We start from the raw sequence: 142406 nt of genomic DNA on the forward strand, positions 1-142406 counted from the left end.
CTTACAATGGCTGCTTCGAGTCCTGCTTTGCTGTCTGGTTCTCTAGACTGCTCTCTTGAGGGGCCTACCCCAACGCAGGCACCTCACATTGGCTGGACCAGCATAGCCCTGGGTTTTCACTGACGATCACACATCCTTGCTTGCAACAGAGCCTGCCCAAGAGCGCTGGATCCCAGCCCAGCTGCACTAATCTTATCTCCCTGTATGTTGCCTGTGGCTTCCTTACCTCTGCCCAGTGGGCCTTGCTCACTTGTCCTCCATTTTGAAATGTGTTCGTTTCCCCCTTTGCAGTCTCCGGAGAGCCTGCTTCTCCTAGATGCTCACAGGCTATCACAGTCCCACCGGGCTCGTACCTCACCTCCCACCCCTGAAGCTGCTCTTGCTACACACCAACAAGCAAAGGAGCCCTGTTCCTTTCCTGCACACCTTGTCTCCTGCTAGAATGCTGTTCCCATCCCTTCTGCTTCTCAGACAGATGCCAGTGCCTACTCATGCATTCACTACTCTTAGGATTCAGCCCAGCTCTCTCCTTCAGAAAGCCACCCCCTCTGTCCCTGCCTGGGCCATGTCAGTTCTTCTGGTCATGCTTGTCACACAATGTCACCACACTCTTACGATGGCTCACACAACACTTCATTTCCCTTTGGTCTGTGCGATCTTTGTGGAAATAACCCTCACACAATTGGTGCTTGTGTCTGTTGGGTTGGTACAGGGCTGGCACATGCATGTGCCGCACAGAAACTCACTTCGTCACATTGATGGCCAATTGGCAACTAACAGATTCTGGAAGAGGGGGTGGCATGAACTCTCACTGTTGAGAGTACCAGGCTCTGGTCGTGTGTTGGCTCCAAACTCAGGGTCACACAGATAATCTCATTTAAACTCTGTGGGACACGAAACAAAACAAAAACTAGTAATTATTGGAGAAATACTTGTAAGGAAAAAAGGGACTGAGAGAGGGTAGGAGAGAGTAATCAGAATGCATTACATCCATGTATAAGGTTGTCTAAGAGCAGACTTTATTAATAGTAAAAGAGACTCCCATTCTCTGTATGCCATGGCTACCCGTGACAGTGGAGGAAGGAGATGTGACTTATAAACTAGCTCTGAACACATGGCTTGTGGTTTTGAGCAGTGGCCACTGCTGAGCAGAGCCCGTGCCACACGTTAGGTCCTGTGCCACACGCCTGCTCTGTGTTATCACACCAGTCTTCACATCACAAAGCAAGCAATGCTGCCACTGTCCTGTGGACTCATATGTGCTCCCCTTCGGGCTGCAGAGAAGAGGTGTGTTAGCACCCGGAAGCAAGCTCACACATGAGCAGGCTCCTCTGCAGCCCATTCTTAGCTCCAGGAAAGACGGCAGATGCCGGGGGTCAGGTGTCATGGATGCCTCTGAGGATAGAGAAGTGAGGAGGTGGGCGGAAGACATTCTGCATAAATGCCTGCCTTTCTGCACAGCTCCCAGCTTAGCAGAACCATCCTTGGTCCCCTTCTTCTAGACATCAGCCTCCGTAGAAACACCAGTGCATGGGTAGTGCTCCCTGAGCACCGGTGATCTGGGAGGAGTCTTCCTCAGTACTTTCAATGTGCTTGCTCATTGGGCAACCTGATGACATGGGCGGGATCTGGATTTCTTTTGGGGGGGCACATGGAGAATAAACACAGCCCTAAAGGATGCATAGTCAGTGTGGGGGCAGGGCTGCCTTTCTATTCTGTCTGAGACAGCCTGAACTGAAGCTCCTCTGTAGTCCTCCTTCCTGAGCTTGGTCCCTTCTGCCTCTTGTCTGCATCCTGGTTACCTGTCTGGCTTGTGAGGTCCCCAATGCCAGACCCCAGAAGCAGCTCTCACCTTTATTCCGCCCCCAAGGGACAGAGACACAGTTGAAGCCATAACCGTGCACTCTGTGGTCTTTCCAATGCTGGTACTCACACGAGTGCTTTCGGCCCATGTGAACAGTCTCTGTCCCAGCAAGTGTTGACTCTTCCTCTCCTCCTCCTACTTCACTGCAAACTCCACAATGTGGGAGTGATTCTTGACCACACCCCAGCCTCAGGGCTGCTTCTGCCCATAGTAGGTGCTCAGTTCAGTGCAGACTAGTTCGCCAAGTTGGGGATGAAGAATGGACACCCACTTAGAAATTCCAAATGCCCAGTGCCCTAGCCAGGGTGCCCCCCTCGCATGGTTTACAATATTTAAAATATTACTGCACAGATAGGAATGGGCGGCCATTGTTTTTATTTACTTTCTAAGGTGCTTTGGGAGCTGACACGGAGCCAGCTCATCTATCCATCCTGAAGGCTCGTTAACGCCGGAGAGCTCATGTTCTGTACACCCTGGTCAAGCAGAATATACAGTGAACAAGAACAGTGAATGGTTTAAACAAAGAACGGTGTCCCATCAAGGAGACTCCTGATGTGTAAGGCGTAGAGCTTGGGTAGAGTAATGGTTACTAGTCTTGTTGTTGGGACCAATACATAACCTGGCAAAATCGGCTTATGAAAGGAAGGGTTTGTTTTGCCTCATGGGTCAAGGGAACGGTGCAGAGAAGTCTCGGTGGCTGGAGCTTGAGGCAGCTGGTCGCACTGCATCCATAGAAAGAAAGAAGAGAGTAATGAATGCTTGCAACTGGATGTCTCCTTTGTATTTAGCCTGAGATTCAGCCCAAGGAATGGGACCCCTCAACAATTAAACCTTCCTACCTCAATGAACCACACTTACATGACCCCTCCTGGACATACCCAGAAGCCTCTCTCTGTCTAGCTGACAGTCAAGCCTGACCATCACAGCTACATACATTGTACAGGTACCTCTAGGACTGTATGAGCAGCCCAGAGCCTGGTACTCTGGGTTCAGTCCTGGGAATCTATAGTTCAACTGTTCATTTAGATGCCCTTTGGAAATGCCGTCCTCCTGTTTTCTATGAGTTCTAACTGCCTTTAGAATAGTGGTAGTCATCTTGGGTAAAAAAGTCATTCCACGCTTAGTCATTCTCAACATTCGGTTGCTGATGATTTTGAAGTCATGGACCAGCCCATGGGGGCAAGTTTTTCCTATCCATACTTCACATGCAGCATTCAACCTTCCAACCTGCAATTTGCATGCTTCCCAGCAGAGGGCACCCCACCCGACTTTCTTCTGAAAGCCTGCATAAAGTCTCTCTGGTTTGTTTGTTTTTCCCTATGTAACAGCCTGAGAAAGCCAGCATTTGGGATGATGGGGCACCAGTGCCTTCCGAAAAGGAACCCGAGCTTTGCTGAAGGTTGCCAGGAGCCCACACAGGGCACCTGGCAGTGGAGGCGGTGCAGAAGAGGGACTGTGGGGAATGAGGCTCAGGCAGTGAGCCGCCTCTGCCTCCAGAGCCCAGGGCATTCGGTGTGGCTTTCAGGATATGCCAGACTGTTGTCACTATAAACAGCCACAGTCAGAGGGCTAGAAAAGTGGCCACATTGGAGAGGTCTTTACAATCCATACAGCACTGATACTTGTTCTGTTCCTGCTTAAGAAACCCAGTGAGCGTCCCATTCCTATCCCTTCCCTGGCCTAAGTTGCCTTCCCGGGCAGTGGGTGTTCCTGGTCATCCTCTCTCCATTTATCTGCATTCCTGTAACACACAGTGCTCCAGCCGCAGGGCCTCCCCACTGTCCCTCTCATGCCTCTCCTTTGAGTGTCCCCACCCTCTTACATGGTTTTTGTGACCCCCTAATTTGTCACAACCTCTTTGTCCACAGATTCATTTAATTGCTATTGAATGGTCTCTCCCATCGAGACCCCGCATGCGGGGAGCCATTGAAGAGCTCAACTGAGCAACCGAGACAATGAAATCACACGTAGCCACCGCCATGTCACCAGTGGCAACCCAGCTACTCAGAAGTGGGCAATCCCTCATTTTCAGATTAGTGCCCTGTTGATGGGAGGAGGTGTGTGGGGCGGTCTGTTGCCACTAAGTTCACATTTCAGGTTTATTGAATGCAGTGCTGGGAGTCAGCCGTAAAAGCAAGGGTACCGAGTCCTGTGCGCCGCCATTCCCAAGAGATCTGAGGCATTGAGCTGTGCCTGCCCTGTCACATTCCAGAAAAAGGCTACATGGGAAAGCAGGTGGGAGGGGCTACTGGAAGGGTGACCAGACCCTGATGTCTCTTCTATGGTTGGGCCCCAGCGTGCAACCCCAAAGGCCAATGCTCTCCTGTTGGAGTCAAGTAGACCTCAATCAAGGAAATGGGTCTTGATATCACCTTGCTAGCGTCTTCCGACACACACCTATTTCTTGTGAATTATTAGTGTGTGGCCAGCCAACAGCTCTCTTCCAATCTACATTTTCCTGGGGTTTTCAACTTTCCCTAGAAAGAGAATGGATTCTGTGTTTTTATCTAGAAGTAGAATCAGGAAGGGCTCATTGAAGGCGATGGTGGAAGATGGGGTGTCCCTTGAGCGGACTATTAGTTTGGTGGTGGTGGCTGCTGCGGCTTCTGTCCCCTCCTCGCTGACATCCAGTACAGCCTTGTGAGCAGCCTGTGAATGGGAAAACAAGCGTCAGTGGTTCCCGCAGAAGCTGTGCCCTGAGCCTCTTGCTACCGAAGGCTGATGCTGCTTTCTCTTTCAGGGGGGAGGCTCCCAGCTTGTGACCAACGGCCAAGATACATCATGGACTGGGAACGCAAGGTTTTTCAGGTGCATATGAGTGTTCCCCTTGGGTAAAGCTCTACTGGGTTCTTCATATCCCATGGGGGACCTCTCAGTCTTTTCCCTTGGGGACCAATGACAAAAATGTTCTCAGAACAGTATCTGATCATCATATACTCCACTATCAAATTATCATATAAATAGACATAAATTAGCCAGATCAAAAACCTGAGGAGTATGGACTTGGCTGTGGACAGAGGCTAGGCAGATAACACAGTGAATGAAGACCCTTTCTGTGGGACATGAGGACATGGGTCACCCGGCTGTACCGCCAGACTGAGCGATTTCAGATACAAGAATTACTGTATCACACGTGAGTTGAGTTCAATAATTTCTCACAGGAGGACCCAAAATCTGACCTTTTAGATCCAGCCCTCCACTTTTAGCACAAATGCCGCATTTACAGGTACAAAGGCACCTGGGCAGCGGCCGCCGTAACATTTGCTTGGGAATTCAAGATGGTGGGGAAGGAAGAGATGCTAGATGCTTATCTATTCTTCCACTGCTGACATGTGGCAACCATGTTGCTTGCCAGGGACAGACCTGCTTTTCAAAGAAGTACAGACTGTTTTCTTGAAGAGGGATTATGTGCACCTGTGAGACAGGTTGTGGTGGCCATGATGGCCCAGGCCTGGCGGCCACGAAATTTGACTTTTTCTTTGGCCATTAAACACCTCACCCTCTCCAGCCTGTCACCTTCACAGTTAGATGGGAGTCCTTTGTTAGCTGTCCCTCCTGGCATGGACTTCCTTGCACGCATCTCCATCAACTTACCTTAGAAACCTGCAGGAAGTGTGTCTTTGTAATTCCGGAGAAGTCAGCGTTTGAGTTAAAGGCGTCTCGGATTCCCATCTCAGGGAGGATGGTTTCCAGGTTGTAGGAAGCAGAAATGGAAAATTTGGGGATGAACACCTTGATCCACCTATGGAGAGTAAAAGAGACGCGACCAGGTCAGGATATCCCTGTTTCCATGTGGCATTTCTGGACAGAGCTTTCTCCAGCCCCATTCCTGAACGCCAGAGAAGTCAACTCATCCCAGTCCCAAAGCACCAGGCCGCTCTGTCTCTGAGCCTCCCAGATGAGCAAGCTCATCTCTGGGTATCAGAATAGAACATAAGGATCCTATAACCAAGTAACGACCTGAGGTGAGAGGACGAATCAGCATGGGTACCACAGCAGACGCCAATGGGTATATCAGGAAGTGATGGTAGCTTAGGTACTGGCCACGTCCAGCAGGACTTCCTGAGACAAGCACACCCTGATAATCTCCCCAGGGTGACAAAACCCCACAGGGTGTTGTACCATGCTGGGAATATACCTACACCTGCCCTATCCAATATGCTTGTCACTGGGCACATGTGGGTACTGAACAATTTGAGGCATGCCTATCGCAAACAATGAGCTAAACTCTTACTGTGATTAATTCATTTGTTACACTGATTGCTTGGTGGAGCTTGGTGTGCAGTGGTGGGTGTGCATGTGTGTCTCTGTGTGTGCGTGGACACATTTTGTGAGTCAGTCCGCTCCTTCTAACTTGTAGATCCTGGGGTTCAAACTCAGGTTGTCTGGCTTGGAAGTCAGAACCTGCACCCACTGAGCCTTAATTTTATTCTACTTTACTAGATTCAAATATGGGAGACCAGTTGTGGCCAGAGCCTACCATATTGGACAGCATAAGCCTTCAGTTTGGCATGTTTACTTCTTCTGTAATGGTTTCCCTCTCCCAGAGCAAACACTGCTCATTTACTGAGCATTTACCACGGAGCTGCTCTCCTGGGCACGTTCAATAGCATTTCTCTTATTTTAAAGATTTTAGGTGTAATTGCAGTGCTTTGCCTGTGTTTGTGTGCTCAGCTGCTCACAGAAAGAGAAGCACAAGACCTTGGAGAGATACCTCAGTCCTCATCTGACAAACCTCCCTGATATTTAGTACCACAGACAACTCCTTCTTCTGCTGGCCTGGGCACCTCTGGATTCCCTGGCTCCCTCTGAGTTCCACCTTCCTGCGGCCTCCTGAAGGCCTTGTCGTTTTCCTCAACCCAGCACCGGTGCAGCGGGAGGAAAGAAAAACACCCCAACAAGCCCTCAGTGCCTCTCGATTCTTCACCTTCCGTCTCTGATGGTGCTGTTACCCCCATCCCCCATCCCACAGCCTGTATGTCTTCGTGTCCCCCACCCGAGGCCGGTAAGCGTAGGGAATAGCTTGGACTCCACTTGATCTGGGCTGTGCACACTACTGCTCTAGACAATGTACCTAGCAACCTGTTGGCCTCTTGGGAACCCCAACCTGTACAGAGTTACATAGACACCTGCTCCAATCAACAGAATAATCTACCTTCCTTAAGAATTCCTTGAAAACACGTCTTAGAACACAATCAGGAGTTGTGTGTTGGCAATGGACTGTCAGGCCTGGGCTGGCTCTGGGTGTGCATGCAGTAAGACAAACTATGTGGACTTTGAGGGAGAACTCTCCTTTCACCAGCTTACTCTGTGCACACCTGTGTGTGCATATGGTCACAATGAGATGCACAATGAGAAGGGTGTGAACAGCAGGCAGATGATTGATTATCTGATCTAACCTATCAATCAAAACAGAGAACCACCCTTGCTATGCCCTTAGTACCCAACCTCCTCCTTTTGAGCCTCATAAAAGGGAGCCCCAAACAATAATCGGGGCCTTAGAGAATCCTCCCTTGTGTGACCCATTAGCAATCTGGCCACTTCATTTCTTTCTGATCTGCATTATCATTTTGCTTTGAAGGGTGTTTCCTTGCTGTTTTGAAATTTGTGTCATCTTGTATCACAGTGGAATAAGAGGCCAGGAGCACCCAGCCCAGACCCGAGGCATTGTCCATATCCAGGCTTGTGGCTGCCGTCACCACTGCACCCTTGAAGCAGTCCCCTGAGGAAAGCAAGCTTCCTCTGTTGTCAAACTCCTGGGTACTTTGCCTGCCTTTCCCAGGACATTGGTCCTCATCTTCCTTAAATGGCTACTATTCTGAACCTCATCTTTTCCTTTCTCTTAGATGGCAAACACTGAGGATGATGAATATGTCAAGGAATCATGAGAAGAGACTGAAAATAAATATTCAATGATCTTCTGTATCACATGATTGATCTCCGTATACTCTCTACAACATGTACAATGTTTACAACATCGCCGTTATTAGGCGCTTCCTACCTCCCAGACACTCTCTGCCACTTTCTAAGGAGTAACTCGGCTTTAGCAACCTCTAGTTTTAGTGACTCAGCACCATTGTGCTCCTCAGTTTACAAGTGAGCACCAAGACTTCTGTTGGTTTGCTTGCTTGCCTTTACACAAACAGTTTCGTGGAATTCAGTATGGCTTGGTTTCTGGAGTGAACTCTACTTGGACTTAAAAGCTTTGCCTGTGTGGCCTCGCACGATTCACTGTGGCGGTTTGAAGAGAGATGTCTCCCACAGGCTCAGGCATCAGAATACTTGGTCCCCAGCTGGTGGTGACACTTGGAGAGGTTATGACAAGTACAGCCTTGCTGGTGGAAGTACTTCGCTGGGGTGGGCTTCAAGAGTTTGCAGCCTTGCCCCTCACTCCTGTTTCATTCTCTGTTTCATGTTGCAGGGAAAGGTGTTATCCCTCCGCTTCCTGTCCCTGTCACCATGCCTACCACCTTGAGCCTACACGGCACACCATGATGGACTTGCAGCCTCTGAACATGTAAGTCAAAGTAAATTCTTTCCTCCTCAAGTTGCCTTTTGTCATGGTGCTTTGCCCCCAGTGACACAAAAGTAACCAGTACATCTACTTACCCTCCAGAAGCCTGTTTGGGGAAATTGTGCACTAGGAGATGGTGACATTGGTATGGTACTGTGTGGACACAGTACCAACATCACTGTCTGGCAGGCAGAGGAGGCTTGGTACACAGGAGTTACCATTGAGTAGCTGCCACCACATGACCCATCCTCGGATGAACAGCTCCCTACAAGCTCACAGTGATGCTCACCTTTTCTGGAGTGAGCGGCTCCATCTTCTCAGCCTCCTGGGTGACAGACTCCTCTCCAGCTGCCGCATCTTGCCCTTACCAGGGAGGACAAAGAAGGCCACGGCATCTCCCCTGTAGTCCATCTGCAGAATAGAGCAGCCCAGCTCTCTGTCCACTCCAAAGGCAAACGACTCGGTCTGGTGCATCATGGGAACATGCACAGTGGTGCCCTTGCTCAGAAGGAATGGGAAGCTCTTGTTTGTGTTTGCAGCACTAAAGGGCTGGGTCCAGTTGGCTAGTGTGGAGAAAGAAGAGAGGGCTTACATCGGTGCAGAAGGAGAGAGGACTTAAGGCAAAAGAAGAGGGGCTTTACATCCCTGAAACCTGCCAGGGAAAACAGGCAGAAGAGGACCTCTAAAAACTCAGTTTTCCATAAAAACAACTAACTAGCATTGTAAGGCCCAGACTTTGATTCCCAACACACATGTGTATACATATGCACTTACCACACATATCATACCATACACACACCCCACATGACACACATATATGTATATACTATACATCTCATATATACACACATACGCCACACACACAGCATACCATACACGCAGCCTATGCCACACACACACACACACAAATACACACACACACACACACACACATAAAACACATGTTCACAGGCCACACCATACACTACACAGAGAGAGAGAGACAAACATATGCATCACACATACAACAATTCACTCCCTGCATACATGTAACAGATATCATACACACATACACACACATATCACATGTACACAAACACATATATAAATACCCCACATACCATATATGCACTTGCATACCAACCCAAATACACCACACATACCACATATCCCCCTCCTATATGCACTTTTACATGCACAACATATACTATGTATACTCCACACACCATACACATTTGCATGTATTTGATAAATGTTGTACAATATATTTACTTACACAATAAATATTGCACATTCAATAACTATTACACCACATATGCACACACACATACCATTCACTACACTTGCATACATATAAGTACACTCTACTTATCTAATACTATGACACACATTCACACACACACACACACACACACACACACACACACACACACACACACAGTATCTGATACTTCACACACTTGCCAGCAGTGGTCAAAATCAACTCCTTTAAAATTCTGAAAAATCCTCAGATGCTTATAGCTGAGAAACAAAATATTAAAGACAATGAACTGTGTCTTGTTAGAGGTGGTAAAGTTTGTGGCATTCTAACAGGCTCTAGTTCTACTCCTGAGTCTTCCTTCTGTATGGTCTTGAAAAATAACAGCCTGCATTTACAGTGAAATCAAGATGGGTCTGGAAATACTTCAAAGACTCATTCTCAAGTTGTACATAGTGGCTCTCACACTTGCAATCCCAGAACATGAGAGGCCAAGGCTGGAGGGTTATGAGTTCGAGGCTATCTTAGGCTACACAGAGAAAACATATCTCAAAACAAAAACAGTCCTAGACTCATCCTCAAAGAATTGTCTTTATCTAACCTGCCTCCTGCAGTACCAAAAGAATGACTTATAAAAGCCGTCAGTATTTGATCAGACTTGGAGTCCAGCCAAGGCAAATATCATCTCCCTGAGGACATTTGCCAAGACAGTGGCAGGCGGAACTCCGAAACACCTCCAGCATACATAACAGTCAAGACAAATAATCCACTAACCACAAAGATTGGGAAAACAAACAGAAAAGAGGAGGTAGGTCCTGTCAGCAAAAATGACAGAGCAAGTCCCTCTGCATGGCTACCCTTCCCTGAACATTGTCCCAGTCAGCCGTGGTGACCCAAGGAGAGGTTGTTCAAGGCAAACGACTGAATCATGATGGGGAGACCCCACTCACACAACTGACTGAGGTGCACTCCGTGCCTAATGCCTTCTCCCTAGAGGTGTGGGAGTGTATTTCAAATGCAATTACAGACAAGTGTCCTCACTGCCTGGCTGTCTGGAGGATGGATAAGAGATAAAATGAAAGAGAGATAAACAAATAAATGTCTAAAGAATCAAATGTTTACAGGAAGTTTGGAAGCTTTCAGCATATCTCAAATACAAAGAGGCCCCAGACGTGAGTAAAGCTATCAGCTTGGGAACTATCTGGGTGTCTCAGAGCCCTCACTGCCAGCAGGCCTGGGCATGCACAGACAGAAAATAAAGGGTGAGTCAAAGTTGTAGTCTGCCGAGGTGAGTGTGGATGACAAGTCGCAATATGCACATGGTGACCCTCTACAACTATTGGGAGATCTTCCAGCCAAGAAGACATCTGTGACTTTAAAGAATCCATTCGGAAGGAACAGGAAGCAATTGCTACAAGGAACAACAATGACTAACCCTCTGGAGGGGAAGTAGTTCATGTCTAGAATTGATTTACATTATTAACATTGTTGGGCCGAAAACATGCAAAGGACCCAGAGAGATGGCTCTGAGGTTAGAAACTCTCGCTGCTCTTACAGAGGACCCAGGTCAGCTCCCAGATTACAATTGCCTATACCTCCAGTTCCGGGGGGATCTGATGTCCTCTTCTGGACTCTGTAGGCAACCACACTGGTGTCTAAATACTCATCGCCCGAAACACATGTGCACACGCACAACTAAAATAAATATTTAGATACTTTAAGGAAAACAAACAAAAATGCAATATGAAAGTTTAGAGCATGGGGAGCGTGTGTTCCTAAGGCGAACCAGCTACGGCCTTGTAAATCAAATGCATCAAAGCAGCTATTCTGAACATGCTCAAAGAGCTTTTTAGAAATCAAACGTCTCTAATAATCATTCACTTGCAATTGGAGAAATCATTCCAAGCCATTGCGTAGAGTTGGAAAATATGGTAACAGAAATGAAAGTTTCACTCGAGAGACCCAACAGCATATTAGAGCTAACGGAAGACAATGAACACTGAGTTAGAAAACGGATCGGTAAGTCTGTCATATGAGGAGTACCGAGCAGAAGGAGGGGAGAGGAAGGAAAGAGAAGATGGTCATGGGAAGAAGTAAGCACTCAGAGGCTCCCAAAACCTGGTTTATAGAAACCTCCCAACACAGTTAACAAATCTATACTTAGACATCATAATCAGTCAAAGGCAAAGAAGCAACCTCACATTTGAGGTGGCCTTAACAACATGAACAGATGGTTTCTTTTCAGAAAGTACGAACTTGGAGAGCAGTAAACTGAAACAACAGCAAACAAGCTTTTGCCAGAGCTACAGAGGCCTCTGTGGTCCGGATGGGACAGTGACATGGAGCCACTCCAGCACAGGAAGTTATGCTGTGAACGTGGGAGGCAGCATGAGTATTTTGCAGGTGGCTGTAGTGGTAGACACCTATAATTCCAGAGATCGGGGCAGAGGCAGAGAGTTTGCTGTAAGTTCAAGTCCAGTTTGATCAAGAAGGCAAATTCTTGACTGTAGAGTGAGATGCTGTCCCTAAATAAAGAAGAAATCTAGACGGATAGAAGTTATGTTGTCCTTGCTGAAAAGGCAGCTCCTAAAGTGATGGCTGCCGAGATGGTTCAGCTGTTGAGAACACTGATTGCTCTTGCACAGGACCCAGGTTCCATTCCCAGCACCTACATGACAGCTCACAACTGAATAGAACTCCACTTCTGGGGGGAATCTGGTGCCCCCTTCTGGCTTCCACAGGCACTGCACACATGTGGTGCACATGCATGCAGACAAACAGGCACATAACATAAATTCCTTTTAGAACAAAAGAAAATCGATCATAATAAATTTACACTGGTGGGCACACATGCGTAGAAGTAGGATTTATGACAATGACACCAAAGGGATGGAGGAAATGTAACCATTGAGAAAAACAATGCTCATAGTCGTCGGAATGATGATCGGTGTAACCATGAATACATGCTAATAACTACAGGCTAATTGCAATCCCCAGGTCAACCCTAGGGAAGTAAGAAGTGAGAATGAGGGAAAAATGAATTAAAATCTGGGAAAACGTAAACTAGGAAATATTTCAACGGAAAAGATGGCACCATGGCGACACCGTGGAAGGAAAACGCTAAAGATATGCAGACACTCACTGTACTACTGTCCAGAGGTAGGCTGTTTACAGAGCCAATAAGCCCAAGGTCACATTAGTCATTAGAGAATCCAGAGCAGAACCATAATGAGTTAGCACCGCCCCGCATTGTGGCTGTCATCAGAAAGACAGATAATGAGAAATAGAGGGCTGGTGAGATGGCTCAGTAGATAAAGGTGCCTCCAGCCAAGCCTGGCAACCTGAGTTCAATCCCTGGTGATGGAAGAAGAGAATTACTCCTGTATGTTGTCCTCTGATACACACACACACACACACACACACACACACACACACACACACAGCACACTAAATAAATAAATAAATAAATAAACTAGAAGAGAAAGCAAATAGCAGCGAGACTATGGAAACGACCAAGCGACTGTTGGTGTCAGCTCTGCAGTCACCTACAGAGGTTCCCAGCTTCTTAAAGTGACCAAATGACTGAGCAGGCTCTCTCCTGGGTGCACACTTGAAAGTCTCAAGACGCCCTCCACACAAAAGGAGCCTTCCCTAACGTCACAGTAAGGTATTCACCGTAGCCTGGAGTAGGGTCAGCCTGAGCACCCACCATCTGACACGCAGAAGGCTGCCTGTCCAGAGGACAGTATCTTTCAGCTCGAGTGAATGAGGGCAGGGAGCTAGTTCACTCCACATTGGGTCCAAGCTTGATAGAGGCAATGTCCGGCTTCTGTTCAGTGTCAAATTAGCAGTCAGCAACAAGGAATAGAAAAGAAAGGGAAGGCACAGAAAACAGAAACTGGCTAGAGGATGAGCAGCTGCTGTTAATTGTTAGTGAACATGGATGGACCTTAGATACATGCAAAAGGCATGACCTGGAATCCTGTTTGAATGCCATTTAGACACCTGGAATGTCTAAAATAGGCAGGTGGCAGAGACAGGGGATACATTACTGGTCTGCAGCAGGGAAGAGCAGGAGTCGGGAGAGGCAGCTCATTTTCTTGAGGGGACAGGGGTCTCTCTCCTGAGGAGGAAAATGAGCTGTGGAGTTACAGAAAGCAACTTAAATCTGTCTTCAAAGGCGATGCCCGATCGACAGAACGGTGTCCTTTAATACACTGTCCTAGTAAACAGCAAAGCCCAGTGGTTCTCGACCTTCCTAACGCTGCTACCCTATAATACCATTCCTCATGTTGTGGTGATCCATGATCATAACATTATTTCCCTGCTACTTCATGACTACAGTTTTGCTACTGTTACGAATTGTAATGAAGATATCTCATATGCAACTCCCACGAAAGGGTCACTTGACCCCCAAAGAGGTTGTGACTAAGAGGTTGAGAACCTCTGCTCTAGACAGACACGAGTAACAGTCACTAGCTTGTCTATATTTCCAGCACAGCACAGTCTTGGTGAACATGCCAGCAACCGAAGACCCTTTAAGACTTGGACACTTTAAAATGATTTTACACTGTGCACATGACCTTTCATCAGAACTAAGCCAAAGTGGACAATATATAACAAATGAAGGTATCTCACCGTGGAAAGAAAGCGGGTCAATTTTCTTGTCCTCTTTTTTGTGTTTGGAGGATGTGTGGGTGGACGGCTAGACAAATGGCTGGACTGGAGGTTGACTGAACAAACGGATGTGGAGGTTGGTTGGTGATTGGTTAATAGGAAAATGGACGTGTAGGTGAAGAGCTGGATGGATGGACTGGAGGTTGGGTAAATGGGAGGATGGAGGGAAGGAAGGAACCATGACACAGTGGCACACACAGCTCTGAAGATTAGGCACTCAACTTCAGGCATGGTCCTGTGAGGCTGTGTGTGCTTAGCGATCCCCAGCCAAGAGGCAGAGACTGGCACAGAGCGGGCACTTGGCCCTTGGAAGATCTTCAGAAACGCACTTAGGATAGTGGAACAAGAAAGGGACAGAGGGAGAACACAGACTCAGGGTCGTGTGCCTTTAAACCTGTTGCTCGTTCAGCGCCAGAGAAGTGTCATTTTTGACAGTGGCACTGTAAACAGTGATGCCTAGGCAGATATGAATGACAGACTAGCTTGTCTACACTTCCAAACCTTTGAAACTGTTCTTACCACTGGGTTTTTAAACTGGCCAGAAAGGGCCTAGTGTGTCACTGCCGTGAAGTGTTTAGGGAGCAGTATGACTGCCGTTGGTGCCAAAATACAAGCTCTTTTCTCCTCAAGAGTTGCAGAGAACATTTTGGGACCCTTCTTGCTGAGCACAGCTCTTTAGGACAGCCCCTTGCTTCATGCTAACACAAGGGTAAATGAGGCCCCATGCTATTAATGAATGGCAGCTAGAGAGAGAGAACAGATGACAGCCAAGAATGTACAGGTAGCTACTTGCAAAGCTGATGTGAATTCAGGCACACCCTGCTGTCTAGACCTTGCTGTACACACCTGTTTCCTTGACTACACAACAGCAAAAGGAAAAAAAATAGAAATCAGAGGTATATTGGAGTTGTATCTCTGTTGGTGGTAGAGGTGTGTGGTTTGCACAAAGCCCCGAGTTCAGTCCCCCATTGCATCAATAGGGTGTGGTGAACACACTTATAATCCCAGTTCTAAGGAGATGGAGAATCAGAGGTTCAAGGTCATCCTCAGCTATGTAGCTTGATGGAGGCCATCTTGAAATATGTAAGACCCTACTCAACAAACAAACAAGCAAACACACAAACAAGCAAAAGCAAGGAAACAAACAAGAAAACATCCAAGTACTTAAAAAGGGGAGGAAAGGAAATAAGAAAAGAGAAATGAAGGAAAGAGAAAGAAAAGAGTAAATCAGCCTCACCTTTAAAGAAGATGTGGTTCACCAGGACCATTGCTGTCTGAGAGTCAAGGTCTTGGATTACATCCACCACCTTCCCTTTGGTCTCCCTCTCCACGTAACTGTTGATCTGGGCCTGGGCAGTAACAGCATTTGAGAAGTCTTCAGAAAAGACTTTGGTCCCATAAAGCTTTTTAACCCTGTCCAGAAACTTGACCTGCAGCTGTAGCTCCTTCCTGATGAAGAGGACACTGCCCATCCGCAACTCCAGGTCTTTGTGGCACTCGTTCAGCGAGTGGACCAGCTGCTCGAAGCCCAGGTGGATGGTGTGCTCCGCAATGTGCGTGATGTTGAAACCGAGGCTCCGGAGGATCTGCGTCTTGGTGGCTGAGCAGGCCCCCAGGGACAGCATGGCCAGGGAAGTAGAGATACTCACAGGAGAAAAGAGGATATTCTGACCTGGACTCTTCTGAGCCAGCCTCTGGTATAGGAGGAAGGCGAACTTGGTGTTGCTGGGAGTCACCTGGGAGGCTGGGTTTCTCTTCATAGAGAGAGGGTGGGGGCACTCTCGGTGGTTGGAATTGAATGACAACATGCAGGACATTGGAGCACAGAAGCCAACCACTAGGAGAACTCGGTAAAAGGAAGAGCCCATTTGGAAGGAAGGGAGTCTGTAAAATAGAAGAGAACCATTGTGGGGAGAGGTAAGCTCAGAGCCCAGATGGGGGCATCTCACTCTTCTATGGAGTCTCACGTGAGCCTCACAGAAACTCTGGGAAGTTGGCAGTGTGCGTGTTCTGATGCTACGCTGAGCAGTAAGGTCTCGTGAGGGTGTGTGGTTGTGTAAATTGGCACAGGTCACAGGTGAGGCTGTCTGCTAACTGGGAGACCAGTCAGGGTTCCTGCCCAATCTCCAGGCTTATTATGATTCCTGATTCTTCCATTTATACCTTAAACTATGAAGAAAGTGAAAGCGTGTTGCCTTGCAATCCTGAGGACCAAAACCCTGATCCTCAAAGTCAGAAGTAACTTCCGGTCCTTCAGAGATGCCTCTAAATATTCCCAACCCTTCTGTTTGGGTGGGACAGATCTACCTGTCTGTCCCCAGCCACATACATTTCCATTGTGTACATGCCCCGGAAACATGGGTATCAGGGCTCGGTCTGCAGTTCAGTCGGTAGAATGTTTACTTAGCCCGCACTAAGCCTTGGGATTCCATAAGCTGGGCAAGGTGGCGTACATCTGCAATCCAAGCATTGCTGGGAGGTAGAAGTAGGAAGATCAGAAATTCAAGGTTATCCTCTACACCATAGGGGTTCAAGTCCAGCCTAGGCTACGAGAGACCCTGTATCCCTCCAAAGACAAAAAGTCAGCTTGTCGTTCCAGGACCCAGAAGCCGGAAGTGAAGCAAGTGGATGAGGCCAACTTGGTCTACACAGCAAGTTCCAGGTCAGCCAAAGCTACATGCTTAGTTAGACTCTGTCTGAAAAGGAGGCAGGCATGTGTGATAGGGTGTACCCCAGTGCTGTGGTGGGGGTGGAGGTGCGAAGGATCATGAATTCGTGTCAGGCTGGCTACATAGGGAGACTCAGAGAGCGAACAATACAATGAATAAAGGACACGGACAGGTTTAATTCACAGTGACAGCAGGTGACCTATAGAAAATACAAGTGAGGTGGGGACAGCCTAACTGGCTTGTGACTACCTTATCTGACAGTGTTTTTGAACAGTTGGCCATCTGTGATTGTTACACTGATCAGTTACAGTCTGTTTACATAACAAATTGGGTTACACTTGTATGGAGCAACATATAGGCCAAACTTAATTCACTTTAACACTTCGACCCCCACTCCTTATGGTCCAAGGTCTTTCTAGCTGAGGCTTAGAGGGGATTGGCGGCAGTCCCTGTTGGAACCAGCTGTTCAAAACACCAGGAAGCTCATACTTCCAAGAACAGCTGTCAGTTCTGTTTCCCATCTCTTCAACCTCTTCCTCTCCTTCTCTTTTCTTTCCCTTCCCTCCCTTTGAGACAGAATCTGGCTATGGAACTCAGGCTGGCCTGGAGTTCATAGCAATCCTCCTGCCTCCGCCTTCCCAGTGCTGAGATTACAGGTAGGTATCACCATGACTCGTAGCTGTTGACCTCTGAATGGCTTCTGATCCCAGATTGCTGCCTAATTCTCTTACTATTAATAAAGCAGATGAAGATCTGCAAATCTAGAGCTTGATCAGTAAAGCATTTGCATTGCAAACACAACAGCCTGAGTTGGTCTCCGGAGCTCAGGCTTAAAAATCCTGGCACATTGATGTGATCTTATAATCCCTGCTTCAGAGAGGCAGAGACTTGCAGAATCCTGGGACTTGTTGGTCAGCCAATCTACCTTTCTTAATGGACTCAACCAGCAAGAGTCACTGTTTCAAAACTAAAGTGGATTTTACCACTCATGAGGTGACACCCAAGATTGTCCTCTGAACTCCCCATATAGCGCGCGCGCGCGCGCGCGCGCACACACACACACACACACACATGCGCGCACGCGCTATATGAAACAAACAACTTGATCTTCTCTTTCAATAGGACTACACGGCTGAATGGTAGTAGGAAACTCCAGCAGAACAGGGCTGGGTCTACATCAGCTCTGACATTCATCATGAGCAAAGAACCTGTCCCTCGAGGAATCAGCCCTTAGTTTCATTTTTGTAAACAGGAGTCCAGCTTACATGGTTGACCGATTGAGGGTGGTTCAGTAGGTGCCCAATACATGACTTCCACTGCTGCTACTGCTTTAATTGATGTTGACAATTTGATTTAGGGACAATATTGTGCAGCCATCATTCTAGGCTTTCCAACCTTGTCCAGTTCCCAAATCACCCCTATGCCGTCTGTAAGATTTCTGCTCTCACATACTTTTAAGGAGGTGCTCTGGCCCTGAGTCTTGACTCTGAGATTCTGTGAAGGATGAAGCTAGTGGGCTGAAAGGGATTTGGGCCGAGTCAAAGGGGGAAAAATCTGCACATGTCCCAGCAAGTCATAAGCTTTGAAAAAACTTCTAGAATATTCTCCTCATTTTATAACCTCTTCTTCTTGCTCTAGAAAATTTTCCCTCCACCACCACGCTACAAGCCCTTTACCCCCTGTCAAACTTGGCTCTCTGGCCACTTACAGTGTGAACAACTGCCACTTACTCTTGTCATGAGGACGTTTTTACATTTCACTTCTGACTGAGAAGGAAAGGCTTTACTCACAAAATAAGTATTCAGCCAACAAGTGGAACAATTATTTGGTCATATGTGGGGAAGGGAAATGATGGGACTCCCTGTGCTCAGAGTTACAAAGATGTCCACATAGTTCCTTGTCTATGCCACTCCTGGCCTCATAGCACAGCTGAACACTTACCTTAGTATCTGATGTGACGAAACTTACAAGATTTACATGGAGGATCCTTTTACGAACTTTCAATTTGGCTTTGCAGCCTTGCAAAGGCCTGTCTGGAACTGGGGAGGGTTCCAAGCCTACTCACAGACCTCACTTCCTGGCTTCTTATCAGTCTGCTCTTTGCTGAGCTTAAGATGACCTTGAGAACTTTGTCTCTCCCATCTCCCAGAGACCACAGTACAGGGTGCCAGCCAAGCTGCAAACTGAGGTCTAGCACCCACTCTTTTCTCTCTTCTCATTCTCTCCTGCATTTTCCTGAAGTCCCTCTTTCCTTCTCTTTCTCTCTCTCCCTCTCCCTTCCTTCTCCCTCCCTCTCTCCCCCAACCTCTCTCTGTGTGCTCTTCAATGGAACGTTCCCCAGAATCTTGACCACCTTTGCCTTCAGAGCCTCTTGGCAGTGTAAGCAAACTCCAATGGCTGACCTTGCCCCTACCTTCAATCCCGAAATTCAGTGCTATCCATTTGCCCGTACTTGACATTATTCACCATCTACTGTGAGTTACTGCCTACTAGTCCCTTGTCCAGCAGTACCAGTTCACCTCACCATCACCCCACTGTCCCTCATCTTACCCTAAGGGTGACTCTGATGAAAAGTGAGGTGATGTCTACATAGCGCTCAATAAGGTGTTAGGGCTTGAAGCAGCTTCTTCTTGCTTTGTACTTCGAAGCGACAAAGAAAGTTCAGACTGCCCCTCACTATTGCCAACCATGATGAGGGGATGAAGCTAAAGAAAGAGAGTGCTGGCTACATACTTGGGAAGAGGCTGTCTCTGCCCTCTGCTCTTAGGCAAGCTGCTGAGGATGTAGGAGCTCAGAGGAAGCTAGTCAAGGGGCCCTTCCTGAAAAATCCAGAGCTCCCCAAGACTCCTGTGCATCACAGTCTTTGAAAACATCTCCCACCAGGGCTCATTCTGTCGACCTTCAAATCCAGCCTCACTCCCTCCTCATTCGTCCAGAGGACAGCTCCAGCATTCCCAGAGTGGTCCCAATTCTTGTCTCTCTCCTAGGCCTGCCGAGCCCTCCCCCTGCCTTGTTGTAGAGCAGCTGTATGTGCACACCCTGCCAGTGGGCTCCACCTATGACAGGGACCCCGTCTTTCCTGGGCTTGTCCCATAGGGGCCCATCCCTCCTATTAGCCTGGCTTTTACCCCTCCCTCTATTGTCTTTCAGGGCTATTACCCAAATGCCTGCTATCCCTGTCACTCATCACACTACCAACAGGCCAGCTTCCTCATGCAGAGCTGCCATGTCATTCCTAGTTCCCCAGAGTCCCCGCAGAGCTCAGGAGAGACACCCGAGCTCCTGTCATGCACGTTCCTTTTCCACTGTGCCCAGTCTCACTTGCAGGTGCCCAGCTTCTCTGCTCTCCTATAGTTGACCACAATTCCCACCCTCAGGAAGCTCCTGTCCCTGCTTGGGTGCAGAACATGCTGTCCAACCATACCCTTTCCCACCTGACAACCCAGCTTTTGTAAGATACCCCAGCCTGGTGGCTCTCAGTCTGGTAGAGCCCATTCATGTACCTCCTCTTTATCCAGTTTACCTCGGGACGTTGCCTCCATCCCTGGTCAACTTACTTTTCCACTGACTGCAGGAAGATATCTCTCCAGTAGACCTGTACCCAGACACAGGATGCATGCGGCCATTACACACACACACACACACACACACACACACACACACACACACACACACAAATATATGTGATCACCCTCAGCCAGCCTTTCTTCCTAACTCACATCAAAGACAGACAGACCCTCAGCCAATGACCATCTTCAGCTTCCTGTAGGAGAGGATACTTCTCCCTCCATCTCCCTTGTCACCATCCCAGAACGCCCAATTCCACCTTCTGTACCCAAAACTCCTTCTGCCCTCCAGCCTGAATATTGGTTTTGAACAAGCTCCAGAGGAGCCATAAGAACAAAGCTACCTCCCTCCTTTTGTCCACTCTGCTGCCACCTCATTCATCTGCAGGCGTCCCTAACCCCGAGCCTTCATTTTCAACTCATAGTCTGACTTCTACCCACAGAAGGAAACCAGACCCAGATGTTGTACAGCCATTGAATGTGTCTGATCATTCACCTCACCTGCCTTCCCTGTAGGACAACAAAGGCGACCACAGCTCCTGCTCAACTCAGCCCTTAGGCAGCTGGATTTTGTTCAAACCTGCGCTCCTCCTTCTTTTCCTCCTCCCCTTAATGGGGTCCTGTCCTCCAGCTCACCCTTATAAGCCAGCAGGCCTCAGCAGCTGGCTGGCAGCTCTCACCTCTCCCCCACAGATCTCACCACACCCATGGCTTCATTATGAAGAGATGTAAATGACAGAGCGCTTTTCATCTCCGGCCAGGTCCCTTCCCTCCTGCATTCCAACAGTCTATCTGCCAGTACCTCTGGATGCTATGAGCCGGGTCCAGCACAGTAGACCAAACTGGAATCAACTTTCCCAGTCAGCTTCCTGATGAGAGTCACAGAGGAACCTTTATCAGCATCTCCATCAGTGGTACCCATCCACCATGCTATCTGAGCCTCAGGAACATCCTTGCTCTGCTTCTTCCTCATTCCCAGTGTCATCCATCATCAGTCTGGTCAATTTACCTCAAGTTAAGACATGGAGCATGAGGAAGAGTCTTCACACAGTTGGCTGTCAGGTAGACTGGTGGGGGAACCGATACAAATGCAGATAAAGGCTTTGCTACAACTCTTGTTGGGTGGTGCTGTCTCCTCAAAGAGTCTCACTATCCCCCCATTTCTCTGACCTGTCTTTCAGCTGCCACAATGGGGCCTCTTCAACACCATCACCGTTGCACAGCCCAGAGCTCCTGAATCCTGACTCCTTAAATTCTATTTTAGGGTAATCACTTTGGTTTTGCTTGGACCCTATCCCTGGAATATATTTCTTCTGATTTTTCTTTTAACGAAGTACGATCTATTGTTTAGATCCCAAGTCACACCACTGCCTCAAGGAAGCTGTCCTTGATGACCCATGGGAGGAAAATGGCTCCCTGTAGATGTTTCTATGTCACCTTCAGCCTGTTGGCAAAACAATCACCTCTGTTGTGATTTCACATCTGTGTGTGGTATTGAACACTGCATGAGTCAGGGCTCTTGCCTGTCTTGTCCTCCCTGCATACCCACTGTTTGGCCAACACTAAGTGTTCTGTGAGTGCTTGTTGAACGGGTGACTGCGTTAAAATTGAGTTAAATGAGCAGCTTGCCTCCGAGGAGTGGTGCTGACTGGAAATGGGCAGGAAGAGCTCCAGGGCAGTGTGATGAAAACTCTCTGGCTCCATCGAAGTTCCAGTGTTACAGGAAATGCATGTGTGAAGTTTGGGTTACACTTTTGTTCAAAACGGAGGGATGGAGATTGGCCGTATAAAAGGACATCAACCGAGTAAACAGATGAAAATGTATAGAACCTTCAAGACTTGGAAAATCACATAGTCAAGTCCATCCAAGGTGGAGCACCCCATGGGAGACTGAGAGATGTCGCATCTTCTTACCTTTGGAACTGAACTAATTTTGGTTTAGAGTCACACTGGGCTAGTCCCAGAACTCAAAAACATGCCTTGACAGGGCCAAGAAGTTCTTCAAGTAACTTAGTTGTGTTTAAAAGTGGGTATCAGCAGACCGTGGAGGAAGATAACAAAAGCTAGGCAGCAAAGTAATGCTATAATGTCCAGCGTGCAACCCAAAATCTCTAGACATTCGAAGGCTAGTGTTGTTATAAAATAATAGCCTGTGCTTTAGAGGGAATATAAAAATCGCTTATTCTTAGCCAGGGCCAGAAAAGAGAAATCCAAGTGACCCTGAATGACATCCACCACCATGGACCAGGATATGTTATTGTCATATAGGAAAAGAAAGTCACAAATCACTTCTTGTACCAGTGGCCTTGTGGGAGCCTCAGCTAAGCTATGAGGTGGGGAAATCCCCTTTGCCTTTGTCACACAGTCTTGCTCTGGGGTTGGTGAAGTCTGGCGAGCTCAACTGTGTGTTCCAAATGAATACTCAGCAGGATACAGAGGCTGACAATAAATGCCTATAAAGGAGGCTATAGACAGTTGGGGATAACTTCAGTTCTTGATCCACAGCACCCCTTTCTCCACAATCATGAGGTTCCAGCCCAGTCACCCCAGGTCAAGCACTTGAATATGCCATGGCTTCTCCTCAGACCTCTGGTTCACAATAGGAAGATGATAAATTGTTGCCAGAATCAAAATGAAGTAATAGGAGCAGACCCAGTAATGATTGATCTTAAGGCATTTATTTGCAGGCAGAATTTTAAAGCAGTCTGTTAGAATGTACCATAATTCTTTTCTTGAAAATAATTCTTGACAATGTATTTTTATTAAGTCTCCCCTCACTCAACTCCTCCCAGAATCTTCCCACGTCCCCCACCACCCAAATCCACACTTTTTCTTTTTCTCTTGCATTAGAAACAAACAGGCATCTTTCAAAAATGATAAAATACAATGAAATAAAACTTTACAAATCAGAATAGGATAAAACAAACAGAGGGAAAAAAAGGAGTCAAAGAAAATAGAGAAAAAAAAACCCATACAGATGCAGAGTCATATACACTCACACACAGAGAGATCACATAAAAACCACAAACTTAGAGGACATAGCTCATAAACAAGAGATCTGTAAGGGGAAGAAAGAGCCCAGAAAAACTAGTATGAGACCAAGCAACAGCAATAAAACAGAAACGTCAGCAAACAACCTCCCCAAACAAAAACGAATACACCTCTAAAAATCCCATTTTGTGTTGGCCATTTACTGTTGGGCATCTGCCCTTAAGTGTGGTTTCTATACCCACTGGAGAAAACTAGTCCTTTCTTTCCTTTGCCAGTGGTTGTCCTTTGGAGATAGCTTCTGAGCTGGGATGGGGTCTTGTGTCCATTTTCCTTCTCCATTCTGGGACCCTGTCTGGCTCAGACTGTGCAGGCCCTGAGCAACCACCATAGTCTCTGTGAGTTCATGTGTGTGTCACTCCCGTTATGAGCAGAAGGCCTTGTTGCCCTGGCGTCTTCCATCCCCTTGGCTGTGACAATCATTCCTACCTTTCCTGCAGGGTCCATCGTATTTGAGAGTGAATATTCCAAGGTCTCTTGCTCTCTCACATTGTCCAGTTGTGGGTCTCTGTTTTTGTCTCCATCCGCTGCACGAGGAAGCTTCTCTGATGATGGCTGAGCAAAGGCATTGATGGATGAGGCTAGCAGAATGACATGGAGAGTCACTTTATTTGTATCTTCACTTAGGAGAACAGTGGTAAGTCGACTGTGGTGAGTGGTGACGGGGCTGGTTTTCCCCTAGCTCCCCATTTAGTCTTAGGTTCTTGGACGCCTAGCAGTGTCAGGCATGGGTTCCATCTCCTGGAGTGGAAACTAAATACAATCAGATAATGGTAGGTTTCTCCCCTAGCTTTTGTGCCACTATTGCACCAGCGTATCTGCAGGTCACCATTATAGGTTGAAGGGTTTGTAGCTGGGCTGGTCTTTAACTTTCTCCTCAAATAGCATTCAGACTACCTTCAAGTATCGTGAACACTAGTCAGTAGGGGTGAAGGCTGTTGGTAGGACCATATACTATCACTCTTGTGGACAGTGACGATAACCTTGGCCATAACCTGGGTTGTTTGAGGCCACTTTGACCAGAAAGTCAATTAAACGTAATCTATTCCTGGCACTGGAGGTTGCATTTGGTGGTGAGAGATGTCTAGTTAGGGCTTTGTTTCCCCTGTTGGCTGGTGATTCCATTTGGATTTCTCTCTTACATGTATATATTTTAAGAGGCTTCTACTGTATCAGGAGTCCATGTGACCCTTTAGCTGACCCTTAGTTTTACCTGTTTTTAACTTACCCCCTCTCCCCTCTTCCTCTCCATTTGATTCTCCTGTCCCAGTCTCTGCTCATCACCCTCACCTCTGTCTCTCCAGGATGATTTTTTTTTCTCTAGCTCCATTCACTGTTAAAAATATACTTAAACATATGTTACTATAATATGATGGGGAATGTAAAACAGAATCAACTTGAACCTCTTGGGAGGATATATTTGATATCTGAGAACAAAAGTTTATACCGTGAATCTGGAGCAGTAGAAGAGAAGATCAATGAGCTTGAAGATGAGTCTGAGGAGATGGGTCAACAGCCAGGAGCACTTTATATTTTTGAGAAGGACCAGAGTTCAGTCCCCAGGACTACAAGGCAGGTCATAGCAGCCTGTAACTCTAGCTCCAGGGGATTTGGTGCCCTCTGGCCTCCTTGGGACTTGTACTCATGGGGCATACACACAGAGGAATATATGCACGTAGACTTAAATAAAAAGTAAAATAAAACTTTTAAAAGAAGATGTACCAGAAGGACCATACCAAAGTGGAGACAGTTACCTAGCTAAATAAGCAAACAGGAAAGGTGCCTATGTGATTCTGAGGGGAAAGAGGAATTGCTAACGTGTGTAATCATAATACTGGTTATACAAGGAAGAAGGACACAGAGAATAGAAAAATGGTTGACAGAATCTATATGGTTTGATAGAAAACTGAATGCTTGGTAATCCACATTTTTAAAAGAAAATGAAGATAATACATGTGAGCAATACAAAAAGAAGACAGCTCGGTCATCGCTTTCTTGCTTCATGTGATCTCTCATATTCTATGATTAGACCACCCTCCCTGTCTCCTCACCTGACATCCTCCTTACCACCTACTAGCTACAATTCAGGCCCTCCCGCTGCAGTCTTTCTGGATCACACACTCTGCCCCTCCTTACCAATGCCGGAAGCAAACTTGGCTTTTTGCCTCCTTATTTGTCTGTCTTCCTGGCTACAACGTCTAGACATTGGGGGGAAGGGTTGCCCAGAACGAAGCTGTAATTGCACATTCTAGAGAAGAAGAGAAGGAGGAGAGAGGAAGATGAATCAAAGAGGATGTGAAGGTGTGGAAGGAGTGGGAGGCCGGGGGAGAGATGATGGGAACCCTGAGGGTCAGACCTGACTTGTCCATGCCCCGTGACTTTCATCCAGTCTTTCAGCATGTAACACCATCTTACAGGTGACGTGTGACCCAGTGAGGGCAGCTTGAAAAGTTTGGGGCTCCCCGAGGTTGGCTAATCAGGGTTCTTATCAGGAGCAGGTCACCCTCGGCCTCATCCAGAAGAATAGAATCAGAGATTCCAGTGAAAGCTAGCAAAGGCTGAAGAGTAGGGGTGAAGGTGTCTCCCAACATGCCCACCTCCACCCCAGCATCTGCCATTGACCCAGAAAGAAGTTCATCAAAGCTCATCTTCAACGCTGAGGTGTCAGGTCTTGAGGTTTCAGGGTCTATTTCTTCTACAGTGTCTAAACCTACTCATAGTAGCACACTGCAGTGGGTAAAAAGGCAGGTCCTCACAAGGCTGCCCAAAGAGCATCACTGTGAGCTTGTACCCAGTTCACCCTCTATGGAGCCTCTTCTGCAATGTGGAGGTAGAAGGTATCTGTTCTTGACTACTGGGTCTGTTATCATCCTCATAATTTTAGACTTGTCACTCCAACTCTGGTTTTATAAAGATGCTTGTTCTTTTGGAGTTTTGAGGTAATGTAGTTCAGGGTAACCTTGAACTAGGGACCCTCCAACCACCGGATGGAATCCCGAGGCAGAAGAGAAGAATGCTAATGATGAAACTGGTCAAATTCCAATAAAGTTCACAGTTCACTTACTGGCCTAGTACCGATGTCTACTCCCAAGTACTGGGATTATAAACATAAGTTGGCATGCCTGGTTTATAACCCTAAAATGTGGCTATAACAGCCAGTCATGGTGGCACACACCTTTAATCCCAGCAGTCATTACATAGAGATAGGTGGATCTTTGTAAATTGGTCTACATAACAAGTTTCAGGATAGCTAGGGCCATATAATAGATTTTGTCCCAAAGAATGCAAAAAGTACAATTTTAAAAGTAATGATCAAATATGCCCATGGGCTGACGACACTGCAGGTAAAGATGTTAGCTAGCAAGTTTGATGACCTATTTTCAATTCCTGGGACCCATATGGTAGAAGAGAACTAGTTTCTGAAAGTTGTCTTCTGATTTCTACATGAATTATGGCATTTGTGTGCCACACACACACAGAGAGAGAGAGAGGGGGGGGGAATAAACATAGTAAAAATAATTAGGTTTGACTACATCTTTATACATTTCTGTTTAGTATCTGTATTTCACTTTTCCTTCCTCACAACATGGGAGCAGATTGTTCCCTCAAGACCAAACCTGAGCTTCACTCAACTAGAAGCCCCAGGTCTGATGGTTGTTGAGGCCGCTGTCCCCACTGGGGAGCTGCCCTGTGGAGGTGCTTCCCAGAGCTTCTGGTGACCTCTTCCTTTAGGGTGTCTCTTTAGCCTTCTCAGCAGTCCTCTCACCTTAACAACTGGGGACAAACTGAGGGTGAGATAAGGAAGGGTTTGGATCTTGACACAACCCCAGGTCCTGAGGAATTCTCTCTGTTGTCTTTACCATGTGATGGGACACGAGATATTTTAGTTCAGAGATGACTTTTATCCTGGAGGGATCCTTAGAAGATTATATCAGACTCTGTGTCAAACAAAACAACCAGATCTCTCTGTGTGAAGTCCTGATGGCGCTGAGACGAATCAGGTGTTGTGTGAATATGGAATCAGTGTTGGGGTCCAGGAATTGTCTCACAAAACACATGAATATTTTGTCAGACAGGGATAGTTAATTGAGCATACACCTTAGGACTGGTTGACCAGCACTGTGGTCCAGATTTGGGAACTGAACCATGGCCCTGAGTGAAAATCTTACAGGGTTTTTAAGACCCAAATCCACAAACATCTATGCCAAGTTATTTTACCAATTGGGATTTAGGGATGGGAATTTCCTTAGGGACATGTCTTTGTTATACATTCATCCTGATTTCATTGTTGGGGGCATTCAACTGTGGCAAGAGACTTGCCTTGACTAATATTCATGTCCTGACTTGTCTGCTAAGGTGGGGCTCGCCTAACATTCGTGTCTTAACTTGCCAACTAGCATGCCAGTTACTCATGTGCCTGCCTCTTTCTGCCAAGTAGGGCATCAGTTTCCAGGGAGGATTTGGGAACTTAAACCTGACTTGACCACTGCCCAAAATGGAAGTCTTATTCCAAATTGTTTCTTATAGTGGTGCAGGTGTGTCTCTTATGTTGGGGTCCATCCCATGGGCAGCGTATACCATAAAAGCTTATTCATGGCTGCAGGAATTGCTGTTGGGTGGTTGGTTCAGGTCCAAGCTTAGTGTGAGTTGTGGAGCAATGGACAGAGCCAGGAAACTTGGTAAGGCTGAGTAGGTTTGGAAGCCCCAGCACATCGTACATGAGGATGGTAGGCACTTCACCTACCTCTGACCAGATTCCTGTGGTCACGTAGCATAGAACAGAGTTCTCCATGTTAATGAGGTATCTAGATGGGCCTTGAGAGTTTAGCCAATAAGCTTCCCTTTCTAGACATCCCTCCCTGAAAAAAAAATGGTATTTAATTTCTGGTTCACCCTGAAGAAGTGCTATGCACCCATTTTTCATGGTGAACAATCAATAAATGGTATGGATAAGCATGGACTGTCTCTCTCATCAAGAACCACTTGTGGGGAACATAGAGAATGCCTTCATTGACAGCAGTTGTCTAAGTCTCTTGCAGAAGGGCCTTGCACAATCACACTGCTAAGAGAAGCCAGAGTTCCCCTTCCCCAGCCCTGGGCTCATTCTCAAAGGTCAGTGAACACGCGCTGTTCCTGAATCATCTATGTGCTTTCCAGTGGTGTCTGAACACCCAGGAGTTTGGGAACCTGAGACTCCTTGCCCTCAGCCTGTGCTGTTTCTCACCTGGGCTGAGGTCCCTACCTTTGCCACCCTCTGAGTGCATCAATGCTTCCTGGGAGCCCAGCACCTGATGACGGCATAGGATAAATGCAGCCTGGTGTTCCCCAATTCATCTGCCTGGTGGAGTTCCCACATCCCAGTGGCGAGATGGAATGCAAAACCACAGCTCCATATACTTCTATCATGATTGGTTTCCATAGGCACAGAACATAACAGGATATGTGGTCAGTCTTAACATTAGAAAGTTTCCTAGCATCAACAGAAACACAAGAAAGTTTCCTTATGGAATGTGATGTCACTAGAGGAAGCGATTGGACACCGTGCCTTAGCTCCATCGCTTTCTGTAAACCCAAAGCAATCCCAAAACTAAACACCATATCCAAGGTGGCAGAGCACGTGCTTAATGCATGCAAAGCACTGGGTTCAAGCCCTAGAATTGCCAAAAATTAAATATAAAAATTAAAGTTAACCGAATGAAGCTGACTAGACTTGTCAGGCACACAATCGAGGAAATAGGTTTCGGCCTTGGCTCAAGGCCCAGGCCCAGGGTCCACTTTGACCTCCAGAACTAACATTCTCCTGTTGTTTCTCGCAGCTCACATAAGTAGGGAACCTGTTGCCTAGGCATAGCTCTCCTGTTGGAGCAGGCTCTTCCAGACAGCAAATCTCAAATGGAGAAGGGTTGCAGGGAGGACAGGCTACCGCTGTCCTTCACAAAGTAATCAGGCCTGTTGTTCTTCCACATATGTCCTCGAGACTTCCCAAAGACCTACCTCAGCCAGAAATACAAGCAAACGATGTCTCTTAGTCTAATTTGGTGACCCCAGCTGACCTTGACAAAACACGTCTTCCTTCACTCCCCTCACGGGGATCATTGCAAGAACTGGATCTGCTTCCCCTAGCCAGACTGAAGCTCCTCGTGCATCACTCTCCTCCAGCCCGTGTTGCCAGCCAGCCTGAAGGACGTTTCCACTCTGCCCCTCTCGCTCAAACCTCACCCCTCTCCCAACCTAAATCCTAAGTGTCTGCCAATGGAGTCCTATGACAAAGCCCTGTGGATCTCTGTTATTTCCTCAAGGAGGAGTACTCAGCCTAGAGCCATCATGGACTTACTAACTTACTGAGAGCTTTCCCAGGCTAGAACCACAGCGCTGACTCACTGGGGTGGAATTTCATTTGGACACACTCTGTTGTCATTCTGTAGCTGGCCTGGGATAAATGACGGTGCTCTCTGTAGATTCTTGTCCTCCTTCCCTTTGCTATCAGACTATTGAAACAGTGGACCCGGCGATATTGTCATTCCCCAGGAGAGACACTGTCACTCTCCAGGAGAGAAGCAAAAGTCCTGGTGCCAGCTAGAGGAGGGGCTTTCTCCAAGCAAAGTGATTTGACAGTCCTAGAATCCTGTCAGAAGACCACCTGAGAGGACAGACTGAAACCCAGACGATAAGGGGTCAGTGTGGGCAGGGCCATATCTTTACCCAGACTGCTTAGTTATACATATGTCTTTTCCCCATGACTAAACCAGAGTCTCCTGTCAGGACCCCAAAGATGGCCTTGGGGGAGTTCTTAGATCTCTTTGTCGTTCTTCCCATAGGGCCACATTGAATGAATCTCCCTTTTTTCTGCTTTTCATCATTGTTTATTTAATTGGCAGACTGAGGACAGGTGACCCAGCCTAACTTCTTACCCAGTTCATCTATGTTCTTAAACTGCCTCGTGGTTTTAGAAGAAATTAAGAAACAGATTGGTAAAGGAATGCCGGTTAGTTCCAGTTTGGCTAGGTCAGGGAGAGAGACTCCCCACTTCTCTCAGCCCTCTCAGAAGCAGAGTTACAGCTTTGTAGAAGACAATGAATCAAAAGCATGGGTGTTAATTCAGCTGAGCATTGAAATACGACCCCCCCCCCCGCCCCTGCACTTGCCGCTCAGCCTTTCTCTGGGGTGCCTGGAGAAATTGCCATTCCTCCCTCACCCTGTAGTGCATTGTTTTAGTGTGGTAACTCTCCAGAGGGTGCCACAGGTCTCCCCTCCTCACAGGCCCATACTTACACTGTTGATGTTCAGGTAATTACTTTCTGCCTGTGGTAAGTTGACTTTGTTTTCGATGTATGATTATGTTTTTCTCTTTAAATTATTTTATTTATTTAAATTTTTATTACATTTATTGGAGGAGAGTGATTGAAGCTCACACCACCACATGCACATGCAAGTCATGGAAAAGTGTTGATGGCCCATAGCCATCTGTAACTCCAGCTCAAGGGAATTCAATACACACAACATCCACAGGCACTGTACTCGGTGCCCTGAACATACCCACCATGGGCACCGGTGTTCACATGCTCAAACCTACACAGAGACACACATATAATTTTAAAAAGTAATAAAATATTTCAAAGTATTTGATGCCTATTCAAGAGAAATAGTAGGGATTGTTGTAGGAGAGGTATTAGAAAAGTTACTAAGGCTCTGGATAGACAGAGAGCAGCATGTATGGGGAATCTGAGGACTGACAGAATTCGGGTCCCAGCATCAGAGACAGACAACAGTAGAGGGTAGGGTTCATGTGGCAGAAGTGGGAGTCTCTTCATATACCTTTCTGAAGATAGGAAGGAGGTTTCACAGCACAAGACTGCAGCCTAGTTCTCTGATCACCAGGTAAGAGGAAGGGAGGGGGTGGTGAACAGGATATGTGGCCACCAGTAGCCATTGATGTAACGCTCTTCCCTAAGTGAGAAACCCTGGTTCACGGAAGTCTGTTAGCTAGAGACTCATAGTCAAAGTCTCCGTGGGACGTCTGTGGGTGTCTGTGAGACAGGAGGGGCTGCTCAAGTACCGTCATCTGAGCAGTAGCTGGATTCTGATGTCACCTTCTCATAGTCAGCTTGTGACAATTCATTCTTTTCCTTCTACGATGTGGGTCCTGGGGTGTAGGTTGATGTCATTATGCAGGCAAAGGTAGACGAGATAAAATGAGGTCTGTCATTGGACGAGAAGGAATGGAGGCGGGAACAGAGGTTTTAGAAGGAGAGGGAGAAACAGGAGAGGAGGAGCTGGGAGAACACGGAGGCAGACGTTAAGATTCTTCTCTGTGTATAGATACAGGTTGATAAGAATGTTTTTAAGGGATGGATGCATACAGAATGTTTTGCTGTCTAGAAGGGCAAATTATATCTTATTGTTTGGATCAGAGGTTATGGTGTGATGTGTTCTTTCATGTGTTGACTTAACTGAGTTCAAGATAAGGTGTGGTGGCAGGACACATCAAGCCCGCCACGGAATTCGGATGTGTATGCCTGGCATGGTAACAACCTGCCAAGGGAACTGTGAGTGAAAGCCAAACAGTGTGGCAAGGTGACACACTGGAATGGCTCAGGGACTGCCTGGGTTAGAGAGTACAGTGGAGGCCAGCATGGAGCTGCTAAGATAAATTAGCACTAGTTCCTATGGCCCAACAGAGCCAGAACTAGCAAGAGAGCGAACCAGTCACGCCATTTTATTGTTTTTACCACAATACTGGGGACAGAACGTAGGATCGTCAGATCAGATGGCAACTGTCTTTACATGCTGAGCCAGCTTGGCCATCCCAATTTTAATATTAACCATTTTAAAGATAGAACTTGAACAAATAATATAGTTAGTTCAGTTTAGACTGTTCTGAATTCTGTGAGGAGGCAAAAGATATCTGTCAAACTCCGAGTCTTGTTCTTTTTCCTAGGCTAACGACATGTGGTCCATATCATGGACTCCCATCACCTCTGCAATGAGAGGAAGCAACCTTCACTCTTTGGGGTGCTGAGTTCCTCAGCTGTGGTGCTCTGATAGATGTCAGATATTTTCCCCTTGAGGTGGGCTCATGGGTATAAGATGCTCTTAATACAAAAGAGGAGGTAGCTCAGCCCATAATTGTGCCTGTAGGTCAGAGAGAAATGAAAGTTGGGAAACTGTGTGAATGGAACACGGGCTTCCTGCAGAACAAACAAAAGCTGCCTTGGATTTGCACCCCTGTTGGAAGAGCTGAGAACTGCTGTGCTACCAGCAGGACTGAGAGCTCTCTCCTTGGGCCTGAGTTGACATTAGGAGATGCAGAGGATTAATCTCTGTGTGGCAATCTCCTCCCAGGCTGTGCTTGGCCAGGTTCCCTCACTTCTGGTTTCGCTGCGTCTGGTACGCTGTCTTGGTTCATAGTAGATGGTCAGGTGGTGGTGGCTCATTCCCTTTATATCTGGAAGAGTGGTTTCTTTCTTTCTATTTTTTTGTCAGATAGGGGTGTCTTCTGATGCTACCCTATAGCTGCATCAATGAAGAGGGAGAGCCCAGGCTCAAGCCACACAGGGAGTGTCTGGAGAAATTAGGGCAGAACACTGGGACTTCCCCTGGTGGCCCTCCCTGACAACACATTGACCTGCCACTCCTGGTGCATCCCTCAGAAATGACCTCAGCAGGGACTGGTGGAGCTATGAGTTACGCTGGCACTGACAGAAAGCTGGATCCCTGGCCTAGCCCCTGCATGTTCCTGCAGAGATGCTCAAAAGCTGTGCAAAAGCTTTCCAGACCCCATGAAGGATTCTGGTGTCAGCCATGAACATTATAAGGACTTATCATATTCAGGTTAGCAATGTGTAGTCTATACCACTTTGTCGCCAGCACCCAGGTCCAGCAGTGCAACAGACTTTGCAATATGGAATCATCATTTAGCTGTTAAGTAGTGAGCATCCCCTGCTGGTAGGGCTGGATCATGACTCCTCTACCATTACTACAACATACACCACCAACACCTCCAGCTGGCCACCTTTGCCTGCTCTGTGAAATGGCTTCTTTATTACATATCTCATTTATTTTATGCCTCTCCAAACAGACTAAAACCTCCATGAAGGTGAAGGTCTTTGTAGACTTTGTTACCTGGTATAGCTGAAGTTCCTAGGACCATCTATGATACGAAGTGGATAAATGGATGGACAGATTAGTGGGAGGGCAATGGGTCAGTAGATGAATGGACAGATGCATGAGTGGGTAAGTGTGAATATGGATGGATTAGTTAATGAGTAGGGCAGGTGAATAGATGGATGGGTCAGTAGGATGGACAGGTTTGTGGGTGCATGATGGGTGAGTGGATTGACGGATCAAAGGATGGATCAGTGAGATGAACAGGTAGATGGGAAGGTAAATGGATAGATAGATAGATAGATAGATAGATAGATAGATAGATAGATAGATAGGTGTGTAGATATACAAATGAATGGATGAATCAGTAAGATGAATAGGTAGATGGAAAGATAGATAGATAGATACATACATACATAGATACATAGATAGATACATTAAACACATAGATATAAAATAGATGAATAGATACGTAAGTACATGAATACATTGATGGGTAGGCCTGTAGATGGACCAGTGAATGGATGGATGAATGAAGGATGGATACATGGATGGGTCAGTGGGTAGAGTGGTTGGTGTATAGATAGAGGAATAGGCAGGTCAGAAGATGGACGGTTGGGTAGATGAATGGATAGGAAAATGAGTGGGTAGATGGATTAGTGAGTAATGGTACAGTAATGATGCTCACGGGACTTCTATCTGATCCCAGCTTCGTCATTTTCTAGCTGTGCATCTTTGGGCGGGTTACGTGGTTCCCTTAAGCCTGAATCCTTTTTATTAGTAACGTGGAATTGTTTCGCCATGGAGGTTGGCGAGTTTGAGGAACGATGAGCACACCCACGCCGTGTAGGCTTCAAGAAATGACTAAGAGGGGTTGGTTACATCAAAGTCAAGCCCATGGATTAATTTGCTTGTTTACTCACAAGGTCAACTAGTCCACAGCCAGGTGGGCTGGGAGACCTATGAGAGGGAGGAGCTGGCTTTTCCTGGAAAGGTGAGTAAAGCTCAGCGAGGCAGCGGTGGCAGTGAGCAGCACCTAGACAGCGTGGGACGGCCTGAAGGGGCACACAGAGGTGGATCTGCAGATGCCACAAAGAGGCAGGCAGGCCGTTTTCCAGGAGACAGATCCACCATGCCAGCAGGCCTTCCCACCAGAAAACTGGGGAGGCTGGGCGATGGCCAGCTGTCTCCTCTCAGCACAGCATACTGAGCATACACTTTGTTGTGTGTGCTAGCCTGGGCACTTGGATGCATGGGTGTATAGTGATCTGCTAGAGGGTCTCCTTCCGGTCATAAGTTTGCTAGGGCTGTTCTCTGTGTGGAACAAGGCCCCACCCATTGCTCCAGCGTCCTTGCCCAACTCCTGCCTTGTTTTATTGCTCTAGCTACTAATGCCATTTTAATTCCTCATTTGTGCTGCTGACTGCAGGGCCTTTGCACATGCTGTTCTTGATGCTCCAGTGTCCTCAGTTCCGACCCTAGCTTCCTTTTTGGAAAAAAATTTCAAATATATGCTCTTTATAGTGAGGACTGAACCATATTGGAAAATATTTAAGACAAGCAACAGTTGTTTTTAAAAGTTAGACCTAATGTCTACTTTCTGTTTGGAAGACAAATTGGAATTTTGTCTCTTATTAACTATGCTGGGAGAATATTGTACTTTTAACTTCTTCTTTTTTTAAATGGTATTCTTGTACTCAGGGCCTCACACATACTGGGCAAACATGATCTGACTGAGCCCTATAATTGGAATTAGTGGTTACAGCTGTGTTGGGGGTCCCAGCCTTTCTGGGGTCCCAAAATAGCATCCAACTCTCCTGTCAGGAGCTCTCATATACCCGAAGGAGACTTTTCTATGGCTAGTGGAGACTACAGACATGAGCTTAACTGTGTGGGTACAGGGAATGAGTGTGGCTACTTCCCCAACGACTGAACAGTAACTCCATGGGGCCAGGAGCCGGACCTATGTGCCTCAGCTGCTAGCCCATGGTGTGCAGTTCTGAGAGACCTATTTAGCACTGACTGACTGCAGCTCAAGTGGGAGGAGGGAGGACAATCAGACCCACCAGCCACCGATGAACTTGGAAGTGAGCTATTTCCGGGGAGAAAGGCTGCTTGGGTGATACTGAAAACAAGGACGGCAGCACGTGAGGAGGTCAGAATGAGCAAGTAGGGCAAGTAGGAGCTCATCAGGAGAAGGAGAACATTGCCGCGGGACAGTGGGGGTCGATATTTAGAGTTGATATCCTCTGGAAGCCGCTGGCCGTCTCCGGTTGGAGGGGGTGACAGAAGACAGCCACCTGGGTCTCACTATAGAATCTCATGGAACTTTTCTAGTCAACCTGGTCCCTGGAAGGCATCTGTCACTATTCCCTCAGGACATGCAATGGCCCTGGCTCCAATCAGGCTACCCAGCGGCTCAGTGGCTGACGTGGCGGTGCATCCTACACAGCAGCGCTAGTTATAAACCATGCTGCAGTCAATTGCTCATGGAGAGCTCTCTCCCACTCCCACTCCCCGCCAGAGGAGCAGCTGACTCTGAAACTTTCTGCTCACCGTCTCAGTCCTTCCCAGACCTCTCCACAGGCCTGGTCTCCAAGGATCCTCACCCCATCCGGGTAGGATGGGGGCGGGGGAGGGGGAGGCTCTTGCTGGCCTCTCATTGGTTGGAGAAGAGATGCATGGCGACTGCAGAGTTTCTTATCACAGCTCCTACTGCTAGGCTTACTCTACCACCACAGGAAGCCACCTCAAGTCTCTAAGCCTCATTTCCTCCACAAGGTTTGCTCATTCTTGTTGCCCATTGAGCTTTAGTGACCAAAACACAAAGGGCACGGTGTTGGGAGAACTGTTAGGCAGGGAGTAGTGATTGCTGCTTTAAAGGTACCTAGCCAGAGGGGCTGGGGATTTAGCTCAGTGGTAGAGCGCTTACCTAGGAAGCACAAGGCCCTGGGTTCGGTCCCCAGCTCCGGAAAAAAAAAAAAAAAAGAACCAAAAAAAAAAAAAAAAGGTACCTAGCCAGTCTGAGTGCCTCTCCCCCATCAGGGCGGGCGGCCGGCGGTGGAGGCTATTCACAGCCAGAGGGAGAATGGCATCCCTCTGCTGTCCAGCCCCACATCATTGACCTGGCCCTTGGTGCCCCCTAGTGGCCAGAAGCAGACCTTGCAGGGCCAGTTTTCTCAGGCAGGCAGAGACCCCTATTTCCCAAAGGTTCGCTAGTAGAGCCTGCCTTTGACCAGAGGTGTGAGGAACCTTAGGGTCTTCCTCTTGTGACCAAAAGAAATGAACAAATATGGCAGTGATTCCCAGCTTCACCCAAGGCAGCTTTCATCTAATGCTGGGTCACTTCCACTGTGTTCCCGGAGGCCTGGCTGGGCTAGCAACCCTGCCTGGACATTCTGGGAGGAGAACCATGTAGCATGTATGCCGGAGTTCTCAGCCTGGGGCTCACACGGAGAACGAATTCAGTGAGGGATTGGTACTGATTTCCTCAAAGCCTCATCAAGGAGCAGTGCAATCTTCACGTCAGAAAGGGAAGCAGAGGCGCCAAAACGAGACACGTGACTTCCCTAGCAACACCGTCTTCTCAGATGTGATCCCAACTCCCACCCAGATTCTTTTTACTTTCTGTAGCTCCCATCTTTCACGGAGCATCTACCTGGCAGTAGCACATGAGTCAGGGGGAGTGGAGTTTATCACGTCACAAACACTCCCTACCTGCTGGGACGAAGGAGATGTGGGCATACTAGGGGCAGAGGTTGGCATTCGGTCCCAGAATGCTAATGGTTAGGGAGGGCACTATAGATGGGCACAGAGCACAGTCTCTCGAGCCAGCTAGGCTGCGGGATCAGGTAGCGGTGGGCTGTGAGGGTTGGGTTAGAATACACCTGAGGCCCTTCCTCCATGCCAAGCAGGTAAAATGCTTGCAGCCCTAGGAAATGGGTGGGGTCTGAAGCCAACAGGGAATTCTCCTTTATTTCTCACTAGGGTTATAAATCCTTGCCAAGAAGATCATGGAAGGCATGAGGTTCTCATAAATCATCATCAGGAAGGGTGCGTTTAGCTTCATCCTTCGTGGGGTCTCCATGGGCAGTGTCTGGGCTCCCGAGCCTGCAGCTCCTTCTGTGCCCTTCTCATTCATCCTCAGCTCAGCCTTGTGCACAGCCTGCAGAACCAAGAGACAGTCAGTGACTGATGAGCCTGGGGTGGCAGGGGTCGGGGAAGGGTAAGTCAGGTATGGGGAAGCCAAGAGAGGGAGACAATCTGTCACAGTTGCCCAACATCGTATTGAAGGTGGTATTATAGTGGGAGTGCTGAGACAGGGGCATTGCAGTGGGATTTGCTGTCTTCCTTGAGTTTCAGGAGCTCTCTGACAGTGATGGTGCAGAAAGGGGCTGTGAAATATTACTTAGCTCAGCCTGGCAGGGAGTTGAGCACCTAGGTCATCCTGCTCTGAGAGCAGGATCCCTCCCACAGTTCCCTCCCACAGTTCCCTCCCAGAACACCTTGACCTCCTCCCTTTACTACACTAAACACCAGCCAATTTCTCCACCTCCCACACTGGCCACATCCCCTCTCATATGCACATTCCCTTTAAGTGATGGTTTGAATGAGAAATGCAGTCATAGGCTCATGTATTTAAACACTTGGTCCCTAGTTGGTGGCATTGCTTGGAGAGGTTTAGGACATGCAGCTTTGCTGGAGGAAACATGCCATTGGGGGGTGGGCTTTCAGAGTTTAGAGTCTCACCCCACTTCCTGTTCTCACTCTGCACTTCCTATATGTAGACAAAATGTGATCAGCCAGCTTCCTGCTCTGACTATCTGCTGTCACACCTTCCCTTTTAAGGACTGTCTCTCTGGAACTAACAGACTCCAGCAAACTCTTCTGTAAGTTGCTCTTGGCCATGGTGTTTTTCACAGTAGCAGAACACACTAATACACACTCTTCTTCTCTGTTTTTGGATCTTGTTCTTCTGTGCCCCTTTAACCTGCAAACCGGGTTGCTAAATATATAAAATAGTTAAATTTTCATTCATGATAAGCAATGGTTTTATGTTCAAGTATGACTAGATCCCATGCAATGTTCTGGACATAGTTATGCTGCAAAACGGTTATGCGCTATGTCTCTGAAAAGCAAATTTAACTGAGAGTCTTATATTGTGTCCACTAAGTCTGAAGATGCTGTCTACGTGTTCCTCTTTTCTTTCCCTAATCAATAGTTCACTGCACTGCTGCAGAACACTGAGCCTCTGTCTGCCTGTCTCAATGGTACAGTTCATTCCTTCCTTCCTAGATGGCTGTGAGACCTTAGAGAGAAGGTTCTGGTCAGATCCAGGATGCCTATGGGTCTGATGGATGTCCCAGCACTTGGTCAATATGCAGGACATGTCCGGTATAAACCATGTGAGTGACAATTGTAGTTTTAAAGGCTGAATCATAGACTGAGAGGTGGTTTGCCTGGGATTACAGAGCTCTGACAACAGCTCTGACTGAGGCCTCAGGCAAACTCCTGCATAGGAGGGAATGGTAGTCCAGCCAGGCAAGCTTACCTCTCCCACCTTCAGGCTTCGATGAGACGAGATGCGGGTGAGGTCACCATGCTCTTCAAAGATTTTGCTGATGCCCAGGCGGGACAGAACCTTCTTCATGTTGTAAGTAGCCGAGATGTGGAGCCTGGGCACCCACACATCTACCACTCTGTGGAGGAGAGAAGGACTGGGATGAAGAAAAGTGTTCTCTGATCATCCAGGGTGGGTTCCTGGAAAGACGGTGGGTGAGACTTTTATCCTCCCTGCATCGAGCCTCATGAGTCTTTCTGTCCTCAGAGTAGGAGAGGTTCAACTCTTGGATTCAAGGTGCCTCATAGTCTCTGACTACATCCTGCTTCCTACCCAACTTCCTACAGAGCCCATATCCACTAGAAACATCCTCAGGCTCCTTCCCCATGTTTATGACCTCCCCACAGCACACTGAGCTGTGCTGTACCCTGAGTCAGATTAAAGCCCTGCAAGCCTGCGGCTAGAGACAACAGAGCTTAAAACCTCAAACCAGTCAGAGCTGGGGTCGAGCCTATTCTAGAAGTCCCACAACTGGGGCAAAGGACATTGGTCTTCTGAGTTGTGGACACGAGGAAGGCTGCACCTTGGCCTTGGGCCCCTTCTCCATCGTTACTTCTGGCTCTCATAACTTGATACTGTTCGTAGGCCTGATAATCACCAAACTTGCCTTTCTACTTCTTTATTCTTTCAAGAAATAGTTTTTAAGAACATAACGTATATCTGGGGATGGACAGGAAAAGCCCTTGCATTTGACTTGTGTTCCTGCTGGAAGACAGACCAATGCTAAGAAAACCATAGCACTGCACGCCCACAGGTACCGGTAGTGTGTAAGGGGACAGTAAGTATGAACAGCAGCAACAACAAAACAGGTCAACTTGCAGGAATGAGGATTGATGGGGGTCAGATAAGAGGTTTGGGACAAGCCTGAGCAAGGAAGGGAGCTGGACAAGCTGGAATTTCTCCCTGAGTCAATAGGGAGCCATGGTCAGTTTCCAGATGAGCAGAGGCTTGCCCTGGTCTTGATGAAGATTCTGAAGGATGGCTCTGTTGTTCTGCTTAAAATATACCCTTAGCATTTGACACTTGGGACAGCCATGGTTGCTAGGTGATGGGCAGTCGGTATGGGAATCTCAGAGATGTAGGAAAGAGGCCGAGTCCCAATTTGTTTCAGTGTGGGGTTAACAGAGCTTCCTGACACGTGTAGGAGTAGTTGGGAGAAATGGATCAACTATGAACCAGTGGATGGAGTTTGGTTTAACAGAGAGTGGAATTGCCAGACAATCTCTCTCTCTCTCTCTCTCTCTCTCTCTCTCTCTCTCTCTCTCTCTCTCTCTGTGTGTGTGTGTGTGTGTCTGTGTGTGTGTGTGTGTGCGCACACACACACACACACACAGACACACAGACACACACACACACACACACACACACACACACACACACACACACACACACACACACTGAGCACCTAGAGACTATGATCCCATCAGATGTTTGAGGATATCCTGAGTTAAAAGGAAAAGGACTCTGGCATTCAGGGGAGAACACTGGGGCTGAAGACAGGAACAGTGTCATGGTTGACATGATATTGAAGGCTTTCTGCCTGTGGTAGTCACTAGATGGTAAATCTAGAGAGCAAAGGGCTCTAGACTGAGCCCCATGGCACTGAGCTCTAACACAGGGACGGGGGAAGAGAGCCAGCGAAGGAGAGAGGCCAGACAAGCTCCAGATGAGCTCCAGATAAGTTCCAGGAGAAGGTATGGCTGGCTTGTGGGAAAACAGCATCCAGATGATAACCCTGGCCTCTGCACCATGGCCCCTCAGTCGCCATGGTCTCTGAGAAGAGAACAGTGCAAACATCTGATCAAGTGAGTTTGAGGTAGAAGGCAGGGCAGGGAGTAGAGGCAAGTGTTTCACAGCACTCACCAGTGGAGGGGACCAAGGGAACTGAGTCACTGAGAATGGTTAATGACATCAGGAGTTTCCTCCAGGCACACAGGCCTACCAGCACGGGGTCGGGGTGCGGGGCACTGCATGCCTGATGACTGCTGTGGATTAGTCCCTACAGTGTGCTGTCTGTTGTCCTACGCTCAGTGAGAGGACTGAATGACAGGAAATGTTATAGTGTCCTGGTTGCTGGCGATGGCTCCAAAGAGAGCACAGATACTGCTGATGTCAGGAAGCAAAGAGCAAAGTCCTAGAGGGATGTCCCTGAACAATGAAAGGACACAGTGTCTGTGTACAAAACTTCAGCTCTTATCAATGAGCTCTTGTCAATACAGGGCATGGCAACAGATGAACAGATACAGAAAATGAATATATATCAATATATCTATATCTATCCATATCTATCTATCTATCTATCTATCTATCTATCTATCTATCTATCTATCTACCTACCTACCTACATCTATCTATCTATCTATCTATCTATCTATCTATCTATCTATCTATCTATCTATCTATCGGAATTTTACTTAGCTTTAGAGAGTACCACATTTGCATGAAAATGGAGGTCATGTTAAGTGAACGAAGCCAGACTCAGAAAGGCAAGAATGTAAACCAAGTACAGTGATGTGTGCCTGTAACCCCAGTACTCAGACTGCACAGGCAGGAGGGTCGGGAGATCAGTGTCATCCTTGGCTACATGGGGAGTTCACGGCTAGCCTGGGTTACAGGGTACTCTGTCAAAACAAACAGAAACAGAGAATGGAGGAGGAAAAATTCACACATTTAGTGTTTTCATTTGTATGTGGATATAGACTTAAATATGTAAGTATATCCGTGTGTGTGTGTGTGTGTGTGTGTGTGTGTGTGTGTGTGTGTGTATGTGAAATGGAAGAGGACCAATGAAGACTGGGTTCAAAGAGAGCAGAAGGGAGCATAAGAGAGAGTAATGGGAACAAGAAAAACAAAACAGCAAGTTTTCTTTCAAGTATGGACTCTAGATTCACACAGACACATGCGTATAATGCATGTGTGACATGATACCATGGCACGATGTGGGGAAGAAGGAACCAGTCCACACATAGACACACATATGTATGTGTGTTGTGTGTGTACGTGTGTATACACATATATACATACATACATATATACATACAACACACAGATGCATGTATACACATATACGTGTATGTATACACACAGATTTGTATTCATATGAAAATATCATCATGAAACCCATTGTCTTGCATGCTGACTAAAAAATTAGTTTAAATTTTCCAAATGAAATTTTACATCTAAAACTAAAACATAAAAAAGCAGTATTTTAGACCAAACATTAAAAATAAAACCTATTTCCACATCATCCACTTTATAGACTTTACTTTTAAACTTGAAAAAAAAATCCCTCTGGCTACTGCAGGACTGATGGCCTCCAATCCATTCATTCAGTGAGGCAGGGAACCAAAGGTAGGCATGGGCCCTTGTGGCTGGTTGAGGGAAAGGACGCTACTTCAAAAGCCCAGTAGCTTTGTAACCTTGAAGAGGAGGCTGTCTGTTTCCTCTGAGGAAGACCTGAGCTTTTGCTCTGGAACTCTGGGCAACATCCTTGAAGGACTCTGGTGCCTGAATTCTGATGTGTCCTGCATGCTGGGAAATCAGGGGTGTAGGTGGGAGGGCATATGCATGTATCTGTTGGTGTGGTCCCTTCTCTGGAAGAGGATGTAACTCATCAGCCTCTCCTAGTCCTTCCATGGTGGGAAGAGACTTCAGAAAGAACAGCCCATCTCCCCTTTTCTTTCGTCCCCTTCTCAATTGCCCAATAAAGGAAGTTGAAGATGTCTAGACTTTGATCCCTGTGTGTACTTCAGAATAATTCCACACCTACCAGCCACCCCAAATGGACTTGGAAAGTAGGAATATTGGCTCATCTTGTGTATTGTGATGAAATGAAAGTTTCCCTCTAGCATATGTGGTCAAGTGCACCATCGTAAAGAGAGTTGGGAGTCTCCTAGAGAAGAGGTGGACACTACTGGGTTTGGTTACTCCAGGCCCAGGAGGTGCTGGGAGACAAGATGCATCTCTGCTCAGAGGATCCATGTGTCCCTTCAGTATATCAGGTGTCCCTCCTTAAAGATTCCTCCGTGTAAGAATCCATCACTCCTCTTTCTTCCTTGGAAGCTGCACCTTAAATGCCACCTCCTCTGTGAAGCTCTCCCTGACCACTACACTCCAGTGAGACTCCATCCCCCACACTCCCGTAACTTCAATGCATAAACTTCAAGGAGCCGTTCCTCACCAAAATCCTAGACATGTTCTAGTCTCCTGCTCACCTTTACAGAGCACCAGAGACTGTCTAGCTGTGCACTAAGGGAAGACGAAATGAGGGGAGTGTGAGGGAAGAGGGGAAAATGCAAGGGTCTCTGAAGACGAAGCTCTGACTACCTTTTAGAGAGAAGGCTTTTCCATTTGGCAAAGATGTCTGCTTGCAAGCCCTGCTCCAGGAGCCTCAGTTTGCCACTGTCAGGAAGGACAAAGGTGGCCGTGATGTTTCTTCGGTAGGGCATTTCCAAGATGGTGCAGGAGAGCTGACTGTCATAGGCCATGTCGTACATGCCCCTTTGGAACATCATGGGCACCTTCACGGTCTTGCCTTCCTCTATGAAGAAGTCCTCCTCTTTGGTTTGTTTTGGGTCGAATTCATACTGCCACCTGCCTGAGGGGCAGAGACAGACAAAATGACAAATGTGTCTGGAAGAAAAGGAGGAGGCCTGACCCCGCTGACCCCTGGCCACCATCCACCCAGATTCAGGGAAAGTGATGTAGTGTCCTTCTCTGTGTCTGAAAGATGTCTGTGGGAAGCACACAGGCCCAGGGACTCAGTTAAAGGAGCCTGGGACTGACACTGCAGGACTGTGAGGTAGTAGAGTACATTACCCTAAGGCCAGCTGCCTGTGACACTGAGATGACTATAGTTTGTATCTTAACAGAGCGCCACAGGCGGTTTGGCTTTGTGAGAGTGAAAACACTTCGCTTGGTATTCTGAAGCCTCTCTCCCGTGGGCAAGAGAAAAACACAGGGACAGCATGCTTTGGGACTGTGCTGCAGAGCTCTGTGTGCAAACTCCATTTTTACTTATTTGTTTATTGTGCATGCATGCCCATGCAAGTATCACAACCAGAGGGTAGTGCTGTGTTATCTTCTCTGTCAATCTCCACCTTATTTTTGAGTCAGGACTCCTTCAGTGAGCTGGAAGTTCACTGATTGGCTAGACTGACTAGCCAGAGAGCCTCTGTCTCTGCCCTTTTACCCTGGGGGCTAGGGTTACAAATCTGTACCAACTCGCCTGAATTTTAATATCTATGCTGGGAATCTGAACTCAGGTCCTCATGCTTGCAACATGGGCCATTTCACCACCTGAGCCACCTCCCCAGCCTCAGGCTCCCTCTGCTTTAGAATGCCACAGCACTGCACATAAACTCACAGCTGTATCATTTCTAACCTGCTGTCCTCAGAGCCTTGGGGTGCCGACTCCCTAAGTCCAAATCCTGGCTTCACTGCTCTGTAAGGATGGCTTTGAACAAGTGTCTAAATGTCAGTCCTTAATGTGTAGAGGGGGGATGGTGGCAGGCACGTCAGAGGGCTGCTTGGTGACTGAGAGGATGAGCAGACACACAGGCTGTATGGAGTGATTACTCCTTCCTTCTGCATTGTTGCCATTCCTGCTCCTAATGGAGATGCTGAGCTACTCCAGATTCCCCCATATCCCTCTCTGGTCTGGGAGGATGTGGGTTAGGCTGCCACTGCTGCTTCCCTTTCCCTCAGCAGTCATCAGTCTTCCTACACTGGGTCTGTATTTGGAACCATTGCTGAGCCAATGATGGCCTTGCTGAGGCTGGGGAGAGAGAGCCTCTGGTTTTCTTTTTCTTTTTCCTACTTTACCAAACCACTGTGTATATATGTGTTTATTGTGTGAGTACAGATGTTGGAGAACACTCTTCCATATAATTTTTCAGTATCTCCTTTATACTTAGGGAATCTCTGAAGATCAATAAGGGATAAAGGAATCAACCAAAAGGGCTGCCACCACCGCCACCAACATCGTCACTCTATTTCCCCGGCTGACTCTGCACTATAAAGCAAGATGCATAGCATTAGGCCCTAGAGAAGTGAGTTATAGTTCTGAATGAAGAGTTTTAGAGCTTGGAGTAACCCTTCCCAGTGTTCACATCTATGTTTTCTTTCTCATCTGTGAACCAGAGACCCCAACTTCTAAACCAAAGCAGATGAGGACAATCCGCCACAGTGAAAACACACACACATGGGAATCTAGACTCTGCAGTGTTCGTTTCTTCAGACATTTTCACTCTGAACCCCAGGGGATTCAGCTCCTTGGTGGGTTAGGCATCTTGGTGCTCACTTTACAGCCAAAAAGGGCAGAGTCCTGGACTGTTATTAACACAAGGATTTAAACTGAGAGCAAACCAAAGACTGGATCAAGTTTCTAGCCCAAGTCCCTCTTCCTTCCCCACACCCGCATGCCCCTAGCCTTACCTTGAAAGTAAATATAGTTTGTGAGGAGCATCACCGTCCCTGGGTCTATGTTTTTGACCATGTTTTCGATTCTGTTGTGGGTTTTCCGACTGATGTACTTGTTGATATTCTTCTGAGTGTTTTCTAAGTCCTGGAAATTAGTGAGTATCATGTCCGCATCATACAAGTTCTTAGCCAGTTTCAGGAACCTCTGTTGGGGCCTCAGCCTCTGGTCCATAAATAAAGCATTGCCTATGCTCATCTTTACGTCCTGTGTCTCCCGGTTGAGCTTTTGGAGAAGGTAGTGGAAACCCATGTGCATGTCCCTGTCTGACATCTCCTTGAAATTGAAACCCTCCCTGATTTCCTCCAGTGTGGAGTTTTGGGCCCCCAGAGACAGCATGGAGAAGGCAGTTGAGATGCTCAGTGGAGATAAGAAGATGTTCCCCTGACGGCTGTTGCTGGCCAGCCTCTGCAGTAGCTTGAAGCCAAATTCCATGTTGTGCCGAGTAAGCTCCCGGGCATCCTTCTTGCCCCTCCACTCTTGGACCCTGACTGGAGACTCATATGTATCTGGAGCATCTCTGTCCTGCAGGAGACCTTTCACAGTGAGGAGGCCTGCCAGAAACAGACCCAGGCCCAGCACGAGGTTCATTGTCCTTGGGAATTATCCTGTTGAGTAGCAGATCTGAGGTTAATGTGAGAAGAGGAGAACCCTATGGCTCCTGTCTTAGCCACCAGGAAGACCCGTGGGAGAAGACAGTGGCTGTAGGGTGCTGAACACCACAGCCGAGTGCTCTGAGATTCTTGAAGGCATCTAATCTTTGCCGTCTCCTCGGGGGCTAGAACTTATTTTCCCCATGTCTGAAGTGAGAAGCCTGAGCATAGAACATCTTTCTTGCTTTAAATTTTGTTTGCATTTATTTCTTTATTGCTTTGAACACACACACACACACACACACACACACACACACACACACACACACACACACACACACACAGATTAAAGGACAATTTGAAGGAGTTGGTTTCTTCCTACCATGTAGTTCTGAGGCTCAAACTTAGGTCCTCAAGCTTGATAGCAAGTGCCTTTATTGGCTAAGCCCACCACTCTTGAATTTGAGCTCCTGTCTCTTATCTTTATGTGTATGAATGTGTATATGATGCACATGAACAAACATATGCTGAGGTGTGTGTGTGTGTGTGTGTGTGTGTGTGTGTGTGTGCACGTGCGCTGCGCATGTGTGCACTCACAGGTGTGTACATACATGGATAGGAGAGTATACTTTGGGAGGCAGTCCTTGCATTACATTCTGTTTGAGACAAGCTCTCTTCTTTCTCACTGTTGTACAGGCCAGACTACCTGTCCCAGGAGTGTCTGGGGATTCTACCATGTCTGCCTGGCATTTTGCCACAGGACATTAAGAGTAAAGATGTTTTATTGTTCCTGGCCTTCTGTGGGTTCTGAGGATCCAAACTCAGGTCCTCATGCTTGCACAGCAAGTGCTTTGCCCACAGATCCCTAGTCCCAGCCTCTCCTTTATCTTAAGACAGCAATGTCTCAACATCTTTGAGGACATCCTACCCCCCACAGTAACAGAATACTGCAGTGTGGGTGCATGACCGAGAGCATGCCAAAACAACATGTCATCCTCTTGCTACAACTGTTTCATGGGCAAGAGTAGAATTCATCTGAAGTCAGTCAGTGATTTTCCTGGGGGACATACTTAATGGAACTCCCATTAAGTAGGATTGCTTTATGACATAGCCTTAAACCTGAAGCTAGCCACCTCTCCCACAGGTAGATGGAGAGAAGAGAGACAGACATAAAGAGAAATAGAGTCACATCTAATGACACCTTGAGTCCCCAAATCAACCTTTACGTGGCACCCACCCGCCTCCACTTTTCTGAACCAAGCCAATTTATTTCCACTTTGGGGTTGGCTGGCTTGAGCTAGCTTTGGTTTTCTTGACTAATTCTCAGAGATCAAGCTCTCTGTAGAAGATCCTGTGGCCTACAGGAAATGGCTGTGGTCCAGAGATGAACCCCAGTCTTCAGTAGCCCTCTCTTCAGCTTCCCAGGAAAGGGGAAAGGGCAGCATTAGTGAAGACAAAAGACAAGCCTGGCTATCTTTGGGCCTGACCTCTCAGACCATGCACCTCCAAGTGGCACTGAGAACTCTTAGAAACAATAAGTCAGGACCACGACATTCAGTGATTTGGGGGCTACATCTACATAAAGCAAAATCAGGCCTCTATGTGCATCTCTCATGCCACCACTTTTCTCCTGTAATTTCTATTCTCCAGTCTATGGCCCACAGGAAATGGTAAACCATACAACAGTGAAGACCCTTGATTGGAGAAGGAGGCAGGACTCAGCTGAGAGCTGCCTTAGAGAGAGAGCCTGTGGGTAAATGAGGGAACCAGTATGAGAGGAGGAAACTGAACAAGGAAGTCATTCAGGTACCAGCCAGCCTTGGTTTAGTCCCAAAGAAGGATGTTCTGACCCTTTGGGCAGAATTAGATGATGGGTGGATGTGGTCTGTGCCCAGGATTCAGGATGTGACTTATAACTTTCTGAGACAATTGGCTCCTTTCAACCAGTGTCAGGAGCCATCTGAGAAAGGTTAAGGCTAGCAGGTGGCCTTCCTGGAGGTGGCCCACTGTCACTGCATGACCCAAGATGGGTGAGCTCTGAGAGGCAAGGTCTCAAGAGACTTGATCTCAGGATTGCTTCTTGCAGCTGATGTGACTTTCCTGTCACTCTTACATAGCCTAATGATTCCTGGGCATTCGCCCACCCTATTGAGCAGACCTCCTTCAAATCAACACCATGATGAACTTTCATGAATTAATGCTGCTTAGGTGAATTGATGATTTTATAAAATTCCTGATTTGATCTTAGGAAGAAAATTTTAAGAGGTAGTTTTAGTTGTTTGCTAGAAAGAAGTAATAAGTCAGAATCAAGAATAGAGTGTGCCCACTCCTCGTAATAGTAAGTAAAGGCTGCATAGTAAGAAATACAATGTGCTTTCATAATTACATTAAAAAGAAAAATAGTCTGGGACAAATTTGTGTTCAAGGAAAATCATTCATTCTAGGTCAGATCCAAGGATGGAGCCACAGGTGTGTACTATGATAAAGCAAGGCCATGTGAAACTATTGCTTTGAGCTTATAATGAGCTTATAGAATGAAACATTGCTTTGAACTTAATATCAACACCCTTCTGTAACTCCCCTTCTGTGTAACATTTTATCTATGAGTAATTCTCTTAAGAACTTTTATTTAAGAAGGTGAACCTCAGAGCTATTTTTTGGCATGTGTTTGGTACTCTACTGTTTTCCCCGAGTCCCCTTTTTTCCCAGACACTTTATGCTTCCTGGAATCCCATTTGGTAACAATTAAAATTAATTTGCTATTAGTGAAGGTCTGGGCAAAAATAGATTATAGGAGAGAAATGTTAGAATTCATAAAGATGCTTCAGAGAAATTAAAGAAAATAGAAGTCAGCTGGGTGATGGTGGTACACACCCTTAATCTCAGCACTCAGGAGACAGAGGCAGGCAGATCTCTGTCTGAGGCCAGCCTGGTTTACAGAGAGTCCCAGGACATTCAGGTCCACACAGAGGAGTCTTGTCTGTAAATCAGAAAGCAAAACAAAGTGGAGCTCTAGATTCTGTGGGCTGGGCTGTTGACACAAGTGTCCTGGATTAAAATAGAAGCTTGTGTTGCTCAAAGCAGACTGCCACCCTGGGCCATTTCCCAATGCTGAGGAGTGGAAAAGTTAAGCCATGTTACGCCACTCACACAGCCGACAAAACATTCTCCACAGAGGATCTGCCAACCCCCTTGGGAGTCAGGGCAATGTGGAAGCTGGGTGCAAGTCAGAGCAGGCAGGCCAGAAACCTGAGCCAGATGAGTGAAGAAGGCAACTGCTGGCTGTCTGCTCCACCCCCAGAAGCCCTCCTGACACTCCCACTTGCAGTCAGGCTCTCTGTGGTGCTCCACTTCCAGCCCTAAAGGGCTCTCTACAATGCCAGTCTACAACAGGGAGGACTGAGAGGGAATTTCACGCCTGAATGCTGAGCTTCCCCCTCCTACCTGTGTGTTCAGTTAATCTTGGGACATCTGCACCTTCATGGCCTTCTGTAAAAGCCACGATTTGGTTTCTTCCCCATAAGATGCTCTTGCCCGGCAGCTGTTCCACTCCTCAGGACACAGCCCGGTGCTGACCATACCTCCACTTTATAAGCCTGTGATGCTGGCACTACAATCTCAGGTTTCCTGTCCTCCCCTGACCAGCCACGCCTTTGACCTTGTCCTCCCAAGCAGCCCACACTAATCCCATGATTTCCATCTATTTCCACAGACCCTAAAGTGACCCAAATTTGTCAGATGGGTGGGATACTGAAGTAGGCTAATTTTTTTTATTCTGGCAATTAAAATAGTAGGGCAACTGGTTATTTCCCAATAAATTGATGGGTCAAATCTCTTAAATTGAGTAACAGTTTATTGGGTTGTAGGCTGGAACTCATACATGGTTCTCTCTGTGTCTCTTTATATATGAGCATGTATTTGATCCTCGCACAAACTACATACATAAAAAATAAAAGCAAGAAAAAGAAGATAGGCCCCAAAGGCTGTGGGATGCACAGGAGATGGCATTGTGATTCACGGATCTTTTGCATCCCACATCATTTGAGAAAACAGTTGTTTCTTCCTATGAATAATTCACCTCCCATTTATCCCTAGCCAGGGAGAAGCCACTGGGGCAAGTTACACTGTTAGCTTAAAGTTAGCTTCAAGCCTGCACATGACCAGTCCTTGCTGAAGGGACTATTCTTCCACAAAGATACCTAGAGACCTTGTGTAAGTGTGTGTGTGTGTGTGTGTGTGTGTGTGTGTGTGTGTGTATGTGTGTATGTGTGTTTGTACAAGTATGTATATAGATGAATGTAGAACCCTTCTGTTAGCATTCTGGTGGGTTAAGTTCATGTTTATAAAGTGATACAGTGCTGGCCCACAATCTCCACACATCCTCTCTGCATTTCAAATCATCTCCACACTGCAGCTAGTCCCTATGCAATGCAGAGTCTCTGGCAATCATCAGCAGACTGGCTGGCTTAAACAATACAGCAAGAGAAGAAAGAAGCCTGAATATTTACTGCTGGTGTAATGCTGCCAGCAAACATTTGCTGGCCCAGAGAAGGTAAGTAAGATTTGTGGGCACAGTGCCTGTGGGCACAGGGACCAACTATGGAATTGATGGGTTGCAAATCACTTCTCTGGTTAATAGCAGTTGGCTGAGAAGCCGGTCATAACCAGAATACATGGACTACAGACAAACCATACTCTGGGATTTAAAAGCACTCACTTCAGAATAGGGGTCACAGACCTACCTCTCACCTAACACTGTCACCTCTTCTGTCCTTGATGAAGCCACTTGTGGGCTAGCTCTTCTCCATCCAGTGAGACCAATGCACATAGCTGCTTCTGACCAGTTCCCACCCATGGTATGTTGAGTTTTTGGCAACCACAGAGTTCCCTGTTATGTGGGAACTATCCCATGTTGGCCACCAAGAACCTTTTCTTTCCATGCCCAGATGACCCTGTACCCCCTGCAGCCTCAGCTTCCCTCAGATACTTCTTGGAGTTTCCTAGTATGCAACACACTCTCTGGAGCTGAGAGACTCGAAAGACCCTTCCCAGAGGCACACCAAAGTACCTCAAGAGAGGACTAAAGGCATCCCAGGTGTGCTCTAGGGCTAACCTGCTTTAAGGGACTGATAATGTTTTAAGATAAAATTATCTAGAGACAATGGAAAGACCTTTTTCAAAGCAAGTTTGGAACTAAATGGAAAGATGTTTTTTCCAGATGCTAGAGAGAAGACCCACAAGGTAGACAGTTCTAGGGCAGCCTGGGCTACATATGAAAACCTTGACAGGGAGCGGGGGAGAGGAGAGAAATATATAAAAGAGGTGGGGTGGAGGGAGAGAGAATATGCTAAGCAGGCAAGGGGACAGCATGTCTCAGTTTTTTCTCATGAACCTATAAGTTGATGGACGCTTCCTGACTCAGCAGCTCAGCGGGAAGGAAGCAAACAGCCACAGAGACTAACTGGGGCCAAGGAGAGGGCAAAGAGGACTGCCTTGCCTCTGAAGATCTCCCTTCTCTCCTCTCCCTCTCACCACAGTTTTCTTCTACAAATTTTCCAGAAGTAGGTATCCATGGAAATGAACCAAGCCTCCACTGTACCTGCCCAGCACTCCTCTGGGGGCTTTTCTTACATAATTAGAAATCCTTCAAAATCTTCCTCCAATGCACATGGGCTAGAGCGCACACTACCCTTCAGCCTTCTATCCCTGGAATTTTTCTCATGAGGTATAGACTAGAAGCTCTACATCGTTCCGAAAGGAGTCGCATACTCACAGTGGATCCAGGCGCCATCCACAGGCCAAACGGACCTGCCTGGTTTACTTTATTATTTATACCTCCAGGGCCTCCTGAAGAGGCAGAGTGTGGCCAATTGAAGCAGCTGGCTGAGTCTCAGTCAATGGGCTTCCAGGAGCAGTGGCCACACCACTTCCCCTGATGGATCCTCCTTAGCTCCCACCTCTGGAACCTAACCACATTGAGGAGATATATGCAGACCACGCCCTCTGGGCGGGAGCTACCTTAACCCGCCTTTTGCAACTTTTTTTTTTCTTTTAAGTTTCTCAATCACTGTCTGGAGATTGGGAGAGTCAATAGGGGGACCTGCCTTTGGTATTGACATTGAAGAGTCAACCCCCAAATCACCTTTGTCCTCTATGTGGTAAGGGTTGAGAGCTATGCGGTTAGAGGCTCATTCCTTTGCCTTATCTTCACCTTCACTCTTTTTATTTCCCGGTGCTTCATGCTAGTTGTCAGCTCTGACCTTGTAGCACCCCGTGAAGATCCTTTGGAGGAATGGCCTGAGAATGGATGGGCAGATAACCAGATCCATCATTCCTGCTGAGGTGATGAACCAAAGACCTCAATGATTGGTCTTGACCGTCAACTCGATGGGATTTAGAATCACCATGGACACAGATCTGTGCAGGGTATATGCATTAGACTCCTTCAGATGAGAAGACCTACCCTAAGTGTGGACAGTAACCTTTAGTGGACTAAGGTCCTAGACTGAAGTTTCCTCAGGAAAGACTGAGCTAAGTGCTAACGTTCATCTTTCTGTTTTCCCCGGCTGCCTCATGCTGTCATGGATGCTCTACCACCAAGGACTGGACCCTCAGACTGTGAACCAGAACAAACCCTTCCTTCCTTGAGCTGATTTTGTCAGGTCCCCTGTCATGGCAATGTAACAAAGTCTAACACACGAACTGATGTGCCCCGGTCTGGAGTCACTTGAGATGGTGACTTCGTGTTTCTGTCACGTATTTAGTAACATGCTGCTCGGACTTTGTTCCTCTGTGCTTTTCTGCATTTCCCAGATGGTGTGTTCCTTTTGGAGTTAAATTCTAAATGTTTAAAATGAGATAAAATTCTTCTTCCTACTTTGCTCACTTCCAGAGTCATAAGGGATGATGTTAGCACCTTCTGAAAACAGTGGTCCTGGTTAGGAAAAGCAGTAGCCTCGCAGGTCAATTTCCCATTCTGTAGGTGAACTGCCACATTCAGCAGACTCATTGGGCATTCCTGTCCCACAAAGTGATGATTCCCAGCAGCTTCTGTGACTCTGGAAGATGTGGCTTCCGTCTCTATATGAGCAGATGGAAATCCAGGAGAATGTTTATACAAAGACTGATCCACTGTGAACTGCTGTAGTCATGACCCCAGCCACTGAGACTGTGGGTAATAGGGAATTTGGGACTTGGAGCCCTCAGCAGAAAGATCCCTGAGTTGGTCAAGCCTCCAGTCCCAGAGACTAGGCCTGCCTGGGGATATGTGCTGGGGTCAGAAGCAGCATACAGTCCGCTCACGCTGTAGATGTACTGCATAGAGAATGGGCCGTGGCCATCACTGGTGGTCTCACCTTGCCAGGGGCTGCAGAGGTGGAGACTGAGAGTGATTGAGTCAGGTGCTGACCCAGAATCTGCAACTATACAGTGGCTTGGGAGGGAAGAACCCTGCCCACTAATGACAGGGTGGGGCCTATGTGAGTGCTATGGCCACACCTGCCCATCTCTTCCAGACACTATGCTCCAGACCAAACTCCCACAGGAGACATGCAGGGGGAGTCTTGGGTGAGAAGCCTAAACCACTGAGGTTTAGGGAATGGTCAAAGTCAGGCAGTTGTCAGAGGCCTTAGCAGAGGAAAGACCAACTTCTTCCATTACGAGACCAGGAGGCTGCTGCTGACCACATATACAGTATGGCCCAAGTATTGGACCTGGTGTCCATCGGGGGCTAGAAAGGTGCAAATAATTGTCCATCTGGGTTCATTGCTATAAACTGATGGCTTAGAATCACTGTTTTGTGAAGGGGCAGAGGGGGCACAAAGAATCCACAGTCTCTTTCCCTTCCTCCTTGATTTTCCTAGTAGACTCTACAAAGGATCTCAGAACATTTAACATTTAACATTTAACATTTAGCATTTAACATTCCTGGATTCAAAGTTCTGATCTGAGGAGTGCATAGGAGAGCAGAAGGGCACATGCTTGGTTTGTAAGGACTGAGAAGAAACTCTGAGAAGTTAAAGGAGATGACTGATCTTCTGATCCCATCTGGAGAGCTGAGGATTGCTTCAAAGATGGGACACTCTTTAGCTTGGTTCTGAAGGATGAATAGGAGTTCTCCAGGTGAAAACTTAGGGCCAGAATAGCTCATTAGAAGTCTTGCAGCCCACAGGAAAGTGAGGGCTGATCTAAGGATTACAGAAATTGAAAATGCATCTTTGACCTTCTGGTTTCTTAGTTGCACACAGGGACTACTCTGTCTCTAGAGCAGCATTCTCTGCTCTGCAGTCTCTACCTCCGTCTCTGCAGCCCCCTCCAGAGTGTATTCACTAGTTCTGATCCTGGCCTGGCATATACGCAACACAGGCAGAGTCCTCACTCTTACCCGGGAATGTGCTGACCTTAGAGCTTTTGATGAGGAATTCCTCTGGAGAGCTGGACTGAGCTCATGTAGAATAAAGCTCAAAATTCTCCAAAGGGCCATGGTACACACATGCTCAGGGTGGAGAATCTTTCCTCTCTGTAAGGGAGTTCCTTCTGATGTCCCCCAGAGGCATCTAGGACATCATTAAAAATTCCACGGCTGGGGTAGATGGCACAATTGGCAGTGTTTGTTGTACAAGTTTCAGGATCTGAGTTCAAGCCCTAGAACTCATGTTTTAAAAAATAGTTAGGAATAGCAGTGTGTGCTTGTAATCCTAGAATTAGGAGGCAGAGATGGGAAGATCATGGAAGCATGCTGGGACAACTAGCCTAGTCACTCAACATGTTTCAGGCCAATGAGAGACCCTGTCTCTTAAAATCAAGGTAGTACAAGCGATGAGATTCCATTGGTAGAGTTCTTGCCTATCGTATGTTAAGTTCTGGGCTCAATCCCTAAGACTGTATGAGCTAGCAATCAGGAAATAGAGCCAGAAAGATTGGTCATCCTCAACTTCACAGGGAGTTTGAAGTCAACCTGGCTACATGAGACTCTGTCTTTGAAACACAAAGTGGATAACCCAGCTGAGGTTGTCCTCTGACCTCCACTTATATGTTATGTGGTCCTTCACAGACATAGACACACACACGCACACACACACACACACACACACACACACACACACACACACACAGAGACGCTCACACAATAATTTACTGCAAATTAAATAAATATTAAATAAAATGTTTAAATAGTTCAAATATAGATATTTCAAATGTAATGCAGCAAACACCAACAACAGCAACTGACTATTTGAGTTTTTTTTTCTTTTTTCTTTTTTTTTCCGGAGCTGGGGACAGAACCCAGGGCCTCGTGCTTGATAGGCAAGCGCTCTACCACTGAGCTAAATCCCCAACCCCAACTGACCATTTGAAAGGGGTCCTCAAGACAGATTGCTTGAGGTCTCAGCCATAGCCCAGCCTTCTGCATCAGCAAGAACCCCCAGGGTCCATACAGGTTGGCTGGGAAGAATGCAGCAAGAATGCTTTGAAGGGTTGTGAGGGGCCACTCTGGATGTTCTACTTCCTCTGTCTTTTGCCCTGCATCTGCAGAACACAGCAGTCTCCCCTGTCTTGTCAGTGGCCTGTGTTCTGGCCTCATGGTGATTGTGAGTTCTGTGCAGTAGACCAGTTTTCCTATAAGCCAAGGTTTCTTAACCAGGTCTTTGGTAGACTCAGGACTCTAAGGCAGGTTTGCCTCTGAACCCTCTGTTGGCTCATAGACTCAGAAGGACCATGAAGAGCAGCTGTGGACATAGCATTTGGGGGAATAGCTCTGACCTGTGTCACTCCTGCCCAGCCTGCAGCCCTAGAGCTAGACATAGGCAGGGCACATGATAAATTGCCTAAATTGCCTAAGCCCTTGGCTCACTCTCTCAAGGCAATTAGACACACACACACACACACACACACACACACACACATACCATGAGTTCCAGGCCTTCCTTTCCCTCTGTCCCTCTTCCTCAGAGCTCCCACAGTTCCCCATCTGCTAACATTTTTTCCTTTCTGTCCTCGTCCAATAACCTTTGGTTTCTAATGAGTTCTTTATACTTTAAGCTTCCACCCAACTTGCCCAGCCTGCCTCTGCCTGCTCCCCATCCCCCAACCCAGCTGCCTGGCTGGGTGGCCCCATAGAAACTACTTCTGCTTAGTAACAAAGCCGAGAGTTCAAAACTCTTCAGAGAAGCCCAGGCTGGCCTTTTCTCTTCCATCCACCAAAAGCATGGAGTTCCATGGTAGGCTCCTCCAGTGCTTGGCAGAGTCATTAAAGGGGCCTAGCTTGTGGAGTCCAGTTGCTGGGTACTCAGTAAGCCTCCCATAGAAAGGTGAGAATTCTTTCTTTCTCCAGGAACCAGCTCAGGATTCATGGTTCCATTCCTGTGATGTCTTTGAGCCAAATCATCCAAGCCCAGATTCCTTTCTGGGTCCAGGACACATATTTACCTGGCCTTGGCCCCACCTCTCAAGTCCAGGCTGAGAGTCTGCAGCTTGGCTGGCCCCTCCCCCAAACTCTGGGAGGTTCTGGGCCAGGACAGAGGCATTGAAGACCAAATGTGTCTGAGGAAACTACCCTTTGCTCTGGTTTACCCATCTTTATAATGAGCACTAGGGACCTGCAGTAATTTACCTGTGTAGCCCAGTTCTTGAAAGTCTTGATGGCAACCAATTTGCTTGGAATAATACAACCAAAGCCTGTGTTAATAATTGGCACTCTAGCCAGGACAGGATTTTGGGATAAGAGAAAAGCAGAGGATACAAGAACAGAATTCTGGGAAATAGTAACACAGGAAAAGAGTTCAAATTGAATTTTTTTAAAAAAAATCCACTAAGTCCATGTTTTTACTATACTTTGAGATAAAACCATTAATTGGAGTTCAGCATTATGAATCCACGTGTGCATGTAAACACAAACACACACACACACACACACACACACACACACACACACACACACACACACCACACCCCTTCCACCCCCAGCATCACCACCCCCACGACCCCTGCACTTAATTTTTAGCACTCCATGAAGTTATGGCTTATGGCTTCACTATACAGATTAGACATTGGAAGTTACAAAGAAATCTGTTGAATATTTTGCCTTTGCATGGCTACTGAGGGGAGTTCATTCTTCTAGGGCTATCAGTTTAATAATTAAATGTGAGGGTGGGAAGGAGAGGTGGCTTGTTGGTTAGGAGAACTTGCTGCTTTTGCAGAGGATTTGTTTCCCAGCACCAACATGGCGGCTAACACTTGTCAGGAACTCAAGTTCCAGGGAATTCAACACTCCTTTCCAGTACCTGCAAGGCACCAGACACACATGTGGTTCACAGTCAGGTAAAGAATTCATGCACATAAGATAAAGATAAATAAAACCCTTTTTTTTAAGTATTAAGAAAGAAAGTTCAGGAGAAGATGAGGAAAATCCTGATCATCCTCACACCTACACATAAAGCCACTACTGCTAAGCCCTGAACACTAGTCCCATCAACAGTCTTGTCCTGGTGGCTGTCCAGAATCAGGAGCATCAGGCAGGCAGCATACACTGCTCTCTTCAGCAATAGTTTACCTCCTCATCCATCCTTTCCTGTCAAAGTGGAAGAATGAGAGTCGGCATGGGTACTGGAGATCTAATGTGCTGATCAACCAGACATGTGTGGGACAGAGGGAAAGAACCCTAGGCTACCTCCTGGGAGCTCACAGACCAAGGAAGCATAAGCACTGTGGCTACTGCCACACCTGAATTCCAATCCAACCTCTCAACGACCCAGGGTTGACCAGTTGCCTTGGTCGTTTAGGCATCCAGAGACATTCTCAGAGGAGGTGGCATCTGCCCCACTATGAAGTCTTAGATTTTCCTCCTGCGTCACGGCAGCCCCAGTGAGGTCACGGAAGAAGTATGCTTGTCAAAGCCACAGGAAGCACACAGCCCAGAGGCCTTGAAAAGTATGTACCCCAAAACTTGGATGGGAGCAAGAAGGTGCCTATAGGAGAAGCAAGGGGAGCAGAATCAGGCCAGGCTCCCATGTAGACAAACCCCATAGTGCTCATGCCCTCTGGAAGTACAAAGAATGGGCATTGGGCCTCCCTCTCGGCCACTCAGGTGACACTGAGGTGGCCCACAATCCCACAGTCAGAAGAGACTGAGTCCTATGCTGATCATGTTGCAACACCTCTCCCAGGTTACCACACATCTCTGGTGTCTCATTGTTTCCATTTATTTAATGGGATTTATGACTGAAGTAACTCCATTGTTCCCTTCAACAGTTAGCAATCCCATCAAAAGCCATGGTCCATCTGAAGGAAGCAAATTAAAAATAATTAGTAACAATCACAGTAAGCAATAATAATTAGTATTAAATAATAAGACCAAGATGGTGAGCTAGCTCTACTCACCCAAGTGACACATTCTGTTCTGTCTACATACTCCTACAAGTAGACTATGGGTATCTGTGTAGTAGGCTTGGAGAAGGACAATTACATTCTATCCAATGGGAAGGAAGGCTGAGGTCTGCATATAATTTGGGTAGCACTGACTATCTTCTAGCTGGGTGACCCTGGACCTTCTGTGCTACAGGAAAGGAATGGATGGAAAGGCTTATCTCAGTGGGAAAAAGCAGTGGAGACACCCATTCCACAGAAATGTTCCATGAACCTCTTAAGGAGCCTGAAACCAGGGCTAGTCACTACACCAAAAGGAGGACTCTTGAGTAGGGTATAGCGGCACACTCCTGTAACCCCAGCAAGAACTATGAAGGCAGAGGCAGGAGGATTTTGAATCCATGGTTATCCATGGATAAATAGTGAGTGTGAGTCCAACCTGGGCTATAGATTGAGACTCTTTATCAAAATCTTCCACCAACCCACCTTAGTCCAAAAGTAGAAGAGGAGGAAGAAGAGGAAGAGGTGGAGGGGGAGGAAGTGGAGGAAGAAGAAGAAGGAGAAGAAGAAGGAGGAGGAGGAGGAGGAAGAGGAGGAGGAGGAGGAAGAAGAGGAGGAGGAGGAGGAGGAAGAGGAGGCAGAGGAGGAGGAGGAGGAAGAGGAGGAGGAGGAGGAAGAGGAGGAGGAGGAGGAGGAGGAAGAGGAGGAGGAGGAGGAGGAGGAGGACTCTATACACAGTCATCCCACAGGTCAAAGATAAAGAATATCCCTCCATGTTTTCTCCCAGAGGCAGTGGTAGCAAGTGAACAAACCAAGCCATCACTGGAAGGTAGGTTGCCTCTGTGAAGATGTGCTGGGAGCTCGAGATGCCTTAGTCTGTTTACTGACACCAGACAGTCCTTTTGCAGGGGACTGACTTCTGAGACAAGAGCAGAGTAAACTATGCTCCTTGAAAACTAAAATACAAATGAGTTATGCCAGGAAAGAAACCCAAGAGGGCGTGGGTTTGGGGTGAGGAGGAGAGATGCCATCTTTAGGGAGAATACAGGGTGGAGGAAGGGAGGGTGGGGCCAGAGAATTGTATCTGGAGTCAGGAATCACATAGGCTCTGTCCCTGCTGTGTCCCACTACTAGAGAAGGCATTCCTTAGGACCTTGATTTCCTCATCCAGGAAACTGAGGAGAGGCTTGAGAAATTCCAGCTATGAAGCCAGCAGCTGTGAAAGGGACAGTGTGAATGACAACTGCCACCCTTCCACCATACACACAGGGTCTGAAAGGCCTGGTGCAGTCTCTTGTATTTATTCTGACTGGGAATGAATTTTGAGATCCCCCCCCCCCGTGTGTGTGTGTGTGTGTGTGTGTGTGTGTGTGTGTGTGTGTACACGCATGTGTACAGTGCTGTTGGAGGCCAGAAGGGAGCATCTGCTTCCCTGGAGCAGGAGTCACAGGTGGGTATGAATTGTCCATTGTGGTCTCTGGGAACTGAATATTATGCAAGGCTTTAATCCCAACTCTCAGTATTTCAAGACCAGCCTGGTTTACATAGTGAGCCCTAGGCCAGCCAGGGCTACATCAAGAAAAAAAAAAAAGACAAAGAAGTACTTAGGTGCTCAGTGTAGAGTCCATGAGGTAGTAAGTGCTCAGGGTGGAGTCTATGAAGTAATATGTGCTCAGTGTAGAGTCTGTGACACTGTCATTGAAGCCAGCATTCTGCAGGCTCTGATAGAAGGTCAAAGTTTATAACAAGACATCATAGGGTTTTTTTTCTTTATTAACTTGAGTATTTCTTATTTACATTTCGATTGTTATTCCCCTTCCTGGTTTCCGGGCCAACATCCCCCAGACCCCCCCTCCTTCTATATGGGCTTCCCTTCCCCATCCTCCCCCCATTGCCACCCTCCCCGCAACAATCATGTTCACTAGGTGTTCAGTCTTGGCAAGACCCAGGGCGTCCCCTTCCACTGGTGCTCTTACTAGGATATTCATTGCTACCTATGAGGTTGGAGCCCAGGGTCAGTCCTTGTATAGTCTTTGGGTAGTGGCTTTCCCTAGAAGCTCTGGTTGCTTGGCATTGTTGTACATATGGGGCCTCAAGCCCCTTCAAGCTCTTCTAGTCTTTTCTCTGATTCCTTCAACGGGAGTCCCATTCTCAGTTCAGTGGTTTAATGATGCCATTCGCCTCTGTGTTTGCTGTATTCTGGCTGTGTCTCTCAGGAGAGATCTACATCTGGCTCCTGTCGGCCTGCACTTCTTTGCTTCATCCATCTTATCTAGTTTGGTGGCTGTATATGTATGGGTCACATGTGGGGCAGGCTGTGAATGGGTGTTCCTTCTGCCTCTGTTCTAAACTTTGCCTCCCTATTCCCTGCCAAGGGTATTCTTGTTCCCCTTTTAAAGAAGGAGTGAAGCATTCGCATTTTGGTCATCCTTCTTGAGTTTCATGTGTTCTGTACATCTAGGGTAATTCAAGCACTTGGGCTAATAGCCACTTATCAATGAATGCATACCGTGTGTGTTTTTCTGTGATTGGGTTACCTCACTCAGGATGATATTTTCCAGTTCCAACCATTTGCCTATGAATTTCATAAAGTCATTGTTTTTGATAGCTGAGTAATATTCCATTGTGTAGATGTACCATATTTTCTGTATCCATTTCTCTGTTGAAGGGCATCTGGGTTCTTTCCAGCTTCTGGCTATTATAAATAAGGCTGCTATGAACATAGTGGAGCATGTGTCTTTGTTATATGTTGGGGCATTTTTGGGGATATGCCCAAGAGAGGTATAGCTGGGTCCTCAGGTAGTTCAATGTCCAATTTTCTGAGGAACCTCCAGACTGATTTGCAGGATGATTGTACCGGCCTGCAATCCCACCAACAATGGAGGAGTGTTCCTCTTTCTCCACATCCTCACCAGCATTTGCTGTCGCCGGAGTTTTTGATCTTAGCCATTCTCACTGGTGTGATGTGAAATCTCAGGGTTGTTTTGATTTGCATTTCTCTTATGACTAAAGATGTTGAACATTTCTTTAGGTGATTCTCAGCCATTCGGCATTCCTCAGCTGTGAATTCTTTGTTTAGCTCTGAACCCCATTTTTTAATAGGGTTATTTGTCTCCCTGCGGTCTAACTTCTTGAGTTCTTTGTATATTTTGGATGTAAGCCCTCTATCTGTTGTAGGATTGGTAAAGATCTTTCCCAAATCTGTTGGTTGCTATTTTGTCCTAACAACAGTGTCCTTTGCCTTACAGAAGCTTTGCAGTTTTATGAGATCCCATTTGTGGATTCTTGATAGCAGAGCATAAGCCATTGATGTTTTGTTCAGGAAATTTTTTCCAGTGCCCATGTGTTCCAGATGCTTCCCTAGTTTTTCTTCTATTAGTTTGAGTGTGTCTGGTTTGATGTGGAGGTCCTTGATCCACTTGGACTTAAGCTTTGTACAGGGTGATAAGCATGGATCGATCTGCATTCTTCTACATGTTGACCTCCAGTTGAACCAGCACCATTTGCTGAAAATGCTATCTTTTTTCCATTGGATGGTTTTGGCTCCTTTGTCAAAATCAAGTGACCATAGGTGTGTGGGTTCATTTCTGGGACTTCAATTCTATTCCATTGGTCTATCTGTCTGTCTCTGTACCAATACCATGCAGTTTTTATCACTATTGCTCTGTAATACTGCTTGAGTTCAGGGATAGTGATTCCCCCAGAAGTCCTTTTATTGTTGAGGATAGTTTTAGCTATCCTGGGTTGTTTGTTATTCCAGATGAATTTGCAAATTCTTCTCTCTAACTCTCTGAAGAATTGGATTGGTATTTTGATGGGGATTGCATTGAATCTGTAGATTGCTTTTGGTAAAATGGCCATTTTTACTGTTAATCCTGTCAATCCATGAGCATGGGAGATCTTTCCATCTTCTGAAGTCTTCTTCAATTTCTTTCTTCAGAGGCTTGAAGTTCTTATTGTACAGATCTTTTACTTGCTTGGTTAAAGTCACACCGAGGTATTTTATATTATTTGGGACTATTATGAAAGGTGTCGTTTCCCTAATTTCTTTCTCGGCTTGTTTCTCTTTTGTGTAGAGGAAGGCTACTGATTTATTTGAGTTAATTTTATACCCAGCCACTTTGCTGAAGGTGTTTATCAGCTTTAGTAGTTCTCTGGTGGAACTTTTGGGAATCGCTTAAATATACTATCATATCATCTGCAAATAGTGATATTTTCACTTCTTCTTTTCCAATCTGTATCCCCTTTATCTCCTTTTGTTGTCTGATTGCTCTGGCTAGAACTTCAAGAACTATATTGAATAAGTAGGGAGAGAGTGGGCAGCCTTATCTAGTCCCTGATTTTACTGGGATTGCTTCAAGTTTCTCTCCACTTAGTTAGCTACTGGTTTGCTGTATATGGCTTTTACTATGTTTAGGTATGGGCCTCGAATTCCTATTCTTTCCAGGACTTTTATCATGAAGGGGTGTTGAATTTTGTCAAATGCTTTCTCAGCATCTAATGAAATGATCATGTGGTTCTGTTCTTTCAGTTTGTTTATATAATGGATCACGTTGATGGTTTTCCGTATATTAAACCATCCCTGCATGCCTGGGATGAAGCCTACTTGATCATGGTGGATGATTGTTTTGATGTGCTCTTGGATTCAGTTTGCCAGAATTTTATTGAGCATTTTTGTGTCGATATTCATAAGGGAAATTGGTCTGAAGTTCTCTTTCTTTGTTGTGTCTTTGTGTGGTTTAGGTATAAGAGTAATTGTGGCTTCATAGAAGGAATTCGGGAGTGATCCATCTGTTTCAATTTTGTAGAATAGTTTGGATAATATTGGTATGAGGTCTTCTATGAAGGTCTGATAGAATTCTGCACTAAACCCGTCTGGACCTGGGCTTTTCTTGGTTGGGAGACCTTTAATGACTGCTTCTATTTCATTAGGAGTTATGGGGTTGTTTAAATGGTTTATCTGTTCCTTATTTAACTTCGGTACCTGGTATCTGTCTAGGAAATTGTCCATTTCCTGCAGATTTTCAAGTTTTGTTGAATATAGGCTTTTGTAGTAGGACATGATGATTTTTTTAATTTCCTCTGATTCTGTGGTTATGTCTCCCTTTTCATTTCTGATTTTGTTAATTTGGACAGACTCTGTGTGTCCTCTCGTTAGTCTGACTAAGGGTTTATCTATCTTGTTGATTTTCTCAAAGAACCAACTTTTGGTTCTGTTGATTCTTTCTATGGTCCTTTTTGTTTCTACTTGGTTGATTTCAGCTCTGAGTTTGATTATTTCCTGCCTTCTACTCCTCCTGGGTGTATTTGCTTCTTTTTGTTCCAGAGCTTTTAGGTGTGCTGTCAAGCTGCTGATATATGCTCTCTCCTGTTTCTTTCTGCAGGCATTCAGAGCTATGAGTTTTCCTCTTAGCACAGCTTTCATTGTGTCCCATAAGTTTGGGTATGTTGTACCTTCATTTTCATTAAATTCTAAGAAGTCTTTAATTTCTTTCTTTATTTCTTCCTTGACCAGGTTATCGTTGAGTAGAGCATTGTTCAATTTCCATGTTATGTGGGCATTCTTCCCTTATTGTTATTGAAGACCAGCTTCAGCCCGTGATGGTCTGATAGAACATGGGATTATTTCTATATTTCTGCATCTGTTGAGGCCTGTTTTATGACCAATTATATGGTCAATTTTGGAGAAAGTACCATTAGGTGGTGAGAAGAAGGTATATGTTTGAGGATAGAATGTTCTATAAATATGTTAAGTCCATTTGGTTCATGATTTCTCTTAGTCTGTCTATGTCGCTGTTTAATTTCTGTTTCCATGATCTGTCCATTGATGAGAGTGGGGTGTTGAAATCTCCTACTATTATTGTGTGAGGTGCAATGTGTGCTTTGAATTTTAATAAGATTTCTCTTATGTATGTAGGTGCCCTTGTATTTGGAGCATAGATATTTAAGATTGAGAGTTCATCTTGGTGAATTTTTCCTTTGATGATTATGAAGTGTCCTTCCTTATCTTTTTTTTGATGACTTTTAGTTGAAAATCAATTTTATTCGATATTAGAATGGCTACTCCAGCTTGCTTCTTCAGACAATGTGCTTGTAAAGTTGTTTTCCAGCCTTTCACTCTGAGGTAGTGTCTGTCTTTTTCTCTGAGATGTGTTTCCTGTAGGCAGCAGAATGCAGGGTCCTCATTGTGTATCCAGTTTCTTAATCTATGTCTTTTTATTGGAGAGTTGAGACCATTGATGTTGAGAGATATTAAGGAATAGTGATTTTTGCTTCGTATTCATATTTGGATGTGAGATTATGTTTGTGTGCTTTTCTTCTCTTTGTTTTGTTGCCAAGACAATTAGGTTCTTGCTTTTTCTAGGGTGTAGCTTGCCTCCTTATGTTGGGCTTTTCCATTTATTATCCTTTGTAGGGCTGGATTTGTAGAAAGATATTGTGTAAATTTGGTTTTGTCATGGAATATCTTGGTTTCTTCATCTATGTTAATTGAGAATTTTGCAGGATACAGTAACCTGAGCTGGCATTTGTGTTCTCTTAGGGTCTGTATGACATCAGTCCAGGATATTCTGGCTTTCATAGTCTCTGGTGAGAAGTCCGGTGTGATTCTGATAGGTCTGCCTTTATATGTTACTTGACCTTTTTCCCTTACTGCTTTTAATATTCTTTCTTTATTTTGTGCATTTGGTGTTTTGACTATTATGTGATGGGAGGATTTTTTTTTCTGGTCCAATCTATTTGGAGTTCTGTAGGCTTCTTGTATGTTTATGGGCATCTCTTTCTTTAGGTTAGGGAAGTTTTCTTCTATGATTTTGTTGAGGATACTTACTGGTCCTTTGAGCTGGGAGTCTTCACTCTCTTCTATACCTCTTATCCTTAGGCTTGATCATCTCATTGAGTCCTGGATTTCCTGTATGTTTTGGACCAGTAGCTTTTTCCATTTTACATTTTCTTTGACTGTTGTGTCGATGATTTCTATGGAATCTTCTGCTCCTGAGATTCTCTCTTCTATCTCTTGTATTCTGTTTGTGATGCTTATATCTACAGCTCCTTGTCTCTTCCTTTGGTTGTCTATATCTAGGGTTGTTTCCCTGTGTCCTTTCTTTATTGCTATTATTTCCATTTTTAATTCCTTCACCTGTTTGATTGTGTTTTCCTGGAATTCTTTCAGGGATTTTTGTGATTCCTGTTTATAGGCTCCTAATTGTTTATTTATGTTTTCCTGTGTTTCTCTAAGGGAGTTCTTCATGTCTTTTGTGAAGTCCTCCAGCATCATGATCAAATGTGATTTTAAATCTAGATCATGTTTTTCTGGTGTTTTTGGATATTCAGTGTTTGCTTTGGTGGGAGAATTGGGCTCTGATGATGCCATATAGTCTTTGTTTCTGTTGCTTGGGTTCCTGTGCTTGCCTCTTGCCATCAGGTTGTCTCTGGTGTTACCTTGTTCTGCTATTTCTGACAGTGGCTAGACCGTCCTATAGGCCTGCGTGTCAGGAGTGCTGTAGACCTGTTTTCTTGTTTTCTTTCAGCTAGTTATGGGAACAGAGTGTTCTGCTTTCGGGCGTGTAGTCTTTCCTGTCTACTGGTCTTCAGCTGTTTCTGTGGGCCTGTGTCCTGAGTCTACCAGGCAGGTCTCTTGGAGCAGAAAAGTTGGTCTTACCTGTGGTCCCATGGCTCAAGTTGCTCGTGGGGGGCTGCTTTTGAGATCTCCATGAGGGTGGCAACCAGGAGGACCTGTGCTGCCTTTTCCTGGGGGCCCCCAGGCACCGGCGTCCCAGATGGCGTTAGGAGTTTTCCTCTGGAGTCAGAAATGTGGGCAGAGTGTAGTCTCTTCTGGCTTAACAGGCGTGTCTGCCCCTCTGAAGGTTTAGCTCTCCCTCCCACGGGATTTGGGTGCAGAGAACTGTTGACCAGTTCACTTCAGGTGACATCATAGGTTTTTAACTGGGGTTTCAGCTCATGAATGGAGGGAGAGGGCACTGATGGAGAGGGACCAGGCCTCTCTCAAGTACACACAGAGGTGGAGGTTTTTAGCTTGCCGGGGATAACATTTGGCAATTTTTGTTTCCTGTAAACAGGTTTGGGATGTTTCTTTTTAAACATCCTGACTTTGAGGCTGCCGTTAACTCAGTTCAGGCACTCTAGCCTATGTTAGTGTCATATAAGCATCCTTGTCTGTCTACCCTGGGACCAATAATGAGGCAGAGGGACCATAGGAGCCTTAGCTGATGAGAGAGAGGAGCACAGGATAGCCCAGGTGGACAACAAATTAAATTCATCCTTATGGCAATCTCCCTGGAAATAGTTTAAGCAACCAGCAGGAATGTGTGCAGGACCAAGGCAGTCCTGACAGAAGTGTCAGACAGAAAGGGGGACTGGTGACAGGAAGATGAAGGCCAACCCTTGTACCCCATTTTGTTATTCATCTGTAGAGATCTGAAGCCTTTCACGGAAATGTGTGCTTTCAGCTAGCATGGCATTCAAGTCCTCACAGAGTAACCCAGGCAACTGTTGTACCTTCATATCAGAGGTGTCTTCTATAGCCAAGACAGAAGAAAACTAGCAATGTGACTTTCAAAGTGGGGAACTGTTGAAGAGAAAGTCTCAGGTAGCCTAGGCTAGCCTACAGCTAAGAACTATCAGGATAACCTTGAACCTCTGATGAACAGAGAGTGCTGGAATTAGAGAACTCGAGGATTACAGGTTTAGTCTGAAGGACTTCATGGCCTCTGAACTGGCTGCCTGTTTCTGTCATGACCATTGTCACGTAGAAATTTAATGACCATCTCAGGACAACTCTGATGATGGAGTTGCTTGTTTTGGGGGCAGCAACTCCAAAGTTCTCTGGAGTTCAGAGAGCTGAGTGTTTCTACTCACGTGACTGTATCACTACTCCATACCCTCCTTGCCATCCAATCATGGCTGCTTCTGCCCAGTACACTGTGGCAGCCTTTAGCATGCCAGACTTGGGAGGTAGCTACGACAGGCACATGGGTGGAGCTGGATGCCAGAGCAGGAGTTGGGTTGTCTCAGTCAAGCCCTGGCAGCCATGACTCATGCCAATGATGTCTGAGAGGGAGGGAGAGTAGTGTTTGGAATCCTTCGGGAAAGGACAAACTGGCAAGGCTGGATGATCTTGGGCTCTTGGAAGTTACCTCTAAAGGGCTTGATCTGGGCACTGGGAGCCTATGCTGGGTTCTATAGGTAGGGCCAGATGTTCTCAGAGCCAGAGTCTGTTGCCACGATATAGATATCTTGAAGCTGGTTGAGAAATTCATGGGAAGTGGGTGACGGTGGCTAGAGAAAACTCAGTGGTGAACTTTAAGACCATGATTGTTAGGTGAGGGTCTCTGCGAGAGAGGGGTATCCAGATAGAGGGGTGTCTAGGAAAGGATGTCTGGATAGAACTGTGGCCAAGAGAGGCAGGAGCTAGGTTCATGACTGAGGAACCAAGGAGACTAGGGAATGGGTTCATGGGGACAGGGTTGACTGCTGCTGGGCTCCAGCCTACAGCTGTCACCACGTTTGTTAGAGTCAGTTTGCATCCATGGGACATAGATAGGGAACAGCAGTGTCCTTGAAACCTAGGCTGTCTGAGGAGGCTGGGAAGCTTCCTGGAGATATCAGACTGGAGCAAAACCTCTGGAGGAAGCAGTTTCCACACAACCTTACTTGTGAAGAGTCTACCAGATGTGACTACACATTCTTGCCTCTACCATGAAGTCAATCTGCTCCATAGCCTTCACTGACTCCATATTGCCCATGGAATGAGTTTCAACTAAGGTGCTGTTGTGTGATCTCAGCCACTCAATTGGCACAGAAGAGTCGATTTCTCTCCTGTTCTGCTCCCCAATGGCCATGCTCTGCTTAGTCAGGACAGAAATATCCCCCCCCCTCCTTTCCAAGGCTGTTACAGCCATACTACACCGTGTTCTGTGCTGGGAATGTGTCTGGTAATTTTGTATTTATTGCCTCTTCCTTCCTAATGGGATTAAGAGGGAGCTCTATTGCTACAGGGTTGGTCTTGTCTCTGGTGCTATCCTCATAAAGCTCTTGCACTCACTCTGGGGACTGCTGAATGTTTGTCCCATGGTCCCTGTGCCAATGTCACTTCAGAGAGGTGTCACCTCCTGTCACTGTCTCCTCCTCAGTCTTACCTCTGCCCTCATCTTCTGAATTCAGCACTCACCATTTCTGCACTGGGTGGGTGGGGGTCTACGTCCTTGATCGCACAGACATCCTGATATGGGTTCCGTGCCAGGGAAATGCCATGGCATTTTACAGACCTGGTGTGAAAATCAGCTCTGCTCTCTGCCAGTTAGTACAGCCCTGGAAATTTACTGCTTTCTTGGGCCTCTGCCTGCTCTGTCTCTGAGATGCAGATGAAGTTTCAGCCAAAACTGGGGATATGAGAAGAGGTCCTTGCTCAGGCCTTGGTGAGGCTGCAGATGATATGTGGAGAGGCTTTCAGAGGGGCCTCAGATGTAAGAACAGAATGTGATGTTTCTGGAACCTTCCACCAGGCAGCAAAGCCACACTTGACATGAGAACAGTTCCGGTGGGCATGGGTGGCACTGGGCTGGCATTGTTCTCCATCCTGGTGATTCAGCAGCCCTTAGAAGGTGCCGGAGCTCTTCCCCTGGCCCAGAATGTGGAAAATCCCAGAAAGCAGTCAGAGGCTAGACTGAGGAGCTTGTTTGGCATGGACACTGTTTCATAGGAACAAGGTGTGCCAGTGGGCAAGGCAGGACCATGGCACCTGACAGCCCACACTGACCTCAGAGAACTTCCACCTTCAAACCCAGCACGCTTCCCTGGTGACTAGAGCACATGACAAAAGGTTCCGAAGAAGGGGATCCCTTCTTAGCTATGTGACACATACCTGTAAGTGTCATTACTGACCCACCATCCTCCAAGGGGTGTGTCTTACAGTTTCTGTGCCATAGCTTCTCTCTGCTCCACTTTTACCCTCCCTGGCCATGAAAGGACAGATAAGAAGGACTGTGAGGATGGGTTTGGAGGTGGAGGCAGGACTTCTGCCAGCTGGCTTCCCCTAGTCATGCAGAGGCTTGAGAGGAATGGGATCATTTACAGCCTATCACTGGTCACCAAAAGTCAACCTGAGATGGTGGTTCTCAAGCTTGTGGTCCCTTCCTGAGGCTGCTGGTGGTGGTGGTGGTGATGGTGATGATGGGCACTTTCTGCCATGATTGAAGCTCCTTTCTGTGCTTCTTCGACTTGCTATGTTAGAGTTGACCTTGGTTCTTCCGCTGCCCACTAGCCTTGGCTGCTGGTGTCCTTAATTGACAACCTGGAAGGTGTCACTGAGTTCCAACCATGGCTGTTGTCTTGTGTACCATAACACTGTCTTTGTGCTCACATTTAAATAGCCAGCTTGTAGTTTTACTATGGTCCTCTTTTCCTTTTCTAACTACAGATCTCTGTAACTCCTCCTCTACTGCTGCTAGGGGAAAAGCATTGCTGCTATGGGGTGAGAGTTACACTTACACATGGGTGTGTATATGAGTATTTAGAATATAGTTAGGCATTGGTTTAAGAAGACAGCAGTAGTAGTAGTAGATCCTACCCTAGAGTCTATGGCTTCTCCAATGTGGATAGTTGGGTAATTTACATTACCTAGTATGCATTCCTTCCTATTGAGCAGACCTATATCAGATTGACAGCTATTGGTTACCCACAAGATTAAAGTGCCAATACTGCACCCCTGGGCTATCTTGATGGACAGTCATAGTTAAAATTCACAACCTTTACAGTTGACACAGCTGTCTTTACAAGTCTTTTCTACAGCAAGTACTATACACCATCTGCTGTGTTTTATTTAAAAAAAGAAAGAAAGAAAGAAAGAAAGAAAGAAAGAAAGAACCAGGAGATGTTTCGTAGAGCCAGGTATGGTGAGGTGGAAGCAGGTGCCTCCACGGGCCCATGCTGAAGCATCTCTTCCCCCTGAGGAATAATGGATATAGTATAAATAATGGATATAGAGTTTATTTAGGGCTGGAAAGGGGAGTTGAGGAGGGAGTAGAGATAGAAGACAGAGAGAGGAGAAGAGAGAGAGTGAGGCTGGTCAGGAACACATGGAGTAAGGGGGGAGGGAAATGGGGAGAGAAGGGGCAGAGAGGGAAGAGGGTAAGAAAGTGAGGAGGGGGCAAGCAACCCCTTTTATATTGAGTCAGGCACTCCTGACTGTTGCCAGGTAACTGAGGGGTGGAGCCTAGAAGGAATGCTAATACTCTAAATGCAGATGGCACCCTGTGTCCTCAGGTTTAGCAGTAAATAATCTGGGTTTCATGCACCAATAGCAGGAGATCAACAAGGAGCATGTGAGTGAGATGCTGTGAAATACCCCAAGAAAAGGTACGTCAGATGCTTTCTCATCCCTGCCACCAAATACTTGACAAGAAGAACTGCAGGGAGAAAGTGTTTCCTTTGGGTCCAGCCCATCGTGGAGAGGAAGGCATGCTGGCAGTCATGGTCCATGGCAGTGACAAGGTAAGGCTTCTTTCTCACATCTGGGAGAACCAGAAAATCCAGCTGGAATCCATAGCTCAATAATTTACCCCCACACTGAAACCCCAAGAGATTCATTTCCTTTAGCTAAGCCCACTACCCAAGGATTCCACAATGTTCCAAAACAGCCACAAGATGGGGACCAAGTTGCTTGGTTTCAGACCCTGGGACAAGGGACTGAGGTACATATTTTACATACCAAAGCAGGCCTGACCTCCTGGCATACCCTGCCTTCAACCCTGAACTTTCCAGCTCAGAGGCTGGTCTGCCCTTCCCCAAGAGGGGTTATAGTCAGTAACTAGGACATCCATCACCCCTTCCTAAGCTCAGGGAGCCCTGAGAAAGAGACAATGTGAAGAATTTAAGACCCCGAGGATAGAAGGGCAGGAAGCAAAAAGATGTCTCCCTGATGTGGCATAGCCATCACATTCAGAACTCATGTGGCTGTGGGCACAAGTCCTGCCTAAGATCAGCCCCCTCGACAGCTCATCAAGGGTGCCCACCCAGTGAAGAGGCCATGAGGGAAGGTTGGCAATGAACAGTTAGGAGGAGAAGGGGTACCATTTCTCCAGTGATGTAGCCACTGGTAAGTTGACCTCTGTTCCAGGAAAGACCTCTCACCCTTGCTCAGCAAGAAGCTCTAATCAAGCCAGGCATGGTGGAGTACAGCTTTGATCCCAGCACTCCGGAAGAAGGGGATCTTTCAGCTTGAGAAAGATATATATTCCTATATACTCCAGTCATTTTGGTCTCTCTCCTTCTCCTCTTCTTTCTCTTCTTTCCCTTCCTTCCTTTCTTCTTTCTTTCTTTCCTTCCTTCCTTCCTTCCTTACTTCTTTCCTTTTTTCTTCCTTCCTTCCTTTTTTCTTTCCCCTCCCTCCTCCTTCCTCCCTCCCTCCCTCTCTTCCTTCCTTCCTTCCTTCCTTCCTTCCTTCCTTCCTTCCTTCCTCTACTCCCCATGGTGACTACCCTGGCATCCTTGGGACCAGTGAACTTGCTCCAGAACAGCTTCCCAATAAACCTGCCTTTAAAATAACCTAATCTGGTTTAAATTGGCTCATTTCACTAGTGGAGAAATAATCTGTCTGTTCTAACACATGAACCACTGGGGGATGCTGTTACATCCAAGCCCTAATGACTGGGCAAAGAGAGAGGGGGCACATGGAGGAATCGCCCTGAACATAGACAGGGGTGTTTGGCAAAGTGTCTCTGAGGAGAGATATGATCTGAGTGCTGATGGCTGAGTGGGAGGCAGTCATGAGGAAACTGCTTGCTTCACTGCCACACAGCTACCTCACCAAGGCTCCACCCAAGCAGCTCTGGGTGGCTTTCCTAGCTCCCATTCCTTATGGGCCACCCTTTGCCTGTGTTCATAATGTCAGTGATGCCACCACTGTCCACCACCCACTCCACCTAGACCCTTGATAGGGCCACCCTTTGCCTGTGTTCATAATGTCAGTGATGCCACCACTGTCCACCACCCACTCCACCTAGACCCTTGATAGTCACCCTAATGCTCCCAGAAGGGCTTGATGTCACCAACTTGCTGGGGCAGCCACACCTCCAAGCCCATTAATTGGCCTTAATTTGGCCAGGCCCTCAGCAGGTATTGTAACACTCACCCAATGAGTAGTCCTTGCCCAGATAGAGTTGCTCTCCTGTGTGTGTGTGTGTGTGTGTGTGTGTGTGTGTGTGTCCCTCCTAAGACACACCTTTACCTTCACCTTAATCACACCTCACTATTCTTTTCTTCCAAAGGAGCCATCTCCTCTCCGTCCTCATGTCTTGTGTAACTACTTAGAATTAAAACATTTCCCTCCTGAGATGGAGTGCATAAGACTTATAAGAGCCACAGGGTCCTTACCTAAGTAATGAAGGCAGCAAATAATTAGTGGGGAGGAGAGGCTCTTTAGTGGAGTTGCCTACAAGTTGAACAGGAAGCTCCAGGGATGTGCCTTCAAAAGTTGTCACCCATGCTGAGGTGAGCTTTTGGCTGATACAGCTGTCTTTGAAGCTTTGTGTTCCTGTGAATGACTCCAGTCACCAAGCTAGACTTGAGTGGGATCACTTCTTTGAGTCTCTTGATAGTACCCTATCTGAACTGAATATACATCTTTTCACATGTCCCCAGGAAAAGTCACATGACACAATCCAGTCCCCAGATTGCCAAGGTCCAACTTTCTTTGACTTTACAGCACAGCCATTCAGTCAGGACTAAGGCTACATGGATCCCCTGTGAAGCAATGTGGAGCTGTCTGTGGTTAAGGGGGCACATGGTAATGGGGAAAGAGGAATTTGTATGCTCATACCAGCTTTTAATCACATTCATTAGCTGGTCTCTAAGGAAGCCAAGGTGCTAGACCCACTGTGGAAGAACAATGCCTGGACTGTAAGATTCAAACATAATGACTATGGCTGCCTTAAGAAAAACACCAGATGGCTGGGACTTTCCGTTATCAGAACCAGAGATTCTAAAGAATTTAGAATAACAACCTGCTCTAGGAAATGAGCTAACCGAGAAGAGGGCAGGGCAATTTTCAGTCCTATATCTGCATGCCAAAGATATCTCTCCATTGAGGAATGTAAGGGTCAATGTGCATCATCAAGGACCAACTCATGCTATTGCCAAAGGTTGTCCTCTACACGTGTATAAAAGGTGTGTGCTTTTGCTACTTGAGGTTGCCTCTGTCCTGATTAAAGGGCCACCCCAGTGCACTGGATCATTAAAGCTCTTGCTTGATTGCATCGCTCTCTGTCTCTGTGTTTTTGTGAGTGGGACCTCCTGGATATAGGGCTCATTGGGCTCTACAGGACCACAAGCCCTTGGCCAACTACCACCTGAGGATCTCAGGCTCTTGCCTCATCAATTAGGGTCTCAATTCAGATGGCAGCTCCAGGGACCTCACTGTGACTTGTAGCAAACACTAATCTCTTCTCCACCCCAGTCCTGCCTGGTGCCTCCCCAGCACTTCTCCCCAGTTGCTGTCTACTGTCTGCCTGCCACCCACATTAATTCCCAAAATGGTGCCTGGCAGGAGTGAAAGCTCAAAAAATACTTGCTGGAGAAATGGTTAGACATACTTTGCTTTTAGCAGAGTTACCGAGAAATGTTTGTGAAGTCCTGAGAGTAAGCTAGATTGGCCATGCTTGGGGTTTTGAATGAATGAGTTTGTCAGGCACACAGCAAACAGAGATAAAGTCGAAGGGAACTTATTGCCCAGTGGAACTTGGACAGACCTGGGACATAGGAATGCCCCTTCAGGTGGAGCTGTTATTTGCATCCAAGATTGTCCCCCACTCCCATTCCGCAAGTGTTAGGTGAGAGGAGGAGGAGGAAGGGAAAGAGAAGGCTTAGAGCCCATGAAAATGGATTTCCACTTCTGGGCCTCCTCATAATGACTAATGGGAGCTTTCTTTCTCCAACATAAGTCGATTACTTCTATACTTTTTCTCTAGGTGACCTATTTCTTCATAGGTCTCTCTGTCTCTTTCTATCTCCCTCTGTCTCTGTCTCTCCCTCTCCATTTCTCTCTCTCTCTTTCTTTCTCTCTCTCTAAATATATATATATATATATGTCTCTCTCTATGTCTCTGAATCTCTGTCTCTCTGTCTCTCTCTGACCTCTCTCCATTCCTCTGTGTCTCTTTCTCCCTCTGTCTTTACCTCCCTCCTTCTTTCTCTCCTTCCCTGCCAGATCTAAGGTAGTCTGCCAGCCATTTCTCTTCTGCCCCAGCTTTTCTCTCCCTCTTGTCTTCCTGTCCCATTATTATTTCTAAAATGTACAACCTTCGATTCCCCCCACCCATAAACTCAATATGCAACAAATAGCATGTAGAGAGAAGCATCAGAGATCGAAACAAGGATTCTCCACAGAATTGGGCTCTGTCAGTTATTCATGTAGGGGGTGAGTGGCTCTCTGGAGTATATGGGGAGGGCTGAGAGTTTTCCGTCAAATCAGGGTTTGTGGAAACTTCCCATAAGGGTCCATGAAGACCCAATATAGGAACTTCTTGCTGGTTCTAGTAAGACCTGGAGATCCTTGAGGAGCAGAAGATGGGAATTCAGTCAGAGAAAAAAACAGGAGATTCAGATCCCTCAAGGGCCTAGGGTTGGAGAGCTTGGCTAGAAATTAAGTATTGTTTTGTTGCTATTATTCTTTGAGGCAGGGTTTGTTGTGTAGCCCAGGCTGGTCTGGAACTCTCTCTTCTCCTGCCTTGGCTTCCAAATGGTGGGATTGCCAGGCTGTGCCCCCATGCCCATTTCTTATGGCTCAGCACTGTTGAGAATGTTAATTTTGTGTTCAGTGTACATTATTAGCACTCTTTTGGTGTTTTAAATGAGCAAAAATGTTGAGCCAGTCAGTCATTTGGTTAACAGCTGACGGACCCTTCTTAGCATGCAGCTAGCTGTTCTCACTGGGGATGGGAGGAGCTGTTTTTCCTCTCCAGTGACTCAGCAGAAAGCCTGTGACTGGTACAAACTAGAAGCTTGGGGTTGGCAGTGCATATAAATTAGGTTGCGGTTGAATTGGAAGCTATGTGCAAGGATTCACACCCCTTTCCTGGCTATGTTTGCAGACTGGTTTTCAGTAGTTTAGGGTCAATATGAGAGGCTTCTTTTCTGTGGCTGTTCCCTGGTGTAGTAGGTTTGGGTCCCAAGTAAAGGCTTCTCTGCACATCTTTTATTGCTGGCTTGCAGTTGGCAGGGGGCTGAGCTAGTCATGAAGAGCAAGGTCTTCTGGGAAGTTTTAGTCCTAGACTGACCCATAGCAGGGAGAAGGCAGTTGAAGAGTGTGGTAGAGCAGTCAAAGGCAGCAACTGTGCAGCTGAGACCAAGAAGCTAGAGGAGGTGAAGCTGTGAGAACCACCGAGAGTTAGTTAAGGGAACAGAATCCTCACAGGCAAAGTTCAGGGGATGTAGGACTAGCTGCTTGGAAGGACTCTCAGCTTCAGAGATCCAGGGAGTAAACCAAACCTCAGAGTTACTGGCCTTCAGTTACTGACTAAGAAAAGCCCCTGGCCCCTAATTCCCACCACGGCCACCATAGCCAGCAGCCACAGAAGGACTCTCAACATTGATCTGAACTCTGGAGTAGCTGGGACTGAGAGTCCAGAGAGTGAGAGAAGTCAGACTTTCCTGGCCATAGTGGTGACCAGCTATAGCCCACGGTGATATTGGACCGGGTCTATGGGCTGATTGGGAACACGCTTAGGGATTGGAGTGCTCTCTCTCTTTATTTCCAGCTCTAATAGCTCTCTCCCTCTCTACTGACTGGTCTTATTCTATGCATCATGTGCATATACTCATGTACACACACACACACACACACACACACACATACACACACACACACACACACACACACACACACACACACAGAGAGAGAGAGAGAGAGAGAGAGAGAGAGAGAGAGAGCATTCAATTAGGGTCCAGTTGACTCTGTATAGCAGGGCACACTAGTCTTGCTCCTGTCAAACTGAGGCTGGTACCTAGCCACAGGGCTCTTTAGAAGAGGAAGTCTAAAGACTCAGGAAGCAGAGGAGAAAGAAGAGGGAGATTGCTTCAGCCCTCAAGACCCCACGGAAACAACATGACCTGCCAACTTTCAGGACCTGGCAAGGATGGGACACCCCTTTCTTTCTCCACTGTCCCATTCTGTACAGAATTGCTCTGCAGAGGCTTACCCAGAAGGCCAGTTGAGAGTTTCAAATGAGAACATTTGCCCACAGTTTTTTGGCTAGAACACTGTGCTCCCTATCGCCACTCAGGGTTTCAGAGTTTCCACTTCCTCATTAAATAAGCTTTCACTCTCCTATTTACATTGCTTCATAGATGTCCCTCTGTGGTGATTTGAATGAGGAATGCTTCTCATTGTCTCCGGCCGCTGAACACTCAGCTTCCAGTAGGTGGCGCAGTTTGTTGGTGTTTGATGAAGCAGCCAAGCTGGAAGTCTATCTATGAGGGCAGAGAGATCAAATGCTTCTTCCCAATTCCAGTTCACACTCTTTGCTTCATGCTTGTGGTTGTGATCTATCCAGTCTTCTGTTTCTGCTGCCACACCTCCCTGACATAATGAAGCCTTATGCCCCTGGAACTTTAAGCCAAAATGAACTCCTTCTTCTGTAAGTTGTCTTAGTTATGGTATTTCATTACAGCAACAGAAAAATAAAGGACATATCCTTGCTGGTTTTTTTTTCTCTTTACTATCTATTCATTCCATTCTCAGAGGGAGAGTAAAATCACACCCAAGGTAAGGACTGACCATCTCATCAGGGACTGCGATATGGTCACATAAATCCACTGTCTGGTTCTCAGGTGGCTGTGCCTCTTTAGAGTTTAGGGAACACACACACACACACACACACACACACACACACACACACACACACACACACACACACAGCTTTTTCCTCAGGAAACACATCCACAGTGCTGCATCGAGACATTGGTACTCTCTCATCAAAGCTGAGCATCCCAAAACCAGGAGGGGTTGTTGGCATATAGCAAAGCCGAGAGTGATAGAGACTCAAGAAAGTGACAGAGACTCAAGTCAGAATATAGCAACATAGCTTCAAATGACACAGATGGACTGGGATAGTATCTCCCCTACACAGTCCTTTCTTGTTACACTGTAACATGTTGCATGTAACATGTTAACTTAGGGAGCTGCTCTCCCAGCCGGTCCTTCTGACACATAGGTCGTTGTTTTCTGACACTGGACAAAGTGTCTTGGCCTGGGTTCCACAAGGAAACAATTTAGAGACTTGTGATTTATTAGGAAGATCCCCACTCTCCAATCTTTCCCTTCCAGGACTCTGATCATCTGTTCTAGAATCGGGAAAGCAGTTGAATTTTCCACTCTCAGTTTCTATCTATGGCAAGCACTACTAGACAACCCCAGAGTAGTCAGAACTTCAGGAAGCCATCCAAACAGCTAGTCAGAAAACTATAGCTGGGGAGACGAATGTGCTACTGCCCCCCACTGGGTGTGTTTCATCCAAACGGTAGGCTACAGCCTCCCTTTTCTGCCCTGGGAAAGTGGGTGCTAATATTCTGAGTTCAGGGTTTGTGGTGGAAAACAGTTCTCACTCCTCTGGTGTTGCCACCGGACAACAGAGTGTCCCTGCTACCATTTTCCTTGTCTCTAAGGAGGAAGCTCTGGCCCTAACCTTTGAAGGCAATCATGCAATTTTAATAGGACTAGAAATAGCACCCAGAAGAACAGGGGGCATTCCTCCAAATTAGCAATGCCATCTATACACTGGGGGCCTTTTAGTGGTGTGATGGCCTTGTACATTCACACAACGAGCTGCAGTCCTTTTCATCCCCATTGTCTTGTTTTTCTTCTCTGGATGGAACTCAGGGAGCCCTTTATCTGTACTGTCTTACCTTCTTCTGTGTGATGTGATGACCTTCGGAATGTAAATAGTTTCTCTCTCTCTCTCTCTCTCTCTCTCTCTCTCTCTCTCTCTCTCTCTCTCTCTCTCTCCCAAGATAGAGTTTTCCTATAGAGCCCTTGGCTGTCACCCAACTTTCTCTGTAGACCAGGCTGCTGGCCTCAAACTGAAAGATCCCCTGCTTCCGGAGTGCTGGGATCAAAGCTGTACTCCGCCATGCCTGGCTTGATTAGAGCTTCTTGCTGAGCAAGGGTGAGAGGTCTTTCCTGGAACAGAGGTCAACTTACCAGTGGCTACATCACTGGAGAAATGGTACCCCTTCTCCTCCTAACTGTTCATTGCCAACCTTTCCTCGTAGCCTCTTCACTGGGTGGGGACCCATGATGAGCTGTCGAGGGGGCTGATCTTAGGCAGGACTTGTGCCCACAGCCACATGAGTTCTGAATGTGATGGCTATGCCACATCAGGGAGACATCTTTTTGCTGCCTATCCCTCTATCCTCGGGATCTAAAATTCTGCACATTGTCTTTTTCTCAGGACTCCCTGAGCTTGGGAAGGGGTGATGGATGTCCTAGTTATTGATGATAACCCTCATCTGTTACATTCTTCCTCAACTGCTTCCTGCTGCAGTAAAGGGGTTCTCTTTTGAAGACTGTGCTCTGCACTAATCTGGGGCCATAAATGTGATGTCTGGAGGGCAGTTTGCGGACATGACCATTAAGCAACACAATGGTAACAGGTTCCCCTCTAGAGCCCATGACTTCCCAGGCAAAGGCTCTTGACCAGGTTCATTCATGAGACATTTAAAACTATAATACAACCAAATTCTAGGCCATCTGAACACTTGATATGTGTGCACCTTTATGCATATAACTATCCCCAAACTCACAGAGTTTGCACCCTGGCATTTCAGAGTCTCCTGTGGGATGAGGGGCAGAGGGGATGGAGAAAGAAGTCTCGCCTTGGGAATAGACACATTGTATCTTTCCTGCTTTGCTTCATCTGTCCTGACCAGATTCCTGTTTCTCTTTCAGCCTAGGCTACTCCCACCCTGCCGCCCTGCCCTCCTTTTCTCAGCTCCTATAGCTGTCGAACAGTAGGACTACAATACACAGCCTGAGGCAGGAGGCTAAGCCTGGCTCCCTTAATGAGTCTCTCTACTTACAGTAGGGGATCCAGACAAGCCATAAAGTGCCTCTTCCCACCCATCCCGCAGCCACTCCATGTGGTCACACTGGGAAACAGCTATTTGTGGTCTCAGTTTGCCTGTCTATGAACACAGCTCTCATAACTTTCTGGGCTTTACCAACATCTGATCTGGTTGATCGCCCCCCTCCCCCCAACCCCCTCCCGCAACCCGTAAGATATAACTATCTTCTGCATTCCAGAATATTCAACAGCATCACTGGTGTCTTCTTATGAGATGCCAGTAACATCTCTCCCCAGTAGTAGAAGCCAGGAAAGTCTCCAGGGGGACAAAAGTCAGTTTGGTTGCCATTTGAGGCTCTGAGGCCCCAGCTGCTTCATGGAATTTTGAGAATAAATCAGAAAGTACAAGTACGCCAGGGGCGAGATCAGCTTCTGTGGAGACCTCAGAAGCACGGTGCTGCCCTCTGCTGGCCACTGTCCTCCTTCAGGCCTGTCATCGGCAATCCCTTTCCTGCAAATTGGCACCTAGAGGATGGACTTGGAGGTGGATGGGAGGAGGATACACGTTCGGCATGGGATGGAGTCTTTGCCCGCTCAGCACACCAAGTCAAAGCCTCAGCTAGCACCAGCCACAGGCATCAGCTGATAGCCAACGTTTACGTCTCTGGCTCCATGCCTTTGGGCTCCACTACCTCCTTCGCTGACAGTAGGGACATCATTTGTCCGGGTGCGATGTTGAATTGTGTGGCACCTGTCACGTGAACTTGAAGTTCCCACGTAAATAAAAAAAAAAAAAAACCAGAAGAGTGGCCTTAAGGAAAATATGCGTGTTTGATCTTGGCAAAGTTCATTGCTGTGGACCAGCGGACCCTAAACCCTAGTGACCGGAAACAACTTTGTCTGCTGAGGAGACAGTGTCAGGGATAAAGGCAACGCCCAGCTGGTGGGTCTTCTGCTTCACGCAAGACTGGATACACTAAGCACTCAGTTCATTCGCACCTCGCCGAGCAGGACCACGGAGGCTTCACGCCTGTGTCCGACGCTCCTCCTGACCTCAGCTTTCCCTGGAACTTCCTCTTGGACAGCCTGGGCATCCTCACGGCCTGTAGCCCCAAGGAGTTCAGGCTTGTTAAATATGTAACCACTGGCTTCCAAGACGGAAGATCCCAGAATGTAGGGGTCGACAAGTTCATGTGCCATGCCCTTTACCGTGAGGTAAATAAGAAAAGCCATAAAGATGCCTAGGTGGGGGATAATCCCACCTACCACTGGGCAGGACAGCAAATACTTGGCAGTCAAATGCCTTCTGGTCCAAGAAATGATCTCTTTCTAGGTCCCACTAAGAGGGCCCAGGAAGTGAGAGGTAGGTTTTACCCAGTATCACTGCTTTTAGGATGGGTTTGCTAAACAATGAATGCTAAGGATGGGCCAGAGATAAATTCAGGCCAACTGAGAGAATCTCATTTTGTGGTCTGGCAAAGGTGCTGGAACTTGAGCTGGTTACACTTCTTGTGACTGTGGACTCCTAGAGTCATTTTAGGGTTGCTTAAGTTAGCTAGGAGATGACTTATAAGTCTACTGGAGTAGCCAACTTCCCCCTCCCACCACCCTCTCCACGCGCCCCCCCCACTCAGAGAGAGAGAGAGAGAGAGAGAGAGAGAGAGAGAGGGAGAGAGAGAGAGAGAGAGAGAGAGAGAGAGAGAGAGAGAGAGAAGGAGGGAGGGAAGGAGAGGGAGAGAGGGAGAAAGGGAGGGAGGGAGAAAGGGAGGGAGGGAGAGAAGGAAGACAGCTTGAGGGCCATCTATGGAGTCTATGGACCACCCTTCTGGGCCTGGCCACAGTTATCACTCATCACTCAATAGAACTGTTTCTCCCACTTCCTAACTGCTTCCCAGAACAGGGAATGCCAGGCTATCATTTCACTGGCTGGAAGAAAAAGGACTGCCATGTCGAAGGCTGGGATAGAGATCAGAGTTCCAGGGAAGGAAGGCATCCCGAGAAATATAGAGTAGAGCTAGGGTGGATGCCATGATTTCTGTGTGCCTGGGGTCCCAGGGTATAGAACAGAGTGCTGGGAGAGAGAGAGCCAGCCACAAGACTTGGGCATCTAGAATGTACAGGCCATGACCTTGTGCTTAAGGAGGGCAGCTCATGAGGTCACACCAGGCAAGAGCGGAGCCATAGAACAAATCCTTCCTGCTTTCTCAACACACTCCTTGCTCTTCTTGCATTTGGCTGTTCATTTCCACTCTGCAAGGTCCACAAGGTCCTTCCTGCTCCAGAGCTCCTACCTCCCGTTCTGTGTGCCTCCTGCATAGCACAGGCAGGCTTCCATTGTAGAAGAGTGCTTGCTCAACTTGTGTTCCTGTCAGGTAGAACACAGAACTTCCCTCCCCCTAATACTTAGAATTCTGGAATAACAATCTCAGGAATGCAGGCAGCCCCTTGCAGAAGGCTTCTCTTTCCTGTCTCTGAAGGGAAGGCTCTGCTTGGAGGGGACGAGCCCTCTGTGGTGTGGCCAGGGCTCTGTCTCTCACTGTGCAGAGACTTGGCAGCTTCTCTGGGGAAAGAGGTGTCTGGTTAGGGTGTGGCTTTGGCATTGTCAGAAGAGCAAAGGGACAAGACAGCTCAGCAGATAGGGGTGCTTGCCATAGAAGTCTGGAGACCCGAGTTTGATACCTGTACCCTCTATGAAGGTGGACAGATAACCCATTCCACAGGGTTGTCCACCAACCCCTTTCCCCTGCACACAAATCAACCAATCAACCAATCGATCAACCCATTGATTGAAAACAGATGTGCAGAGGGCCAGGCGAACTTCCCAAACCTCAAATATCCCTTTTCAACTCAAAGCCCCAGGATAAGGTCTAAGATCGTCTGAGGGTGCAGGAGCCACCCCACCCTGAGGCTGAGTTATTAGACTGACCCTCAAGTGCTTATCCTGAGCTGACTAGACAGTTCTCTTGAATTGGGAGCTCCTCTACAGCTCCTTGTCTCTCCTGATTTGATCATCCTGAGTTAAGGGACTTGGAGGAAGCTTGTGGTTCCTTCCTTTGCACAAGGACCATCTTTTGAAGGACTCCAGGGTCACACAGTGGAGAAAGCTGATATGGGGTAAGAATCTACTGGATGCTTCAGGATCCCTGCTGCCACTGATGCATCAATGGCCATGGATACAGCAAAATCTAAGCATCTGATTGGATGCTGGGACCTCATCCTGCCACTCTGCAATTCATCCTGGCACAGTGACCTCTAATGGCTGTGGGGCCCTTACAGACCAGGGCTAGCCTGGGCTCCTGGGAAGATGGCTGTTACTCCTTGTGCTTGACCCCATCCTACTGACCACTCACTGTACTACGGAGTAGTACCTCCTGATCACTCTTTATACTTTGCTGCCTCTGCCGGGTGTCTTCTTTCTACCAGACCCATCCTGACACACTGTGAGCTAAAATGACACTGGTCTCCACATGTTGGCACCTCACAGGTGACAAATGAGAAACCCAAACCCTTGGTATTGTAGAGGTGACATAAAAGTTTATCCTGTTTCCTCACAAAGCCCTTAGGAACAGAGCAGCCAGGCTGTTCAGCAGGGCTGGTAGCTGAGCCTAGTCTACTCACCCTGTGACCAGTAGCCCTCCTTCACTATCTGGTCCATAGCACTTTGAAGAAATATAAAGGTCATTTCCTCTTCCTATTCTCTGGGAGGAATCACCTGGCTGCAGCACAAAGGGAATAGTTTGGGGCTCAAAAAACCTTCCCCAGGTAGGCATGGTGGAACATGGCTATGATACCAATACTCAGGAGGCTGAAGCAGGAGAACTTACAAGAGTACTAGGTTAGCCTGGACTACATCATATTATGCCAGAAAGGACTATATACATAGCAAGACCCTGTCTCAAAAGGCTAAAGGGTAGTAGTAGGGGTAAAATGTCATCAAACAGTCAGACCCAATACATGCCTCAGAAATGCCCAGAGGTCTCTTGAAACTGCTTAAAAGGATCACACCCCAAATAGTTCGACCTTTGTGCATTTGGGGGTAAAAAAATGTGTGACCTGCCTTGAGTAAACCAATGACTACGTGACTTATACTCACTGGGCACTTAATGGTGTCATACTAGCCTCTATTTGAAACACTTGAAGAATGTGGGTTTCTCGAGCTCTCATGGCAATTCCCCCTGTGAGATGGGGGAATTATTATTCATGGTTTAGGTAGGAGGAAACCAAAGCACAGTGATATCTTAACCAGCAGGGAGCCCAGTTTCTACCCTGGCTCTTCCTCGCTGCTAAGACCAAGGGGGAAAGACACCCCAGGAGCCAGCAATGTGAGAACACCCCATGTTCTCATGACAATCTATCAATGAGCTAGATGTGCCTAAATGACAACTGAGGACCAAGACAGAAAGAGTGGGGTGCGGCAAAGCTTAAATGAAGTCCTGTATCTCAAAGATGGCAGAGACTGTCTGAATTCAATCCCTGACCTCTGTCTTAGCACATCAGAGGCAGATGCCAAGAACCAAAGGGTAGCCAGTCATCCTGAAACACCGAGGTCTTTCTCCATGGCTCTTCCCCCAAAAAGCCTGAATAACAGTGGCCCCAGAAGGTCTGCTTCATGCAGATGCTTGCCTGCTTCTCCTGAAGAGAAGTAGTCTAATTCCACAGTTAAAGATTTGAGTTCCTGGACCAGCAGGCTAGTTCTACCCCACTCCACCCTTGTGCTTAATGTACTGACTTTAGGGACCCGTAGGTCACATCTTGGGAGGTCTAGCTTCAGAAATCACAGAGTTTAGGCTGGAAACTAGAGGTCCTGAGCAGGCTCTCAAGTTCACTCGGTAGCATCTGGACTGTGAGAACTAGCTCTCTCCAGTTGTATATACCCTCAGCCCCTTGCAGTGACAATCTGAAAATGTTCTCACTTGACGCGCAAAGGCAGCAATGCCTTTGATCTACTGTGATCCTTTGAGGTGGGAGTAAGATCTGGAGCCCAGAAATGGTTTATGTTCGCAAAGCACATGGGAGGCCAGGTGAAGACCAGATCCTCTAAAGGTCTTTCCCAGGAAATCCTCCACACATTATGCAAGCACAAGCAAACAAACCATCCCAGATTCCCCTGGGAGGGTAGAAGAGTGTTGTCCTGGGGGAGGCAGGCTCACTTCCGGTGAGGAATCTGTGCTAGTCCCATGGTTCTGTTTGTTAATCATTAGTTGATCTGGAGTGGGGCATCAGAGGAATCCAATTTTCTGAGCTCCACAAGCCACTCTGCAGCTCAGATAGTCACCAGGGTCACTACAGGAGGAATTGTTCCGTGAGTAACCCAGGGGAAGGGAGAACAATGTCAAAAGAGAGTGACTTGCAATTCTGATTAGCCCAAGACCAAAAGCTCTTCCTGGGTCACTTGACTTTAGAGCTAAACCTGGAGGGGAGTCTGGGGTCAACTGGACATCTGGTCACCCTCCCTACATGTTAGAAATGCTGAGACTGGGTTGAAACTGTGATGTACCTGTGCTCAATGCCCTTGCTCCCTCGCTAGGCCACTGCACTCAAGCCCCTCACGCTTCCACACAGCTAGCTCTGGGCAGCGTCTGCTGAATCTAGATATTCCAATGCTCCAGGCAGGTGCTGTTGACACAGTGGAAGTTGGAGGCTGGGAGGAGGGGCAGTCTGAGTAATTCACTTGAAGCCACAGAAAGGAGTGTGTATTGGAGGCTGAATTTCAGAAGATATTTAGGGACAGGAGAGTCTGGGAAGCCAGGTACGTTATCAAATTCTCTTTTCCATGAAGTAAAACTGGGCAGAGCTACTATTGTGATTGTGTTCAAAGTCAGCAAAGGACAGTTCAAGTGTCAAATGTGACCCACACTCCAAGTGAGGGGTATGAGATGTAGAATACCAGCACAGAGGTTATCGTTTGAAAATAGAAGTTAAATATACATGCATGAATTATAAATCATTGAACCATGTTGATGAAAGTGGTGACCCAAGACTGTCATCCCTGCTATGAACAGAAAGCCATCTTCAGTGCCTCCTGGTGCTAAAGAGTTAGTTCCCCAGACAATTGAGGGAGATGGTATCTCAAGACAAGTGGGAAGCCAGGTGGGTCTTTATTAAACCTACCACCCTGTGTTCTCAAACTGTGCAACAAACGTACCATTAAAGTCAAGGGTACGAGGGGTGGAGAGATGGCTCAGTAGCCAAGAGCACTAACTGTTCTTATAGAGGAACTGGGTTCCGTTCCTAGCACCTACACTAGGTATCCCACCTGTAACTCTAGTTCTGGGTGATACAACACCCTTTTGCCTTTTATGGGCACGTAAATGTGGGTGCACATGCATGCATGCAAACAGACACACACATCTAAAAATAAGTAAAAATTTTTAAGTGGAGAAATGGCTGACGATGTTAGAGGTAAAACTCGGCAGCATTTTCATAAGATACATGAGGCTCAGCGTTCATTTCCTAGTAGAAGAGAAGAGAAAAACAGACAGGGTTTTGTGACACTCTAAGGTTATTTGAATTTTAGACTGCAGGACCCATGCCTAGAGTTTTGTTTAAAATGCTTGCATTGTCCACAGTTGCTTTCCAATGCCTAGGGTAGAGCGAGTCATGGCAGAGAAACTCAGGATATGACATGGGAGGGGGGCATAGAAGGCCAGAGAGATGGTCACAGGGTGGTCACAAAGAACCTAACGGTGGTAGGATCATTAGATTGGACTCTTTAGAAAAGTGAACAGCCTTTCTTGGGCAGGTCAAATCCATTGTGAGAAGGGAATTGGTGGCACTGTAGGCAAAGCCATTCATTGGCAATGCTTTCTTCTAGTTGCAGCAATGATAGAAAGTCTAGCTCTTTCTTCCACCACCTGGGAGAGAAGCCCAGGAAAGTGAGGGAGGGTGGAGTGCAGACTGGACAGCCAGGGAGAGCAGCAAAGGTGGTGCTCATACCTTCCTTGTTCTGCCCCTGGATGGCTGAGATAAAGGCACAAGGAAAGGTACCATGGAAAAAACAGTACATAAGAGGAAGGGGACTTGGCTCTCCCTGGACTTTTGCTAGTTAGTGACTTTTACAAGTCAGGTTTGGACCCCCTGGTTCCTTCTCTCTCAAATAACCATGAAATACAGGCATGTACAGGTGTGCTCCATGAATCTACAGCTATGTCACCATGTGATAACACCGTCACCACATGCATGGAGGGTACTGGCATTCACTTGTCAACTGACAGAACTGACACCATGCCTCTATCCTGACTGTGTTGAAAGCCAATAAACATGTCCTGGAGAACGAGGAGAGCAGAAGGTCTTTATTAGGAAATAACAAGGGTGGTGGTATAATTCCCAAACACATTGGAGACATCTAGGCATCTCATTATTGGAAAGACTTAGTATGACATGTAGAAATCACAGAATTTAGGGCTGGAACCTAGAGGTCTTGAGCAGGCTCTCAAGTTCATTTGGTAGCAGGGTAGAAGGAATCATATGTTTTGAGTTCAAAGATGCCTCACCAAAAAAATATTTAAGTACAGAACTCAGCTCTAATGTGTGGTTTATCCTGGGTCCATAGAAGACTGAATGGGCAGCTCTGATTGGCTTAAACTGGTCCCTTGATAGATTTCTTAGGAGACCCTAATTTGAAATAAGCAAACAAATACAGCAATTTAAGTGGATATTAGCCATCATTTGCAGAGCCATCCTCCCACAGACATAGGTGTTAGCCCCTAAAACTCCCTATCTAGCAATTGGATCTCCCCTGGGGCCATGCCTGTGGCTCTGGCATGGCCAGCTCAACAGAGCTCCTGTCTACTGCTCAAATGTCCTTAGGGTTGTGGGGGTGTCCTTTTCTCTGCAGATCTGAGAGACCCAGCATGCATTATACTCGCTGTCTGCTGCTTCTCCTGGCTGGACTCTTGGAACTCTCTCACAGTCAGCCAGACCAAGAAGAGCCTGACAATACAACCAACCAAACCTACAGACAGTTCTCACAGCAGAACATCTCCAGCTACCAGATTGCCTCTGGCAATGCCAACTTTGCCTTCCGCCTCTACCACCTGATAGCGTCCCAAAACTCTGAGAAGAACATTTTCTTCTCCCCACTCAGCATCTCTGTCTCTTTGGCCATACTGTCCACAGGGGCTGGTGGGGACACCCAGGCTCAGATCCTTGAAGGTCTGGGCTTCAACCTCACAAAGCTGTCACTGCCTGAAATTCATGAGGGCTTCAGGTCCTTGCAGCACACAATAGCTCGCCCGTTCACTGAGCCACAGATCTCTGTAGGCAGTGCGCTGATCCTGAGCCAGAACCTGCAGATCCTCTCTGAGTTTGTCAGTGCCATCGAAACCTCCTATAACAGCAAAGTCTTACATGCTAACTTCAGAGATAAGGAGGCTGCGGTCCAGCTCATCAACAACTATGTCAAGCAGAATACTCAGGGGAAGATCAAAAATTTGGTCAGTGACCTGAGCCCAGATGTAAAGATGGTGCTGGTGAATTACATCTTCTTCCAAGGTGAGCCAACAAAGTGCTAGCCCACCCACTGCTGAGCATACACTCCTGCTGGGAGGTAGGCTACATGAGGAGCACCCAGGTACCTCTAGCTCTTTCTATGGCCCCTTGTGAAGAGTTCCAGAGTTCAATGAAGCTCAGTCCGCTTTTCAAACTTAGCTTTTCATGTTTATTGTGGAGGAGTGGAGCGTATGCTATGGCACACATGGGGAGGTCAGAGGACAGCTTATGAAAGTTGGCTGTCCCCTTCATCCTATGTGTCCTGAAGATCAAACTCAAGTCATGAAACTTGGTGGCGGCAGTGTTTTTGCCCCATAAGTCATCTCTCCAGCTCCAAATCTCAGCCTGTAACTGGCTCTGACACAGGATCTACAGAGAGCAAAGTGAAAACATCCCCAGACAATAAATAATCCAGGAAAACTAGTCATCATACCTACACATCACATATGACATGTACTCAAAACAAACTCCTTTAAAGATTCACTTTTTGTATGTTTAGTGGTTCGTGTGAGTATGGACTTTGTGGGCATATGTGTAAGTACAGGTGCTGGCTACAGCCAGAGGCATCAGATCCTGGAGCTGGAATTATATCTGGTTGCAAGCCACCAACTAGGTGTTGAAAATCAACTGCCAGTCCTCTGGAAAAGCAACAGGCATTCTTAATGGCTGAGTTATCTCTCTAGCCAAGTGGTTCGCAACCTTCCTAAAGCTGCAACCCTTTAATGCAGTTCTTCGTGTTGTGGCGACCCCCAATCATAAAATTATTTCGTTGCTGCTTCGTAACTGTAATTTTGCTACCGTTATGGATTGGGATGTAAATATCTGATAGGCAGGATAGATGCAACCCATGGGGGTCGCACCACACAGGTTGAGAACCCCTGCTCTAGCACTGCCATGGAGATCTCAAACCATCCTTCCCACCTACCACTTCTTCACTGTCTCCCTGTGCTCTCATTTCCCTCCTCCCATGGTTTAGATTTTGGTGGCGCTTGCAACAACTATTTGCAAACGCCTATAACCTAGCTCTTTGCTCTTCTCAGAGAAGCAACCTGGCAGAGCTGTATGCCTACGTAAACCCGGTGGCCCAGTTAATTCACCTCTGTTCTTGCAGCTAGGTGTGGCTGGAAGAAATGACCCAAGTGGACATGGCCTCTCCTGATGTTTGTGCACGTGAACATCCATGGTCACTGCCCAAGTCCACATTCCCTCACATAGGTCTTCACACTCCAGAGCAAGGTTCCCCCTCAGCTCCCCTCCCCTTCTCCAGTTCTGCTTAGTAAGCATGCCTCTCAGTCCCTGAGAAAGCTGAGTCTGTTCTTACAAAACTTTCTTCCTGTATCACCTCTCTATTTCTTCCTGTCCCTGAGTTTGGAGCATGAACCAAAACTCCTTCTCTTTGGAGGGCAAGAGGGACATCCACTCTGCCCTCCTCTCTGTCCTGGTCATGGTTGCTGATCATACACTGAGATTTGAACATGAGCCAAGTCCCATGATGCCCTTCACAAGCAGATGTGTTGATGGACAGATGGGAGATTTCTGAGGTTCCCAGTTTGTTCCTGTCTGCCTCTCAACTTCTTGTTGCTGGAACTGAATGCTTGTAATAAACAGCTTCAGTGGAGGAAGAACTTTTTTGATCATGGTTTCAGAGTATTGCAGCAGAGAGAGCATGACAGAGCAGGCACATCATAGCAGGTGGAGATCAGAGCAGAATAGCAACAAAAGGGGACTGGAGCAAGACATAGCCCCTGAGGATATGTCCCCAGTGTCCTTCCTCTCTGCTCCTCCACAGCAGGACTGTAGTCTAATAGGTTTTGAACCCATCAATGATGAAACCATTCATTAGGTAAGAGCTCTCAGGATGCAATTGTTTTAGAAAGGTCCTAACAGACATGCCCAGTGGTATTTTAATATCCTAGAGCAGTGGTTCTCAGCCTTTTTTAATGCTATGACCCTTTAAGGCAGTTCCTCCTGTGGTGAACCCCAGTCATAAAATTATTTTTGTTGTTACTTCATAACTGTAATTTTACTACTGTTATGAATCACAACGTGAATGTTTTTGGCGATAGAGGTTTGCCAAAGGAATCAGGACCCACAGGTTGAGAAGCGTTGTCCTAGATGCTTCTCAACTGAATCAAGCTGCCAAAGGAGACCAACCATTCCTCCTAGAGGACTTGAGTAGGGCCCAGTGACAGTGAGGGTCTTTAGAGGTTATACTATGGTTCTGGGCTGTGGTTGACATTCCATGCAGGAAGATTTGGCTTCTCTTTTTCTGTTCCCTCAGGTCTTTGGAAGAAACCCTTTCCTTCTTCCAGAGTCTCTACCAGTGACTTCTATGTAGATGAGAACACGGTTGTGAAGATACCCATGATGCTGCAAGATAAGGAGGATCACTGGTATCTTGAGGACAGACGTGTACCCTGCACAGTACTGCGGATGGACTACAGGGGTGATGCAGTGGCGTTCTTCATCCTTCCTGACCAGGGCAAGATGAATGAGGTGGAGCAGGTGCTGTCCCCAGGCATGCTACTAAGGTGGAAACGCTTGCTGCAGAATAGGTAATCAGGATGTCTTGTGGTGTTCAATCTCAGTGCCACTTGCAAGTGGACCCTTTCCATGAAATCCAATGGACAGAAATTGGAGTGACCACTACTCTGTGAAGGTGCCAGCCATGGTGCTGAGAAGTCCATGGGTCTTCTTGGACAGCGAACTCTCCTATGGTGGTTAGCACAAGGCCCTACTCTCATCAGAGAGAACCACTGTAGAGTTAGGAGTCTTAGGTTCCCTTGTTGCATGGGTCTTAGAGCGATTTTGCCTTTGAGGTTCAATCCTTGTACAGGAAATATGGAGTACCCCTCCCCCAGCCAGACAGATGATTGTGTGAGCTGATGTAAAAGGGTTAAGAAAATTCTATTCACCTATTCAATTACACACACACACACACACACACACACACACACACACACACACCCACATGGGGGGTGGTGAGAGGGAGAGACAGAGAAGCAGAGACAGACAGAGAAAATATAATGTGCCCCCCACACTCCTGTGTCCCTTCACGTACTTTTACAGAAATGTTTTGTTGTGGTTCTCCAAATTCTCAATTTCAAATTCCTGTGTATTGCACATAATTTTGCCAGCTTCAGGCTTCCAGAACATGTTCACCTGACACGCTGGCAGAGCTGCTGCTGGGAGCCAAGCTCAGGTGAAACAAAGATAATCATGTCTTTCTGAAGAATACTCAAATCAGCTGGGGCCCCAGCTGCCTCAAGCTCTGAACAGAAATGTTTGCAATTGTAAAGAAGAAAAGACCAGCTGGGAACCTCATTCAGCAGGAGGTCACATGAACTGAGTTAGGGGATCAACTCATAAACCTTGGCCAGTCTGGAGCAGCTGTGATCCATAGGGCCTCAGAGGAGGCAAAGGCAGCCTGCCACGTGAAGGGGCTGGCACCTGTCTCCAGGATATCTGCTCACCTCCCCAACCTCTGCAGGAAAAGAGCATCCAAGGGCAGCAATTGCCCCAGGTAGACTATGGGCAGCTAAGGGATGCTCAGAGAGGCAGTCCTCCCCCGAGGAGGAGCCCCTTAACTGGTTGTACAATACCAAGGTGGTCAGCCCTAAAATCATATATGTACAAGAGACACTGAGTATAGGAACTGGAGATAGGAAAAAGAATGGGGTGGAATGGAATATGGAATAATTATATTTCAATAGAAAATAATTCCCCCAAATAGCTAAGCAGACATCTGGGGCCTGTATCCACCATTGACACGTAGCTGAGGTGTTGCCTGACCCGCATGTGCTTCTGGAAGCTAAACTGAAGTGAAGTAGAGGAAGTCCTCCTGTCTCAGGAAGGCTCTGACCAACCAGGGTGCAGCTGCTTTGAGAGTCTGATGTCTTGAGCTTGGGGTATGGCTCAGACAATAGAGCACTTGCTTTGTAAGCACAAGGACCCACGTTTGAATGTCAGAGCTCACATTTGTAAAGAGCCAGTGTGGAGGTAGATGTCTGTGGTCCCAGGAGACAGCAGTATCCCCGGGGTTTGCAGGCCAGCCAGCCTAACTCACTGGGCAAGTTCCATGGCAACCAGAGACCCTTTCCCTTTGACCCTTACTATGTCTGGCACCACAGTGCCCCAAGATATCTGATAGATGTCTTAATCTCAGTCAGCAAAGCCTCTCACTCACTTTGCTCCATCCCATATCACACTGCTGAAGGCTTCTCTCTGAGCCTGGCAACAACCTCTCTACCCATCTAGCTCCCAAGGCAGGCTTCACCATGCCAGAAATGTACATCCCAACTCTGTGGCGGCCCAGTGTCTCTGCTGCCACACACTCTCTTAAACTCAAATCGTCATAAGAAAGAACACACAAAACAATAACCTCTGATCCAATTGATAAGATATAATTGCCCACCTAAACATACAAAGCCCTGTACACATCCATCCCTTAAGAATATTCATATCAACTTGTAAAGGTACAGAGTGGAATCTTAATATCAGCCTCCATGTTCTCTCTGCGACTTCCTCCTCCAGTCTCCTTCCTTTCCAGTCTCCTCTTCCCTCAAACTTTTCTCCTGCCCATCCTTCCTTCTCGTCCAATGACAGGCCTTCTTCTATCTTGTACCTGCCTTCACTTGTGTGACATCCTACACGCAGGCACGCACCCACGCACCCACGCACCCACGCACTCATACACACAAGTGCACAGAATCTAACATGCCTCCCCCCTGTTCCCCTTCAGGTTCTTTTACAGAAAGCTCATATTGCAGCTCCCCAAATTCTCCATTTCAAATTCCTATGAATTGGATGAGATTTTGCCTGACTTGGGCTTCCAGGATCTGTTCACCCCAAATGCCAACTTCTCAAATATCAGCAAAAAGGAGAAATTGTACTTATCCAAAGTAAGTAACAAAAGATCATTGACCATACAGACCTCTGTGGGAGACTTCTGGCCCAGGGAAGGAGATGGGCAGTAGATGTGCTCCCAGCTAGCAAGCTCTCTGGGAGGATATACTCAGTCATGCACAGTGTCAGCAGCCACACTGGGAACAGTCTCAGTGTTGAGATGATGTAGCCATGACCAGCCCATGCCCTCAGATGCCTCAGTATTGAGCAAGGGGCCTGGTAGAGTCATGGAGAGTGAAGAATACATTATAGGAGCAGCAGAAGGCTGTATGGGTATGTTTTTATGAGAGAGTCAAAGACCCATGACTTTAATTTTGGGGAGTAGACGTATCAATGGGTATATATGCCCCAAGAGAGGAATATGAAAATCTGTCTTGGAATATAGCCTGGTCTTTGATTTAATTGTTCTTATCCCTAAGATGGTCATAGTGAAACTGATGTCGTAGGAGGTGACACTAATTCATAGACACACGGTGGGGCTCAGGAAGGGCAACTCTCATCACTGTACATTTGGAGAGACTGTGAAGCCTACAATTTCTCCCTCAGGTTTTCCATAAGACCGTCCTGGATGTGAATGAAGTTGGCACAAAGGCAGCAGCAGCCACCGGCTCCTTTGCCACCTTTTTCTCTGCCCAGCCCAAGAAACGTTACCTTATATTCAACCGGCCCTTCTTGGTGATATTGTATTCCACCAGCTCCCAGGATATCCTCTTCATGGGGAAGGTGGTCAACCCCACAGCATAGCAGACCTAGGATTAGGTGGTCTGTTACCAGCAGGAGAACGTGACTGGGTAGGCCTGGATATGAATAACTCTGCACCCATGGCTTGGGGTGGGAAAGGGCCCCTGACTCCCAAGAGTGGTAGAGGGAGGCGTGGGGCTAGATGGACTGGAAAGTGGGAGATACCTCCCTGGGGACCACGCTGATTAAACCAAATGGCATCTCTGAGACTCTGGTATGTGTGTGGTGCCTCACATGCAGCAGACATAGACATGTCCATTACCTCCAGGCCTTACCCCGTTAGGAAACCTGGTCTCAGACATGCTGTGAGGTGCTCGAGTCTCACATGGCTGCCCAGTATGAGGAGAAGGGAAGCTGGCTTGGAAGAATTAGCATTTCTTTCTGGAAGAGAAGCTGAGAAAGCTTTGATAGGGAGATTCCCGACAGAAATAGCCTGAGCCATCTGGACCCTGGCCTGGTGGTTTTCCTACATTTGCCTCATTGTGACAATGCCTACCAGAAGTAGTTTATGAAAGGACAGATTTACTCACATGGGATTACTGTTTCCTAGGGTTTCTATGCTTCGTGGTAGGGAAGATCTGGCAATAAGTTCGGTTCACAGTGGAGGTGGGAGGAGGTTGATGGAGGAAGTTGTTCCTGTCACCATGGACTAGAAAACAGATTGTGAAGTCTGAACCAAGGGTTCCATCCAGTCTTCAAAAGCCCACACTGAGACCTCTACTGTGAGAGAGTCTACAGCTTTCTATACATTGTCACCAGCTGGGAAACGTGTTCACAGCCTATAAGGACATTTCAGATTCATACCATAGTATCTAGTGAGGAAGGCTCAGAGGGGCACACTGCCTGTGGCCTGAGATGTGACTAGTGCCACTCCCATGATAGACAGCTGTGGCCAACATTATGCTTCGGGAACAGGAGACCAGAGGCAGGAGCCGTGACTTTTCGTATATTGGCTCTGCTGATGTGATCTGGGACTTGAGGCAAGTCTCAGCCCTTCTTGGGGCTCAGTTTCTCCACCTAAGTAATATGTTATACCCACATGCACTGGATCTAGCTCAGATCATTTCAGAATACAGGGTGAATTCTCCCATGAAGAAGGCAGGGTGGCAGAGACTGGTTCTCTTTGCAGAAAACCTTTGGTTTCCAGTAGATGCCTTTTTTTAGGCAACAGCATAACAGGCTTAAAGGGGCTATTCAACATGCTCTCTGACTTCAACAGGGAGTTCCAGGACAGTGAGTACTGGGAACAGGGCAGCCAAGAGGAACTCTTCCCCATACTTTTCTAGATTCAGATCACTCTCTGCTTCAATGTCCAGACGAGAACTCCCTTTGCCATCACCTGCTCACCTTGTATCTACAAGTTAGATGGCTCCTTTTGCTCCCACTAGTTTTGTAAATCTGATTTTACTTCTCTGGACCTTGGTACCTTCACCTATGATATGGGACAGGTTTAGGTGGCCTTGTCTCATGGAATCACACTTACTCTATAAGAGGAAGCTTAAAATGGGGCAATGCATACACTAGCCTTGCTACTCTTCCCATGAGACCCAAAATCCAGACACCCAATGCTGTCTACATCACTTATGAATTTCAGTTTGTACCCATATGTTCCAGGTCCTTTTTTGAATACCCTTGCCATTCAGACATGCACACAAGATCCTAGTAGGAGGGCATTTCTATACCTGGGGACATTTTCTTGGTCCTTCTTTTTCTATTATCAGCCTTTAAAGTTCTTGACTGAGCTTCCAGAAGGTGCTAGATCAGCACTCAGCTCTCTAGCACTCCCTTTCTCTCTGTAGGTCAAGCTGAGGCAGAACTCCTCACTATTTGTTCTGGGTGGAAATGGGGGCTGGTACTCTATGGCTAGCTCAAGGAACTTTCCAGATTTTAAGATCGGAGGCTATTGACCATACCCACTCTGATGTGCTTCTTGGTGTCCAGAGTACATAGAGGCAGTTCTGAAGATTCAATCTGTGGTTGGAAAACAGGATCCTGGATCCCTGAGCCTTGTGTGTATCATACAAGGAGCCCCATGGCACAAAACCAGAGTGGTCCCTGGTGACCTAGAAGAGCAAGCTGGAGAGTTCTCTCCAGTTGACATCTGTGGTGGTTTGAATGAAAATGGCTTCACAGGCTCATAAAGATTGGTAATATTGTCAGGGGTGGCCTTGTTGGTGCCATTATCCATGGAAATACATCACTGGGGGTGGGTTTTGAGATCTCAGAAGCTCAAGTCATGCCTAGTGTTTTTCATTCTCTTCTTGAGGCCTGTGGATCCAGATGCAGAGCACTCAACTCTTTCTCCAGCACCATATATACCTTCAAACTGCCATGCTGCCTGTCTTGATGGTAATGGACTAAACCTCTGAATTGTAAGCAAGCTCCAGTGAAATGTTTTTCTTTATAAAAGTTGCGGTGTTCATAGTGTCTCTTCACAGAAATGAAACTTTAACTAAGATAGCAACCATTCAACAGTCAGAGTATATCAGAGACTGTGACGCAGCCTAGGCCCTAGCAAAGTCACAAGCCCAGAACAGTCTAGTTGCTAGGAATCCAAGGTAGAGAGAAAGCAGTAGGCCTCTCAGTTCCCTACAGGGGGTCTAGGGAGATAGAGGGGGGGACCAAGGAGGATGCCCCCCACTTGATCCTCTAAAACACAGATTTAAATAGAATCCAAGACAACCTTAGGGGAACACTGACAGAGAAGGGTCTCATCGCTAAGAGGATTAACTCTAGGGTTCAATGCCCCTCCTCTAGGTTACATTCACAAGCACATAAGTGCTTAGAAATTCAGAGGTCCTGCAGGTCACAGAATTTCATGGTTGAGCTCCGGTCTACTTCCCCCTTTGCATGCTGACAAGCTGGATTCTGGTTTTCAACATCCCTGTAAGAGATAAAGTTAGTGCCAAGCTGATTCATGCCCCTCTCAAGTGGGTGAGTAGATATAGGGCAAGCCATGAACAGTTTAGGCTTGACATAGCAATGAGCCTGACCGAGTGGTATGTGAATGTGTGAAACCCTGGTGTGATTACCAGAGAGGGTGAACACACCTCACTTTCAAGTAAACAAGGAGCAAGTCAGTGGGACATTGATGTCTGATGCCTCCTTATGCTGATGGTATGCTCATTCCTCTCCTGTTGTATACAAGATGAAATTCAAAGTCCTCTCCTAATAGTCAAGGCTTCTCTGATCTAGTGCTCACTGCCTTGCCTGTTCAGCATTATGTGATTTTTTAAAAAGGTTTATTTCTTTTGTGTTGCAATACACTGTAGCTGTCTTCAGACACATCAGAAGAGGGCATTGGACCCCTTATATATGGTTGTGCGCCACCATGTGGTTGCTGGGAATTGAATTCATGACCTCTGAAAGAGCAGCCAGTGCTCTTAACCGCTGAGCCATCTCTCCGGCCCAGTCATGTGATTTTTTTTTAAAGCACTGATCTTTTCGATTGCCCACTGCTATTATAGCTTCTCATCTTCAAGCCTCTTTTCGGCAGGTTCTTATCCAAGAGACCATATGCTACCAAGGTTATCCACAAACTCCTCTGCCTCTACCTCCTCCAGCCAGACTGCTATCCTGTCATCATCCATGGCTAGCCTGAATGTCACCTTGTCCCCACCTCACTCTAGTTGTCTGTCAGATGGGACATCTTAGAGACAGAGCCAGAATTCCCAAAGCTCCACTGGCCTCAAGTAAACTGTTTGGCATAGGCCCATCCAGTAAGAAAAAAGAATGAAGGAATGGAAGCCTACAGAGTTACGTTTGCATCACTGTCCTTTGGCCTAAGACTGGACAAATAATGAGTTTAGTCGCTCAGGTGTCAAAAATACCCTTTGCTTTGGAGCACTGGAAAAATTTCCGAGTGTATCAAAGACTCCATGAAAGAGAGTCTAGCAGGCTACTGGTTCTTGTTACATTCCAGAGGCCCAAAGCCTGAACTCTGGCCATGATGATGCACACTGTAACGCCAGTACTAGCGAGGCAGACAGGTGGATCCCTGGGACTCACTGATCAGCCAGCCTAGATTATTTGGTGAACTCCTAGCCAGTGAGAAACTGTCTCAGAGGAGTAGAGTAGATGGTGCCTGAAGATGTCCTCTGGCTGCATACATATACAAGCACATACAACAAAACACACAGCATGTGCATAATACAAGCATTTACACTCAAGCACATACACACACAAACACATCATACATACATACCACAGAGAGAGAGAGAGAGAGAGAGAGAGAGAGAGAGAGAGAGAGAGAAGCAGAGGGAGAGAGAGAGAAGCAGAGAGAGAGAGAGAGAGAGAGAGAGAGAGAGAGAAGGGGGAGAGGGAGAGGGAGAGGGAGAGGGAGGGGGTGGGGGAGGTGGGATAGGGATGGAGGGTGGGGCTGGGGTAGGAAGAGCAGCTATGTTGGGTTAAAGAACCACCCTGGTCCAGTGTGACTTTTTTAAAAACTAATTACATCTGTAGTAAGGACCCTAGCAAATGACCCTAGCAAATGGGGATTAATAAGTCAACATTTGGCCTAGAAGAGGGAATCACTGAGACTTGACGTCAAAGAGAGAGACAGGAAAGTGTCCTGAAGCTATGCAGGTGCTCACTGGACTGGTGTCTATGTTGAGAACTTCATCATACCTGACCTATACTGGGATTTTCCAGCTCCACCTTCTGCAAGCAACTACAAGGCCCTGGCATGGGGTCCTTGGAAATGTCACAAGGCCTGAGCCAGTACTCTGTACCAGGTCTTGGAAACCTTCTGCAATGTTGGGAAGAGTGAGTGAGTGAACCCTGGTTTCAAGAGAGAAAAAGACAACCCCACAAGGCCCACAGAAGCCCTGGGTGCAAAGGGCACTGTCAGCCATCCAGACACTGTGATGTAATCTGATGCCTAGTCTGGAACATTCCCTTCTGCTCTCTGGGCCTCATTTGGGTGATTAGGATATACAAGATAGACACAATGACCCCCTGTGTCTCTGCCATCGCAAGGCTTTTTTTTTCAACCATTATCAGACTGATGGGATTGTTATCTAGCAAGAACACTGGCCGGAGGGAAGTGGTTCAAAGCCCTTTTCCCTGGGTCCATGAGAAACTGTAGAAAATGAAGGCGTTGAGTCTGGAAAAGGGATGGAGTCCTGATGTCCCTTGCCTCTGTAATGTCAGTCTGAAGTAGCCTGGCACTCCTATTTCCTGGAGTGCCCACAGAGCCAGGCAATGGTGACTGAAGTGGGTTTGGAAAGCAGTGACTGGATAACCTGAAGAGAGCCTCTGTCTTGGGCCACTTTATCTGGAAGCCTTCTAGGACAAGATAGTGCAGGCTGGGGTTGTGATCTGGGCCAGCAGGCCATTCTTCAATGACAGGGTTCTAGGATAGAGGAGCTAGGAGATCAGAAGGTAGAAGACAGGAGATACAGCTTGGGATAAGCTTGCACAAGCTTTGTCCTATGCCACACAAGCTCATGAAGAAGCACAGTATCTTATATCTATGTCCAGGGGCGAAGGGGTTCAAAGCCAGCAAAAACTGGCATGCAGAGGAACTAGACCAGTGAAGATCTAATCAAATAACACTGTGCAAGGGAGCACAGGGTATCTTAAGAGTATTACAGGCCTTGAGATGGATAATGCCAGTTTCTTCAGGGAAAAAAAAAACAAGTGCTAAACTCTTAACTCCTTTCAGGCCCCAGCCACAGGCTGACCTTGACAAGTCCACACCTGAGCAAGGACTCAGAATTAGTTTACTCTCCTTCCATTGAGGCCTCTGAGTGTCTTTATCTTGTTTCTACACTTGAAACTTCCAGGCCTGGGATCCTATTATTTTCAGCAGGAAGTGGGTGTCTCAAGATGGAGAAAAGAGGAGAGAGAGAGATCCCACCTTTAGGAATAGGCAGTAAATGGGGAAGCTTAGGCTGTTCATTAACAGAGGCAGTTATTTGGAGTCTGACCTGTAACAAAGAGATCCTAGTCAAGTCCCTGAACCTCACAAGAACTCTAAGTTTACAAAAGAAATGAAAATATTAGATATGTTAACATTGCCATTGTTTGTAATCTGCACCATCCTCATTATAGGAATCCTCATTATTGTAATCCTCATTATAGGAATAGCAGTAGACTCATACCTTGGAGTCATAACAAAGGCTTGGGGACCCCAAACAATGTTTCTGAGTCAAAAGCATGTAATACTCTTTCCTCTGTCAAGCGGGTTGTATATGTAGAGAGATTGCACACAGATGTTTATCATTAACAGTTTAGAGCAAGTTAGGAGCTTTTATAAGATCAAGATTTTACAGTTTTATCTCTGTTAAGTTTGAGCCTTAAAGATTTGAGTTGAAGACTTAATTGAAGATTCTTTAGCATTAAAAGTAAAGCTTTAGTGGCTAGTAGTCTGCTCAAGAACTTCAAGTCACTGAAGAAAGAAATTGAGGAAGGTATAAGAAGATGGAAAGATCTCCCATGCTCATGGATTGGTAGGATAAACATAGTAAAAAATGGCCATCTTACCAAAAGCAATCTACAGATTCAATGCAATCCCAATCAATGTTCCAACACAATTCTTTACAGGACTTGGAAAGAACAATCCTCAACTTCATATGGAAAAGCAAAACACCCAGGAGAGCAAAAATAATCCTAAACAATAAAGTAACTTCTGAAGATATCACCATTCCTGATCTCAAGCGGTCCTAAAGGGCAATAGTAATAAACACTGCATAGTATTGGTATAGGAACAGACATGTTGATTAATGGTATCGAAACAAAGACCCACACACCTATGGACATTTGATTTTCTTTTCGACAAAGAAATCAAAACCATACAAAAAGAAAGCATCTTCAAGCTGGCCTAACTGGATGTCACAGACAGATCAGCAACCAAAGAACATACGCGGGCTAGACCAAGGCCTCCCTGCACATATGTAGCAGATGTGCAGCTTGGTCGTCATGTGGATTCTGAAAAGCCAGAGGGGAACAGCTATCACAAGTGCTGTTGCCTGGATGTGGGATATGTTCTATTAGCTCAGCTTTCTTGTTAGGCCTCAGGGGTAGAGGATGCTCCTAGCTTCACAGAGACTTGATGTGCCATAGTGGGAGGATACCCAGGTGAAGCCTGCACCTTCTCAGAGAAGAGGAAGAGGGGCAGGGGGAGGGTTGTGGGAGGGGATGATTAGGAAGGGAGAGCAGTGAGGAGGATGTAAAGTGAATAAATAAAAATAAAAAATAAAACTTTAAACCATGAATACGGGCTACAGCACTTCATTTTTTCATCTGTTAGTAGCTCACCATTGAAGAATATTATAGTTTCTTGAATGGCTCACTTTGTCCAAATGGCTAAGGCTTAACAGAGTTAGCAAAGACGAAGCAGCCAAACATACATCTTCAAGTCAGTTGCTATTCTTTTTTTAATCTTTATTAACTTGAGTATTTCTTATTTACATTTCGATTGTTATTCCCTTTCCTGGTTTCCAGGCCAACATCCCCCTAACCCTTGCCCCTCCCCTTGCTTCCCCTCCCCATCCTCCCCCCATTACCACCCTCCCCACAACAATCATGTTCACTGGGGGTTCAGTCTTGACAGGACCAAGGGCTTCCCCTTCCACTGATGCTCCTACTAGGCTATTCATTGCTACCTATGAGGTCAGAGTCCAGGGTCAGTCCATGTATAGTCTTTAGGTAGTGGCTTAGTCCCTGGAAGCTCTGGTTGGTTGGCATTGTTGTTCATATGGGGTCTCAAGCCCCTTCAAGCTCTTTCAGTCCTTTCTCTGATTCCTTCAACCAGGGTCCCGTTCTCAGTTCAGTGGTTTGCTGCTGGCATTCGCCTCTGTATTTGCTGTATTCTGGCTGTGTCTCTCAGGAGAGATCTACATCTGGTTCTTGTCGGTCTGCACTTCTTTGCTTCATCCATCTTATCTAGTTTGGTGGCTGTATATGTATGGGCCACATGTGGGGCAGGCTCTGAATGGGTGTTCCTTCTGCCTCTGTTCTAAACTTTGCCTCCCTATTCCCTGCCAAGGGTATTCTTGTTCCCCTTTTAAAGAAGGAGTGAAGCATTCGCATTTTGGTCATCCTTCTTGAGTTTCATGTGTTCTGTACATCTAGGGTAATTCAAGCATTTGGGCTAATATCCACTTATCAATGAGTGCATACCATGTGTGTTTTTCTGTGATTGGGTTACCTCACTCAGGATGATATTTTCCAGTTCTATCCATTTGCCTATGAATTTCATAAAGTCATTGTTTTTGATAGCCGAGTAATATTCCATTGTGTAGATGTACCACATTTTCTGTATCCATTCCTCTGTTGAAGGGCATCTGGGTTCTTTCCAGCTTCTGGCTATTATATATAAGGCTGCTATGAACATAGTGGAGCATGTGTCTTTGTTATATGTTGGGGCATCTTTTGGGTATATGCCCAAGAGAGGTATAGCTGGGTCCTCAGGTAGTTCAATGTCCAATTTTCTGAGGAACCTCCAGACTGATTTCCAGAATGGTAGTACCAGTCTGCAATCCCATCAACAGTGGAGGAGTGTTCCTCTTTCTCCACATCCTCACCAGCATTTGCTGTCACTGGAGTTTTTGATCATAGCCATTCTCACTGGTGTGATGTGAAATCTCAGGGTTGTTTTGATTTGCATTTCCCTTATGACTAAAGATGTTGAACATTTCTTTAGGTGTTTCTCAGCCATTCGGCATTCCTCAGCTGTGATTTCTTTGTTTAGCTCTGAACCCCATTTTTAATAGGGTTATTTATCTCCCTGCGGTCTAACTTCTTGAGTTCTTTGTATATTTTGGATATAAGCCCTCTATCTGTTGTAGGATTGGTAAAGATCTTTTCCCAATCTGTTGATTGTCATTTTGTCCTAACAACAGTGTCCTTTGCCTTACAGAAGCTTTGCAGTTTTATGAGATCCCATTTGTCGATTCTTGATCTTAGAGCATAAGCCACTGGTGTTTTGTTCAGGAAATTTTCTCCAGTGCCCATGTGTTCGAGATGCTTCCCCACTTTTTCTTCTATTAGTTTGAGTGTATCTGGCTTGATGTGGAGGTCCTCGATCCACTTGGACTGAAGCTTTGTACAGGGTGATAAGCATGGATCGATCTGCATTCTTCTACATGCTGACCTCCATTTGAACCAGCACCATTTGCTGAAAATGCTATCTTTTTTCCATTGGATGGTTTTGGCTCCTTTGTCAAAAATCAAGTGACCATAGGTGTATGGGTTCATTTCGGGGACTTCAATTCTATTCCACTGGTCTACCTGTCTGTCTCTGTACCAATACCATGCAGTTTATATCACTATTGCTCTGTAATACTTCTTGAGTTCAGGGATAGTGATCCCCCCAGAAGTCCTTTTATTGTTGAGGATAGTTTTAGCTATCCTGGGTTGTTTGTTATTCCAGATGAATTTGCAAATTGTTCTGTCTAACTCTCTGAAGAATTGGATTGGTATTTTGATGGGGATTGCATTGAATCTGTAGATTGCTTTTGGTAAAATGGCCATTTTTACTATATTAATCCTGCCAATCCAAGAGCATGGGAGATCTTTCCATCTTCTGAGGTCTTCTTCAATTTCTTTTTTCAGAGGCTTGAAGTTCTTATCATACACATCTTTTATTTGGTTAAAGTCGCATCGAGGTATTTTATATTATTTGGGACTATTATGAAGGGCGTCATTTCCCAAATTTCTTTCTTGGCTTGGTTCTCTTTTGCATAGAGGAAGGCTACTGATTTATTTGAGTTAATTTTATACCCAGCCACTTTGCTGAAAGTGTTTATCAGGTTTAGTAGTTCTCTGGTGGAACTTTTGGGATCACTTAAATATACTATCATATCATCTGCAAATAGTAATAATTTGACTTCTTCTCTTCCAATCTGTATCCCCTTGATCTCCTTTTGTTGTCTGATTGCTCTGGCTAGAGTCAGTTGCTATTCTTAACGTGAATAGATCTTAGGGATTCACCACCTCAGTTAGCAACCATACCCTGTTGTTTCTTATCTAAAATTGTCTACGAGCTGGGTATTGATCAGTTAGCAGAAACATAACTAGTCAGACATGTACCTCTAAGTCAGTGTCTGTCAACCTGGTTACCCTTTGTAACCTGAGGAGCTCATCATTGTACAGAAATTCATCCTTGCCCAAAATATTCTGGAGAGCGGCTGCTGCCTCCTTAGTCTAGAGAGGAGATACAATGGCAAGCAGAGAGCTTAATGAGACTAAGTTTTGTGAGTGCTGCTTTAATTGGTTTATACCATGTGGTCTTCTTAACGAAGATGGTGGTTAAAGTCATGTGACATGTACTCTTTTTTTTTAAACCTTAGTAAAGATGCTGTCAACCACTTGTTGGCTTTCATCCTGATGATGTCATTTGCCAAGAGGCAGGTAAGCGACAACTATTTTTCCTAAATAAGAGTTGAATCCCATGTAATAGGCTGTAGCAAATCAAGATTGCCTATGTGTATAGTTTTTTAGCTATCGAATTTTGTTATAGATTTTTAACAACTGTACACACCCCAAAATCTTATAAATCTTGAGACAGAGTTTACATAGTAGTTTTAAGAGAAGTTTTTGAGGGCAGAGAATGAAGAAATCATAAAGATAAAGGATTTTCAAGAGCAGACAGCAGAATAAGCTTAAAGACATTTGGAGGTGTAGAACAGAGAAAGTTTAGATATAAGAGATTTGGAGATGTTTTGTTTGTACAGAAGTCGTTACCATATGAGCGAGTCTGAAAACTGAAGGTGACAGTTTTTAGGCTATTGGGCTGTATCGAGGCCAACCTGTTTGCAGTAACACAATGAGGCTTTAGTAAAATACCTGAGTCTGAGGAAGACAAGAGGAAGGGCTATTTAGGGCCAGGAAGGGTATAAAGAATTCTGGTTGTCCCCAAGTGGACTGAGAGAGAGACTTTTCAGAGAGAAATGTCCCAAATCACAAATGAGAGGCATCCTTTTTCTCATGATAGGGGCTCAGTATGGTGAGCATGCCAATGTGGCTTTTGTAGTAATCCAACAGAGACAAAATAGGCAGCTCTGGGTGACACTTACCCAGTAGAGGAGGAGAGACTAGTGGTTAGAACAGGTAGAGGAGAAAATAGCTGAAGAGGTGAGGCTTTTGGGGAAAGGGAGGGTTCCAAGCAAGGAAGAGGGGTAAGTGTCCTAGTAGAGAGATACCAAGGTGGTGGGCATCCTGGAGGGTATAGAAGGCTTCAAGAGCCAGAAGGGAGGAGACACCAGAGTTGGAGGTGGAGGGAGGGAAGAAGCAGCTGAGAAAGTGTTTTCTAGAATTTGGAGTCAAATGTGTTGGGTGGCAGAAACCAGCAGAAACGAATGAGCCATGCATACCTTAAGAGAGTTGAATCAACAGCTTGGTTCAGTTAGGAGACGCCGCGCCCCTTGGAAGGAAGCTCATGTATGTTCCTCCCTGGTTTCCAGCACCAGCACGCGACTTCTCCAAGGTATGGCCGAGCAGAGTGATTTTGTTGTAGAGACGAGGAGGAGGTGTTTGGAAGAGTCCAGAGTATGGAGAGAAGGTAATAGATCAATAAACATGATCAGTAGACTAAACCGGGACAGGGGTGGGTGGGTGGGAGAGGAGGAGCGAGAGGAGAAGAGAGAGGAGGGGGACACAGGGATCAAGGGATGGGGCAGGGGGAAGCAGGAGCGCATGGCTGCAATAGCAGGCTTATAAAGGAATCAGAAGCTGGGAGAAGGGAAGCGAAAGCCAAGGGCTGGAGAGGTTGGGAGCCACAGGTACAGAGTGAACTTGGCACCAAGGTTACACAGCCGTTTGTCCTGAGGTTTTTGTTTTTTGGTTTTTATTTATTTATTTATTTATTTTGAAGATGACATGACACAGAATGTCTTGGTTCACCTTTTATTTAAATCTAAATGGGTAATTTGTTCCTGAATGTCTGACTTTATTTTTTTCTGAAACTGATAAATGTCTCCTAGCATAACCACAAGAATCGTCAATGTAACTACTCCAATCATAATACTGAATGAGTGTTGAAAGATGCCACAGGGGTTGAATTTTGGGGCAATAAATCTTGTCCCCTCAAAAGGGGAATCTCCACAATGAGAGAGAACAATTGATACATGCAATTTAGAAGTGTCCTTCCTCACCCCTGTTCTCTTGACTAAAAGGACCCCCAGGTCAAGTAACATTGCAGGGAGGGTTAACATTAAGCAGTGAGCCCAGGCATAAAGGGTGTGTCCATATTATAGTTGTCTCTCTCTTTCAAAAGTCCCAGAGATGATTTTATTGCCCAGGTCTGTGGCTAATAGCAATCGGTCTGTTGAGTCTCTTTTCCTGGAGACATTGTAACAGGTCGTTACAATGAGAGAGTTCTAGGAAGTTATCTTTATCCAGATGGGGTAAGCATCTCTAGGACAAGTGGACCAGAGTCTCAGGTCATCCACCCAGGGGCACAGCGTTCTATAGAAACTGCGGATTATACCACCCAAGGGGAAATTCCATTCTGAAGCCAGGGCACCAGATTTTCATTGTTTACTGGGAAACGCCCACACAGTGGGGCAACTTAGGGGTGATTAGAGGCTGGAAAATTCCATCATCAAGCAATGATTGAACTGATGATATTTGAAAAACTGTACATCGCATCTCTTTCCGGATGAAAGGGGGACATTCTTATTGACCTGCTGGTGGCAAATAGAAAGAAGGTGATGGCCAAATATAGTTAAAGAGAGAAGTGCAGAGCTTCCGGTGAGAGGCACCCAGAAGGTCAATGACACTGGTCTGATATTTTTTAGCTATCATGAATATTTTAGTAGCAAGATAATTTTAAATAAATCTTAATTTGACAAACATTTTTTTAAAAAAATGCTAATCTCAAGCCTTAAAAACTTTAAATTGTATATATTTAAGCCTTTTATATTTAAATAACTTACTCAGAACTTTATAACATAACCCTTTTAATTTTATATAGTTCACCTACATATATCCACCTCAATCTTTATGTAAATCATTATTTATTAACATAATTTATTTCTGTATATATAAATTTTCATTAAAATATTTTCATCTCAGGTATTTCATATTTTAATACTGTATCTTTTATCTTTATGATATTTTATTTTTTAATAACATGTAAAATAGCTTTATTTTTATAACATTTTCTATTTTTTAAATATCATGAGACTTTTTAATGTCATGTAGATAAATCTCCTTTTTATTTATTTTTTAATGTAAAATTGACTGGGAAAGAGGTTTTATAGCAATCATCTCTTCAGGCAAAGGTAGGTCAATGAAGGACTGTTGTGTCTAGGAGCCTGGGCATGTTGTCTGAACCTGGGTTCTGAAATCTGTGCAGCAGTGGCTGTAAGTTTTGACTGTGTATACACACACACACACACACACACACACACACACACACCTCCCATACACAGCTCACAAAGGCCCTCATCCCCAACCCTTACACCTATGCTGTAGTGGGGAGAATCTGGCAAAACCAAGCAGGTTTTTGTTAGGATAAGGATATAGAGGCTTTCCACAGTAGATGGCTCCTGGTGGGCATAGAGATGGGAGGGGTTCGCTCATCTTTAACGGCCTGGCCACCAGGAGTCTGACCATGCTCCAGTGAGTATATAAACAACACAAACTGGTTTCTTAAATCTTTTTGGGGGGGCACAAGAGGTGGGGAGTGGGCTTGGGGTGCTGGGAAGTAAGGAGGATGGGATACATTATGTCAAATTCCCAAATAATAACAATATTATGTTAAGAAGATGACTTTCCTATCCCTTATTTTACTCCTGAAGTTTCTACTCCTTCCTCCAGGTGGTCTTTCTGGGAACAATTTTATTTTTAAATTTCTCTATGAATTATGGCCATACTTCACTCTCTTTCTCATATTCAGGTGTCCCTCTTCAGGTACTACTTGACTTGGATGGTTCGGTCATTTATTTTATTTTTTCTTTAAAAGTAACAATGCCCTGAGGGAAAGGATCAGGGGATCAGAAGATAAAGAGAACAAAAGATAGAGACGATACAGTTTAGGATCAGGAAGTCTTGCTTGCACACCTATGTCTTATACCAAGCAAGTGTCTTTTAAAAGTATAGTATCTTATATACTAGGACTGGGGAGAAGAGGAGATAGAGTCAGCAGAAACTATCATACAATGGGACAAAGTCAGAGGGAAACTAATCAACAATGTTGCAGAAGGAAAACAGGTTATCTCAAGAACATTACAGACTGAGCACACAGAGGCCTTGGGATTGATAATGCCATCTCTTCAGGGGAAAGAGCCAAGTCCCAGGAACAGAAATCTTAATACTTTCAAGGCTCCAGCCTCAGTCTCAGACTGGTATTGACAGGCACATTCTTAGACAAAGAAACAGAAGTAGGTTCATTTTGTCTTTTTATCAGGGGCCCTGAGAAAGCCTTAGATTAGCCCAGCTCCCAGTGGGGCAGAGTTGGAATGGGGTGGAGACAGAGTCTCTGTGATCCATGACATTTGCCAGCTATAATTCACTCTGTCCTCTCTCTTCTCATAAGCCAGGTGGATTGCTACCCATCAAGACACTCAGCCACCACAATACAGAGTGAGTACACCTGCCGAGGTAGGACCGATGGCCTTAAGGATGTGGGTGGGTGGAACATAGCCCCTAGGCAATCTGCAGCCAAGGAACCCTATGAATGAGGCACAATGCAAAATCCTAAACTTAAGACGTTATGGGGGGAAAATGGTGATATTCTCTCTCTCTCTCTCTCTCTCTCTCTCTCTCTCTCTCTCCCCTCTTGTAACTCCATTGCATGTTGATCTTTGCAGCCCCATGGCCTAGCTTCCTTCTTATCCTCTTGGAGGATAAAAGGGGACATCTTTGCAGATGTCAGCCTACTTATTGTCTCTCTCACTTTGACCCACAGCTGTTCTCTCTTAAGAACATTTTCCTCTTCTCCCACTCAGAATGGCAGCCACAATGAGGTTCTTCCCCATTCTGTGCCTGGTGCTGTTCTTCAGTCACGGGGTGGCTTCCCGCCAACGCTCCCATTCTAAGGAGAAGAAGAAGTCTAAAGAGTCCTCTGTGGGTGCTGTGGGGACTTCCCGAAGCAGAGACTTTGCCTTCAGGCTCTACAGGGCCTTGGCTTCTGAAGCCCCTGGTCAGAATGTTTTCTTCTCCCCCATGAGCGTGTCTATGAGCTTGGGTATGCTCTCCCTGGGGTCAGGCTTGAAGACTAAGGCACAGATCCTGGAGGGCCTGGGCCTCAGCCTCCAGCAAGGCCAAGAGGATATGCTCCACAAGGGCTTCCAACAGCTGCTGCAGCAGTTCAGCCAGCCTAGTGATGGCCTCCAGCTGAGCCTAGGCAGTGCCCTTTTTACAGACCCAGCAGTACATATCCGGGACCACTTTCTGAGTGCCATGAAGACATTGTACATGTCAGACATGTTCTCTACCAACTTTGGGAACCCTGAAAGTGCTAAGAAGCAGATCAATGACTATGTAGCCAAGAAGACCAACGGCAAGATTGTAGACTTGATCAAGGATCTTGACAGCACCCACGTCATGGTGGTGGTAAATTATATCTTCTTCAAAGGTAAGCCTTAGGCTCCAACTTGAACTTTCTGTCTTTTCTCTTTTCTGTTTTTATTTTTATTTTTTATCATAAGATAGCATTCCCTCCCTGATAAAAGAGCAACTCACCCAGGTGCCAGCTGGGTGGAAGGAAGGCAGCCCCATGTAAGACAGAGCATCCTTATTAGTCTGTCGGTGATCCAACAGTCAGGAGCTGGTCCTTGTCATAGCCATCATGACAAAACAACCCTAACTGTCAAAGCCACTAGAAACAGGATAAGGACCTGATCAGGATTAAGAGGGCAGGAAACAGGAGGGGGTCAAAGACTACTGAAAGCAAATGTCTGTTACCATGCCAAGACACAATGGTCAGGACAGATTTTTTTTTTAAAGGACCACTTTATTGGGGCTGGTTTACCATTTCAGAGTCTACGACCGTCACAGTAGGAAGCATGGTAGCACACAGATAGGCATGGTGCTGGAATAGTAGCTGAGAGCTTACGTATGATCCACAAACACTCAGCAGAGAGGGAAGGGGTGCTGGTGTGGGTTTTTGAAACCTCCAAGCCCACTCTCAAAGTCATACCAATATGTGCTGACGAGGTCACACCTCTTAATCCTTCCTAAAACAATTCAACCAACCAGAGATAAAGCATTCAAACATATGAGACTGTGGGGGGTGGGCATTCTCATTCAAACCACCACAGCAAGAGTTTAGGAGGACAGGAGGACAGGCACATTAAAGGTTCAGGATACCCCAGAGTTATGAGGGGATTTGGCCTCTGAGTTATGGGTACTGCTGTTGCTGAGGTTGCTCTGTAGAGACACTCTTTGGATTGTCTCCACTCTTCAGTCACAGCCAAGGGTCTCATTTTTACCCAGTTCTCTTTTACTCCTACCCCTTGTTCATCTTTAGCCAAGTGGCAGACGGCCTTCAGTAGCACCAACACCCACAAGATGGATTACCATGTGACTCCCAAGAAGACCATTCAGGTGCCAATGATGAACCGCGAAGATATATATTCCTACATCCTCGACCAAAACATTTCCTGCACGGTGGTGGGGATCCCTTACCAAGGCAATACATTTGCTCTGTTTATTCTTCCCAGCGAGGGCAAGATGAAGCGGGTAGAGGATGGCCTGGATGAGAGAACGTTGAGGAACTGGCTTAAGATGTTCACAAAGAGGTACTCTCTGGGCCATTTTGGGGGCACGGCCTTCTACCCATGTCAGGGGAGACACACTCCAGGACCTCATAGTACCGGTGGGAAGGACTCCTCAGGCAGTGAGATAGCCCCAAACCTAAAGGCTTCCCATGAAGTCTTCAGCCCAGGACCTGGCCCAGCTTGAGGGATAAGATGCAGAAAGCTGGGGTTCTAAGGTGACACCAGAAGCCTAAGTGATTTTTTATAGTAGAGAATAGAGTTTAATAAGGGCATGGGGAGAGGAGTTAAGAGGGTAGTAGAGACAGAGAAAGGCAGAGAGAGAGAGAGAGAGAGAGAGAGAGTAGAGATGGCCATGAGCACTGGAGGGGGGGGAATGGGGAGAGAAGGAGGAGCAGGAAGGAGAGGACAGAGCTAGAGCAAGAAGGCAAAACAGCAGCCTAAGTCTAAATATGAAGCAAGGGACGCTTCAGAGATGAAGGTTCCAGAAAGTCTGTGAGGCCACAGAGAGTGGGTGCTAAGGACTTGTCAGCAAGCTCATGGTATCTAAGAAGGGACCTCCTTCTCTCTCCAGACAGTTAGATCTTTACCTCCCCAAGTTCTCCATTGAGGGTACCTATAAACTGGAAAAAATCCTCCCCAAGCTGGGCATCCAGGACATCTTCACCACCCATGCTGACTTGTCTGGCCTTACTGACCACACCAATATTAAGTTGTCTGAGGTGAGTTTATAAGCTCCTGAGCATCTAATTTCAGAAGTTACCATCCTGTCTCTTCTCACCCCATATTACCCTATCCCATCACACACTATCCTGCCCCAGCCCTCCCATTAGACCCCATCTCACTCTAACCCATCATACACCAGCCCACCCTACCCCTCCCATCCCATCATCCATCTCATCCAATCCCATCCCACCCCATCCCATCCCCATCTCATCCACCCTCCCTACCTCATCCTACCTCATCCTATCCCACCACATCCCTCCCTCCCCTCCTCTTCCATTCCACCCTATCCTATCCCTTTCCAGAGAGTATCCCATTATATTTTACCCCAGCCATTTCATAGTCTTTGTTCCTTACAATCCCACCCCATCTTGTCCTATCCTGTTCTAATTATCCATCTCGTCCCAGCTCCTCCCATTACCTTTGATCCTGTTCCCTCCCACCTCACTGCATTCCATTCTGTTTCACCCCAGCTCATTCCATTATGTCCGATTACGATTCTTTCTTTCCCAGATATTCAAAGGTGTTCCTTTGTGTTGTGTCTTGTTCTTCTTACAATAGAAACCCATATTTGTCACCTAGCCTTGGAGGAATCTGTATCTGTCTGGATGCTGTCTTGTGAATCTACCATTTGTGTGTGTGTGTGTGTGTGTGTGTGTGTGTGTCCCTTTGCTCTATTTATTGAAAAGCACACACACACACACACACACACACACACACAAATATTAACACATGGAGATGGAATAGACTCCACAGAAATCTTTAAGAGAAGTTTACAATGGATTAAGTCACTGATTTCAGCTGACCTAGACATCAAACAGTACTATAAAGACCATTGTTTACAAACTAATGATCACAAGTGGGTTTCATTTTAGATTACTTTCAATGTCTATATCTGCTGTTCTCAGCAAATAATACACATGCATTGTTCTAGATCAGGGACATGAAAGAGTGCATAATTTAAGGTTGCCTGGGAAACCCAAGGCAAGTAAGAATAATTATTCCATTGTTCTCTTAAAAGCAAATTAAGCAAACAGGCTGAGTACAAGGTAGGACAGCAGTCCTAAGTGACCTCTGGGTATATAGTTTAATTCTGGCTGTGAGATTGAACAAAAATTCCATCTTCTTAGAATATAAGTAATACGTTTATCATGATGCATCACCACAACCCAGCCCTACTGTCTCCCTGCAGATGGTACACAAATCCATGGTGGAGGTAGACGAGTCAGGAACAACAGCAGCTGCCTCCACAGGAATTCTCTTCACACTCAGATCTGCTCGACCGAGCTCTCTGAAGGTAGAATTCACCAGACCCTTTCTGGTGGTCATTATGGATGGTACAAACCTCTATTTCATTGGCAAAGTGATTCAGCCCTGAGGTGGGACTCCTTCTGAAACTCACAGGCCTATACAGAAGGAGCCAGGCATATTCTACAGACTATCCACCTCTTGGTAGCTAGTGATTTTCATAGAGTAGATTGACTAATAAGGTGTTGTAAGTGAGAAGATCAATATCCTGGTGGAAGCTTCCTTGATCACAGTTGCAAGATGTGCTCTTGCTCTATTTTTTCATTATTGACACTGATGCTAAAGAGGCCACTTGATTGCTCCAAGGTCCTATCACCATATTTGTGACATAGTTATGCCCAGACCTCAGACCTCTCTTGCTCAGTCTAGCGCTACAAAGCTCTGCAAGAGGCTGGTCAGCATAGATAAAGGCCACCAGGAAGCACGGTTATAAACCTGGTCTCACACCTATTAGCACCATGGTTGAGAAAGGACATTGGACTGAGATTCTGAAATGGTGCTAATAGCTATGTAACTCGAAAATGAAAATGTTCCTCTCTGCCTGTGTTTCTTTGAGTATCCAGTCAATGATCAGAACAAGTAGCCCATTCAGTGATCTGTGAAATTGTTACACAAGGGTTGGCTACTCTATGCTAGCCATGGTTGATGTAAGAACTCAGTTTAATAGCATACTTGAGCAATCAGGGTAAAAGTGTTCCACCATGAACAAAGGTATCAAATCACAAACCTGGCTGACTGCAGTTGGATGTTAGAGGTCTGTTGTAAATAGTAGAACATAGATTGCAGACTGACTTGTTGATTTCTACTTTGGCAATAGCAATAAAGCACTTTGCAAAGACTGGGTCTCATTGTCCTTCTGGAGATAGCCCTGAGGATAGTGACTGAGTTGGTGCCTGGTACTTCTTCCATCAAAGAACCTCATGAGGCACCATCACTTCTGTTTGATTGACAGGGAAAGGGAGGCTTGCTGAGGTGTAAGTGGCTTATCCAATAGAGCCAAGATTAATGACACATTGGTTATTCTCTCAACAATGTGATCGATCACTTGATGGAAAAGCAACTTAAGAGTTTCTGAGGGTATCATTCAGAATGATGTGGTGTGGAAGGCATAGAGTCAGGGATGGCTCACAGCTGTGGCAGCAGAAGTGTGAGGATGCTTGCTCACATCTGAGCGTGTCAGTAAACAGAGGTGGGGCAAAAGCAAGGCTGGGCTATCAACCCCAAGGTGCATCCTTCAGGTATTCACGCCTTCCACCTAGCCCCCATCTCCCAAAGTTTCCTATAACTTTCAGAACAGCACCACAGCGAGGACCAAGTGTTCAGACACACGTAGGGAACATTTTACATCTAAAGCATAACTGATGGGAACTATGAGCCCACAGACACCCTCAGCTTCAGGTTCTGCTGAAGAGGCAGGATGAAGACACATTTCAGGTGAGTCTGAGTCTCAGCATCCTCCTGTCCTCTGTCAACGAGGGAATTTGGCACATTGAAGAGCAGATGAGTGACTAGGTGTGTAGCTCTCCCACTGTGCTTTGGTCAGTTGCCCCCAGAGCAGAGCATCCACCCACCTGAATCAGTATTATCAGTATTGCTTATCAGTATTGTGCTTTTCATGAAGCCACGCTCAGTGCACTGACCCCTGGATCATACTGAAGAGGGGTGTCCACTGGAAATAACAAGGTGTGTGATAATCAGGGGAGGAGGGGACGTTGAACACTGACTGTCTCACAATGGAGAGGCTAAGAATTGGCTGGTTGTTTGGTCCACAAGACTGAATGTCTCTGCAGTTCCAATCTAGCACTGCAGGCCCAGACGACTCCTGGAGAGCAGCTGCTCGGCAGACTACATTGGAAACCTCGAGAAGAAGGTATTGGCATGAGTGAAGGAAGGCCATAGAGACAGCACAGATACATTTACCAGTGAGAGCGAGGGAAGGTAGGCCAAAAGCAAAGTTCCCTTCTTCCATGTCCTTTTATCTGGGCTGCCACCAGAAGGTGTGGTTTGGATTTAGGGTGGATCTTCTTGCTTCAGACAATCTCAACAATTAAAGTTATCATGGGGATAGCCAGCAGCTTGGGGCTGGGGTGGCTCCAGGTGCGGTCAATCTGACAACCATATTATCAACTAGGTTAGCTATCACAGATGGTCAAAAACCTTGATTTAGAAAGAAAGATTTGTTTTATTTGTGTGTGTGTGTGTGTGTGTGTGTGTGTGTGTGTGTGTGTGTGTGTGTGTGTGTGTAAGTGCGTGAAGAAGCCAGAAAAGGGCATCAGATCTCTGGGAGTTGAGGTTTCAGGAAGGTGTGAGCCACTCTCTTGGCTTCTTGGGTCTTCTGGAAGAACAGGAAATGCTCTTTAGTCACAGTCATGGAGTGGGCCATTGGTTCAGTTCCTTACAAGTTCCTTAAGCTTTGACTGCCCCCTACAGTTCTAAGAACTTCTATGTGCTTGTGCTAGTCTGTGCTGGGTACTTTTCATTTGCAATCACATTTGTTCCTCACGATAAGAAATAATTGGTGACAGTCAAGGCTCAGACTCTGAAGCCTGGCATATAAGTGCTGGCTCACAGCAGTGCAGGTGGCTATGGGCATATGCAGACATCTTGTCTGTGACTATACTGACTGAATGACTGGCCATCAACAGGCCTTCCCGTGGGGCCATCCCACCCCCTCATGCCTTTCTCTTGCATAATATCTAGTCTTTCTTGGGAAATTGTGTCTCTCCCTGTTTGCCCAGTCTGTTGGAGGTCACAGGCAAGTCCTATCTAAGGGTTATGTATGAGACCAAAGTCTAGGGCTTCTGAAAGTTTACTCAACAAACAGACAAACAGCAGCCACTGTGCATGAGCCTAGTGGTGCGGGAGCCAGTGCATGGGAGCTGTATTGGGTATCACACATCAGTGCCGTCTTAGAACCTCCTAGAAGCTTTTGAACTCAGTTGTCACATGATCCTGGAATGTTGAAAATAGAATCGCAGAGAGACAACCTTAAGGTCTTGCCAAAAAGCAACACAGAACTGGCCTTGAAGAAGTGATGTTTCAGTAGACAGCAAATTTGAAACAGATAAGGGATTTCCAGACAGAGGCACCAGCTGGAAGTGAGAATGAAACAGACAAGGTGTGGAGAAAGAAGGAAGGTCAGAGACTGGCTAGGACCCATGTAGGAAATATGAAGCAAAACACAGGAAAAGGAAGTGGAGGTCCTGGCCCCTTGGGAACATGAGACTTGGACACATGACCAGAGCTTTTCTAATGTTTCTCAAATAGCTAACACTATAGTGTGTCAATGTCCCTTGACCTCTTCCTGTCCTTCATTTTCTGCACATTAGCTGAGGTGTCCACTTGGCCCTCTAGAGGGTGCTTACCTTTCTTCTCTAAGGCTTCATTCAGTCACTCACTCACTGGGGAAGTGTTGTTGTGTAGGGCTTCTGTAAGACAACAGCTGATCCCCATAGGCACTCTCAATTTTAGCCTCCTAGGACACAACCCCTACATGTGTGCCTTTAGTCACCTGCATATTTATATACTCTCTCACCACACACCTGTACATACACACATATAAATGAATGAATCAAATAAGTAAACAACAATACATCTTCCTGCCTCAAGCCCAGGAATTAGGAGATTGATGTCCAGGGCCCTAAAGCTCTCCCTTGAGATTTGGATGTACACATGTTCTTACTATTCTTCCTGCTGCCACTCAACCGCTCAGACCTAAGGGACACCACAACTCCACCACCCCTGGTGGTATCCTTCCTCTCAGTGCCCGTGATAACTCTTACAACCCTCAGAGCATTCAGTCCCAGAGAGGCTTTGGCTCCCGAAATTGTTCCATTTGTTATTCCAAAGTGTGTCTTGCTGTGGAAATGAGCCTAGCCAGCTTTATAGCTACTCACCCAGATACCATAATGTAACTGGGCAGGCCACACACCAAAAACCTAAGTAAATCCTCTGTGCTTCAGCCCACACTGGCATCTCAAGCTCTGCAGTTTCTCAAGACCCAGTACACATCAATGTCGACCTCTCCCTGCCAGCTGGTGATCTGACCACATATAGGGCCTTTTGAGAACTATGAACTTTGGACAGTGGGTGCATTCTAGCTTAAGCCTGTGCTCTGACCTTTGAGATGCCTTTTGTAAGGTTTCAGGTTAGAAACTGAGACTGTTTGTGCTTTGGGCTAAGAGGTGTATTAGAAGAGTTATTAATGCCATAGACATAGCATGGTGGGGGCTCTGAAGAAAGTCCAGTTCCACAGGATGAAGTGAGTGTCCCCTCTTATGGGTTTCAGAAAACACAGGGAAATCTTATGCCATGGTGTTGATGAGTAGCCCTGCACCCAGATTGCCTGTGGTTCTCTAGACAGGAGAGAAAGGTGTCTCCGGTTCAGCCTTTTAGTTAATGTGTATCCAGTATAGCAGATGTGTTGCCTGCAGCTCTGGATTGCTGGGTGCCTGGTGAGCTTCCTCTGGGGAAGAGAGGATTGCAGACTCACAAGCAGACTTTCTAGATCAGCAGTGGGAATCACAGGTTAGCTATGAGAATCAAGAGAAAAACAGCCTATTGTAGGTTAGCGCCATCTGAATAACCCATAGCCCAAAACTGAGATCGTTGTTTCTGCCAAGTCCATCTGTAAAGAACAGGTATGGGCAAGAAGCACCAGATGGGATGGTCAGTAAGCACATATATTCACCCCCAGAAAGGAGTATCAGCCACAGAACCACAGGCAAAGATGCTCAGTGTAGTGGGGAGGGAGTCAGATGGGTTTAGATGAGTCAGAAGAGAGCTGGTGCCATGAGGAAGGAGACAGGAGGCAGCCGAACATTAAGAGTGCCTTAGTGATTGCATCCATCTAAAGAGAAGACAGAGCCATCTCTGCAGTTCCTGGTCCAGTGTAGCGCTGCTAACAGTATATTTAATGAGAGGGTTGAGGCCACATGGACCTACCACCCTGAGCATGACCATCTCTTCTGATCTTGGAAGCTAAGCAGGGTTGGGCCTAGTTAGTATTAGGATGGGGGAGTGCTCAGGGTAGCAAAGAGGCTCTTCAGCAGTTCCCCCAAAGAGGAGGTTGTTTCTTTTCCCTTGGCTCAAATTGGAACTCCTGGTTCTACAGGGACATCTCTACTCTAGGGGGTACTGGGGAGGGGAACAATTGCAGAGGGTAGGGTCAAACCACTTGAGCATGTGGAGATCAGATTATTTGAGGTCGCAAGAAAGCCAACAGAGAGCTTCTAGTGGACCAGTGATCTCAAAACTCACTCTTTGAGATGTTGTGAGGACATGTGTGGAAGGATGGGGTCAGCTTCTAGGAGACGGTCAGAAGCAGTAATGGAGAGGGGTGAGCTACTCTGCTCACAGAGAGACAATCCTGCCCCATGTGGTGGTGAAGGTGTGGGGATGACACAGTCCAGGAGAGTAGCCTGGGATCAGCAAGCTTGCAGCAGGGAACATCTCCCTTTCAGCTCAATATGGGACCCCGGGCTCTGCAGGGACAACTCTGCTCTGTACCATGCTGGAGATGTGAGCATACAGAGAATGAAAGGAAATGAGCTTCGGAGTCTAAAGGGGGGATTCTGAGACAGATGATGAGATGGATGGTCCTGTTGAATAAGAGATTTATTAGAAGAACTGTTAATATCATAATTAGCACAATAATCAGCAGCAGCATGGCCAAGGCACTGAGGAGAGATTATGGCAGAGTGGTGGTCCCTTCTCATAGCTTTCTCAGGAAGTAGTATGGCAAGGAGGTTAGAAAGGTTCCTTTCTGTCATTTCTAGGGTAAGCAAGAGGTAGTGAGTTAAAAGATACTGTTGGGGCTAGATATACATCTCCTGTGACCAACCATTATTGGGGTCTTGATAGGATAGGGGGAGCAAGAATCTACAGAAATAAATTGTTTTAGTTCTGGTGATTTTTGGTTCTAGAATTGTCGGAGCTGGATGAAAATGGGGGAGCTTTAGAGTGGTATAGCCCAGGCTGACAGATCCTTAGGGCCAGATGGTTTGAGGATGGAAATTGGAAAACAAACAGCAGGAGGGGTGGTGAGGGGTTCTGTTTGTCACATACCCAATATGAGTGACTGCTACAGAAAGATACACAGAAGGTCCCTCTATCAAAATCTCAGTGCAAAGCTCTCGTCTCAGAGGCTGCTGGAGCACATAGGAGCTTCAAGTCACAGATAGTAAAGTTGTTACTAAATGGCAGCAGGCTCAGGCTCCAGCCCTAAAGTTAGAGCCCTGTGGTGTCCTTGAAGAGAGATACATGCTTGATTCACAGCCCATCCCACTGGCCACAGCAGGCTAGCATTCCTGGGGGCTGCCTCAAGAGCATGGGTGCAGCCTCAAGAGTAGAGTCAGGTGACCCCAACAGTTGGCTATTCTGCTCTGAGGTTACCATGTCCTCATGGCTAGGCTGGGTAAGGGTCATCAAGGACCAAAGCTGTTTTGGTAGAGAGGATGGACACCAGCAAGATGGTCTTGCTCTGACCTGGCCTGGCTCAGGACTGACATGTGGCCTTGGGAGGTTGCCACTGTAGACAATCATTAACTGTCTACTGATGGAGCCCACATCAGGACCCTACCTCAGGAGCTCACTTCAGGAGCACCTCAGAAGTTTACCTCAGGAGCTGCAAGTGAGAATGCAACAGGGCCTTAGGCATGAAGAACAAAGCAATGATGATAGTCATTGTGGCCTAAAAGAAAGGAGGACAGAGGGGACTACTACCTAGGGAGCAATCTACAGTGTGTGACTGCTGCAGTGTGTGATTGGTTGCTGTCTTCTGACATGTTTGTCTCTCTCCCTTGCCAAGTTCTAGTAGGGAGGCTGGTCATCTCATTCATTGGCTGATGTGGAATAAATTGCATCCAAAGCACAACTTGAAGTGATAAACATGGGGTATCTCATGGTCAGGCAACAGGAGGAGCCAGGCTGGGTGGTTCTGGCTCAGGGCCTCTCACAAGTCACAATATTGACTGAAGGGTTCACAAGTGCTGGGTGTTCCATGTCCAAGTTCACTTTCATGACCATTGTCTGTTTGTCTTTCTTTCCTTCCTTTCCTTCCTTCCTTTCCTTCCTTCCCTTCCCTTTCTTTCTTTCTTTCTTTCTTTCTTTCTTTCTTTCTTTCTTTCTTTCTTTCTTTCTTTCTTTCTTTCCTTCTTTCTTCCTTCCTTTCTTTCTTTCTTTCTTTCTTTCTTTCTTTCTTTCTTTCTTTCTTTCTTTCTTTCTCTTCTCTCTGAATGCTGTGGACTGAACCCAGGGTCTTGTGCTTGGTAGGACAAACATCCTACCATTAAGCTAAACTCCTAACCCCCTTTTGATGCAAATTTCTTTGAGCCCATTCAAAGGGCTAAGCTGTGTCCTCACCAACACCATAGATCAAAAAACTGGTCCTCCCATCCTAGACAGAAACTGAACCTGCCACTCTGCCTGTACTACCAAGAAACCAGGATTAGAAATAAACCCTCCGTTAAGTTGATTCTGCAGGGTGCTTTCACCCAGCAACAAGGAAAACAAGTAATATACCCAAGATGGTCTGCCAAGAATTTCTAAGAGGAAGGAGAAAGAGGGGGAGGGAGAGATCAGAAAAGAGAGGGGGGGAAGCACAGGATATGAGGGGAGGAGAGGAAGGAAGGAAGGAAGGATAGTTGAGGTCTCTGGAAGAACGGTAGCAGCCAAGGCTATACACACATGTAATTCAGCACACGAGAGACCCAGACTTGGAGACTGGAAGCATGAGGCCAGCCTGGCTATACTAGTTATTTTCCTTGTTGTTGGGTCTCAATACCAGACAGGAGTTGCTTGAAGATAGATGGGTTTATATTTTGGCTCTTGGTTTCTTGTCAGGACAAGCAGGGTGACAAGACCAGTTCAAATCTGTGGTGGCAGTAGGGAATCAACCTGTTCCACCTGAAGGATCAGGAAATAAGAGATTTCAGCAGGAAAGCCATCCTGCCATCACCCTCCAGTTCACAGCTTTGGTTCAAAGTTAGCCACCAGGCTTCTAAGCCAATGTTGCCAGCTGGAGGACAAGACATCGAAGGCCTGGGCCTATGGGGTCATTTCACATTCAAACCATGACACTTTACTATGTAGCAAGATTATATCTCCTAAAATAAAGCTGGACAAAATCCAAGCAGGGAGGTGGGAAAGATGGGACTGTCTCTTCATAACTCAAGCCCATGACACTCTCCCTGTTTGCTGCCCACATTCTATCCATGAGATGCCAATGATATCCGATGCTCTCACAGAAAAGCTTCCACAGTGGTAAAGGGTCTACTTAACTCATTGATGAAGACCTCATGATTGTGGAGAGTTGGAACATGATATTTATAGAACGAAATCATCTTGGGTATTACTTAATCCCTGAAAACACCCATTCATCACTGAACATATTAAACAAATGTGGTATTAAGTTTCACGTGTTAAGGTTCTCCTGAGGAATGAAAATTATAGAATAAATCTATAATGAGAAAGGGCATTTATTAGAATGGCCTACAGGCTATGGTCCAGGTACTGCAAACATGGAAGTCTACCAAAGAATCCAGTAATTGTGCAATCCATGAGGCTGGATGTATCATGTGGTTTTAGAATCCCAGAATTATGCTCTTATCCCAGTGAAGAAGGAGAGGGAGCCTTTTTGTTTCCATGTTCTTTATTTAGGCTACCAGTAGAAGCTGTGGTGTATCTCCCCACTTCAGATGATAAAATTAAAATTTTAATTTAATTAAGAACCATAATCCCTCACAGGTTACACCTGGGTTTTAGTTAATTTCATATGTAGTAAGGTTGACAACTGAGAAGAGCCAACATACGTCCACCATTTGTCAAGCTGACACACAATCATATTTTCATAAGTCCTTCTTAATTTCCAAATAAAAACAATTACCAGGTCATACGCATCAATAGTATAAGTGTCCCATGCACAATTGCAAACCCATTACATATTTAACCAGGTCATAATTATGCTCAAATACAATATCCTTAACTCCCTTATATAACCACAAGCATAGTATAAATTATAGAATAGATGTCAATGTCCCTTGAGGAACATCCTCTTAATGTTTCAAATGTAAACATGTTAATCACTGATATTCTTTTAATTAACATTACATGATGAAATTGAAGAAGAAAGACACAAATATGTGCACAAATGCATTCTTAACAAGAAGTGACCAAAGCACTTAATGTTAATTACACTCTTCATTTCTGCAGCTGGCTGGCCATGCAGCCTTCGCTGATACCTGTCTACAGCACCTTCTCTACATGCTGCATTTCCTCCACTCCCAGCAGGTCTCAGCTCTTTTTCTGGCATACGACCCATCCCTTCATTTCTGAAGGGTCAGTGTCCTTTGTCATCCTGCCTGATGTAGGTTGTTGTAGTGTCTTATTGACTTAGGACATGGTGGCACCAGATGTCCTAAAGGCTCTCCTGCACTCCAGACATAATCTTTCTTACCTCCATTGTGGAGAGGCAATCCAATGTCTCCTTGGTAATCTGGAACTATCACCCATCCTAACATTGTTATTCCTTTCTTAATGTATTTGTTCAAGGACACCAGCTTCTTTAATGCAGTCCTAGACCATTACTACTACATTCATGGTAGTCTGAAAAAGTAAAATCATTCACTGTGCATTACTGATGTATTACAAGGAGGCTGGAGCAAAGAGACGTTGAAACCTGTTTTAGAAATTATTTAATCTCTGCTGAGGTTTCTACTTGGCCTTAGCTATTTAAGTTCCTGAATGAAAGATACAAACAATCTATATATTTTTAAGGGGCCTTAAACAGCACAACAGCTGGGCAGCAGCCTAGAGTCAATGCAAGTAGAATCTACTTTCCTATCAATACCCCGAATTATTACTTACTTCGTTTCATCTGGGTTTTTCTTATCTCCAATTGGATAGCCCTCGGGGCCATAGTTTCTTGATTCTGAACCCATGGTGGCTTCTCTTTCCTCCTCCTGCACTTCTTCCTCCTTGTGGTTCTCCTTGGACTCAAGCCCTTGAAACCTAGACCCTAATTATGTCTCTTCTGCCTAGCTATTGGCTATTGGCATTTTATTTATCCATCAGAAATAACTTGGGGACAGATTCACTTCATCTACAAGCATCTCTTTTCTCTGGAACGACCTAGTCCTGGGGGCCCACACTTAGCATTCCAATGGATAGCAAAAGACCAAGCCTCAACAGAAACCTGCAGTGACTGCCAGCTCACTGGCTGTCTCCTGTGCTGCCACTGGGAGGCTGCCTGTGGGGAAGTGCCTGTCATTGCCTCCTCCTGTCTTCCTGTTGTAGTGGTTTGAGGGTAGCACAGATTGGGACAGTGAGCAGACTGAGGGTATGGTTCATTTCACACTGAGCAGAGAATTGGGCAAACCAGGGTTAGAGCTTGTGGAAAGAACAAAGAAATCCCCCAGCAGTGAGGCCAGCACTCACTGCTCCTTGCAGGCCTCTCTCCTGCCCCTCCTGGTCTCCAGTGAATGATATGTTTCTTTCCACACAGATGACCCACAGAGGTGTGCTGGAGAAGACTGAGACAGGCACAGAAGTAGATGCCACTATAATAGCCCAATATAACTTACTGTCTTCAAAAATTAACCCTACTAGTGTTAAGGTTGAAAGGCAATTCCTAGATGTTGTTTTAGATCCATGTTCTGTGACCATTGGCTTTATGGGCAAGGTATGTCAACCCTGTAGAAAACTAGAACTGTCCAAGTGGTGGGGCTTCTTTCCAAGTTCTATGTCCTTTTTGACTTCCATTCTTCTGATTGGATGTGGCATGCTTGGAATTGTTCAGTGACCTTGATAACTTTAGTGGTCATACATTCACCGGAGCTTGTGGATGGTCTGTGCCAGGATCCCAGTCCTGTTGGCATCACTATTTCATCTTCCTGAGCCTGAAATCTTTCTTTTAATTCCCAGATGGACATCTTGACCATCACCACCCAAAATGAAAGAATAGGAACAAATGTTCAATAAACATACAGCTGCTCAGAAAGTGTCCAGGCAGTGTTCCTTCAGCTCCTGTTGGCAAGGGGTAGCCTCAACTGACAACAGGGACATGGAGATTGTCACTTGCACTCTGTGACTCCTGTGGCTCACATGCCATTATGAGTCCCTTTTATGGATGAGGAAACTGAGCCACCAAGAAGCTCAGCCATTTCTCTATGAATCACAGCTAGATACTATAGTATTCCAAGTTTCCTGATGCCACAGGGACAACCTTAACCAAGGAAAGAGTCTGGTCCTGAGTTGTCACAATAGTGGTGACAAGACTCTGGATGGTTCACAGAGAGCACACAAAGAGACCTGGGTTTAGAAGGTGAACTCTGGGGTGGTGGTGATGGTGGTGATGATGATGGTGGTGGTGATAGTGAGGAGGAGGAGGTGGTGATGGTATTCAGATGACCCAAAAGAGTAATTTTTTCAGAGCAAAGAACAATAAAGCCGCCATTTCTTAGAATCCGAGACAAGGTCCATTTAGGAAAAACACAGAGAAGAAACTAGATGGTAAAGAGCCTGACCATGTGAGATCCTCTATTGTCTCAGAGCCACAAGGAACTTTGCAGGGGTCAACCACTGCTCCTGTTTTAGGAATGCAACATGTGTGGCTACAATGCAGAGAACGTGGTGAAACAGAGGTCATGTGGATTGTCACCGAGGGAAGCTTCAGGGAACATCAGAAATAAATCTGGACAGAGAGTGGCTGATACAGCTCAAGGGCTGAGGCAGGTTAGCTCCTAGATAGAGGAGGACAGGAGCCCAAGGTGAATTTGTGTGGAGTGCTGGATATCCATGGAGAATCCTGTGAGCCTAGAAACACAGACAGAGGCCTGTAGGCAGAGGGCTAACTGTCCATTAGGTTGAGACACATCTGAGCCTCAAGGCTCCTGAGAACATACAGTGACAGGTGGACCTGTGGTCAGCAGAGAATTACATACACAGGATCCCTTCCCAGTTAGCACTGAGGTGCCACACATAGGACCATGGCATGAGAGAAGAAGGGACCATCTATTGATAGCAGCCAAGTGTTTCCACAATGAAAATGTGTCTGTCAGTCAAGGCCCTGAGCTGGATACCACATACACTCCATGAGAAATGACATGACTCAGCTCTTTCCTTCCATCCATTTGGGCCTCTAACAAGGTATCTAAGGAGCCTATGGTTGAATAAATCTCATGCTGCCCATGCGGTGGGTGTGAAACTTGTAGTCAAAGTCTGAGTCCATCTCTTAAGGGAGTCTTGAACATAGGTATCAGGGTTTATTTCTCCTCATTCCTAGGGTGCTGACACTGTTCATGTTTCTTGGCAACTGAATATTACCTTGGTGAAGAAGCCTCCAGGTGGAGAGAGACCCAGTGTGCAATAGAGGTGATAGACTGTGGAGGAGAAAGATAGGTTCCTGCAAACATTGCTGTTCAGTGAAGTTCAATGCCTAAGAACTTCCAGCATGACTCGGTGGTTTCTAGATGCTGACTATCTATTTCTTTAAATTCAACAAAAGGAATCAGCTGAGGGGTGGGGTCTCAAGCACATCATGTCACTTGTTTTTCTTACTTCTTTCTCATGACCCACCAGGACTAATCAAACTCTGACATATAGTCACCTTGAGGCTTTACCCCAACTACCTGACAGGTCATTGCCAAGGTCTCATGTCCTCACATCAATCATCAGAGAATATTTGTCCTGTAGCACTATGACAAAGGGAGAATCAGTGCTGACAATAGTGATAATAACCATCAGCATCCTAACTGCCATTTCCTCCCTCACCCTACCCCAACCCTTGCAGCTACATCATAGGAACTGATTCAAAAATGCAGCCATATGATGTACACACAGGTATTGTGTGGTTAGCCCAGTCTTGCAGGGCTAGAATCCAAAGCCTTCCTGGACAGCAGTAGAAATGGAAAATGGTGCAGTGTTTTTGGCAAGGTTGATGCAGCAACTGCACTGTGGACAGGTACTCAGAGGAACAAGAAGCAAGGATATGGCAGGCACTGCAACCAGCGTCTACCATGCTTCTTCGTAGTCACAAAGTGGTGTGACTCAAGTGTCCCCCAACAGGTGAATGGATGAGCAGAGCTTGCTTAGGCCACACACTATTACTGCATTCGACAAATGAGAGAGAAGCCATTTCCTGCTGCCCTGTGTGTGAGCCTGCCAACATGCTCACAGGGAAAGAGCCACACACAGTAGAGCCTGTGTGATATGACCCATAGACCTGTGATATCCAGAAAAGTGGAATTCATGAACATACAGAGTGTTCTAAAGGTTGTCAGTACCTATTGGGAGGAGAGGGTGGGATAATTCATCAATGAGTATGCAATCTGTTGAGTGGTCACTAACATTGCTTGAATCTAGATACTGGAAAACCAGCGCAAGCAGGAATGACATGTGAGACCCAAGGGAGAATCTCTGAGCTTTAACGATATGAGGAGAAATATCTGAGGGTGAGTTTAAAGGCAACCTAATGAGGCACTGTGTGAAAACAAAATGAAAGAAACAGACTCTGAATATGGAAGCATACATACACACTAACAAACACATAGATACACATTAATTACCTAGTCAAGGATGGTGGTAGGGCATTTTCTGGCTATGCTTCAGGCTCTGAATTCAAATGTGTGTGTGTGTGTGTGTGTGTGTGTGTGTGTGTGTGTGTGTGTATACATAGATATATTTGTTTTTTGTATATCTATCTATCTATCTACATGCATACATACGCATACACACACATATAGGTAACAGGGTTCATGTTCTTTCTAGTCTTGCACAAGTTTTTGTGAACAACGAACATTTGGCTATGAAATTGAGCCCTTCAAGGTAGAACAAGCATAACTTGAAGGAAGCAATGGGTCTAGGACCCTCATAGTAAACCCATATGTTCACAGAGAAAGAACTGAGGCTGTTGTCACTTAGGCAGACTTCATGGTCCTGTGGCCAGGAAGGGTAGGAAGAATAGCATGCAAATAAAACAACAGCAGGTGGCCAAGGAAGGACACCTGGCTCACAGACTCCTCTCTGCCCTTAGTCAGTTAGGTCACTTTTACTCCTTCCCTGGTTCCCTGGACAGCTGAGGAAGGACCAGGGATGCAGTTGCTAAGGCTTATCCTCTCCCTTAAAGCACAAACTGAGTGTTCAGCATCCAAGTGTCAGGTCCAGCTGACTGTCATCCTCCATCATTAGATTGATATGCACCCTGCCATCACAGTGTTAAAAGCACCGGATCCCACAGTGATGGGCAGGCAGGACATGTTTAACAGCCACAAGACTCTCTAGAGATAAGTCTTGTCAGTCTCAGGAATGAGCAACATTCTTCTACAATGTGCTGGGCAGAAAGGGAAACCATAAGAGGTTGGCTTCCTGCATTTTCTAGTGACTCAGGATGTGTGTGTCACTACGACCTTCATGTTATCTTGGAGCAGATAGGAGTCAGGAGGAGAAACTGAGTCTCTAGAGTGTATTAAAGAGGAAATAAGTGATTGTTTGGTGCCTCATCCTGTACACTCACCCTTTTCTAAAAGTACCTTGCTCCCCAGCTGTTCAATGAAAGGTAAGGCAGGGCTACTGTCATGTGGGTATTTGTGCTGTAGAATCTCATTCATGTGTAGCCTCCACTCACCCTCTGTACATGCAGCAGCCTAGCATTCCATTGCCTCCCTGTGGACAAACATCTGTGTCAGGGCCATGCTGACTGTTGAGACATTTTACCTCCTTGGGAGGTTGATAGAAAACATTCACTTCAATGGGGATGTGATTCTTGGACAGCCCAGACAACTGATCAGGACGTAGTCCACCACAACTCATACTCCTGTACACACACACACAGAGAGAGAGAGAGAGAGAGAGAGAGAGAGAGAGAGAGAGAGAGACATACAGAGAGGGGGGAGGGAGAGACAGAGAGACAGACAGAGACAGACAGAGACAGACAGAGACAGACAGAGACAGAGAGAGGAGATAGAGAGACAGAGACAGACAGACAGACAGACAGACAGACAGACAGACAGTATACAGTCAGAGACAGGACGGAAATGTATATATAGAGTGATGTGAAGGGGTATAGGTCCCCTTCCCTCTCTTCTTCCTTACTTCTCTCTCCTGAAAAACATACCCTGTACCAAAACTACCTGTGCCCTCCAGCTTGGCACCATAGGCAGGAGATGCAGGTGAGGTGGGGACAATGATACAGGCTCACACTGTCCTGTGACCTCCAGCATGTGCTCACATCCTTTGACACCCTTCCTCTATGTCCCTTTTCTTTCCCACACTCCCTTTTTACCCACATCTTCATGCCCCCAAATAAACTTTACTTTATGCTAGACATAACTTAGGGCTGGTACTGTAGGTGTGGATGCATCATGGCACAACATTTCAAAATATATCAGTTACTTACTGGATTGCTTCATGTGGCTTCCTCAGCCTGATTTCTTATAGAACCCAGGACCACCAGCACCAGGATGGAACCTTCCACAATGGGCTGAGCTCTCTACATTAATATAATTAAGAATATGCCCTACAGGCTTGCCTGCAACCAGCTCTTTTGTAGGCATTTGTCAATTAAGATTCCTTCCTATCAACTTGACCATATTTTGTGTTGAGTTGACATACATCTAGCCAGCAGAGTGGAGGAGAAAACCAGCTGGAAAGTCTAACTCTGAAAGGGAGGTTTAATATGGTGGGCCACAGCAGGAAGCCAAACTAAGTGATCTGGCCAGGGAAGTGTATAAATTGGCAATTCAGTTCAGTTAGGATGGGTGGGGCCCTGTGAAATGTGCCCAGTGTTCTCTCCTGGTTTCAGAATCAAATGCAAACCAGGAATCAATGATGTCATCAAACTAGACAACTTTTTGGGTAAAAAGAAAAATTTATTGGGGAATCAAATTGCCAATACTCTCTAACTATGTATCTATCTATGTATCCATCTATCCATCCATCTATCTATCTATCTATCTATCTATCTATCTATCTATCTATCTATCTATCTATCTATGCAGGAGAAGAGGAAAAATGTGTGAAAGAATGGATTTTATATGACAGCAGGGTAGGGTGCTTTGAGCTGATTGAGGCTGTCTACACTGAAGGAGAATTAGGTGCCCCTGCCTGAAGTAGCAGACTTTTTGGGAATGTTAGGGTGCCTCATGGAAAACAGGAATGTGCCAAAAATGATGTTCTTTTCTGGAACACAGATACCATTAGACATTGTTTATCCTGCTCAAACCGATATGACACTTCTATTTAGGGGACAGCAGCTGTGGACCAAACACATGCAGCTGAGTCCCTCACTCTACTGTTTACATGAAATCCACAACTCACATCCTAAAGAGAGTAAGAGACATTTCATTCTGAAGCCATCTCATGTGACAGAACTCCCAACTTCCATGTCTCAACATGAAAGCAGTTTCACAAAAGCTTTATTACAGTTTTACAAAAGAGAGAATGGCACAGATGAAGGCAATTTTAAGAGGGATGGATGGATACCTGAGAGAGGCAGGTGCATCAACATGGGGGAAGCTTCTCTCTAGGCTCAAGATGTCATCTGCTGCCAAGCATAGCTCTCCAGTTGCAGCTAATTGCCTGCTAAGTTAATACATTCTATTGTTACAGGCATCAGTTCTGACACATAGGGAGGCAATGCATGGGTGTCCCATAGAGACAGAACTTGGCACAAGATAAGGTAATGGGCCTCTGTATGGACCTGAAAGGTTCCATTCTCTACAGAACTGAAATTATCATCAGTCAGTCTTTGCAGACACAGACTCCTTTCAGATTTCTTCCACTGCCAGACACATGCAGATTCCCTTCATAAATCTGTGGAGAGCATGTTTCTACTTAGAATGTGCCATTCCTGGCAGAAAGGATGGTAATATAGATGCAAACAAAGACCTGTTAGCATCTAGACATGTGATTATTGATCTGTGCTTTTCCATAAAGAAGCCAAGGAGCATGGACATATTTTTTTGAAGTGACTTGGAACACTCAGAACAAAGGTCAAATACAGCTCTTCCTGATGACAAGTGGGGCAGGACTGGTGCCCTGTCTTTTTGCTTCCACTGCTCAGCTGTTCCAGACTGATCTTTGAACTATTACAAAATAGAAGCCACAATGAGGACATCCACTATTGTTTTGAAGACTGTTAGAGATTTTCTCACCAGGAGCTGGTTTTGCAAGAAGGAGCCTATAAGTCCTTGTCACCAAAAATCATCCTATCTTCCATTCCCAGTCTGAGCACAGAGCACAGCTTGTCTGAACCAGTATTTCCTAAGAGGAGGGAGGAGGAGTACCAAGATATAAATGGGCATCAGTGTGCATGAATTAAAAACATGCCAGGAAGACAGAAAACTGGCACATCAGGACTCACCTTACAGTTACTGTCAGCTAACTTTGATTCTGCAGGTAAGACCCATGAAACATTCGCTGTGTTGATAAGGGAAAGAACCACCTCCAGACTGTGTAGTACTGGCTATAACCTGGAACCTTGCTTTGGGGGCAGTGAGAACTTGTTATTAGGTCACTGGGTTTGAATCCAGGACATTTCTGTGATGCATAAAGCTCTCCTCACTTGTATGGGTCTCCATTGCTATGGAAGTTGCAGGTGCCATGGTCTATGCTCCTGGAAAGAGAATGGAGCCTGTTCCTTCTGACTCTCCACAGGAGGAAAGTTTTGAGATATTGCCTAGCCAAGGCAATAATGTGGGAGCAGGAGGGGACAGGACTGTTATAGAGTCTTTGTGGGAGAAGTGGCATTACTACCATGCTCACATCAGACAGGAGATGCCTTTGGGTCAGGAACCACAATTCCCTGGTAATTCTATGGCCAAGAAAAAGGACTATAGTCTCTCCTAGCAAGAAGAGAAGACAACAGCTCAGCTACTGAGCCAGGTCTTCTCCTACACAAACAGACTGGCCTGTTTTCTGTGGAAATCATTTTGGATTGAAACAGGGCTGACTACTACATATGTACAAGGAGGCCTAAGTGCAGCTTGTGTATGTTGTTTGGTTGGTGTTTGCAACTCTGAGAGCCCCAAAGTGTCCAGGTTAGTTGATTCTGTTGGTCTTCTTTTGCGTTCCTGTCTCATTCAGGGCCCATAAGCCTTCCTCCTATTCTTCCATAAAAGTTCTGAGCTTGGTCTTCAAGTGGGTCCCCTAAAAACTGGAGCACAGTCTATCCCAAAAGATTTACCTACAAATCCTTAAATACTATTAACATTTGGCCTTTTGAAAATGGAGCTTGTCATCCATGGCTCTAAGACGATGACAGTAATATAAAATTTATGAGTAATAATGTTTATTTAATTTATAGAAAGTTGATGCATGAAATTGTTCATGAGTGGGTATTTCACTTTGTATGGATTAGATCAGATCATCATAATTAAATAAAATAAACACTAAAAATAAAAACAGAAAAAGAACAAAGAAACAACAAAGGCATGGCCAAATAATTTTCCAAAGAAATGGTTAAATCAGTTTGATAGATGGTGAAGTTGGCTGGAACGCCTTCTCCTCTGCAGGCGTGTCACTGCCCCAGGGAACACGAGGCAAAGCTCCATCGCCTCCCTCCCCTACTCCCCATTCTCATACACTCTTCCAGTCTTCTCTCCCCTCCATCTGCCCCATGGTCCCCTCATCCTATCCCCTCCTCCTCCTCCTAATGCCCTGCCCACTCTTCCTTGCACTTCCCCACTCCTCCTCCTCCCATAACCCATCTTATCCTCTCTCTTCTCTATCCTTACTTGCCTTTCCATTCTTCTCATCTACTTCCCCATTGGAACTTCTGAACAGCATGCACAAATGGTACAGTAGGGTAGCCATGTTTACCATGATCACAGGATTCAACTGTATTCACTACCGAAGCGGGGGAGTATGAACAAAGCCTTCTGGAAATGCTCCACGTCCACTCCTATACCTGTGACGAGGAAGACACCTTTGCCAATTATGTCACTGGGCTACACAACGGGCTGCCCAGGGAGGTCTAAATATTTTCTTACTATCACACAGCCACCCTGACAGACTAATTGAAATCTGGTATAGGCATCAGAAATCACAAATAACATTTGTTTTTGTTATGTCAGGAGGCCTTCCAAGCCTGAGGCCATGTGGTACCCTGGCAGGGTTGAAAGGTCCTCTCCCTATTGGTTCTTATAATAGCTGATCTGAAGGGTGACAGGGCTTTGACACTGAGACAGATGTCTCCTGTCCCCACCAGCGGGGACCCAGTTATTCAGGGTCCCGAAGAGGCTTTCTACCTGTGGGCCAAAATGGGGGTGAAGAGAAGAAGGAGACCAAGCAAAAGTTCTGTTGTCAAGGTCTCGTTTATTGGGGTGAATGTTACAGCTTTTAAGGCTTTCAGGTAGGGGGAGTGTCCTTTGTGAAACACAGAGGAGGGGGAGGTGCGGATATAGGTAGTGATAGCTGGAGGCAAAGAGGTTAGGCTCCTTCTCAGAGTGTACAGTCAATTGCTCTTTACCCTCAGGACTTGAACTCATTCAGAAGTCAATGGTGGGCAAAGTGCCTGTGCTTGGTTTTAGACCACATGAGTCCCAACCTGTGCAGGGCTTCCTACAATCCACTGCAGGGCCTCCGCTTCTTCAATGCAGTGCTCAGCCATTACTACTTGACCATCACACACAATAGTGGAAATAAAGATAATAACAATGGATCAATGGCAATTCTGATGAAGAAACTGGATAATAGGAGAGAAGATGCCCTTATACTCTCATACCACATTCTTAGATGCACAGTCAGTTGATGACTAGTGTTCTGTCCAGTGCCCACTTAGAGCCTTGCCTGAGATCTGTATCATGTACATGGTAGTCTGGAAATATGAAGCCATGCCCTATGCAATGCTAGTGCATAGCACAAAGAGGTTGAAGCAGGAGAGATGCTGAAACTTGTTGTAGAAATTATTTAATCCCAGCCAAGGTTTCTACTCCACCTATCTATTTAAGTTCCTGGATGAAAGACATATACAACTTTTATATTTTCAATAAGCCTTAAACAGCATAATAATTAGGGAGTGGCCTAACCTCTACACTATTAGAATCCTATCGATCCCCTGAGTTACTACTTGCTATGTTTTATCTGTGTTGTTCTTAAGTCTTAACTCAACTGTGCTGCTCTTAATTGGACAGATCTCTAAGCCATGGTCTCTTGACTACTATCCCATAGCAGCTTTTTCTTCATCTACCTGCAATTCTTTCTCCTCGTGGTTCTGTTCAGAATCCAAGCCTGGGAAACCTAAATACCACCTATGTCTCTACTGCCCAGCTATTGGTTGTTGGTATCTTTATTTACCAATCAGAAATAATTTGGGGACAGGGTTATGTAGCATCTGTGTATCTTGTTCCTGGGAAAATGAGGTCTTGGGAGCCCACCACTCAGCATTAAAATAGATAGCAAAAGCCCAAATCTCAACAATTCCCCTTTTTAGTCTAATAAAAAATCTTTTCTCTCAGATGTAAATTGAGTACAGTTATAATAATTATTCAAATTATAAGGTATGCTATACACTTACAATGTCCAGCTCATTAAATTTGATGATTTACATAAAATATTTTACCATCTACTTTAACTTAATGAGTTTACAATTCTGTACCTAAATCATACTTGATTTTAACTTTCTTTTACCATATGAAAAACATCCCTTTAAATCTAGAACACATTCTTTAAGGCTAAACAACTTAAGTTCAATTGTGATACTATTGTTAGTCTTATATCCCATCAGAGATTTAAGACAGTAATATATATTTGAGTATGTGGGGATGTGGCTTCCCAAATTTAAACAATTGTTAATGACTTCCTGGACAGACTCCAACATTACTTATAACATTAGAATATCTATCTTCAGCCTCTGGCTCAGAACCTCTGAAAGATGTGAAATTTTGAAGGACTATCTTACCCTGTTTTGGCAGAGCTTAGCAATTTACCATTCTGCATCTGTTTGTCCTTTTCTAAAAGCATTCTATCTGCCAATAAAATTAGGGCATTTCTTGCCCAGTGGCTAGGTTCCTATGATTGAAGCAACTCCACATGGGGATACTGATGCTCATCACCTTCTTGGAAATAAAACAGGGGTATTGTCAGGAGCAGACATGACTCATAATCAAAAGATCTTTGAATAATGAAATAACATTAAATGTCATATTCTGTGGAGCTCTAATGCTTTTTAAGACCATCTACTGATATATTACATAACTGAATTGCTAAACAGTGATTATTTTTAACTATTTGCTTTTAAATAACCTTGAAAAAATTTATTGTAATTTAATTAGAACCTAATATGACCATGATTTTGACTATCTGACTCTTAACCTGCATCATTACTTAATTATTTTAAAAAGTTGATAGCAGTTTTAAAAGAGCAGGATTAAACCTTGTTGTTTTAAATGAGTTGCATAGGCACAATGACAAAGAGTACCAATTTTAAATATTTTATCACTAAACAAAAATTTATACCAACCAAATCTCAATCAATATACAAATTCTGTACTAATATAAGAAAATAAAACTTCAATTTTGCATCAAAATATAAACATGTCTGCCAATATAAGATTTTGGCTATAAAGTACTTTGTTTAAAAGTAATTTAAAGACTGAACCCCCAGTGAACGTGATTGTTGGGGGAGGGAGGTAATGGGGGGAGGATAGGGAGGGGAACACCCATAGAGAAGGGGAGAGAGAGGGGTTAAGGGGATGTTGGCCCAAAAACCAGGAAAGGGAATAACAATCAAAATGTAAATAAGAAATACCCAAGTTAATAAAGATGAAAACAAAAGAGTAATTTAATAATCCATCCCTATTTCTCTAATTTCCTATAATATTACAACATTCTCCATTTTTCTTTTCAACACTCTTTCCTTTATCTAAGAAAAAAGGACAGAGAAGTGGAAAGGGAAGAGAGATTCCTGAGTCTAAGCTCCCTATTGAGTTTCCTCCCTGTCTAAAACCCTAATTATTTGTAAATTATCCCTTAAAATGATTTTTGTTTTTCCTCTTTAAAGGCTTCTACCTATTTACATTTGTTGTCCTGCATTTCTTTAAAGGAGTCATTTATGTCCTTCTTAAAGTCCTCTATTATCATCATGAGATGTGATTTTAAATCAAAATCTTGCTTTTCTAGTTTGTTTGGGTACCCAGGACTTGCTGTGGTGGGAGAACTGGGTTCTGATGATGTTGAGTGTCCTTGGTTCCTATTGCTTAAGTTCTTGCACTTGCCTCTTGACCTCTGGTTAACTCTGGTGTTAGCTGGTCTTGCTATCTTTGACAGTAGCTTGACCCTCCTGTAAGCCTGTGTGTCAGCATTTCTGGGACTTGGGTACTGAGAGCTGTGGCATAGGGCCAGCTCCATGCACAGACAGAAACTGGAGGGATCCTGTCCCTGACTGCTCCTCTGTTCCTGTGTTTCATGGGCTGTGGGCAGGTTCCTCCCAAACCACGTATCTGAGCAGAAGTGGTGGTCTCACGTGTGTTCTCTGCTGTGTCAGCACTCCTGGGAGTCCGGCTCTCTCCTGGCAGGATCCGGGCACAGAGAGCTGTGGCACAGGGTCAGCTCCAGGCAGTAAACCAGAAGGGACATTAATTGATTTCAATGAATTTCTCCCTTATTTCCTCTTTTTCATCTTTATTAAATTGGGAATTTCTTATTTACATTTCGATTGTTATTCCCTTTCCCGGTTTCCGGGTCAGCATCACCCAACCCCTCCCCTTCTCTATGGGTGTTCCCCTGCCCATCTTCCCCCCATTACCGCCCTACCCCCAACAATCACGTTCACCAGGTGTTCAGTATTGGCAGAACCAAGGGTTTCCCCTTCCACTGGTGCTCTTACTAGGCTGTTCATTGCTACCTATGAGGTTGGAGCCCAGGGTCAGTCCATGTATAGTCTTTGGGTAGTGGCTTAGTCCCTGGAAGCTCTGGTTGCTTGGCATTGTTGTTCATATGGGGTCTCAAGCCCTTTCAAGCTCTTTCAGTCCTTTCTCTGATTCCTTCAACTGGGGTCCTGTTCTCAGTTCCGTGGTTTAATGATGGCATTTGCCTATGTATTTGCTGTATTCTGGCTATGTTTCTCGGGAGAGATCTGCATCCGGTTCCTGTCGGCCTGCACTTCTTTGCTTCATCCATCTTATCTAGTTTGGTGGTTGTATATGTATGGGCCACATGTGGGGCAGGCTCTGAATAAGTGTTCTTTCTGCCTCTGTTCTAAACTTTGCCTCCCTATTTCCTGCCAAGGGTATTCTTGTTCCCCTTTTAAAGAAGGAGTGAAGCATTCGCATTTTGGTCATCCTTCTTGAGTTTCACGTGTTCTGTGCATCTAGGGTAATTCGAGCATTTGGGCTAATAGCCACTTATCAATGAATGCATACCATGTGTGTTTTTCTGTGATTGGGTTACCTCACTCAGGATATTTTCCAGTTCCATCCATTTGCCTATGAATTTCATAAAGTCATTGTTTTTGATAGCTGGGTAATATTCCATTGTGTAGATGTACCACAATTTTTGTATTCGTTCCTCTGTTGAAGGGCATCTGGGTTCTTTCCAGCTTCTGGCTATTATAAATAAGGCTGCTATGAACATAGTAGAGCATGTGTCTTTGTTATATGTTGGGGCATCTTTTGGGTATATGCCCAAGAGAAGAATAGCTGGGTCTTCAGGTAGTTCAATGTCCAATTTTTTGAGGAACCTCCAGACTGATTTCCAGAATGGTTGTACCAGTCTGCAATCCCACCAACAATGGAGGAGTGTTCCTCTTTCTCCACACCCTTGCTAGCATTTGCTGTTACCTGAGTTTTTGATCATAGCCATTCTCACTGGTGTGAGGTGAAATCTCAGGGTTGTTTTGATTTGCATTTCTCTTCTGACTAAAGATGTTGAACATTTCTTTAGGTGATTCTCAGCCATTTGGCATTCCTCAGCTGTGAATTCTTTGTTTAGCTCTGAACCCCATGTTTTAATAGGGTTATTTGTCTCCCTGTGGTCTAACTTCTTGAGTTCTTTGTATATTTTGGATATAAGCCGTCTATCAGTTGTAGGATTGGTAAAGATCTTTTCCCAATCTGTTGCTTGCTGTTTTGTCCTAACAACAGTGTCCTTTGCCTTACAAAAGCTTTGCAGTTTTTTGAGATCCCATTTGTTGATTCTTGATCTTAGAGCATAAGCCATTGGTGTTTTGTTCAGGAAATTTTCTCCAGTGCCCATGTGTTTGAGATGCTTCCCCACTTTTTCTTCTGTTAGTTTGAGTGTATCTGGTTTGATGTGGAGGTCCTCGATCCACTTGGACTTAAGCTTTGTACAGGGTGATAAGCATGGATCAATCTGCATTCTTCTACATGCTGACCTCCATTTGAACCAGCATCATTTGCTGAAAATGCTATCTTTTTTCCATTGGATGGTTTTGGCTCCTTTGTCAAAAATCAAGTGCCCATAGGTGTGTGGGTTCATTTCTGGGTCTTCAATTCTGGTCTATCTGTCTGTCTCTGTACCAATACCATGCAGTTTTTATCACTATTGCTCTGTAATACTGCTTGAGTTCAGGGATAGTGATTCCCCCTGAAGTCCTTTTATTGTTGAGGATAGTTTTAGCTATCCTGGGTTTTTTGTTATTCCAGATGAATTTGCAAATTGTTCTGTCTAACTCTTTGAAGAATTTGATTGGTGTTTTGATGGGGATTGCATTGAATCTGTAGATCACTTTTGGTAAAATGGCCATTTTTACTATATTAATCCTGCCAATCCATGAGCATGGGAGATCTTTCCATCTTCTGAGATCTTCTTCAATTTCCTTCTTCAGCAGCTTGAAGTTCTTATCATACAGATCTTTCACTTGCTTGGTTAAAGTCACACCGAGGTATTTTATACTATTTGGGACTATTATGAAGGGTGTAGTTTCCCTAATTTCTTTCTTGGCTTGTTTCTCTTTTGTGTAGAGGAAGGCTACTGATTTATTTGAGTTAATTTTATACCCAGCCACTTTGCTGAAGGGTTTTTATCAGGTTTAGTAGTTCTCTGGTGGAACTTTTGGGATTATTTAAATATACTGTCATATCATCTGGAAATAGTGGTATTTTGACTTCTTCTTTTCCGATCTGTATCCCCTTGACCTCCTTTTGTTGTGTGATTGCTCTGACTAGAACTTCAAGAACTATATTGAATAAGTAGGGAGAGAGTGGTCAGCCTTGTCTAGTCCCTGATTTTAGTGGGATTGCTTCAAGTTTCTCTCCATTTAGTTTAATGATAGCTACTAGTTTGCTGTATATGGCTTTTACCAAGTTTAGGTATGGGCCTTGAATTCTTTCCAGGACTTTTATCATGAAGGAGTGTTGAATTTTGTCAAATCCTTCCTCAGTATCTAATGAAATCTCCCTTATTTCCTTAAAACACGTATATCATATTTTATTTTTCCTTATTTTTTGGAGATTAATATCTCTCTTGATAAACATACATACATCCTTCTCTCTTTATAGAAAGTGAATTAATATCCTTCCCATATTTTAGTTCAGTCAAATTCCCTTCTACTTACTGTATAAACGTATTTTCAGGCCAAGATATGTGTCATGTGCTAGGCTAAGCAGTCCCAGTATTTCTGTGGCGCCTACTTTCTAAGAACCCAGAAATTTCTAATAGCATTGACACCTTACATCTCCATTCATTCTCCATACCTTTTCCTTCTTTGTTTTTGTTGTTGTTGTCTTGATTTTGTTATTGATTGTAGGAGTCATGTACCCTTTCTCTCTGCACTCTGGCTCCTAGCATCTCAGAGGCACCTTAGAAGCACCCAAAAAGGCCTCAGCTGGAGTCTGAGCCTGCCACCCAGTATGCCGTCTGGGTCTGCCTGGGACACAGCTGTGTTCTATCTTAAGCCATGAGCCCAAAAATTTAGCACATATATTGTCCTAGTCCTGACCCCTTGCCGCTTGGGAAAAGAACCACTTGGCCTTGCTATGAAACCAATTCCCTCTGCCTCCTTGTCCTCCAGCATATATTTTGCCTTGGAGAATCACAAATTAATTTTTAAGTAAATTTTTGTCAGATGCCGAGACACCAATATTTTGTAGACATTATTTAATCATAGCCAGAGGTTTCACCCTGTTTTAGCTGTTTAAGTTCCCCAATGAAAGACATAAACAACCTTCATATGTGCCTGAAACACCACAAAGCTGGTCAGTGGCCTAGGCTTTACACTATTAGAATCTACTTTCATATTGATACCCCAAGTTTTACTATACTGTGTTGCATGTGTGGGCTTCACTAAATTCAAATTAGACAGCTCCCAGGGCCACATTTTCTTCATTGTGAACCCATGTGGTTTCCTCCTCCTTCCTCCTTCTGCACTTCTTCCCTGTGGTTCACCTTGGACCCCTGCCAGAGAACCTATACACCAATTATGTCTCTTCTGGTCGGCTATTGGCTGTTGGTATCTTTATTTTCCAATCAGAAATGACCTGGGGACCAGGTCACTGTCACTTAGCATCTAAGTGCAGACACTTCTCATCTCTGGAACAACCAGGTCCTGGGGACCTTTACTTAGCATAACAATAGCTAGAAAAAGAATAAACCTCAACAAAAACCTGCACTGACTGCCAGCACACTGCCTGTTCCCAGTAGGGATGTTGGGAGGCTGCCTGTGGGGAAACATTTGTCATTGCCCATTCCTATCCTCCTGTTGTAGTAACTGGAGAGCAGCACCGTTTCTGACTCTGAGCAGACCCAGGGCATGTCTCATCTCACACCCTGAGCAGAGACTTGGGAAAACCAGGGTCAAAGCTCAAGGAAGGAACCAAGATTCACTAGCAGATGAGGCCAGCACTCCCTGCTTGCTCCAGACCTCTGTACCTTGGTTTTTAGTGAGTGATGTGTTTCTCTCCCACAGATGGTCCGCATGGCTGTGGTGGACATGGCTGAGGCAGGCACAGAAGCAGATGCCATCTCCAGATTAAATTATGACATACTGTCTGCTAAAATTAAACCTATATGTGTTAGCATTGAGGGGCAATTCCTGTACTTTATTTTAGACCCAGATTCTGTGCTTATTCGTTTGATGGGCAAGGTTGTCAACCCTTTAGAAAACTAGAACATCGGAGGTAGTAGGGCTTCTTTCCAAGTTAATAGATGGAGTGCCTATGTGCATTTTGGCTTCCATCCGACCATTGGCTGCGGCATGTTTGTAATTGAACAGTGACCTCGACTGACTTCACTAGTCTCATATCACAGGAGCATATGGATGGTCTGTGTCAGGCTCCCAGTTCTTTTGGCAACACTAGCTCATATTCCTGAGCCTGAACTCTGCCTTTCTTCCTCTTCTGTGTTTACTCCCACTTGTCTACCTTACAAAAAGCCTAGGCCCAACAGGTAGGCCCATTGCCCAGATATGTTCTGCTCATGTGTGCCTTTCATTTCTGCAAACTTGGTAGACCTATGCAAGCTTAGAGGTCAACCCATATGCACAACAGGCTAAGGAATAAGATGGGAACTTACTGCCCTCAGTCTATTTGCAGCATCTGGAACCCTTGGTTCCACCACTGTCTCCCTACTACAGTCTGTCCCGCACACTGACCCTTGCAGGATCTGCTGACCCTCTCCACACTATTGGAGCCCTCACTTCTGAGATTCATGGGGCCTGATGCTCACACCAGTTCCTTTCCTGCTAGCATTCCTAATCAGAGTAGAGTAGTTGCCTTTCTCTCAGTTCCCAGATGACCAACCTCACAGGACAGTTGGAAACCTCCACCTTCATCACCCAAAATGAAAGGGTAGGATCAATACATGTCTACCTGAACAGAACGTGTCCAGACAGTGTCCACTCATTTCTGTTGGCAGGGGTTGGGCTCTGGTGACAACAGGGACATAGAGATTGTCATACACACTCTCTGATTCTGTGATCTACATTATTAGTCCATTTTATAAATGAGGAAACTGATGAATGCAATAGCTTTGTTGTTTCCTCATGGCACACAGCTGGACACTATGGTTTTCAAAGTTCCCTGATGCAAGAGGGACAAACTTTACCAAGCAGGGTATCCAATCCAGTGGCATCACACTTGTGGTTGGCAGGTAGATGATAAGACAAGATTCTTGATACTTCACAGAGAGGACACAGAGAGACCTAGGAACAGAAGAGGAACTATGTGCTGAGGTCAGCTGGGGAGGAGGAGGAGGAGCAGGAGGAGGAAGAGCAAGAGGAGGAAAAGTTGATCTGATGACCAGGAAGGAAATTTTGTGAAGGGCAAAAAGCAATGGAGTCATTTCTTTGAATCTGAGATGATGTTGGTTTTGCAAGAGCAACACAAACACTAGATGGCAAAGAGCTTGGTCCTGTGTGATCCCCCAAACAGTCAGAGCTATGGGGACCTTTGCAGGGGTGAATGGTTAATCACTGTTCCTATCTTGTAAATGTAGCTATGAGTAGCTACAGTGCAGAAAAATGGACAGGGTTGGGTGGTGGGAATTGTCATTGAGGGCAATGTCAGTGAGCCTCAGGGCACACCTGGAGAGAAGAATGGGTGGTTCAGCTCAGGTGCTGAGCCAGTTTAGTGCTTACATAGAGGAGGAGAGGGGGCCAAGGAGCATTTGCTTGGAATGCTGGGTGTCCATGGAGAATCCTGTGAGCCTGAAAACATGGCCAGACATTAGCAGGCAGAGGGAAAGGTGTCCATCAAGGTTGAAGTACACTTAAGCCTCAAGACTCCCAAGAATACACAGTGACAGGTGGACTTGTGGTCAGCAGAGAATCATACACACAAGATTCCTTTCCTACTGAGTACTGATAACACCACACATCAGACCATGAGGTGAGAGAAGAAGGGAGCAATCTATTGAAAGTACCCAAGTGTCCCCACAATGACAATGTGTCTAACTGTCAGTTAAGGCTGAGAGCTTGACCACACATGCACTCTATCAATATTGACATGATCAAGCTGTATCCTCCATTCATTCTGCCTTCAGCCCAGCTCTCTAAGGAGCCCAATATAATGCAGCCTCTGATCTGGTTCTGGAACTTGTGTCCAAAGTCTCAGTTCACCTATTATTTGAGCGTAGGATCTGGATATCAGAGTTCATTTCTCCTCATTCCCTGAGGTCTAGGCTTCTCATCCTCTTAACAATCAAATATTGTCTAGGAGAAGAACCCTCTAAAGTGAGAGACTCAGGGAGTTGTAGAGGTGGCAGATGGTGGAGGGGAAGATATGTCCATGGAAACTGCAGTTCCCTAAGTCTCAACACTTGAGCACGTCATGCATGGCTTAGGGGTTTCTACATGCTGAACATCCATTTTGGACAAAGTTATCAACAGGAAGTAGCCGTGAGATGCAATGATATGAGGCTCTCAAAAACAGCATGTGTCTTTCCCTTCCTTGCTTCTGTCAGAGGCTCACCAGCTATAATCATAGTCTGACAACTGATCATCTTGTGATGTTGAGCAAACTACATGACAGAGGTGCTTTCACGTGCCCACTCACACATCAATGGTCAGAGAATATCTACCATGGAGCACAATGGGGGCCATAGGAATAGGAATGGCAGTAAGCCGGAAAGAACCCAGTTGTCCCTCAACGGAGGAACGGATACACAAATTGTACATTTCCACAATGGAGTACTACTTAGCTATTAAAAACAATGATTTCATGAAGTTCATAGGCAAATGGATGGAACTAGAGTGAGGTAACATAATCACAAAAATCACACATGGTATGAACTCACTGATAAGTGGATATTAGCCCAAAACTCAGATCATCTAAAATACAATCCATAGACCACATGAAGTACAAGAAGAAGGATGACTGAAG

The 142406-nt window shown here is 46.0% G+C and overlaps 4 protein-coding genes and 1 long non-coding RNA gene across 19 annotated transcripts; 3 read left to right on the forward strand and 2 right to left on the reverse strand.

Moving 5' to 3' along the window:
* Positions 1-3938: 3938 nt before the first annotated feature.
* Serpina9 (serpin family A member 9) lies at positions 3939-21073 on the reverse strand. 3 transcript variants are annotated; one of them, XM_063261768.1, is made up of 5 exons: positions 18903-19087; positions 15530-16176; positions 8668-8941; positions 5459-5606; positions 3939-4513 (listed from the first exon to the last, which is right to left on the reverse strand). In XM_063261768.1, exons 2-5 carry the CDS (start codon positions 16158-16160, stop codon positions 4313-4315), a joined length of 1254 nt encoding a protein of 417 aa, XP_063117838.1. In that variant the 5' UTR covers positions 16161-16176; positions 18903-19087; the 3' UTR covers positions 3939-4312. The 3 variants fall into 3 exon arrangements, with proteins under 3 accessions (XP_063117838.1, XP_038968002.1, NP_001100224.1); NM_001106754.1 differs by lacking the exon at positions 18903-19087 and adding an exon at positions 21024-21073 and having other exon boundaries at positions 3953-4513; XM_039112074.2 differs by lacking the exon at positions 18903-19087 and having other exon boundaries at positions 15530-16177.
* A 16225-nt stretch (positions 21074-37298) lies between these two features.
* LOC108351294 (uncharacterized) lies at positions 37299-39696 on the forward strand. Of its 7 annotated transcripts, none has more exons than XR_010052817.1 (6): positions 37327-37436; positions 37667-37732; positions 38467-38568; positions 38975-39084; positions 39246-39332; positions 39507-39696. It is a non-coding gene; the product is annotated as an uncharacterized LOC108351294 (long non-coding RNA). The 7 variants fall into 7 exon arrangements; XR_010052813.1 differs by having other exon boundaries at positions 37430-37530; XR_010052814.1 differs by having other exon boundaries at positions 37430-37530; positions 38528-38568.
* On the reverse strand, positions 37623-52338 carry Serpina12 (serpin family A member 12). Of its 2 annotated transcripts, none has more exons than NM_138825.2 (5): positions 52144-52338; positions 45735-46385; positions 43626-43896; positions 39231-39378; positions 37623-37844 (listed from the first exon to the last, which is right to left on the reverse strand). In NM_138825.2, exons 2-5 carry the CDS (start codon positions 46366-46368, stop codon positions 37653-37655), a joined length of 1245 nt encoding a protein of 414 aa, NP_620180.2. In that variant the 5' UTR covers positions 46369-46385; positions 52144-52338; the 3' UTR covers positions 37623-37652. The 2 variants fall into 2 exon arrangements, with proteins under 2 accessions (NP_620180.2, XP_017449517.1); XM_017594028.3 differs by lacking the exon at positions 52144-52338 and adding an exon at positions 49815-49935.
* A 32688-nt stretch (positions 52339-85026) lies between these two features.
* Positions 85027-94147, forward strand: Serpina4 (serpin family A member 4). Of its 2 annotated transcripts, XM_008764741.3 has the most exons (6): positions 85027-85106; positions 85414-85553; positions 87642-88297; positions 90576-90849; positions 93036-93195; positions 93746-94147. In XM_008764741.3, exons 3-6 carry the CDS (start codon positions 87658-87660, stop codon positions 93941-93943), a joined length of 1272 nt encoding a protein of 423 aa, XP_008762963.1. In that variant the 5' UTR covers positions 85027-85106; positions 85414-85553; positions 87642-87657; the 3' UTR covers positions 93944-94147. The 2 variants fall into 2 exon arrangements, with proteins under 2 accessions (XP_008762963.1, NP_659565.2); NM_145097.2 differs by lacking the exon at positions 85414-85553 and having other exon boundaries at positions 85071-85106.
* A 147-nt stretch (positions 94148-94294) lies between these two features.
* On the forward strand, positions 94295-113476 carry Serpina5 (serpin family A member 5). Of its 5 annotated transcripts, XM_006240494.5 has the most exons (8): positions 94295-96312; positions 104236-104296; positions 105349-105446; positions 108426-108472; positions 108838-109466; positions 110361-110631; positions 111182-111329; positions 112523-113476. In XM_006240494.5, the coding sequence occupies exons 5-8, from the start codon at positions 108839-108841 to the stop codon at positions 112706-112708; spliced, it is 1233 nt and encodes a 410-aa protein (XP_006240556.1). In that variant the 5' UTR covers positions 94295-96312; positions 104236-104296; positions 105349-105446; positions 108426-108472; position 108838; the 3' UTR covers positions 112709-113476. The 5 variants fall into 5 exon arrangements, with proteins under 5 accessions (XP_006240556.1, XP_017449838.1, XP_038968844.1 ...); XM_017594349.3 differs by lacking the exons at positions 94295-96312; positions 104236-104296; positions 105349-105446 and having other exon boundaries at positions 108328-108472; positions 108798-109466; XM_039112916.2 differs by lacking the exons at positions 94295-96312; positions 104236-104296; positions 105349-105446 and having other exon boundaries at positions 108340-108490.
* The last annotated feature ends 28930 nt before the right edge of the window (positions 113477-142406 follow it).

Source organism: Rattus norvegicus, chromosome 6, assembly GCF_036323735.1.
Source record: "Rattus norvegicus strain BN/NHsdMcwi chromosome 6, GRCr8, whole genome shotgun sequence".
In the NCBI taxonomy this organism is placed as follows: Eukaryota; Metazoa; Chordata; class Mammalia; order Rodentia; family Muridae; genus Rattus; species Rattus norvegicus.

What these genes read in the sequence shown, in the direction of transcription:
- Serpina12 (NM_138825.2), bottom strand. Translation starts at nt 46,368, where the DNA reads ATGAACCTCGTGCTGGGCCTGGGTCTGTTTCTGGCAGGCCTCCTCACT. An exon ending in AAACTATATTTACTTTCAAG is followed by an intron (nt 43,897 to 45,734) that starts GTAAGGCTAGGG and finishes TCTGCCCCTCAG; the next exon opens with GCAGGTGGCAGTATGAATTC. An exon ending in GAAGCCTGAAGGTGGGAGAG is followed by an intron (nt 37,845 to 39,230) that starts GTAAGCTTGCCT and finishes TTGGTTCTGCAG; the next exon opens with GCTGTGCACAAGGCTGAGCT.
- Serpina9 (XM_063261768.1), bottom strand. Translation starts at nt 16,160, where the DNA reads ATGGGCTCTTCCTTTTACCGAGTTCTCCTAGTGGTTGGCTTCTGTGCT. An exon ending in AGCCGCTCACTCCAGAAAAG is followed by an intron (nt 5,607 to 8,667) that starts GTGAGCATCACT and finishes TACTCTCCATAG; the next exon opens with GTGGATCAAGGTGTTCATCC. An exon ending in ACTTCCTGCAGGTTTCTAAG is followed by an intron (nt 4,514 to 5,458) that starts GTAAGTTGATGG and finishes TCCCATTCACAG; the next exon opens with GCTGCTCACAAGGCTGTACT.
- Serpina4 (XM_008764741.3), top strand. Translation starts at nt 87,658, where the DNA reads ATGCATTATACTCGCTGTCTGCTGCTTCTCCTGGCTGGACTCTTGGAA. An exon ending in GAATTACATCTTCTTCCAAG is followed by an intron (nt 88,298 to 90,575) that starts GTGAGCCAACAA and finishes CTGTTCCCTCAG; the next exon opens with GTCTTTGGAAGAAACCCTTT. An exon ending in AAACGCTTGCTGCAGAATAG is followed by an intron (nt 90,850 to 93,035) that starts GTAATCAGGATG and finishes GTTCCCCTTCAG; the next exon opens with GTTCTTTTACAGAAAGCTCA.
- Serpina5 (NM_001244739.1), top strand. Translation starts at nt 108,378, where the DNA reads ATGACATTTGCCAGCTATAATTCACTCTGTCCTCTCTCTTCTCATAAG. An exon ending in AAATTATATCTTCTTCAAAG is followed by an intron (nt 109,467 to 110,360) that starts GTAAGCCTTAGG and finishes GTTCATCTTTAG; the next exon opens with CCAAGTGGCAGACGGCCTTC. An exon ending in CTTAAGATGTTCACAAAGAG is followed by an intron (nt 110,632 to 111,181) that starts GTACTCTCTGGG and finishes TTCTCTCTCCAG; the next exon opens with ACAGTTAGATCTTTACCTCC.